This window comes from Pelodiscus sinensis, chromosome 1 (genome assembly GCF_049634645.1).
Source record: "Pelodiscus sinensis isolate JC-2024 chromosome 1, ASM4963464v1, whole genome shotgun sequence".
Classification (NCBI taxonomy): domain Eukaryota; kingdom Metazoa; phylum Chordata; order Testudines; family Trionychidae; genus Pelodiscus; species Pelodiscus sinensis.
The window spans coordinates 33,610,039-33,754,217 of record NC_134711.1 but is presented as its reverse complement, the minus strand read 5'-3'; the positions used below and the strand labels follow the sequence as shown (position 1 = coordinate 33,754,217).

At 41.5% G+C, this 144,179-nt stretch overlaps 1 long non-coding RNA gene across 1 annotated transcript; it reads left to right on the top strand.

Annotated features, from left to right (window-relative positions):
• Positions 1-27,413: 27,413 nt before the first annotated feature.
• Positions 27,414-123,162, top strand: LOC106731668 (uncharacterized). Its single transcript, XR_012900710.1, has 3 exons — positions 27,414-27,557; positions 113,695-113,792; positions 121,470-123,162. It is a non-coding gene; the product is annotated as an uncharacterized LOC106731668 (long non-coding RNA).
• Positions 123,163-144,179: the final 21,017 nt, after the last annotated feature.

Below are 144,179 nucleotides of genomic sequence, written 5' to 3'. Positions count from 1 at the left end.
ACTTCTCTTTCTCTTTTAAATTGATTTTATTGCTCTGGTTTAATCAAAAATAACTACCTGTTTTTTTACACATCTTATCAGATATATCAGAAAAACATATATTTTCTGTTAATATTAGTGCCTCTGCTTCCACAGACCTATAGTCATTTCAATCTTCTATGTCAAAACTTGTAACTAAAGCTAATAATTGTGCAGCATTCAATAAATTTGTATTAATTTTTTGCAGTGATTTGCTGACATCATTCATTCTTTGAAGTAAATGATTCCACAAAATAGTAAAAACAGCCATATCATACTTTTCATACTTTTCTGATAAGGATTTTGCTTCAGTTTTTGCACATGGTTTTTCAGAATTTGATGCGGCTATGACTGATAAAGTTCTCTTTATAACATCATAGCTCATTTTCAAAGCCAGAACATCATCTGCATGAGCAGACCAACTGGTGTCACAAATTCTTTTGAATGTCAAATGTTTACCATTTGCCTGCTTTAAGCTTGATTGTAGTGTTCTCCACCAAAGTGTGGAAAACAAAAACAAACAAAAAAAAAAAGTTTTGAACGAAGTAAAATAAATGTGTAGCTACCTCACAAGATATAGCTGTAGCATTGCAGATTAAATTTAAGGAATGGTTGGAATATGGCATAAATAAAGCAGAAAGATTTGTATTGTTAAGCCTTGCCTGTAGATATGAATATTTTCTTGCCATATTTGCAGTGTTATCAAAGCTCTTCCCATAACAATTTTTGATGTCCAAACCTAAATTTGTAGGTCTCCAAAACTGTTGTCTCTAGACTTTCAAAAGTGTGGGATTTTAGTGGGACAAAACAAAGAAATCGCTCTACAACTTCACCATTGCTGGTCACTATGACGGACTGGGCTGGATCTGGGCACAGCTGAGGGCATCTACTCAGGGTGAATTGCTCAAATTCAGGGCTCCTTACAGCCCCCAGACTGAAGACCTTACCAAATAGGCCACAAACTAGTCCCACAGAGCGCTTCAGCTGCCTGCCTGAAGCCTCACAAGCAAAACCCCTCCTACACCCCAGCAATATCCATGCACCAGATGGTCCCGGGCCTCATACTCAGGTGAGGGGTTTTAGAGCCCAATCTCAGCTTCCCCGAACAAGTTCTGTCCGGTTCCAAGAAACCAGCCACAGATCTCAGGTCAATTTACCCCCGGATCTTACCCCCAAATCATGCTGAGCCAATCCTTTAGAATCTAACATCTAAAGTTTTATTACTACAAGAAAGAAAAGCATGAGAGTAAGGTTGTCAAAGTATCATACATTACATGCATCGAATCTCCCAGTTCTTGATGCAGGCTCACAGCAGAGATGTTATAACTGCTAGCTTAAAAGTCCTTGGTGCACATCCTTTGTCAGGATGGGTCCATAGTTCTTCCCGGCTCGTGATTCCCTGCAAGGCCACATCTGGAGTCAGGAACAGATCTGGAGACCAAGATGGAGTCAGCCACATGGCCTATTTATACCTCCTTCCTGGCTTCTTCCAAGCTGGAGACAGTCACATGGTCTCTGACCAGGCACCTAGATTCCTTCATAGGTGGGTCTCAGGTACTTAAGAGACCTATTGTTCCTACAGCCTTGCTAATTAGCATGTCCATAGGCTGAACCCATTGCTCAACCACATACAGAGAAACTTCCAGTCTCCATACAGAGTACATCTTCATAACTCCACACACAGACATTATACAGATAGATGAAGAGCATATACAGAATTAGTAGCAAGTAAGCATTTGTTTGACACATCACATGGCCCCCTTTGTACCACTTTTGGGGCGAACACCACCCCATGAGTGCAGCAGTGACCTGGCTGCTCTCCTCAAAATTCAATAAAGTGACAGTCACATATACTAAAATTAATGTTAATTCATCAACATGTCTCTACATCTGGTGTTGAATCAACTATGGAATAGTACTTGGCATCCTTTACCTTATCAGTGAATTGGTTTCTGAGCTGCTCTACCATTATAGAAATTAATTCATTGTAGGTTTGGTGTGTTAAAAAGTTGGTCTTCCTTGAGCCACAATGCTATTAATTTTTCAAATGTTCATTGAGAAAATTGTCAAATTCAGTAAAATACTCAAGGCAGGTTAAAACATTAACTTTCTTATTTGATACTAATGACTCATCATGTCATGTTATAGGTAGTCCCAAAAAAGACAGCAGTTTCACCGTGGCAACAACACGTCTGAACACTTTACTCCAGTAAGAACACTTCTTCTCAAGTGGAGTCAATAATACAGAATCAATTCTTCCAGAGAATTTACATCATTGAACAATCTTACACATAGCACTAATTTGAGCTTTGGAAGTTTCATGATCAGCATTATCTCTTGCAACATTTCTCCACTTAATGTGCCTGTTGACAAATGTTTGTTTTCCTTTACTATGGTCGGAGAATAATTTGCAAACATGATAGTAGACTGCCTTGGTGGTTTCAGAGAAAATCAACCAATTTCTCACTTCTGTGATACCATTTTTCTTCATCCTCAGAAAATGGGACTCTTGGGGTATGTCTAGACTACATGCCTCTGCTGACAGCGGCATGTAAAATAGGCTACCCAACATAGTCAATGAAGCGGGGATTTAAATATCCCCGGCTTCATTAAAATAAAAATGGCCACCACGCTGTGCCAACTCAGCTGATCATTGGCACAGTGCATGAGTCAAGACGCGGATTGGTTGACAAGGGAAGCCTTTGTCGACTGCTCCTGTAAACCTCATTTCTGTCAGCAGAAGCATGTAGTCTAGACATACCCTTGAAGACCTCTACATTGCTTTTGTCCTCAAACCTCACACTGTTTTCTCAAATTCTCCATATTACCTGTATTTTTCAGTTTATTTACTGAGAAATATTCTATCCTATCCAATGAAATAGTTTTTGGTTATCTTGCAATCTCTTCGGGGTAGGTTTCTTCCCTTACTTTGACAAAATTACCAGATTTTTATAGTTCCCTTGCTACTGCAGAGTCCCCTAGTTCAGCTTTTGCCATCATCGTGGTATCCTCACAACTTGGCAAGTGATCAGATAATTGAGATGTTTCCTCACCCATACTTTCTGATGAAATCTTCTATTCAATTCTTCAAGATTTTAAAAATAAAATGACAGTAGCTTTGTAAAATGACAAAGTAGCTTTGTCTTTTTGCCTTGCCTTCATTTCTTGACTGTCAGACTCATAGCAGCTCTTCATTATTGCTAAAAAGCTGACCTTGATTTTTAGGCAGATTAAATATGTCTGAAAGAGCAGGGGAATAGCTACAAGTGGGCCTGAGCAGGCCATGGTCTGGCCCACCCATTCCCCAATTAGTTTTAACACCAGTGGCACTGGAATGTGTTTAATAGTGGGGTGCTGAAAGCCAGTCACTGACTCTCCTATCTATAGATCCAGACCTGGGTACAGGCCACAGGCACAAGAACTAAGAGTTAAGGAGGGGTGGTTGGCAGAATATCCAGGCCCCAGGGCAAGATGTGGGGAGTCAGTTCTGGGTCTCCCGAAGGGCAGGGACTTGAAAGAAGGGGAGGAGTTGGGGGCCTAGTGTAGGAGCAGAGCCACCGTGTTGGGGCTGGAGAAGAAGACTGAGAGAGGAGATACAAAGCTCTCCATGGCCATGGAGAATAGCTTCAGGAACTCAAGTGGCCTCCTGGAATGAGGTTTAACAGCTAATTCAATTTAGCACTTTAATTCGGAATTCCACTTCACTGCTGCGTGTAGATGCGGGCAGTTACTTCGGGCTAGTCAATTTCTAAAATGGTGACTGGCCGGGAACATGCTAATGAAGCGTGGGATATTTAAATCCCACGCTTCATTTGCAATTTCAGTCACCCTCATTAGCCTCCCTAGATCGAACTAGGGGGCTAGTGTAGACATACCCGTAGATGAGAAGCAGACTATCAATGATGTACACTTGCCCTGAGAGAATACTTTTGTAATATTTAAATCCCGGGCTTTATTTGCAACTTCGAATGCCTACATTAGCCTCACTAGTTCACTGACAACATACGTAGGCTGGAATGACTATGGATATTGCTGGATCAAAGGTTCAGGGGTTGGGCTGATGGTGGGTAGCACAGCACTGGTGGTAGCAGAGCTGGCACGGTGGCAGGAAGCACAGCCCCACCCTAAAGCACAGCCCTGGTGACAGCGAGGGCAGCACAGCAGGGAGCATAGTCCCACCTGATGAGAGGCAGCAGGGCCGATGCGGGCTAGCAGCTCAGTCCCAGATGGGCTGGCATATCGGGATGCATAGCTCTACCTGGGCCAGAGCACAACCTGGACTGGAGCCCAAGAGTGCAGCCCAAGCCAGCGAGGAGACTGCAGCCCCAGCCAGTGTCAGTGCACTGTAGAGCGTAGCCCCAGACAGGAAACGCAGCTCCAGTGGGGCTGAGGGCAGCGGGCCTGTGGTGGGGAGCAGGGCCAATAGCCAGGAGGAGAACATTGACCTCTCCTGGTCCAGAAAACTGTCAATTGGGACTGCTCATGGCCTGAGAATGCTGGACCAGGGAGGTCCCACCTGTAGTTTGAATATAAGTAAGGATTCTACTACTTATTCCCTTTCTTGTGCCAAGAGGTTTACCTGAATGAATATGTTCTGCTCAGTGTGAGCCATGGCAGTACTGGACCTATCAAAGTTAAAAATGGGAAAGACCTAGTATGTTACCATTCAGCTAGTGCATAGGGTTTTCTAGCCCTCACTGTTTAATTATACATGTGATGGATTTCGGTTCCAAATAATTACAATTGGTGTGGAATCAAAACTGTACTAATTTTGATGGAATGGTGAAAAAGAACAGGATGATTGTTTTCCAGTTATGCTATTTGATAGTAAAAAATCCAAACACCCTGTCAGAATCACATATTCTTTGTTATTGGTAAGTTTACTTTGAGTTGTAGTTCATATATTTTACAACACTATTATCAGACTATTTTAGAGAATATTGTGTGTATGAGCAATTCAAAAATCTTTCTTCAAAGCTCATCTATATTTATAACACACATACTGATAATTTATGGCACTGTTATTTTCATTTAGTTTTATAATACATATTTATTACCCAGTAATGAAATGTTCTGTTTATATTATGTTACAATACAACATTTGTAACTGAAGATCTGATCATTTACCATACTGAAAGAAGTCTTTCTGGTTACTCAACCTCCACCATCCAAATATATACAATTTGCTTGAAGATAGAGAACTTAATATTTTTAGTGTTGGGGAATTAAAATAAATTTATTCAAACCATTCCTGATTTCTGAGTCTTTACGTCAGGGAAGAGAGGCCCCTTGACATATGCCAGGGTTGAAGTCAGAATTCAGGTGGGATAGAAAAAAGCTTGTACTCTGGTGTTTGGGACATCCCACAGAGGAAAAACAGACAGTAATAATTAGAACACTTAAAAAAATGTTTACAGGAACTGACTGCATGCATCAAGGGAATAGTCAGTTCTTTTATTTTGAGTCCAGTGGCGGAGCTAAACCAAAATGCTTGCACTGTGCCCCTGCTGAAAATGAACAGATGGCCTCATTCTCTGGTGCCATGAATAATGTTTTGCACGTATGCATGTACAACCCTCTAAAGAAGGGAAAATACCCAAGGGGAAAAAAGACTGTAAAACATAAATGGGAGGAATGCTCTATAAAATTATAATGAATATGCTTTCTAGTTGCAGTTACCTAAATCTTGTTTGTTTTGCTATAAATTACTAATGCTTATTATAAGCGTGATATAGTAACCACAGATCAGATTTATTGCAAACAGTAAGTGTAAAATGAACACACACTTGAAAATATATCTAATTCTGGGATGTGTGTAGTGCCACCTTATTGTTTCCCATTATTACTAAACAGAAATAAGCTGTAACATGATATTAGTTTGAAACAAGTGTTAGATGGCATAAACATTTTATGGGACCTGTGAACATGTTCACTCCTCCCTTTTTCCTTCTATTCCATTTCTATTTCCATATTCTATTCCTTTTTTCTTCTCTTCTTCCACCCCTTCCTTTTTCCTCCTCTATCAGTTCCTCTCTCTTGCTCTTAATTTTCTTTCTTTCTTTCTTTCTTTCTTTCTTTCTTTCTTTCTTTCTTTCTTTCTTTCTTTCTTTCTTTCTTTCTTTCTTTTTCCTCCATTGATATTTTCTTCCTTGTCCTCTTCTTCTCTCCAATTCACTTGTTTTAAGGCTTATATATTGTCTATATCAGAACTTTGATGATGGACCTTATTCTCGTACACCAACAGAACAATGCAAGGCATTGTCACATACTCTATTGTGCTTCTACATTACAGGCATTACTGATATGGTTTTTAGTGATAGTAAGATTGATGAAATTGGGGTGAATATTGCTTTTCTGTGCATATTTGAGATGGAAATGCAGGTACTGGAATGTGTCACCAAATGTCCTGTTGGTAAAGGACTGTAGACTATGTAAAGATGATTAGGAATGCTGAAAACTTTTCCCCAATGATGTTGTTTCCATGTTTTTTTGAAGAATTTGAGTGAGCGTTGTGGGTCTGAATGAAATCTTGAGTGTCAATGAACAGTCTGTTGAAGTTATAGTATCTTATTATAGAGCATGTTATCCTTCCATTAAAGACTTTATTGCAATACATATGCAAAATAAGCAAAGTTAAGTTCATGTGTGCACCCTTAACTTTCATATTTCTTATCTTACGAATGCTTAGGAATAAAATTTTAATGTTCTCTTAATCTAGTTTTAAATTACTTTTCCTAGAGGTGATGCAAGTTATGCTCCACAACAGAAATCACCAAAGTGCCTTGACCCATTCAGGCTATGTCTGCACTACACTTCTTTTTCAGAAAAAGGTATGCAAATTGTACTCCCACTAAGCCTGTTTGGTTCTTTTATATTGTGTATGTTGCATAAAGAGCAAAAAGAATAATTCCCACAAGGTCTATTAATTCATTAGAATAATTGGGATTAAATGAAGCTGGGCCACTGGTTCCAACAGTGCCCATTGGCCAACCACAGCTAACAGGAGCTGCGGGTGGCCATCCTTGCAGACTTGTAGGTAAATAAAGCATCTGGCAGGTTAACTTGGGGCCACTTATTGCTTACCCCTGAACTAATCCCATGAGAGAACATGGATACAAAGAGTTGACAATCAAGCAGTAATTGCTCAAAAACAAAATATAATTTATTTAAAGGAAATCATCTACAACAAGCTTAATATTCAGGAAAGAATGCACTATGATACATGACCTATAGAATAACAAAATTTCATTACATTTAGAAACCATATACCAGGATGCTACATAAATCATATAGTAGATTCAATGTTGTATTTATATACACACACACATCACTACATCTATGATTTTAGGCCAGGCAGAAGCACATGCTACTAAGTGGTGGCTGTCACAACCACAATTGAAGCTGGCTACCAGGAAAAAAAGAAGACCGGTATAGCTCTTGTCAATCTGTCAGCTGCATATGACAAAGTGTGGTGCAAGGGATTACTATGCAAACTATCAAGGCTGGTTCAGTGCCAGCTGACACCTCAGCTATTGACAGCAGTGCGTGGTGACCTCCGGTTTCATGTGCACTTCAATAATAGCATTAGTAGATCCAGAACACTGAATAATGGTCTCCCTCAGAGCTCCATACTGGCACCATTGTTATTTAACATCTATTTTTGTGATATCCCAAAAACTGGCTCTGCAATGTTTATCAATGCAGATGATATCGCACTGGCTGCACAATTGCAATCTTTCAAAACTGTCACCCAGATGCTAACATCCGTCCTATTGACCATATCCAACTACCTACAGAAATGGTGACCGAATCCAGACAAAACTGTGGTCACAGCTTTTCATCTAGACAACTGTAATGCCACCGCAAAACTTGATATTGCTTTCTGTGGGAAAAAGATTGCTTATGAGCCTCATCCCAAATACCTAGGTGTAACACTTGACCATACACTCTCTTTCTGATGCCATCTGGAACAAACAAAGGAGAAACTAAAGCTAAGGATCAACCTTCTAAGAAAACTCGCTGCAACCAGTTGGGGAGATGGAGCATGCACCTTGAGGACCTCAGCAATATCCCTGGCGCATTCTGTTGCTGAATATTGCTCTCCTGTATGGTCAGAAAGCGCCCACACAAAGCTAGTCGATAATCAACTGAATAGCGCCATGCAAGTGATAACAGGAACTTTAAAGTCCACTGCCATAGAACAGTTACTGCCACTGGCAAACATCGCCCCACCAAGCATTCGTCGACGGCAGTAGGAATGCAGACTATACCAATGTATCAGCCGCAGCAGCCAACCTCTTTTTATCCAGAAATATTTTGATCAGCCACCAACATCGTGTCAAAAATCTCAAAGCCTTCCTGGCAGCGAGCGAAGGAAGTCACGGCCAATGTCAAGGAATTATGGCAAGCTGAATGGCAGCAAGTAGATGTCCCAAACATCTTGTGTCGGATCCTGCCACTGAGCAGAAAGGCTTCGATCTTCCCCAGAGACAGTGGTGTGTCATAAACTGGCTTAGGACTGGTCAGGGTGCAGTTATCTACTACATAAGTGGAATTTGTGTGCCATCTCCACTTTGTGATTGTGGAAATCTGCAAACTATGCATCACATTGTTTCAGAATGCCCAACACGAAAATTCACTGGCTCATTGGAGGATATCCACAATCTAACCAGAGACACCATTCATTGGCTGGTGAGCTTGGATGTCCAACTTTGATGAAGAAATATAATGTTGAACATGACATTCAAAAGAATATTATATATATTACTCACACTGGTGTGCAAAGCAACATTACAATATTACAATTTAAGAAACATGACTAACCAATAGCTGTCTATAAGAATTGATTGTGCAATCATGGAATGAGTGGGTAAAATCCTTTCAAAGCCTCGCATATAGCTTTATTTACAATCATAACCATGAATTTGTTATTATTAAAGAATCATTGGGTCCCAGGTGAACCAACTATCTCTTATTCACAAGCTCTCTAAGGCGGTATGTACAATGTATATATGGCCCATTTGTCTCGAGAGACAGTGGTAAGCAGTGGCAGTGACAATCTATGAGTTGTGCCTGGATCTGCAACTTCTTTCATGGCTTATGCATCCAATATTTGACCTGCACAGTCGATTATAATAGTTACATGTCAGTCTACTTCTATTTTCATGAGTCTGAGAATTTTTCCTTCTGAAGCAGAATTATTTTCCATGACTTGCACAGGTCCTATTGAAAAATGATGTATCCTGTACACTTACTTTGAAACAAGCTATTTCAGAATAAAAATACCAAAATAGCTTATTTCAAAATAGCACGTCCACACTACAAATGCCAATTGAAATAGCACTGAACTATTTTGAAATAGAGCCTGAAATGCATTTAAAGCCCCCTGGAAGCACTTCAATCAGGGTATAAGGACAGCACTCAGGGTATGTCTACACTACCCTCCTAGTTCGAACTAGGAGGGTAATGTAGGCATACCGCACTTGCAAATGAAGCCCGGGATTTGAATTTGCATAAGCGGGGAGCCGCCATTTTTAAAACCCCGCTGGTTCGAACCCCGTGCAGCGCGGCTACACGGGGCTCGAACTAGGTAGTTTGGACTAGGCTTCCTATTCCGAACTACCGGTACACCTCAAATCCCGGGCTTCATTTGCAAGTGCGGTATGCCTACATTACCCCGCTAGTTCGAACTAGCGGGGTAGTGTAGACATACCCCCCCTTCCTAGAGCTGCTGCCTGAGGCTGTCTGAGACTCCTCTTTAATGGGACACCCTGTACAGTCGTGCCTCAGGCTCTTCACTGTTGCCTTCTTACTGCCTGTTCTGGTTGCCCTTGCAGACACCACAGCACTCCAGCCACGGAGCCAGACCTGCCTCCAAGCAGTCAACAGCTCTTAGACCTCTTTCTGCACCTCCTACTGCAATTACTGAAGGCTGCCCCTGTGGCCCTGCAGGAACAGGATCTGCACCTCTTCTCTTTCCAGGCACTGCTCATGCAGCACAACCCCTCATGTCCTCCCCTGAATAGCAGGGAACACCACTTATGGTGACTGGACATCGTTTCCAACTTGTGGGACCACATCATCATGGAGCAGTTATTTTGAAATTACTCTGCTGTGTAGATGTGCCCTAAGGGTCCTTCTGCTCCATTAGATAGCTTTAGTGATTTCAGCTGTGCTACTGCTTCATTGTTCTTCACCACCTACTCACAACCAAGCCTGTCATCAGTCTGCATTATATATGATTTTTGTCATTTCCTGATTAGCTACGCAGGTATTCCTCCACTGGAGAACCCTTGCTAATGGCTGGAATTGAGAAAGCAACAAATCAGCTTTACCTGTAATTTAAGCGGAACCTATTTGACATCCTACTCCTAATCCCTCCCTTCAAGTATTTTGGACCAAGTTCAACATCAGCCTGTTGAACTTTACTTCACCACAATCTCCTGTCTGACACTGGTTAATTTGATCTAAGTCCTCCATTTTGATTTTTTAATGTTAAATTATTGTCATCGCCATTTTAATTTTATAGCTATACCTTCTCTAAACTGTTATTATTTATTACTTATGTAATCCTTCTGCAGGGTAGGCCCAGGAGCAACCAGGGCTGGGTTCAATTTCTAGGGGTCCTGCCGCCGCTCCTACCGGCCACCCACCGATCATTCCTGCCAGCCGCTCCGCTGGACTAGCGAAGAGACTCCCCGTGGAGTCTACTTCAGGTCTGACCTTAAAACAAAAAGGGGAAAGAGGCAGGTTGGGCCAGTCTTACAGCTCACACCTGGCAGGTGTGAAGCAAGTTGACTCAAGCCCTTTAGCCCTTCAGCCCTTCCCCCTCCCCCAACTCCATTGACTCAACTCTGGAAGCAGGGATGCTTGTTCCTTGGAGACCTCTTACAGTGATGGTGTCTCTCCTGAAAGCACTGGTGTCAAGTTTTACAGTTCCCACATTTAGGGGTAGCATGATTTGTGACCCCCACAAGAGCCCCAAATTATTTAAATACACCACATTCGATTCCAACACTGATCTTCCATCAGCCATGGCTGAGTTGGATTTATATAACCACACCCCGGATTCCTTCCCCCTCCTGGCATGAGCTGTATTTACATATCAACAGTTAACACTTAATTATCTTTCAGAGCTAAACAATTGGGCTGTGTCTACACTCGCGCAATCTCACACAAAAGCAGTTGCTCTTGCACAAAAACTTGTTGCCTGTCTACACTGGCCGTTTGTTCTTGCGCAAGTAAACTGACATTCTAATGTATGAAATCAGGGCTTCTTGCACCAGAACTCTGATGCTCCTGCTCAGGAATAAGCCCTTTTGCGCAACTGTTCTTGCGCAAGAGGCCAGTGTAGACAGGCAACTTGAATTTCTTGAGCAAGAAAGCCCTAAAGTTAAAATGGCCATCAGAGCTTTCTTGCACAAGAAAGCATCTACACTGGCATGGATGCTCTTATGCAAAAGCACATCTCTTGTGCAAAAGCACATGCCAGTGTAGATGCTCTCTTCTGGAAGAGTTTTTGCACAAGAACTCTTCCACAAAAGAGTTTTTGCGTGAGAATGTGCCAGGGTAGATGTAGCCTTGGAGTGAGCACACCCACTCCCAGAGCAGCTCCCTCCTTTTAGCTGGCTGATAACAAGCAGTAGTTCATCCCCTGCTTACACTTATTCAAAGCCTTAAATATTTTTCTAACTTCACTTTTATGCATGCCTCTAAGTATTATGATACTGTCACCATCATTTTTATGGTAATTTGAGTACATCAAACTCCATTATATTTTCTATCCTTTTCTATTTGTTTGCAGATGTATGTTGTGACATGCCTATGTCCTGGGTGCTGCATTTCTTACACAGGTTCAAAGTGGCAAAAAAGCCTTTCATATTAATCTGTGTTTAGAATTCAAGAAAACTATCCTACAGATAATACAGCATATTATCCTTAGCACTAGAAGCTAATATAGTGTTTGAAGTACTGCAACACTGTTCAGTGATAGAATTCCCCAAACTGACTTTATTTAATTTGAAGTGGTTTTCTGTGTTTAACTTCTAAGCCCTCAGGCAGACATCTGGAGCCTGAAGTAAGAACCTTTAGGCTTACCTGCAGTCACTGTAATAATGATTTTAAAATTTCTGCATGACAGTTTGAAGTTTTTTGCTGACTCACAGTCATCAGTAAAGAACACTAATTCACACTGTCACCTTGCTTGCTCAAAGTCATTCCTCGGCTGTAGTGTTTCAGCTTGTTCCACATTTCAAGACTTTTCATTTGGTGAGTACACTCATTGAATCCATTGTTGCAGACAACAAAGATGGAATCTGGCAAATACTAGGACATAAGTGCATGAAGCCATATGTACCAGGAGAGCAAGATTTTGATTGGTGATCTAAGGTTGCTTATGACCTGGTCTTTGAAGCTGTTTGTTGTTGCCCCTGAACCCTTGCTGTGACTGGTTTTTTTTTCATAACCCTGTAAAGTCTGTGTTGTAGTAGTGAGACTTCTGAGTTTATACTGACATGTAAGGGAAGATAGAAGGTAAAATGTGATTAAGTCTATGGAAAGCTTTGATGCATCCCGACAATGAGAAGCCAATTATCAAGATATGAGAAGATAGTGAAGTAAAAAACATCTAGTATGGAATACTACAACTGAAAAGACCTTCGAAAAGGCCCTGGGTACAAAAAAATTGAATGGAAGATATGTGTATTGAACATAGTTGGGGCCTCACTATGAATCTGAGAAAGTGCATGAGTGGGGTTAATAAAAATATACATACTTCCTATTGAGAATTGTAAACTTCTTTCTAGGGATGGCATTATAGATGCCAGTATGACAATGCAAAAATGAATTTTGTGAATAAAGCAGCTGAGATGGCAGAAATCAAGGTTGGGTCTCTAGATGCCCTTCTTCTTGGGCACTAGTATGTTTCCTTAGTACTGAAGAGGTACCCATTCTATTGCTCATCACTATAGGAGGAATTCTATTTCTTGTTGTAGAAATTCTTCATGTGAATGGACCCTGAAAGAAGATAGAGATGGGGATTTTTGAAGGGATAGGAAGTAAATTTCATTACAGGTCTACCAAATGATATTTAGTTGTCCATTGTTGTTGACCTCTGGTGTGGGGGGGAGCAGATGAGTTTTCCTGGTTGCACACAGAGTGGTCACCAGGACTCCCTGGGAAAGGCTGGAGGCCCCCTAATTCGAAATAACTGTCTACGCAGCACTTATTTTGAATTAGCTATTTCAAATTTAGTTTTATTCCTCGTAGAATGAGGTTTACCAAATTCGAAATAAGGGCTCCACTATTTCGAATTTATTTCAAAATAGCGGTTTGCCTGTGTAGACACTATTAAAGTTAATTTGAAATAACGGCTGTTATTTCGATTTAACTTTGGAGTGTAGACATACCCTTGTAGAAAAAGTAGATTCTGGATCCATTGGCAACACCAAAAGTTCCACAGGATTTCTGAAGATACATGAGTTCTTGTGGTGGATCCTGTTGGTTCTATGGAGTTTTGATTTCATGAAAGGCATTTCCCAGTCTGCTATCCTGCTGCTCCTCTCTCCTGAGTTTTCTGAATCCTTCTTTCAGCTTGCTCCATATTCACAACTATTAATTTAAAGCTTAAATTAAGCTTCATACTTTGAGATCTTTCTGGATTTCTCAGAAGGAATTTAGCACTTCGCAAGTTCACACCAATACGAAATGGAGCAATTACTCCCAAAACAATATGAGTGAAATCGTGTCCCTATTTTAAGTCAATTACAAAAGTTTAATTTTCTTCCATGCGACCAGGATTTCACCCCATTCACTTTAGAGGTTTGGTCAGTAGCAATAAAAGTAACAATATATATCTTGGCCCTGCATTAAATATTGTATCAAGTTTATGTTTATTTCCTTCTCTTTATCTCCCACCTGAACTTTTCAACTGTTAATGATCTTTTCATTTTATTGCATTTTTATTACAGGGAGTATTTCATCTGTTTTGAGCTTAAAAATAACTCCCAGGAGGCTCAAGGCTCATATTCAGTATTTTGCTATGAGTCTAATTCGATTTTGGGTACCAGTTTCAGTTGCATTATATTTTTCCAGCAAGTGAATGAATAGTTCAATTTATGCAATCTGAATCTAAGAGCAATACATTTAAAGTATACACAAATTTATGACTTAAAATAGGAGATCCGAATTTTTTTCAATAAGAGTGCTCTTTGTCATTATTTACAGTTATTAGTAAGCTATGAAATTGAAATGTTCTGCTTTGATGTTCATAGAAAACACTAAAATTGAGAACAAAGGATTTTCCAAAGAAAAGACCATTGCTTTCTTACATTTAATACAAAATCAGTTAATTTTGTTGTCTGACTTTCAACTTTCCCTTTCCCCACACATTAATATATTCTTATTTCTTAGGAATGGTCTGGCCTCCTAATGACATTGTATAAAAGTTTCAGATAAAGTCCCCAAAAATCCTGGATTTAGGATTTAGTGAATAGAGTCAAGATGGTTTCAGAAGCCCCGAGTTCAATGTGTAATTGAGGCAACCTTCCTATAGGTCCTCTTTGGGTAAACCAATTGATCTAAAATGTGCTTCAGTTCAGGGGATAATAATTCTCTACATCACAGATGTGATGTGGGAGATAAAAATCAATTAAGTTCTAGTCCAGGCTTGGGCAAAATACAGCCCGTGGGCTGGATCAGTCCCTCCAAGACACCATATCTGGCCCATGGAGGCAGTGGGGAACCCCAGGCAATCTCCCCTGCTTGCCCCACAGCCCTGCGTGCTGTGCAGAAATGCAGCTGCAGGGCTCCATTTTTGTTTTAAAACTGGAGGAGATGGGGGAAGTTTCAGGAGCTGCCCCACCCCCAGCAGAAGCCAGAAACCAGCCAATGGGAGCTGCTTGTTGAAATAACAGGCAGCCAAGAACAACCCTCTCCTCGGCTCAGTTATTCAGTGAAGCACATGGTCAGGCAAGCAAGAAGGCTAGTTTGGCAGCTGGCAGAGAAGTCTCTTGACCACAGCCTGTTTCTGGCACCCAACCCTTTCCTACCCCAATCCTTTGTCCTCCCTCCCCCCACCTCAACATACCCAAACCCTCTCTCCCTCTCTTACACCCATATCCCCTCCCAGATCTGGCACCCCAATCTCCTGCCCCAGATCACAATACTCTCCTATCCTAGGTCACATCCCAAACCCCTGCACTCCAGTGCCCTGCCCTAGGTCACAACCGACTGCTTCATCCCAAGTCCCTCCCAGACTCCAGTCTCCCTCCTGCACCCAAATCCCTTACCCCAAAGCTCCTTTCCATACCCAACCACATCCCAGACCCCACATCTCCTCCATTCATACCATGGAAGAGTGCAGCCCTCAACCACTTTCCAAAATCTTGGAGTACCCCTCTCTGTCAAAAATTATTGCCCACCCTTGTCCTAGTCAGATACTGTAGTTATAAGCACCATATATGTTCCCACATACAGAACTCCCAGAGTCCCCACTTTGACCTATAAAATCCTTGGACCAGCTGACGCAGTTTCTATTGTGTGGTGTTGGCTCAACTTGACTCCCAGCATTTCTATCTACTCCTCCTTTGTGGCTCCAGCTCTCCAAATGAGGCTTCCCTCACCTTGAACCTCTATAGGGTTTTCCCAGCCCCTCCCTGAGTCAGAATCTTAGAGCTAATCAGTTAAATGAGACAGGAGCTGCCACTGCAGGGTGAGCACTGGGCACGTTCACTCAGGAACTCCTCCTCTCACCTCAGGGGCTTCACACCTCCCTCATCTGGGGCAGGATCCACCTCACTGTAGTCACTAAAAATGTTGTGAGATATGCAAATAGGTGGAAACCCTATATAAAAATGCATAAACTTTCCTAAGACATTGTGCATGCATAAATATGGACTAGAAAAAGGGATCCAATCTAGACGTAGCCCTTGTGAAATGAGCGTTACGGGAGTTGAAGTGAGAAGTCCTCCAGCTCACCATTATTTCAAAATAATGGCTCACTGTGTAGACATGCTCTTTGTCTGCAGCAGGACTGGATCCTTTGTAGATCAAGACCTAAACTGGATTTTGTAATGAAAAGGAGGGTGTCACAGGCCTTTCATGCCTTATGAAAACTTGCTTATGAACATGAATATGCATAACTCAAAGATGCTTTATGCAGAGCAGGTCATGTAACATATCAATTTTATAGTTACAATCTGCTGGATCTGTATATCCTGTTTTTGTGCATGTATCATTCTTCTATGTGAAGTTAGAAATATGAAATGTGAATATTTACAGTTATAAATGAGTTAGAGTGCCATTATTGTTGGTGTCCTAGAAACTTAATGATTCTGTGATCAACTCAATGACCCATGAATGGTCTTGTCTTGTGAGCCCAGACTGTGGTTGGTCCTAGAAAGATATGTGATCATGCTACCTAGTAATAGAATCCATTTTGACCCTGGTAATTTTCCATAGGGACAGGAGATGCAAAATAAAGGATTTCTGCCCTGAGGGGAAGTCTATTTAAGCCAGGGGTGAGGAACCTAAGGGGTCAGTTGTAGCTCCCGGCTTGCCTGGATATGGCCCCTAAGGCTCAGGGCTCCCCCTAGCATTAGGGAGTCCATGCTGGTGAGGGGTGGTTTTTTTGTTTGTTACTCACTTGTGTGCAGCTCACAACTGATTTTTCTGTGGGTCGGTATCTCTGACCCAAAAAAGGTTCCCCACCCTTGATTTTAGCAATAGGAAGCAATCAGCCATTTTTTTTCTTTTGAAACTTTCGAGCTTTTTATGTGTAAAACTTTTACACAGAGAAAGATGGATTCATTTGGGACTTTGAGATCCATTTTGGGAGTTGGTTTCTTGGGTACTGAGCCCTAGAAGTGAGTCCTTCTGGTGCTGAAGTGGTTCAGTGTCTGTGTTGTTCTGCAAGGGAGCAGTAATCCCAACTCTATGCCTTGTCTGGGGAAGACAAGAGGATCTGGCCCAGCAGGACAGGGTTGTGGGGAATCCCACAGAAGAAGAAGGTAGGTGTCAGTGGCACAATCAGCACACTGGGGAACAATCCCAAGGGGACTCCTGTGATTGCACCCCATCAGAAGGATCACTGATAAAGAGCTCTAGATTGCTTGGTACACAGAGCATAAGCAAGACTGCCCCCACTTAGTACAGCAATATGTAAATGTACATATCTAGGAAAAAAGAATGTAGGTAACACTCACCCAGTGGGGGACTCTCTCCTGAGAAGCAGTGAGTCTGAAAAAAAAGATGTGCATGGCCGATAATCAGCTGATCATAAGACCCCAGTGTGATGCTGTGGCCAAAAATAGCTAATGCAATACTTAGATGCATAAACAAAGAAATCTTGGGTAGAAGTTCAAAGATTATTTTATTTCACTGGTTTGAATGCTGCCAGAACATGCTGTCCATTTCTGGTGAATATAGTTCAACAAGGATGCTGGTAAATTAGAGAGGGTTCAGAGAAGAGCCACGATAATTGAAAGATTAGCAAACATGCCTTATAGTGATAGACACAAGGTTTTTGCCTTCACAAAGAGAAGGTTAAGCAGTGACTTGATTACAGACCATAACAAACAATTAACAAGTGTTTAATAAATGAATGTTCACTCTAGCAGTGGAAGGAATAACAAAATCCAAAGCTAGACAAATTAAGACTGGAAACAAGACATGCACTTTTAACTGTATTAACCATTGGAAAAACTCAGTAAAGATTGTGGTGGATACTCTACCACGGACATTTTTCCCCCTAAAAAAGGATACAAAGAAGAATTATTTGGGTGAAAGTTCTATGACCTGTGTTATACAGGAGATCAAACCAAATGATCACAGTTGTCACTCTCCCAGGCCAGGACTATAAAGCCGTGAAACTGAGTCTCTCTTTTGCCATATATATACTGGGGGGCGGGGGGGGGGGAAACAGTGGGCTGGAGGCAGGAGGCCAAGGGAGAACAAAGCCTGACACTGGAGACCCTGTGTCCCACAGGCCAGCAGCAGAGCCCTGGAGCCTGATAATTGGGAGTGGAATTCTGGTACCCTGGGGACCCACAGAAGAGTCCAAGCCATTTGGCTGATCACATTGGAGCCCCAACATCCTGGGGGCTGGCCGCAGAGCCCCAGCACCCCTAGGGATGGGATAGGTAGGTGCTTTGGTGTTCCATTGACTAGAAGGAGAGGGGCCATCATTGACCACCCCTGGTCTGGTAAATTCCCAGGGTTGGTACCAGTGAGGTCCCAAGGATGCCGGATCAGGGAAGTTCAACCTGTAATATGTTCTCCACTGGACCCAGAACTAGCAGGGACAGAACAAAGTGTGGAATGGAAAAATCTTTATCTGACAAGGACAACCAATGGTGGAGGAAGCTTTTTAAAATGTATTGCACTATTGTGGCTTTCAAGTCTGACTGAACGCTCTATCCCCTCCACTCCTGCACCCAACCCAACTTCAGAGAGTTCTTTGCCTGGCCACTAGACTACACCACTCTGTCAACAGAGAGATGTAGATTAGGCATGTAGAAATTGCTAATGAGGCAGGGATTTAAATATCGTGTACTTCATCAGCATAAACATGGCTGCCGCTTTTTTCTCAAAATGGAGCTTTTTCGAAAAAAGCAGCAGTCTAGATGTGGATCTTTTGAAAATAAACCCTTTTTCGAAAGATCCTGTATTCCTCAAAAAATGAGGTTTACAGGATCTTTCGAAAAAGGGTTTATTTTTTGACAGATCTGCATCTAGACTGCTGCCTTTTTTTTTTAGAAAGTTCCATTTTGAAAAGAAGCAGTGGCCATGTTTAGGCTAATGAAGTACAGGATATTTAAATCCCTGCCTCATTAGCAATTTCAAGATGCCTAATGTACATCTCTCTGTCAACAGAGAGGTGTAGTCTAGTCACAGCCTAAAGGTGAGTGAGACTTAAACCCATGACCCTGTGATTATCAGGTGAATGAGCTACCACCTAAACCACTCCACCCCATATCCCTGCAATCAACAGGTCCCTTAACCTGCTTGCCAAATGCAGGCTTCAGCTCCATCCCTGGGTCAGTCTGTGTTGGACAACCAACCGAGGAGGAAGCATTTTTAAATGTATTGCACTATTGTGGCAAAAATGTGATGATGGCTTGCAAGTCTGAATGTTTTCCCTCTACACTGTTACTTTTTTATACTGCTGAAGTAAGCTGATTCTATTAAACCACTCAGTATTTTTTAACTTTCTATACCAGAAGTTACCACGTGTGTATGAATTTAGATTTTTAAAATCCATTTCCCTTTACCCATCTCCCCTTCTTTCCACTTGGTCCATTGACAGGAACATAAAACATTGAATACATTTTGCGCCACTTAAGTTAGTCCAGTATCTAGTCATTCATTCAATCTTTATTTTATGTACAGTAACACAGTTCACAAAAAATGAATCTTAAAGTGCTATACATAACAAACTGCTAGTTAACAAGAGAAAGCTAACCTATTTATTTTAACGTCTACCTAGAGAGTTTTTTAATAACCTCAGTGACTGAGGCTATGTCTAGACGACAGGGTTTTTCTGGACTTCACCACATCCCGGGAACACCACATCCCGGGAACACATCAGCTCTTCTGGATTTTTGGGTTTTTTTATTGTGGAAGAATAGAAACACTCTTTTGGAAGCCCCGTCTTCTTCCTTCTACAAGGAAGAAGGGTACTTCTGAAAGAGGATGTTTTTCTGAAATTTGGCCCACTATAGACAGGCCAAATCTCAGAAAAGCCTCTTCCGAAAAAACTATTGGAAAAAGGTATGCAAATTGTGCTCTGCAATTTGTGTACCTTTTTCTCATAGATCACTGTAGTCTAGACATAGCCACAGTTTTATGACTATAAGATACACCCTTGAAATCTTAGTCACCTTGGGTATGTCTACACTACAGCGCTAATTCGAACTAACTTAGTTCGAATTAGTTCATTCGAACTAAGCTAATTCGAACTAACAGATCCAGACTAAAAATCTAGTTCGAATTAGCGTTTTGCTAATTCGAACTAGCATGTCCACATTAAGTGGATCCTGAACCGGGGTTAAGGATGGCCGGAAGCAGTGCCGGCAGGGCATCAGAGGAGGACTTAGAGCGTGGAGATGCTGTCTTAGGCTAGCCGAGGGCTGCGCTTAAAGGGTCCTGACCTCCACCCCAGACAGACAGTTCTCAGGGGTGCCCCGCTTGCAAAGCAGTCCTGGCTTGGAGTGCCCGGAGTACCCACACTGGGCACATCACACCACTCGGCCATCAGCCCGGCTGCACTTGCCGCAGGCTGCTATCTGGGGAGAGGGGGCAATTGGGGGGCTGCAGGAGAGCTTCCACCCCCAGAAGCCCGCAGAGCCAGCCCAGTCCTCCCCATCGGGGGCTTGTGCCCCATTCCTCCCTCACCTCCTTCCACTTACCCTTCCCTAGCCCCTCTTCTTGATGTACAAAATAAAGATAACGTGTCTTCCAAAATGGAATCTGTCTTTATTGAACAAAACTGGGGGAGACTGGGAAAAGGAGGTGGGAGAGGGGAAAAGAGAGGCTAGGAGAGGGGAGGGCAACTAAAATGATCAGGGTTTGGGAACAGGTCCCATATGAAGAGAGGCTAAACAGACTGGGACTTTTCAGCTTAGAAAAGAGGAGACGGAGGGGGGACAGGATAGAGGTCTCTAAAAGCAGGAGTTGGGTGGAGAGGGTGCATCCAGAAAAGTTCGTCATTAGTTCCCATAAAGAAGGACTAGAGGACACCAAAGGAAAGGAATGGGTAACAGGCTTCAAACTAGTAACAGAAAGTTCTTCTTCACAAAGCAAAGAGTCAACCTGTGGAACTCCTTGCTGCAGGAGGCTGTGAAGGCTACAACTAGAACAGAGTTTAAAGGGAAGTGAGATCAAGTCATGGAGGTTGGGTCCATGGAGTGCTATTAGCCAGGGGGTAGGAGTGGTGTCCCTGCCCAAGGTTTGTGGAAGGCTGGAGAGGGATGGCACGAGACAAATGGCTTGATCACTGTCTTCAGTCCATCCCCTCCAGGGTCCCTAGGATTGGCTGCTGTCGGCAGACAGGCTACTGGGCTAGATGGACCTTTGGTCTGACCCAGTACGGCCATTGTAAGCTCAGGGCTCAGGGTCAGGGGTCTCAGTGGACCCCCTTGATTCTCTTGCACACCTGCTCCTGGGTGGCCAGGCTGGCAGCTCTCCTGCCCTAAACGGCCACTTTCCTGTGCCTAGTGCGGAGATTGTGGATGAGATCCATGATGTCCGCACTAGCCCAGGCGGGTGCCCGCCTCTTGCGGTCCCGGGCAAGCTCCCGGGAGCCACCAGCCTTTTCCCGGGAAGAGGGGGAGGGCTGGGGAGCATCGGGTGGGTGGCTCGATCCGTGCCAGGTGCAGGGTCTGCTGGCTGGGCACTAGCAGTCTTGCATCTGGCACGGGCACTGTAGCCAGCCCGTGCCCCTTTAAGGGCTCCGGGGCCGGGAGGGGGGCATAGAGTTTCCCTGGTGCTGGCCAGAGTGGCCACCAGGGAAACCTGGGGAGGGCTAGCCTCCCACTAGTTCGAATTCAGGGTCTACACTGCCCTTAATTCGAACTAGTAAGTTCGAACTAGGCTTAATCCTCGTGGAATGAGGATTACCTAGTTCGAACTAAGCGCTCCGTTAGTTCGAATTAAATTCGACCTAATGGAGCGGTAGTGTAGCGCCTATGAAAGTTAGTTCGAACTAACATCCGTTAGTTCGAACTAACTTTGTAGTGTAGACATACCCCTTGTGTTTTTTGCAGCTGCTTCCTTGATCATTAAGGAATAAAGCGAGATTGGTGTTAAAATAAAATAGAATTAACATATTAATTTATAGACTACACAGCAGAATACTAGCTAATTAATGTTTTGCTACCTGGACATTGCCATCGTCATTTCACAAGCCAGCCAAACTGCAACAAAGCACATTACCGCTCTACTAGCAAAACGGTGCCCATAAGACCAAAATAATTGGCGCTCTTTTCTTTTGCTGATAACAGAGATGAAAAGTATATACCAAGGACAGACCAGGCTGTTCCTATGCAAAGCTCCAATTCCCTTTATCTCCTAACAGAATCACTGTAGGGCAAATCCTGCCCCTAATCCACTGCCATAAAGGGTCATCCAACAGAAAATCTCCTGGGATCTGTCAGCTTTGTATTCCCTTTAATGTTAAAGTGCCTCATGGCCCTGAATGTGTTTGTAGGTCTATATCATCATCATTAGTAACAATTTCCATAACATTCTATCTTTTTACAGAATAATGAAACATTTCAAGGTCTCTCCCCCAAACATGGTTAGAAGCTTATATTTCACAAAGTTTAGGACCAGCAGGGTCCATTAGATCATCTAGTCTGACCTGTATATCAGAGGCCATTAAATTTCACCCAGCTACCCATTTATTTGCACTCAAGAACTTGAGTTAAATTAAACTTTCAGTACTCAGATGACCCTGTTGTATACCAAAGGCAGAGAATAGGGGATACTGAAGTGCTACCAGTGCCCGAGGCCCTGCAATTGCACATATAGGTGTCCACCACTCACTAGTAGCGCACCTCCTCTTTGCTGCTCAGGGGATTAGCTTGTTGTTAAGCTGTGGAATAGCTATTTTGGGATGCTCCGGTATCCCAAAATAGCATTACAGTGTAGGTGTAGCCTAAGAGGGAGAAGAAACTGGGACTTTTGAGAGTAATGGCTTAGTACAGAAATATGCTATATGGATAGTTGTTGGTGTTCAGTCTCAATGTATTACATGGTTTTTGTGGGCCATATGCCATCCTTGAAATCATTCCATGGGCGTAGCAAACCCTGACTCCATGACAGAGAAATCTTCACTCTGCAAAGATTTTACTCTGGAAGAGGCTGAGCTGCTTCCAATATTTATTATGTTCAAGAGGTATTGGTAATATTTATTGGGAGATTCTGGCAAAATGTTTAATACTGCATCAAACCACCTGAAGTGTGCATCTACACTACACTGTAACTTGAAATAAGATATGAAATTTGAGCTACATAAATTGCATATCTTACTTCAATATTATTTCAAAAGAGCTTATTTCATCATTTGGCTCTGTTTACACAGTGCCAAATTTAGAAATAAAGAGCTATTCTGAAATGTCCCCCCTTACTCATCGAATAAGGTTTATAAGGACATCAGAATAGCAAGCCCAAAATAACAGGCTTGCTGTTAAGACACAAAATAGCTATTTTGGGGTACTCTGGTATCCTGAAATAACATTGCAGTTTAGATGTTCCTGAAGAGAGCTATTTTAATACTGGATTAATGCTCTTCCAGAGAAAGTATTTATAGTTAGATATTGAATTTATCCATATATGGTTGAAGCAGATAATTATTTGCAGAACTATATTCATAGATTTGCCAATCCTGATTCCCCTCCTATTTTCTTAAGACTATAAAACTATGAGCACATGCCAATTTATAAACAGTTCATTTAGTCGAATTGGAACGTAACTCTCACATCGTTCATTATTAGTTAATGAAATCTAATGTAATTCTGCACTTTAAGCTATATAAAAAAGATGCTATATTCACCTTCCTTTCCTTATTTACTATGTATTACAACAGATTTGACAAATGTAAAAATAAATGATAATAATTCTCAGTTGCTTCATGTTTTAAAAATTCAGTGGCATATGGCCCATTTTTATTCCTTGATAAAATTCCTGAAGAGTTTATCTCTAATGTCAGCATATAACTCTCCATTTTTTTCTAGGTGACTGATTTCTTACCTTTTGAATCTCTGCACAGTGACAGTAAACATACCATTGGCATCACATTTGTTAAACCAATTAAGTCTAGCCACTACATAAGTCAGCTTTCAGGAGGGATCTCTGTTATTTCTGATACCAAAGTGCCACCAAACTTTTTAGTGCCACTGCTGCTATTAAGAACTTCTGGACTCTTTTCAGCCGTAAATAGACAATAGTCATAAATCTTGGAAGACTGGGATCATGGCTAACTGATCTTTGTCAATAATGACTATTTCTTGTGTGACAGCTCTAAAACTCCAGGACACAAACCTGCTCACATGAAGCAATGTGGTTAATTCCTAAGGGAGAGCACATAATAAGATGAGTGCCTAGTAAATAATCATAACAGCCAGCTGAGGCTTTGCGGTTGTCATTTTCTTCTGGGAATTAACTCTCATCAGTTTCACTGGAAAAAAAGAATTAATAAAACACTTGGTGCTTTCAGCTGTAGAGACATGCACCATATTTTGTGAAAGTACATTGAGCAATAGCAATGTTCCATTGCAATTAAAGCCTGAGTCAATCTCTTTGCCATTACTGGCATTGAGCTTTAAAAATACGTTGGTCCCCTAGTCTGATGACGGTGAAAGAAATGGTTTCTAAGGAATGTTTTCATTGTGATGGTACTGAAGTGGTAGTCTGAAAGAATTGTGGCTACTGATAGGCACTAAAGTCCAAATATGAAAAGAGTGATCTGAATGACTACACCCATTCTAGGCAGGAATGAAATTACCTTTGAGAAGATAACATCTAAGTATTATAAATCAAGACTAAATGCCAATTTGCTGAGTAAAGCAATATATTTCCTGTATAATGCCCATATAGTTAAAAAGAGGAGAAGGTAATTAAGGTAAATTCTTTTGAAATAACATGACATTTTAATAGACATTTAATATAATCTAAGATGGAAGGACCTTGTGTACAGTTCATATTTAGAATCCTCTTTTCTGAAGAAGAAAAAAAAAGGGGGTTAAAAAAAACCTCTATTTCTCACAAGGACCAGTAAGGTCATCCTGGCCTTCTATATCAATCACAGTTCTTGACATATTGTTGTTGCGTTGCATTGCATAGAGATGACATATAGGAGTGGGTTGAATGGTATATACACACTGTTCACCTTCGGGGGGGGGGGGTGATTGGGCAAACAAAACATTAAAGTGACAATGGAATGAACACATTTGGAAAATTTCAGATTTTTTCAACATTATGTTAATTGTGCAGAATGAGTGCTTTGCTACTGGTCAACCATTCCAATAGTACCCAGACATACTGCCATAGTAAGGATATGTCTTTCCTAAGATAACTGCAGATAAGTGAGTATTCATGAAATACCAAGCATCAAAAAACCTGATTCTGAGCTCAGTCCTAAAACATAATGAGCATATTTTATTCCCATTGAGGTCCATAGGAGATGAGAGTGCTCAACTTATTGCACGGTTCAACACTCTGTGATTCCATAAAAAGGGAACTACAGTACTTGGGGAAAAAAAAACATGGCACTTTGTTTATGGCTGGATGGGTTATATTAATTAAGAGCCCAATACCAACAGATAGATAATCACTTCTTGAAAGTGTCTCATTGTTTACACTAAAAGTTCGGCCCTAGCTACTCATAAGCCACAATTGGATGTAGACATCTGAGACATATATGAAAGTATAACCTTGTGTGACAAAACTGCAAGATACCATTGGACCTATGAGCAGATGGTAGTTCTCACTGAGGCTTGAGTACTCACTTTAATAATTATGATTAAATTTGATTGACTAAAATATCTGTCCATGGGATGATAGGCACCGAGAGTCCATGAATACAGGGATGCCCCTATGAAATATATTTTCTGTATAGATGAAAACATTGGACTTCTGAAAATTGAGTTGGAGGCTTAACTATAGGAAAAAAGGGCCTTCCGGTTGACTGACAGCACTACTTTTTGGTCCTTAACATCCAACAATATGGTCATCTGAAGAAGTGGGCTATGCCCACGAAAGCTCATGAAAAACATGTAGATGGTAGTTAGTCTTTAAAGTGCTACCAGACTATTTGTTGGTTTTTTAAGCACTTCTTAAGACAGTATTTTGAGCAGTCAGTGATTGAGGTACAAGATGAAGTGGCTGCCATAATTAGAACTTTTCAGAATGTTCTTGGAGCTGAGAGGAGTCTGAAGGAAGGCACACAATACTGGAAGCGATCCTGGCCTGTCAAGAAAGGCAAGTATCTTCTGTAAAATATATATATTTCAACTTGAAAATATGCATCTTGTAGATTGAGAGCTGGAGATCAATTCCCTGGGCCCAATGAAGAAGTACTTGCTGCCAGAGTCACCATCCTGAATCTTTGAGATATTACAAATTTGTTTAGGAACCTAAGGTCTAAAATTGATCTCCACCATCCATTTTTATTTGGTATGAGGAAATATCTCAAATAGAAATGCTTCCCATTGTGCTGAGCAGGGACAGGCACTATTATTTCTATCTGAAGAAAAGTCTCAGTAGAAGATCATGAGAGGGATCCTTAAAGAGGAAGGAATATGGTAAGGAAGGAGGGGTGTAAAGTAGATGTGGGGAGTCCAATGTAACAATCTCCAAAATCCATCTGTTTGTTGTAATTTGTTCCCCTGCTGATTGAAAATGTATCAGTTTCCAAGTAGGGACAAGGAGGTTGGCAAAGAGCTGCAGCCAGTAGGCTAAAGACAGGGGAGGATTTGAATCCCTGATCAGCCCAACAAAATTGGATGTCACAAGGGGCAGTCAGAGCCAAGGGTCAGATCAGAGACAATACTGAGACTTGGAGCAGCATAGGAGTTTGTATTCAGGTCCAGACCAGGATTGATACTAAGAGTCGGAATCCAAGTCAGTTGTCAGGGTCTACATTAAGAGGTCAAGTCCAAATCAAGCGAAGGTCAAACCAGGAATTCAAGAGCAAGGAGCAGGGATAGTTTTGGTAGCTACAGAAGATCCATGCTATTGCCTGAACATTTCCTGGAATGCCCCGAGGATTTATAGAGGGAGAGGAGCTAAGTTGGAGCTATGGGACTGCTCTCTGTCATGCACGAGGTGTACCTTTCCATAGTCAGTGTCCACAGGAGTCATGCAAGTTGGTTACAGCTGCTATTGGTTAACAACCTGGAGCTAACAGCAGCTTGGTAGTTTTATAGGCCTGAGTTCAAGACCCATGGAGCCTTAAAGGGGGCTTCCCTTCCTGGGAACTTTGGCAATCTTACCTTTCCTCAGGGAATGTTGATCTGAGCTCAACAGGATCTGCTTGATGAGGAACGTGTGTGTGTGTGTGTGTGTGTGTGGTGGGCGGATGTTCTCCTGACCTTCCTTTAAAGATTAGCAAGAGTGTTCCATTATAAGAAGCCTCAGTGTAATCTCCTGGTTTTAAGGGTGTGATGGGGCAGGCGCTTTGCCCGCACTCCCCCGCACTGAAACGGACACCAGGGCAGAGAGCAGGCACCCGGGAAGGGGGGCCGACCACGGGGAACCCAGAAGCAGTAGCAAAGGCAGAGGCGGCCGGCAATCGGGAGGACTACCCGGCGCTGCCGGATGACATCAGGAGAGGAGGCGACGAGCGGGATGCCAAGAAGGGCGGGGCCCCGAACGCCGGGAGGACGCCAGCGCAGGAGGTGGAGGGGCGGGGGATTCAAAAGGGCGAGGGCCACAAACAAGGGGGGAGCTCCTGGAGGTGGGAGAAGGCCAGCCCCCTGCCAGGAGAGTGCAGCATGGGAGATCCCCTGCGCACAGACCCCCGCCAGAGGAAGGGACTCAGGGTGAGTCTATCCCCTTGCTGGGGAACCTACTGGGATTGAGCCGGGAAGAAGAGACCCAGGGCGGGGCCGCGAACCCCGCGAGTGGAGGGTTTGGGGAACTCAACCCCCTCCACTGACAAGGGACAGGCGTCCCCGTCCTAGGGCCCTGGGTCAGGGCTCGGAGAGTGGGAGGGCCCGAGCCCCCTTCCTGGCCCCTTGGATCCAAGTGGGTCTGGAGCGTGCCGGAGTTACAGGCCTCAGACCGCAGCCAGGCGGTTAGTCACAAAGCAAATACTCCCCTTTTGGGACGATGGCTCACCCGAACTCGGGGTGACCTCAGGAGAGTTGGTAACAAAGGGCAAAACAGAATTTATATTTCTGTGGAGTGTGTGACTCTCCCAGGCAGCAAAAACACTTAGGCTGTGTCTACACTGCACCCCTTTTCCGGAAAAGGGATGCAGATTAGACACTTCGGAATTTCAAATCCGCAGGGGATTTAAATATCCCCCGCGGCATTTGCATTTACATGGCTGCCGCTTTTTTCCTGCTTGGGGATAAGCTGGAGAAAAGCGCCAGTCTAGACGCGATTCTCCGGAAAATGAAAAGGGCTTATTTTCCGGAGAATCGCGTCTAGACTGGCGCTTTTCTCCGGCTTATCCCCAAGCCAGAAAAAAGCGGCAGCCATGTAAATGCAAATGCCGTGGGGGATATTTAAATCCCCCGCGGATTTGCAATTCCAACTCGTCACATTAGCATCCCTTTTCCGGAAAGGGATGCTAATGTAGACGTAACCTTAGTGTGGTCATTGCTAATCAAGGTGGTGTCCAAGCAAGTGAGGCAGCATTTGAAGTCCAGAGAGCTGGGCTTGTCCTTCCAAGAAAGGAAAGCCACCCCATAGGGAGAAAAAAAGTTAAAATTAAACCAACTTGTAACTGTATTATAGTAGAGAATAAAATTCTATTAGACAAGGCATACTCAAGGCACACAAGCTAGAGCTCCATTTCAGGCCAAGATGGTTGAGAAGGAGCTGAAGACAGTTTGCCCACTTTGACCTATCACACCTTGGTATGGGGCACAAGGGTGCGTAGGACACATACATGGGTGAAACAGATTCTGCAAACAAAAACCTCTTGAAGGTGCAGATACATCTGTAATGGAGCATCCATAGGGATACTGATGAAAGAAAAATCAAATTTACTAACAGGTAGAGTTACCTTTACCTCGGAACAATGGGACCTGGGCAGGAGCTAAGACAACAGAGGAGAAACAGCCAGGCTATCAAAATGAGACAAACTGTTTGTGGACTTGACTTGAGAATAATAGGACACTATGCTACAATGAGTAATTGGCACATAATGAAGATGGATAGGCTTTCAAGGATACTGCATTTTAACAATTATGCCAAAGAGAGGGAACAAACTGAGATTAGAAAAGAAATAGGAAAAAAAAGTGTGTCCACAAACTTGACTAGCAGAAGAATTATACGGCTGACTTAAAGTAAAGCAATTTGTATTTTGGAGATAGGATGCACTGAGGTCAATGCTATTATTTGTATTGCCTTACTTCTGTGGCTCAGTAGGAGTGTGCCAAGGGGAAAGGACCAAGAAAGAAGCCTTTCTTTCCTCTGTACACCCTAGGAAGGGGCAAGCAACAATTGTATTCCCAGTTATCGCTTCCTGGGGCACAAAATATCCTGAAAGCATTGGGGTGGCCTAGGTCTCCACCCCCACATCACAAAGGGACAATTTAGGTATCCATCTGCAAAAAGGGCGCACGCACTGTACATTCTATAAGGAGGATGCAATGGTCTTTTTCCCCTTTTAGACCTGGTATCTCTTGGTTTTTTTCCCTCTGAAGATTGAATGCCTCCTGAAATCGTCATAGAATGGTGCCTCTTAATAATGCCCCCCAGACAGATTAGTGCCCTAATGGCACAAAAATGCAGGAGTACAGCACACAATCATCTGTAAAATGTGTATTTTTTAAAAAACTGTAACATAATAGTGTCTTCTAGGGGGAAGCATTTTTGTGTAGTACCTAGTGTTTTTTTTTATCATTATAATTCTCTGTTCCCCTGGAATAGCTTTCACGTTTTATTTGATAGCCATTCCTATATACTTTGGGATATTACAAAGTCTCTTAATTACAAACAAACTCAGTGTCCTGTTATATAAAATAAAAGTTGTACTTCCAAAATCCGGGACTCTGGATGCTCCCGGAGCAGAGAGTCCAGGAACCTAAGGACAGGAGGGCCAGCTGGGTGAGACATCAGAGTCAGCAGTCTGGCTGGGGGACAGCATGAGACCAGAGCTGGAGCCCTTCAGCAGCCCCCAGGAGTGCAGGGCTGGGGCTGGAGACTCCAGCTTCCCCTGACTGTGCGGACCTGGGCTGGGGCTGTGTGGGGATGGGGTTGGAGCCCCACAGTTTTCCTCAGCTGTGCAGGGCCAGGGCTGGGGTAGCGTGGGGCTGGTGTTCAAGTCCCAACCCCACAGTTGCTCCTGTTGCACAGGAATGGAGCCCCACAACAGGTGCCCAGAGCCTGTGCCACCCAGGGCGCCAGTAGTAGAATGGCAAGCAGCCCAACCAAGTTGTGGGTAGGAGGGAAAGGCAGGGTTGCCAACTGGGACATCCTGCCAGCAGCAGGTGATGGGCTGGGGAGCAGGTGGCAGGAGGCCCCCCCGATCTGGCAAATTCTCTTGTTTAGGACTGGTCAAGTCCCAATGATGCTAGACCAGGGAGGTCCAACTTGTATAATGCAAAACAGTAGCAAGAATATTCTGGTGCAATCAGCATGTGGAGAAGTAAAATAAAATGATAATATATATCTTTACAGTTTATCCATGAAATAAATTAAGAGCCTGAGTCTGATTCCTTTCTTCATGTTTATTAACAACTTACTTCATGAGTAGATCCAAGGACTTCAGTTGAACTACTATGTGGGTAGGATACAATTCTGCATGAGAGTATATGCCAGCATTTGGCTCAAAAATAGGAGATCTCTGAAATATTGAGTGGTAGAATGTATTATAATGCATAAAAGCTGGGGTGAAATTGTGACCTAATTAAAGCCATTGGAAAAACTCCCATTAACTTCAGTGGGGTTAGGATTTCAACACGAGTCATTAAAAAATTAGTATGTCTAATCAAAAGAACCACCAAATGTGCTTGCTAAATATTTAGGGCTAAATGTAGGCATCTAAATGTCCACTGTGATTTGCAATATGTGGTAAATGTAAAGACATATTTTTCATTATGTCTATGCTATTATTTTTTTGCACGCAAGAGTCCCTTATTAATAACTAAAATAAGAATATCAAAAGAGTAAAAGAATAATAAATTACTTGCTTATTTTAGTTTAAATATAAGAAATACCATTTGGAAATCAACATAGAGGTACAGTGAGTCAACATCATAAAACATAACATGATAATCATATTTTGCATAAGTGAAAACATGGAGTAAAATTTTCGAAAGCATTTCCTGGGCTTCATTTGCATAAAGCCGGCCGGCGCCATTTTTAAATGCCAGCTAGTTCGGACCCCATGCCGCGCGGCTACACGCAGCACGGACTAGCTAGTTCAGATTAGGCTTCCTAATCGAAACTAGCTGTTCACCTCGTTCCATATTTAATAAATATGGATTTATTAAATGAAGAATTAACAATTCACTACAGGGTTAAACTAAAGGGGTATGTCTACACTTGCATCCTAGTTTGAACAAGGGATGCAAATGCAGGCATTCAAAATAGTCAATGAAGCGTAGATTTAAATATCCCGCGCTTCATTAGCATGATCTCGCTGGTGTGATAGTTCGAATCTCAGCTGATTCAAACTAGGAAGTGTGCACCAGGACTCATTAGTTCGAACCAACACCTTTGGTTCAAACTACTGTTACTACTCATTTTTTCAAGAGTAACGTTAGTTTGATCCAAGGGTTTTGGTTTGAACTAACATGTCCCGGTGTGCACTTCCTGGTTCAAATCAGCTGTGATTCGAACTAGCGCGCCAACAAGATCATGGAACTAGGGTGCAAGTATAGACATACCCAAGGGGATTGAGTTATCAAATGCCACTCTAGGGTTAAACTCAAGTGGAAGGATCTCTCTCTCTCTCTCTCTCTCTCTCTCTCTCTCTCTCTCTCTCTCTCACTCAATCATGACCTCCTTGCCACCATGGATGTAGAAGCTCTATATACCAACATCCCACATGAAGACGGATTACAAGCAATTAGAAACACTATCCCAGAGGACACTACTGCCAACCTGATAGCAGACCTATGTAACTTTGTTCTCACCCACAATTATTTCCGGTTTGAGAACAACTTATACCTCCAGATCAGCGGCACAGCCATGGGTACACGCATGGCCCCACAGTATGCTAACATCTTTATGGCTGACCTAGAACAACGTTTCCTCAACTCCCGTCCCCTTTCACCCCTCCTCTACCTACGGTACATCGATGACATCTTTATGATCTGGACACATGGCCAAGAAACACTGGAGATATTCCACAGAGATTTCAACAACCTACACCCCACCATCAACCTCAGCCTGGACCATTCTACACGAGAGATCCACTTCCTGGACACCACCGTACAAATCAACAATGGAAAATTAGACACCACTCTCTACAGAAAACCCACTGACTCATACAGTTACCTACATGCATCCAGCTCCCATCCAGAACACACCACACGATCCATCGTCTATAGCCAAGCCCTTCGATACAACCACATCTGCTCTAACCCCACTGACAGAGACCAGAAGCTTCAGGATCTCTACCAAGCATTTATAAATCTCAACTACCCACCCAGAGAAACAAAAAAGCAAATTGAAAGAGCCAGACGAATACCTAGAAACCATCTACTTCAAGACAGACCCAAGAAAACCAACAATAGAACACCACTTGTCATCACCTACAACCCCCAACTTAAACCTGTCCAACACATTATCAATAAACTACAGCCTATATTGGAACAGGATACCATACTCAAAGAGGCTCTGGGAGACAGACCCATAGTCTCCTATAGACAACCACCTAACCTCAAGATGATTCTTACCAACCACCACAGGACATACCACACTAATACCAACCCTGGTACCTTCCCTTGCAACAAACCCCGTTGCCAGCTTTGTCCACATATTCATTCTGCTGATACCATTATTGGACCTAACCAAGTGAGTTATAAGATCAAGAACACATATTCCTGCGCATCCAGAAATATAATCTACGCTATCATGTGCCGAAAGTGTCCGTCTGCTATGTACATTGGACAAACATCTCAGACACTTCGCCAAAGGATTAATGCCCACAAAACAGATATCAGACAAGATCACAAAGAGAAAACAGTTTCTTGCCACTTTAACCAGAAAGGATACTCTCTAAATGACTTAGCCACCTGCATTCTGCTACAAAGACCTTTTACATCTGCACTTGAAAGGGAATCCTCTGAACTGTCATTCATGTTAAAATTCGACACTTACCAACAAGGACTTAACAAGTCTTTGAACTTTCTCACCCATTACCAAGACAGTTTCCCCAATTATCACCTGTAATACCATTAACTCACAAACATCCCACTCTCCCTACCTTTAATATCAGCAATTCACAGACACTTACCTTCCTTCCTCCCCCTTCCCACGCCCCCCCCCCCCCGCATCCCCCTTCTGTTCTGCAATGTGATTTGTCCTTTTCATATTTGTTCATTTTTTTAAATTGTATCCTTTGGTATATATGGTTGTGACTACTTTCTTCCACTATTTGATCTGAGGAAGTGGGTCTGGCCCACGAAAGCTCATCATCTAATAAACCATCTTGTTAGTCTTTAAAGTGCTACATTGTCCTGCATTTTGCTTCAACTACCCCAGACTAACAGGGCTACATTTCTATCATGACCTCAGGCACTTTCACACTTTCACAGACAAAAGGATTCAGGGTGAGCCAAAACATATTGATTCCAGAGTTTTGCCTCTAGCCATGGATACCCTCTTGGGAGCTGATGGGAAAGAGAGCTTCTGTCACGTGCTCTCTCCTTTTTATTGGAACTGGGTGGCTCCTGTCACACACACAGGGTTCTTTCTCCACTTTCCTCACGGAGGAGCATGCCCAAACCTCCCACTATCCTTTGTTTGCTTAGAGCAGTGGTGTCTCCATGATTGCTTTAATTAGTCATCACCTGGCTTCACATTTCAACCTTGCTGTTTTCCTGCCCAGACTCACTCACAGCCTCCATTCACACTTTCTCTCTTATCACAGGACAGAATGTAGCTTAGAGCAAGTCACAAGGAAAGTGTCTGAAAGTTACAAAGCTCAACAATCTTACAACAAGTTTCAGAATTTAAAAGGCAAAGTAGCTGAAAGTTACAAAGAAACAATTAAAAGCTTCAAAGCTCAATGGTTACAAAGTACCTTCCAAAGCACAGCAACTGACCGAGAACAATTTCCATCTGTGGAGGGAGGAAAAAGGGAATAAGGGAATTTGTGTGCAACCATCTTAGTCTTGTCAGTAGCAGAGCAAGAGTCAGGCTAAGTCTGTGGGCTGACAACGTGAGAGCTGTAATAAGATGCTGCCTTTGCCTCTCGCCTCCATACGGAGATAAGGATAGAATGCTGACTCTGGCAGGGACCTTGAGATAAGAAGCATCTGGGTGGAACTAAAATAACTGTTAGCCATTGGTGTTTGTAATGGGAAGTAGACTAATTGTTTAATGTTATTATATCTAATGGACAGTATATAAACTGCTTCATAATTACTTGTATTCGAAGATCTGACTCTGGAGGAGAGGGGGACTTCAGTTTTTCCCTTGCTGCAGCTTGTAATAAAAATGCCTCTGGCTACTTGTTGCTTACAAATGCAGAGTGAGGACAATGTTTTCTTCCACACATCTTAATCACCTATAAACCATCAGTAATAAAGTGACCTAGAACAAGACTACTGCCCCCCCTCAAACAGTATCCATAGCAATGCAGTCAGCAGCAGGTTTTGTCATTCTCTAATCTAAGTCATGTGTTGGCAGGACTTTAAGAAAAACGTATGTGTGAATCAAGTAGTAGTTTGGCTGGAAGCTTTATGCAACACACAGAGTGTAGAAGTCTGAGCTTTAGCTCATTAGCTCAAGTTGCAGAACCTTATACTTATAGCTCTGGCGAGTTCCAGTTCATTCCCCAGTGCATAGGCCAAGATGACAGTTCTGCAGCTTTGGAATGGAAAGTGTGGCTGCTCCATGAGTCAATGGGAACCTTTTGAAATGTATCAAGCAAGAATCAGATCTCCAAGGTAACCTGTATGAACCCAGGATCATTTGGCCATCATTGCTGTAGTCAGGTGATCTAATCTCACTGTGAGATAATGCTTTGCTCCTGTAGAACAAGCAGAGCTTTCATCAAGCCAACTCATTGCATTGTTTATCTGTTCAGTGTCATAATAGCCATACCCTGTTTCCTAACTAACCACTTTTGATGCTATAAATTATCTTCCCTCTCCTCAATTTTGGTCTATTTTTTAATTGACTTTATTCTATCCCTAGATCCTCTTAGCAACTCTTGGTTAGCATCTTAATAAACAAACAACAGTTACCTATCACTTGAGCCAGGCTGACAATGTCCTACATGAAGTAAAAATATATAGGACATTCTGTTAAATCAATGCACAGAATTAAACGTGAGTATTGTGAAGTCTCTCAACTAGTAGCCAAAGAAAGGGTCACTTTCTACCACAGGGATCAGCTATATGAATCTGAAGAGATCTGGGTACCAGTTTTAGAAATATTTTATTAGGGAATGCCCAAGGGCCAAAGGGCCAGTCCAGACCACTTTCTCCTTCCTCAACCTCTCACCATGATTTTTCCTTAACCTTCTTTTTCCCCTGCTTTCTTACATTTCTCCCCTTCCTTATCTATGTTGCCACCCTACAGTGTACAGGATTGATTCATCTGATTTTGTAGTTTAGGATTACTAAAATGGTTTTTGCACATGTATATTTACACTGTTATATGTCATAGGGTATGTCTACACTACCACCCTAGTTCAAATTAGGGTGGTTAATGTAGGCAACCGGAGTTGCAAATGAAGCCCGGGATTTGAATTTCCCGGGCTTCATTTGCATATTGCCGGGCACCGCCATTTTTAAATGTCCACTAGTTCGGACTCCGTGCCCGCGGCTACACGCGGCATGAACTAGGTAGTTCGGATTAGGCTTCCTATTCCGAACTACCATTACTCCTCATGGAACGAAGTGTACCAGTAGTTCGGAATAGGAAGCCTAATCCGAACTTCCTAGTTCATGCTGCGTGTAGCTGTGGACACGGAGTCCGAACTAGTGGACATTTAAAAATGGCGGCGCCCGACAATATGCAAATGAAGCCCGGGAAATTCAAATCCCGGGCTTCATTTGCAACTCCGGTTGCCTACATTAACCACCCTAGTTCGAATTAGGGTGGTAGTGTAGACATACCCATAGATAGTTTATAATGTTCAATTTTTTTGTTTTCTTTTGTATTGGGATGTTTGTGTGTGATGTTGAAAAGCAAAAATGAATGCAAACTTTTAAATATATAAAAAGGTGCTACATCTGGAGAAGAGGACTGTGGTAAAAAATAATACTTTTCTGGAGCTTTTTCCAAAAGCTTCTAATATTTCATATTATCCAAATATCATTTTTGGGCATCTTAATTTTCAGGAACTTCAAACATGGTACTCTTACCCATCTGTTAAACATCCTTTTTAGTAATTATTTCTCTGTTTGGATATACCTCTCTCTCTTTCTAGGTTGTAAATTATTTTGGGATCATCTCGAACACAGGTCAGTTTTCTGGTAAACAATTCATTTCTGCTTCAAGTGGGAAAGGGATTGGGCTCAGTTCAGAGTGGTAATTCTGATTAAGTATCCTATATTGCTCTGCTGCAAAGTAGGTTAAACGTCTCTTCTGGAAGCAACATAACAATTAAAAGGAATAAAATATAACTCTGTATGGGTATGTCTACAAAACAAAGTTATTTTGAAATAACAGCTGTTATTTCAAAATAATTTTACTAGCGTCTACACAGCCAAACCGCTATTTTGAAATTAAATCGAAATAGCAGAGCACTTATTTCACATTTGGTAAACCTCATTCCACAAGGAATAATGCCAAATTCAAAATAGCTATTTTGAAATAAGTGCAGTGTAGACACTTATTTTGAAATAGGGGGCCTCCAGCCTTCCCAGAGTGCCCTTGTGGCCACTCCAGCCTCAACCAAGAACACTCCTCTCCCTCCCCCATCCACAGAGTCCTTAAAGGGGCTGACTTTGGACACAGTGCCTGTGCCAGCTCCAAGCCTGCCAGCCCAGAGCCAGCAGTCCCTGCTCCTTACCCAGTGGCCACAAAACATGAGCCAACAAGCCACTGGAAGCCCGTCCTCCACCATGCCCCAGGAGCAGTCTGCCAGCTTCCAGGAGCTTGCCAGGGCCTGGAGAAGGTGGGTGCCTTCCTGGTCCAGGGTGGAGATCATGGATCTTATTCAGGTTTGGGGGGATGTCTCCACTGTCCATGATCTCCGCACTAAATGGAGGAACATGGCTGTCTATGGCAGGATAGCTGCCAACCTCACCACCACAGGCCACATGCAAACCCAGGAGCAGGTTTGCATGAAAATCAAGTTGGTCTGGCAAGACTCCCCCAACCCTAAGCCCTGAGCTTCCCCTCCCCCTTCTTCCCCTTGCTTCCCCCTTCCAGCTTCCTCCTCCTAGGTTTCTCCCTCCCCTCTCCCAGCCTTTCTCTTCCCCTCTCCCACCTCCTTTCTCCAGGATCACCAGAGTTTCATTCCCTCTACCCCACCCCCCACACACAGTTTTGTTAAACAAAGGAAGTTTGTGTTCATGAAAATATATGTATTTTATTTGACATCAGGAAGAGGGATTAGGGAGAGGTAAGTGGAAGGATGTGAGGGAGGAATGAGGCACAAGCCCCCAGTGGGGCAGACCCCGGAGACTCTTAGTGCTCCTCAGGGTGGAAGCTCTCCCCCAGGGCCTCCCGGATACTGACAGCCCCCCGATGGACCTCCCTGATGGCAGCCTGCAGAAAGTGCAGCCAGGCTCACAGTGATGCATCCACAAGAAGCACCAGAGTGCCCAGGTGCAGCTTTGGCTCCTGTTGCAGAGTGCTGTGGTGTCCCGAGTGAGGGCAACAAGAGTATGCTGAGACAAAATGCTTTGCTGTCCCTCATCAAGGTAGGCAAGCAAGCAGGGAAACCTGAGAACTGGCTGTCGGGGAGTGTGGGGGGGGGGGGGGAGAGTCCATTTAAGCACAGGCCTCAGATAGCCTCAGGCAGCAGACACACAAAGTAACTCCTGACCTAATGCCCTGCCACGCCTGGTTCTGGCCAGCCTTAAATGTGATTCAGCATCCACTCAGTGTGGACATGCTATGTCAAAATAGCAAAATGCTATTTTGAAATGCATTTTGTGTGTAGACACGTTATTTCGAAATAACTTATTTCGAATTAACTATTTTGAAATAAGATATTTTGAAATAATGCTGTAGTGTAGACATACCCTATGAGATTAAATAATGTAATGCTCTTTGGGCATGTCTACACTAGAAAATTATTTAAAAATAATTTATTTCAAAATAATGACTCCTGAAATAACTATTTCAAAATAGCATGTTCACACTACAGGAAAGCCTCAAAACTAGTCTTGAGGCAGACTTCTTTAATATGGATATGCTACCTTGAGTTAAAATCCCAGGAAGCACTTGGGAGTAATTACTTTGAATGACTCTGGGGAGTAGTTATTTAAAAATAGCAGCAGTATAGGTCCACACTTTTGCTATTGCAAAACAACTATTTCGAAATAAGCATTATTTCTCATGGAAAACAGGATTTAATATTTCAAAATAACCCACCTGTTATTTTGAAATTATGGACTTGGTAGCGTGGACACCCAGCTTGTTATTTCAAAATAAGGGGAGTTATTTTGAAATAACTCCCTAGTGTATACCAGGGCTTTGGGGCTGATCAGTAAAGTCAGTGGAAAGACTCCTATTAACTTCACTGGAACCGCGTCATGTCTTCTAAAAAGTTGGTATAAGGACTTCACAAAGAGAATGTAAGAAAAGATCAGAGTGATCGTATGTGCTTGTGTTGTGTCACGGGTCATATTAAATGTTCAAGATATAATTTGAACTAAGCAGTATTAATTATTCCTATCCCTCTTCCCATACAAAAGCATATACTAATGATAGGTATTATAATGAATACAAACTGAGAATATGAAGTAAAAGAAATAAATTATAATACCCATCTCCCTCAACATTAGTCAAAACGTTTGAGAACATTAACTTTAGTCCTTAAGGTCCTATTACTAAGGATTTTAGTGCAAAGTCTCTCAGTTCTTTTTCTCTTAGCAGTTCCCAATAGACTCTGTCATTCTTTTCTCTATTTTCAGTTGTACCCTCTAATTGCTATTTCATGTTTCTTTAACTTCCAGGGTCTTTCATCACCACATAAAAATATTCTTCGGAATGGCTTTTCTCCTGTTGCTTTGCCAAATGCGCCAGTTTACTCACAGTATTGTTCTTCAACTCCTCTCTCCTCCTCTTACGTAGAACAGTGTTTCCCCATTTTATTTAGCCATGGAACCCTTTTAAACTCAAAATAATTTTGCACAACCCCTAATAACAGTCTAATATATGGAGCTGAAAAAGTAGACCACAAATAAGTAAGGATAATAATAAACAAATGCTAAACATGGTCATGAGATCAACATTTTGTTTAATTGCACATATTTAAAAAGAAAAATCACATAATATTAATTATATTTTTTTAAATAATAAAATGTTATTGTAATGGAATTTTCTTGTGGGGAACCCTTATTTTCACTTCGCGGAACCCCGGAGTTCCATGGAATCCCATTTGGGAAACACTGACATAGGAGATCAGCTTTAGGTAACACCTTTGTCCTCTCTGCTTTTTTGGGGGTGGGGGAGGGAGGAAAAAACAAATCCAGAAATTTCCAAACTCTAATAAGGACACTCCAGATGATCTTAAAGCTAGATTTAAACAGCACAGGTGACAACAATCTGGTATAGAATACAACACCCAGTGTTAAAATAAATAAACACAAGGCTCAAAACCAAAACTGAATTAAAAATAAATTGCCTTGGAGTTTAAAGAAATTGAATAAACTAGACAAAACCTTGGCTACACCCAGAAATAATAATGATACAACTATAGGTCAGTCACAACAAAGGAAGACAAACTATCACAGAATTGGTCATAGCATCTAACCAAACACCAGGGCATGAAATGAAAATCAGTCCTCACTACCAATACTTATATATACACACACGCACACACACAGAAAATGGTGCAATAATTCTTTGATGATATTTGATGATTTTGTGCTAACATACATTTCCATTCTTTTCCAGACATGTGTAGTATAATTCTTGGTTTGCTTTGAAAAGCTGTGCAATACTTCATTCAGGGAAGAAACTATCTTCAAAAGAAAATATAATGATGAGAGTCTGCCTACATTTTTCTGAAGGTTTGCTTAGACCAACAAAACATGATACAGGTTGTACCTCCTTAACCGGGACCCCGGGGCACTGGTGACTCAGCTGGGAGTGCAGAGTGTATGTGTTCCGGGTGAGGGGAGAAGAGACAGCACCGCAAGGAATTCTGGCCCCAGCGGCCAGGAAGCTGAAGCCTGGCAGAGGCTGTGGACCTCCGGTCTTGGCCAGGAAGCCCTGACCCCATAGGCAGCCAGGGACCTCTGGTCCCATCCCCAGCCACGTAGCTCTGGCCATGTTGTGGCTACAGCAGCCAGGATACTCCAGCCCCAGCCCGAGCGGCAGCCAAGGAGCTCTGACCCAGACCATGGAGCTCAGGTCCCAGTCATGGAGCCAAGAGTCTGCTGAGCTCTGCCCCAGTTGCGCAGCTCTGGCTGTGGCACTCTGGCTCTGGCAGTAGTGGGGCCAGTGAGAGCCCCAGGGGGCTGAGGCAGCAGTGAGGGCAGGCTGGAACCTTAGCCCAGTGGCAGTATGGCCATAAGTGGAGGGACCTTCCCTGGTCTGGCAAAACCCCTCTTTCAGGACCAGTCAGGTCCTGAAGTGCTGGACTAGTGGGCTACGTCTACACTGGCATGATTTTCCGGAAATGCTTTTAACGGAAAAGTTTTCCATTAAAAGCATTTTCGGAAAAACGCGTCTAGATTGGCAGGACGCTTTTCCAGAAAAGCACTTTTTGTGAAAAAGCATCCGTGGCCAATCTAGACGCGCTTTTCCGCAAAAAAGCCCCAATCGCCATTTTCGCGATCGGGGTTTTTTTGTGGAAAACAGTACTGTGCTGTCTACACTGGCTTTTTTGCGCAAAAGTCTTTCGGAAAAAGACTTTTGCCTGAATGGGAACAGCATAGTATTTCCAGAAAAATCACTGATGATCTTACATGAGATCGTCAGTGCTTTTCTGGAAATTCAAGCGGCCAGTGTAGACAGCTGGCAAGTTTTTCCGGAAAAGCGGCTGATTTTCTGGAAAAACTTGCCAGTCCAGACACAGCCGTGAGGTATAACCTGTAGTGTTATTATATAGTAGACGTGCAATGACATTATTCAGAAATTTGGATAGTAAGTTGAAAGTACACTTGCCTTCTAAAGTACTTTTAATTATATGCATTACACGTAAATAATCTGATTTAAGTTAATGTGACTCTTACCTGGCTCTGTTCTATTTTTCATATTATCCCTCCTTCATCCCCCACATTCAGCTACCAAATTCACCTTATCAGACAACCTGGCAGTGTAATTGAACAGGAGTATCTGGATAGAGGGGAAGTGTATAGGGGAAAGCTGTATTTCATTTGAGTCTGTCTTTAGAACCACTCGGTTAAAAGGTCATACTTGTACAATCAGACTGAACAAGCATGTTCATCTGTTTCAACAACTGTGGCAGATGTTTTCCAGTTTCTTTTCTTGAAAACTGGATCTATTCCCTTGCCTAATATCACCTTGAGTGATTTGTTTCTCTTTTAAAACAATAAAGAAGTATCATATTTTAATTTAAAATGTCTACTTGTGACCAGATGACATATAAAGATTACCACTGACTATCAGTTCATCAGCAAAAATCTATGCAGCAAACTGTCATGAGTGTAAGTATTCCACAGATCATGTTTATTCTTGGTTCATTTCCAAATCACTTGGAACAATTAAGCTATGCATTACCCTGTAACATTAGAGAAATTGAGTTGGAGAGAGTTCTTTTCCTGTTTATTCTTTCATCTTCAGTTTTAGCCATGCCATAGGGCACAATATTACATTTTTGGTCTATGTACATTTTTATTTCCAAAATACAATATTTACATTTTAAGTCAACATTTGTTTTAATTGTAGTTCATTTAATTATAAAGTTTGTATATCATTTTTTAACTATGTCTCCCAGGGTATGTCTACACTACCACCATAGTTTGAACTAGAGTGGCTAATGTAGGCAACCGGAGTTGCAAATGAAGCCCGGGATTTGAATTTCCCGGGCTTCATTTGCATATTGCTGGGCGCCGCCATTTTTAAATGTCCACTAGTTCGGACTCCGTGCCCACGGCTACACGCGGCATGAACTAGGTAGTTCGGATTAGGCTTCCTATTCCGAACTACCATTACTCCTCGTGGAACGAGGTGTACCGGTAGTTCAGAATAGGAAGCCTAATCCGAACAACCTAGTTCATGCCGCGTGTAGCCACGGGCACGGAGTCCAAACTAGCGGACATTTAAAAATGGCAGCGCCCGGCAATATGCAAATGAAGCCCGGGAAATTCAAATCCCGGGCTTCATTTGCAACTCCGGTTGCCTACATTAACAACCCTAGTTCGAACTAGGGTGGTAGTGTAGACATACCCCCACAGACTTGTTTTTTGAGGGGTTTGTCCAGTAATTACACTCACTTCCTCCCTTTTTTGTATCTGAGTTCAAATATTCATCTTGCTTAAATTTTAGTGTTATTATCCCATTATAATTTTTTATTTTGAGATGAACAAATAGTATCTCAACCTAACACTTAAAAGTTATTTACACCTACTTGAGCCTATTTACTGTGCCACCTGGAGAGTGTCATAAGTAAAGGAAATACATTTAAGGACAGTAAAGTACTGTCATCAGATAGACCATACGAAATATTTATTGTCATGTCCAGTAAAATATGCCTAAAGTAATCCAGTGTATTTAGAAATCATAGAATCATAGAATACTAGGACTGGAAAGGACCACGAGAGGTCATTGAGTCCAGTCCCCTGCCCTCATGGCAGGACCAAATACTGTCTAGACCATCCCTGATAGACATTTATCTAACCTACTCTTAAATATCTCCACAGATGGGGATTCCACAACCTCCCTGAGCAATTTATTCCAGTGTTTGGCCACCCTGACAGTTAGGAATTTTTTCCTAATGTCCAACCTAAACCTCCCTTGCTGCAGTTTAAGCCCATTGCTTCTTGTTCTATCCTCAGAGGCCAAGATGAACAAGTTTTCTCCCTCCTCCTTATGGCACCCTTTTAGATATCTGAAAACTGCTATCATGTCCCCCCTCAATCTTCTCTTTTCTAAACTAAACAAACCCAATTCCTTCAGCCTTCCCTCATAGGTCACGTTCTTTAGACCTTTAATCATTCTCATTGCTCTTCTCTGGACCCTCTCCAATTTTTCCACATCTTTCTTGAAATGCGGTGCCCAGAACTGGACACAATACTCCAATTGAAGCCTAACCAGCGCAGAGTAGAGTGGAAGAATGACTTCTCGTGTCTTGCTCACAACACACCTGTTAATACATCCCAGAATCATGTTTGCTTTCTTTGCAACAGCATCACACTGCTGACTCATATTTAACTTGTGGTCCACTATAACCCCTAGATCCCTTTCTGCCGTACTCCTTCCCAAACCGTCGCTTCTCATTCTGTATGTGTGAAACTGATTGTTCCTTCCTAAGTGGAGCACTTTGCATTTGTCTTTATTAAACTTCATCCTATTTATCTCAGACCATTTCTCCAGTTTATCCAGGTCATTTTGAATTATGACCCTATCCTCCAGATTAGTCGCAATCCCTCCCAGGTTGGTATCATCTGCCAACTTAACAAGCGTACTTTTTATACCAATATCTAAATTGTTGATGAAAATATTGAACAGAGCTGGTCCCAAAACAGACCCCTGAGGAACCCCACTTGTTATGCCTTTCCAACAGAATTGTGAACCATTAATAACTACTCTGAGTACGGTTATCCAGCCAGTTATGCACCCACCTTATAGTAGCTCCATCTAAGTTGTATTTCCCTAGTTTATTGATAAGAATATCATGCGAGACCGTATCAAACGCCTTACTAAATTCTAGGTAAACCACATCCACAGCTTCTCCCTTATTCACAAGTCTTGTTATCCTATTAAAGAAAGCTATCAGATTGGTTTGACATGATTTGTTCTTTACAAATCCATGCTGGTTGTTCCCTATCACCTTGCCATATTCCAAGTGTTTACAGATGATTTCCTTAATTACTTGCTCCATTATCTTCCCTGGCACAAAAGTTAAACTAACTGGTCTGTAGTTTCCTGGGTTGTTCTTATTTCCCTTTTTATAGATGGGCACTATATTTGCCCTTTTCCAGTCCTCTGGAATCTCTCCTGTCTCCCATGATTTTCCAAAGATGATAGCTAGAGCCTCAGATGCATCCTAGGAACTGATAGAGGAGGTATTTCATCAGGCCCTGGTGACTTGCAGGCATCTAACTTTTCTAGGTGATTTTTAACTTGTTGTTTTTTTATTTTATCTTCTAAACCTACCCCTTTTCCACTAGCATTCACTATGTTAGACATTCCTACAGACTTCTCGGTAAAGACCAAAACAAAGAAGTCATTGAGCATCTCTGCCATTTCTAAGTTTCCTGTTACTGTTTCTCCCTCTTCACTGACCAGTGGGCCTACCCTCTCCTTGGTCTTCCTCTTGCTTCTAATGTATTTATAAAACACCTTTTTGTTTCCCTTTATTCCCGTAGCTAGTTTGAGCTCATTCTGTGTCTTTGCCTTTCTAACCTTGCCCCTGAATTCCTGTGCTGTTTGCCTATATTCATCCTTTGTAATTTGTCCTACTTTCCATTTTTTATATGACTCCTTTTTTATTTTTAGATCATTCAATATCTTGTGGTTAAGCCAAGGAGGTCTTTTGCCATATTTTCTATCTTTCTGACACACAGGAATAGTTTGCTTTTGGGCCCTTAATAATGTCCCTTTGAAAAACTGCCAACTCTTCTCAGTTGTTTTTCCTCAGTTTCAATTCCCATGGGACCTTACCTATCAGCTCTCTGAGTTTACCAAAATCCGCCTTCCCGAAATCCATTATCTCTATTTTGCTGTTCTCCCTTCCTTAGAATTGTGATCTCTATGATTTCATGATCACTTTCACCCAACCTGCCTTCCACTTTCAAATTCTCAACAAGTTCCTCCCTATTTGTTAGGATCAAATCTAGAACAGCTTTCTCCCTGGTAGCTTTTTCAACCTTCTGAAATAAAAAGTTGTCTCCAATGCAGTCCAAGAACTTATTGGATAGTCTGTGCCCCGCAGTGTTATTTTCCCAACATATATCTGGATAGTTGAAGTCCCCCATCACCACCAAATCTTGGGCTTTGGATGATTTTGTTAGTTATTTAAAAAAAGCCTCATCCACTTCTTCCACCTGGGTAGGTGGCCTGTAGTAGACTCCTAGTATGACATCACCTTTGTTTTTAATCCCTTTTAGCCTAACCCAGAGACTCTCAACATTTCCATCTCCTATGCCCACCTCCACCTCACTCCAAGTGTGTTCATTTGTAATGTATAAGGAAACACCTCTTCCCTTTTTTCCCTGTCTATCCTCCCTGAGCAAGCTGTACCCTTCTATACAAACATTCCAATCATGTGTATTATCCCACCAAGTTTCTGTGATGCCAACAATGTCATAATTGTACTTATTCATTAGCACTTCCAGTTCTTTCTGCTTATTTCCCATACTTCTCACATTTGTATATAGGCATCTAAGATCCTGATTTGACCTTGCCTCCCAGTTTTGCCCTGACCCTCCTTTCTCTCTGCCATTGTAGCCCATGCTCCCTCCCATTTCTGATCCATCTCCCAGTCTCCATGTTCTCCACTTACCTGTGGGCTTTGCTCACCTGTCCCTGTCGAACCTAGTTTAAAGCCCTCCTCACTTGGTTAGCCATTCTGTGTCCAAATAGGGTCTTCCCCCTCCTCGAAATGTGGACGCCATCCCTGCTTAGCAGTCCTTCCTGGAATAGCACCCCATGGTCGAGGAAGCCAAAGCCTTCCTGGAGACACCATCCTCGCAGCCAGGCATTCACCTCCAGGATGCACCTGTCTCTGCCTGGGTCCCTACCCACGACAGGAAGGATCGAAGAGAATACCACCTGCACTCCAAACTCCTTCACCCGTACTCCCAGAGCCCTGTAGTCACTCTTGATCCGCTCAGTGTCACACCTCACAGTATCATTTGTGCCCACATGGATGAATAGCATGGGGTAATAGTCAGAGGGCCGGATAATCCTCAACAATGCCTCCGTAACATCTTGGATACGGGCCCCAGGCAGACAGCATAACTCACAAGATGAAATGTCAGGGTGACAGATGGGCGCCTCCGTCCCCCTCAGAAGAGAGTCTCCAACCACCACTACCCTACATTTCCTATTCGCAGTGGTGGCAGCAGACCTCCCAGCCTTGGGGGTATGGGACTTCTCCTCCTCTGGTGTAGGGGGTGATTGACGATCTCCTGTATAAAGAAGAGCATAACAGTTTCCTAGTACCACGGCAGGAGGGTTCAGAGCAGGGGTGGAGCAGTGCCTGCTGCCAGAAGTAACCAGCTGCCACTGTCCACTCTGAGCCGTCTCCTACTCCACCAGCGGTGTGTCCACAGTCCTGTGTACTGGGACAGCTACCTCAGCTGTCTCCTCATGAACATGGTCCAGGAATTTCTCATGGATACAGGTGCTCCTCAACCTAGCCACTTCCTCCTGCAGCTCTGCCACCTGCTGCCTGATAGATTCCACCAGCAGGCACCTTTCACATTGGATGATCTCCCCAGCCTGGATATCAATAAGCAGGAATTGCAATCCACAGTCCCTGCAAAACCACACCAGGATCTGGGTAGAGGCATCCATGCTCAGGTGCTCTGTCTGCTACAGGTGCCGGTAGAGGAGACAGAAGCAGTGCTGGCACAGGTGTTGCGGGTCTTCCTGACCATCATAGGCCTCCCTCTGCCAAACTCCCTCTCAAACTCCCCTGTCTGCAGCTCCTGTCCACTTGGCTCCCTGGTCACTCTCTGCCTCTGGCTTCTAAAGCCTGCTTGCCCAGGCCAGGCCTGCCCCCGATGAGTCACACACAGGGGAAGGCTGACCAGATGCAATCAAGAGAGCAATCAAGGGAACAAAAGGTCAGGCACTCAGTCCCAACTGCCACAGGAGCTGAAACTGAAACTGCAGTCACCTGAAATCAGATTCAGAACTCAACAAACAAACAAAATTCAAACAGTCGAACACACTCACTCACACCAAAAGTGAGTACTCTCACCAAGTAGCCTGTTCAGTGGTGGGATCTCCAGTTCAGATATTTAATTTAAATAGAGGTAACAGTTTCTGCAGTGTTGAAAAATTCTCACCAGAAGTTTATTAAGATAAATATGACCAAAGCCATCAACTCCTGCATTTTTTAAAAAAAATTGTAAATAGAGTATAATGAGAACCTTCAGAAAATGAACTAAAAAGGAGTGATCTTTTCTAAGTACTGCATGATCAGCTGCTGCTCTTTGTTATATAGATAGACCTACGGAGGAAGTTCAACACACTCTGCTTCAGTTCAAACAGGCAGAGTCTTCACAGTTTCTCCCTTCTATACTTCAATGAACACATGCTTCCCAATTCAGGGAGAGAGACCCATATTGGCTTTGCTTATGCTAAAGCACTTGTAAAAGTGTTATCTGGCCAGAGCCCTGAATGTTTACCTACAAAATATGGGTGGGTTTGAATGGAAACACTGTACACCAAAGAAAGTATGGTCAATACTGTATCAAATAGGAACTAGTAAACTTGTAAGTTGTAGAAAGATTATAGAAATTAACAAATTAAAAAAATGTTTCTCACAAGGCATTGGGTGAGAATGAAAGAAAAATGGAATCTAGAAGTACTCCAGGGGAGTTCATGTAGAAACAGAGATCATGATGAGAGTGGGAATTCAGCAATCAGAGGGTGAACAATTATTGTAAAATATAATGCTGGCTCTACAATGAGTTACATTCAGACACACCCTTCTGCCCCTGAGGGACCATATCAAAGAATTTGGGGTTCCATGTAGCTTCAGGAATCCACCTGAACAGAGCTCATTGTAGGATGGAGTTGGATTGGAATCCCGATAAGACAGCAACAGATTTGGGAGAACTGGAGGAGAGGTTTTTATTTTGGATCTAGTGAGTAGCAGCAACAGAAGATAGGATTACATTATTATCAAATGTCCACATATAAAAGATATGGATAATAACATATGGCCAATGAATATCCTATGGTTCTAAGTAACTTGGCTAATAAACAAGTGCAACCCACAGACTTTAAACCACAACATTTGATTTTTTTTGTGTTCAAAGAAAGGGAGGGAAGATTTTATGTCTAATGTCTGTGTACACATGCAGATAGCAGGACAAGGCGGCTCAGCTAGAAAAACCCAGAAACATCCAGAATAGGCAATTATTAGGCATGGTCAGTAGCTTTTTCTGATGCTGCATAGGAAGTTTTCCTTGTGGACAATCACTTGATATTGATACCTAGTGACGCCAACTACAGTTTTCACAGGGAAGTGTTGGACGCTCCATTACTTGAAACTCTGAAATCTTGTTTAGACAAAACACTAGAAAATGTACAGCAGGAAACAATCCTATCCTAGTGAGAAGATGGAGTGCATGATCAATTAGTCACCATCTCTAATGGTGTCAGTAGTTCTCCATATTCTAATATAATTCTATCTGTGTTTACTTTATAGTCTGCCAAATACAACAAATTCAGATTAGGGGAAAATAGCTCAAATTCCAAATAACAATCTCCTGAGTATATTACATGGTTTTAGAATTCCCACTCTGGTTGTTTTGAATACTGTACACTTAAGAATTAAAAAGTAAAAGGAGACCTTTCTCACTTGGTGATTTTTTTTCAACTCTCATACTCCACTCTTTAATTTGTCTAGAGAATTCAAAATCTGAACTTTCTAATGAAGAAAAGAATGTATTACCAGCATGATCTACAATATGTCAAAAGGACAACACATAAATTTAACTTTATTATAAAAATATCAATTGATCCCTTTGAAAGAGGTCTTTATAACCTATTTCTAACCACCAAACTATTTTTTCTGGTTCTTACACTTGAAACTACACATCTTAATGAGATTCTAGATTCAAGTGACATTTATTGGAAAAATGTTTTTAATACTCATAGTGAAATTATTATGGAGAAAATAGATTGAAACAAATTTTCTACGAAAGGACTTACAGGTCATGATACATAACTGAATATGAGCTCCCAGTGCCAAGTAGTAGCCAACTGAGATAAAGAGACCCTTGGATGTATCAGCAAAGGATTAACACATAAGGCTAGGCAACTGTTATGATTATTATGTATGGATTAGTTTGGCCATTATCAAAACACTGTTTACACTTCTGATGTCAACAGAAAGGAAAGTGTTGATGGGGCATCTACCCCATGCTAGCCTGAAAGGGGTAAATGACACTATATGAAGGGTGTACAGACACAAGTCAATAAGAGCCAGATAATCAGAAGCATCCAGTCAGGACTTGGAATGTCCATATAAGAAGAGCTGTGGGGCAGATATGGATTAGTTGTTCCCTGAAGCAGAAGTGATGGCAGGTGAGACATCACAGGGAGTTGGGAAGTTGTTCTGCTAGATGACTAGCAGGCAGTTAGTTTCCATCATAACAAAGGAAAAGGGTGGTTTAATGGTTATCACACTAACCTAGACCTTGAGACACCTGAATACAATTTTCTGCTCTACCTCAGCCTACATATGTGACCTTCAACAAAGTTAGCCTGTCTGTGTTGCAGCTCCCCATCTGTGCAATAAGCACAATTATACTTCTCTACTTCAAAGGAAAGGTGTAAAGTTAAATACATTAAAAGATAATGAAGTGCTTTGAGATCTATTGAAGAAAAGAATGATTAAAGAGCTATTTGGAGTGTTGCAGCTATGTTGGAGCCAGGATAGTAGACAGACAAGGGTAGATGACATAATAACTTTCATTGGAAGAACTTCTATTGAGAGAGAGACCTCTGATTATTGTAATAAGTCAGAAATCCAATGTTTTGTGTTCAGGCCAGGGTTTTTAGTATCTAGCACAGCTGTGAATTCACACTTCGTGACTTATCTTATGAAGGTGGTACTCAGGTTTCCTTTAAGGATATGGACTGAGAGGTCACACGTAGAGTGATCACTTACTGGAAAGCATACAACCACAGATGGTTTGGTGCTTTTCACTTTTTGTTTATTATAATTTTTTCTTTGTGAGTTCATTTGGAATCATAGTGGTAGAGATGTAGCCGTGTTAGTCTGGGGTAGCTGAAGCAAAATGCAGGACAATGTAGCACTTTAAAGACTAACAAGATGGTTTATTAGATGATGAGCTTTCGTGGGCCAGACCCACTTCCTCAGATCAAATAATGGAAGAAAACAGTCACAACCATATATACCAAAGGATACAATTTAAAAAAATGAACACACATGAAAAGGACAAATCACATTACAGAACAGAAGGGGGATGTGGGGGGGGGGGGAGGGGAGGAAGGTGAATGCCAGTGAGTTAATGATATTAGAGGTGGGGAAGGGGAAATGTCTGTGAGTTAATAGTATTAGAGGTGATAATTGGGGAAGCTATCTTTGTAATGTGTAAGATAGTTGGGGTCTTTGTTAAGTCCGGTGCGGAGGGTGTCGAATTTTAGCATGAATGCCAGTTCAGAGGATTCCCTTTCAAGTGCAGATTTGAATGTCTTCTGAAGTAGGATGCAGGTTAGCAGGTCATTGAGACTGTGTCCTTTCTGGTTGAAATGACAAGAAACTGTTTTCTCTTTGTGATCTTGTCTGATATCTGTTTTGTGGGCATTAATCCTTTGGCGAGTGTCTGAGATGTTTGTCCAATGTACATAGCAGACGGACACTTTCGGCACATGATAGCATAGATTATATTTCTGGATGTGCAGGAATATGTGTTCTTGATCTTATAACTCACTTGGTTAGGTCCAATAATGGTATCAGCAGAATGAATATGTGGACAAAGCTGGCAACGGGGTTTGTTGCAAGGGAAGGTACCAGGGTTGGTATTAGTGTGGTATATCCTGTGGTGGTTGGTAAGAATCATCTTGAGGTTAGGTGGTTGTCTATAGGAGACTATGGGTCTGTCTCCCAGAGCCTCTTTGAGTATGGTATCCTGTTCCAATATAGGCTGTAGTTTATTGATAATGTGTTGGACAGGTTTAAGTTGGGGGTTGTAGGTGATGACAAGTGGTGTTCTATTGTTGGTTTTCTTGGGTCTGTCTTGAAGTAGATGGTTTCTAGGTATTCGTCTGGCTCTTTCAATTTGCTTTTTTATTTCTCTGGGTGGGTAGTTGAGGTTTATAAATGCTTGGTAGAGATCCTGAAGCTTCTGGTCTCTGTCAGTGGGATTAGAGCAGATGTGGTTGTATCGAAGGGCTTGGCTATAGACGATGGATCGTGTGGTGTGTTCTGGATGGGAGCTGGAAGCATGTAGGTAACTGTATTAGTCGGTGGGTTTTCTGTAGAGAGTGGTGTCTAATTTTCCAGACAACCACCTAACCTCAAGATGATTCTTACCAACCACCACAGGACATACCACACTAATACCAACCCTGGTACCTTCCTTTGCAACAAACCCCGTTGCCAGCTTTGTCCACATATTCATTCTGCTGATACCATTATTGGACCTAACCAAGTGAGTTATAAGATCAAGAACACATATTCCTGCGCATCCAGAAATATAATCTATGCTATCATGTGCCGAAAGTGTCCGTCTGCTATGTACATTGGACAAACATCTCAGACACTTCGCCAAAGGATTAATGCCCACAAACATTTAGTGTACTGGAGACGATGACACATGTTATGATAGGCATGAGTAGGACTTATGAATCTTGAAAGCTGTGTGGTACTAGGTATGCATAACGAAAGGAGTAGAATTTTGTCTGCCTGTTTTGATTCTGTTGTTCTGATGGCTCTAGTGCTGCTTTGACTTGGTGTTTCTTGGTCTGTGGAGAATTTGCTTCTGATGCTTAGCATAGAGATGTCAGGGGGCTATTTGAAGATTGAAAGAGAGGATTCAGGAAAAAATTTTCAGGATATGATCCCCATCAAATATAGGTTGCAATAGTTGATATGGGCTCCAGGTGAGGTGGCTAGTAAGAACTAGAGGTGTGTGATCAGAGGAGATTTGACTACAACCTACTTCTCTGGTACCTTGAAGTAAGTGTAAACTACTTATGCCAAACAATCTGTTCCACTTGTATTGAGTTGTGACACTCGTGATATTTTCTAGACCTGAAGAAGAGTTCTGTGTAAGCTCAGAAGCTTTTCTCTTTCAACAAAATTGGTTCAACAGAAGCTATTATTTCACCCTCCGTGTCTCTAATAAAAGAGCTAGATATTATTGTTATTATTATTAGTATTATTAGTATTAGTATTAGTATTAATAATAATAATAATAATAAGAAGAAGAAGAAGAAGAAGAAGAAGAATAACAAAGGGATATTAATAAATTATAATGGCTCCAGAAAAGTGCTATATGATTTTGGGTCTGGAAACCTGCCTTACAGTGAAAGATTAAAGAACCTCAATCAATTTTCTTTATCCAACAATGTTGAAATGATTTGGTCAGCCTATAAGTACCTTAGCAGGGAGAAGCAAAGTAATTTAAATGACAAAAGCACAATAATATCCAGTCTCTGGAACGGGAAGCTAGACACACTCAGACTTGAAATAAGGTGCAAATTTTTAACAGCAAGGATAATTGACCATTGAAACAATTTATCTAGTAACAAGTGGATTTTCCATCACTCAGTCTTTAAATCAGGAGAAAATTTCTTTCTGGAAGATTTGTTGTAGCAAAGGTTTTGTGTTTGGTGCAGGAATTACTAGGTAAAATTACTAGGTAAAATAGTCTATGATAAATTGAAGGTTAGAGTACATGATCTTCATAGTCCTTTTTTGCTTTACAATTTATTAATAGGAATCACTTTTTAATCATTGGATCAGGGAATTGAACTTTCTCCTAAGGTCATAAACCTGAAAGCTGCTAACTAGGCTTCTCTAGAAATATGGCAAGTGCTTCTGTTTCCATTAGGAACAATTTATCAGGTCTTAACAGGTAGTTCTGAAACAACAGAGACTATTCAGAAATGTTTACATTTTATATTGGTAATTTTAAGAGGCAGATGGTACATGATAAAATGTTATCAATGCTAACATAGAGAGGAAAGAAGGTGCTCTTTAAGTTTCAACAAATATGTATTTTAAATGTGATCATATTCATGATTTTAATGCGAAGAAATATAATGCAATTATCCAAACCTTAGATCAACAAATGGTATACGTTAATGTCAAGAAACTGAATTTAAACTTCATACTCTGTGTAGTATAAAAAAAATCAATATTACATTACCCAAAGGCACTGATGAATACATTACATCTACTAGAGTTAGGTAAAAACAGATTTTACAAGGCAACATCTGTGCTTATTAGTTTACCTGGCTGAATTGATAGGCCTTAGAATACGAGTCCATCTAGCACTGAGCTACCCAAAACCCTTGAGACAAACCATGGAATGGATAAGAAAACAAACCAAAATACATTTTCAAAATTATGACAAAATGCCCTCAAATCTCACATGGCATAAAGGAAACCAGAAAGGGACTAATACATTGTTCTGTTCAATCTAATATGTAATTATCTTGAATAGGCAGTAAGTATACAATTAACCACTGGGAACTCTTTAGCATTAACACACAACTGCCATTCCTAGGTAATAAGTTCTTGGAACTACGCTCTTGAACATTTTCATTAATATCCTGGAAAAACACAAAATCATTACTAATAAAGTCTGCAGATGACACAAAAATTAAATAATGAAGAAGACATGTAAATAATGATATATTTGGTAAATAAGAAATAAAACAGGTGATTAACACAGGACCATCTATATCACATGTTATTCTGGGCACAGGATACAGTCAGGTATGACCAAAGTCTATGGGCCTGATCCAAAGCCTACTGAAGTAAATGAACAGTAATATATTAACTTTAATAACTTATTAAGCAGGCCCTTTGTTCTAGTGATATATAGAAAAGTCACATGTAAGCAGCAGTAAAACCAGCTATGCTATAACAAGGATTTTCTCTGGCCAGTATGTCTGAATTATTTTGTATTTCATTTTCGCTTCCTCTTTCCGAACTGTAGGTTTGGCTTTTTAACATGCCTTCCCATTCTTACTGTGTCACATTTATATCTCGTTTCAAGAAATGAAAACAACACTCACTACTTATCATTAGTTACTAGTTAAATAACAATGACTTGACTTCATTTAATAAACCTTTGTCTTAGTCTTTAAATTCCATTGAAGCGGTAGATTGCTTACTCTAAATTCTATTGAAATAGCTAATCGAAATAGTTACTGCTCTATGGCCGTATTCAAATAATGTACTTTAGAAGGGTCTGGAGCCATCTCCTGTTCTCAGACAAATTTGAAAATCTAATTCAAATCATTATCTCCAGACTTGCTTCAGGCTCCTCTTTAATGATTCATTCTTTACAAAGATCAGAGACTTGATACAGGTTTTAAAGTTTTTAATTCAAATTCACAATTAAAAATCTTGTATAACAACCCTCAGAGCCTTTCCATAGCGTTATAGCAATCATTATAAGTCTGATTGTCCATTTGTATCCTGGCATAAAAACAGTATGACTCTATTATTATCATCAAGGTAAAACTGGTGTGAGTGGAGGATAAAATCATGCAGCAGAATATCCTAGTACTGTATATTAGGAGTGGGAAAGTGGATTTGTGTATTTTATGCCTATAACCTAAACATTTTGATGAATCCAGGCCACCAATTTGACCCACTGAGCTGATTCCTTGGGAAGCCCTAAACTGATTCTGCTTGAAACTAACTTTAGGAGAAAAATCCCAAATTGTCTACAGGCAATGGATGGCCCTGTCACTGTGCTCCAAATTCATTCTTGTGCACTTATCATCTGGACAATAGGCCAAACCACACCCTTTACTTTATTATTATTAATATTTCACATGAAAGAAGAAAACCCCTTTAAAAACCCAGCCCACAAATTAGACTCACTAGCTTTGCTGGGATAATCCCAACAGAGGTCTTAGCCCATTCCATTGCTTGAAGCTGGCCCTTTGCACCATCATGCATTCTATCACCCAGGCCCTGTTCATACAGGTAACATTTGTCCTATTCTCAATCTTCTACCTTCTCATTGTGGCAGGGATATGCTGTGTGGGACCTAACAACACTTTTTGCATGCCTGCCTGAATGTACAGATGTTGCAAAGCAATAGCTTTGATTACATGCATGCTCTTGGATGTATTGCATGTTCACACAATTATATTAATATATGTAACCAGTCCGGGCTTCTGTCTGGGTTTCTAGCTGTAAATTAACCTGTATAAATCATACAATGTGCCCCCCCACACACACACACACAAGCTGAGATAGCAATGTCCTTTTTGAACCCTGCATTCCCAGGTGATGAGATAGTGATCTATTGCTCCCTCTTTGCAGTAGCTTTCATCTTTCCTACCTACATCACTGCATGCAGCCCTATTACCTTCATTTGGCCAAGACAGACAGCCACCTTCCCCTTTTGCTCATAGGTGCAGGGTGGTCACTGATGTGTGCAAAATATTAAGACGCTATATTGAAACTAATATAAAGTTCTTTGGGGCAGGAGCAACTGGTACCTGATCCTGAAAGTGGGAATGTGGTTGCTATCACAATGCAAAGTATTAATAATAAACGGTCTCTCTCTTGCCATTAGTTCCAACTTACAATCATCCTTTTAGAGGGCACCCTTTTCATCTTTCATTGGAATATTAGAATTGTAAATACCATAATGTAACAGCAAAAGTAATACTTGCGGCTTTCTTTTTTACTAACATTTCCAGATGACAACTTTTCTCTTTTAGACAGAATATCAATCTATTGTACCAATGTAAGAAAATCAAATACAAAGACTGTTTCTTTATGTTGGGATGCAGACACAGAAAGAAGGAAAGTCATACTACAGTGTATGATGGAAGAAAAAGTGGTACAGTTAAGGACAGTTTCAGTCTAAATTTTGAATTTCATAGCTTTTGTTTGTATCACACAAAATGTAGGGATTGATTCTGATATTAGAATCATAGAATCATAGGGTTGGAAGAGACCTCAGGAGGTCATCCAATCCAACCACCTGCCCAAAGCAGGACCAATCCCATCTTAGCCAGGGCTTTGTCAAGCTGAGACTTAAATACCTCTAAGGATGGAGATTCTACCACCTAGATAACCCATTCCAGTGTTTCACCAGCCTCCCAGTAAAACAGTTTTTCCTAATATCCGATCTAGGCCTCCCCCACTGCAACTTGAGACCATTGCTCCTTGTTCTGCCATCCGTCACTACTGAGAACAGTCTCTCTCCATCCTTTTTGCAACCCCACTTCTGGTAGTTAAAGGCTACTATCAAATCCCCTCTTACTCTACTCTTCTGTAGTTTAAACAAGCTCAAATCCCTCCACCTTTTGACAATGGCATAGGTCAGCAATAAAACAGTTGCGGAGTCAGAATTGGGTTAGTAATTCTTTGTATGTAGATATGATAATTTAACTGTCTGTTTGGAACATTTTTAATTAAATCTTTAGATAGTAGATAAACATATCCATGATGCTAAAATAGTTCTTTTAGGCCAAAGACTATCCAAGGCCATGTGCAAGAGGTGGCAAACAAGGGAATACCCACCCGATGAATAGACACAACTTCTTCAGCTCTGGAGTGAGTGGATGAGTTCCACTCTGCCCACCACAGCTAGGGGCTGGAGAAGTTTGATGCCCCTCACTGGGGACCTGCAGCTGGAGGAGTTTGCCTTCTCCCTGCTGCCCACCATAGCCCAGGGTTGGAATGTCATTCTTGTACATGAAGTTAGAAATATGAAGTATAAACCTGCTTATTAAGCTAGGTCTTCTAGTGAACGCCATTAGTGGTACTTAAGGAACTTAATGGCACAGCATTGAAGACAATGAGTTGTAAATGGCTTTGTTTTTCCTGTAAGTCCAAACTATGCTTGATCCAACAAAGACAAATGAGCATGTCACATGGCACTGGAATCCATGCTGTATTTGTATTCTTCCAGATGGGAGGGAGGGATGGAGGGAGAATGGAACAAAGGTTTTCTGCACTGCAAAAATTCTATTTAAGGGAAGGAAAGTAAACAATGAGGATTTATAGCTGGCTGGAAATGGCCACTCCACCCTCAGGGTATGTCTACACTACAAAGTTAATTCGAACTAACAGACGTTAGTTCGAATGAACTTTGATAGGCGCTACACATGCAAACCGCTAGTTTGAACTTAATTCGAACTAGCGGAGCGCTTAATTCGAACTAGGTAAACCTCATTCTACGAGGACTAACGCCTAGTTCGAATTAACTAGTTCGAATTAAGGGCTGTGTAGGCCCTTAATTTGAACTAGTGGAAGGCTAGCCCACCCCAGCTTTCCCTGGTGGCCACTCTGGCCAACACCAGGGAAATTCTTCTGCCCCCCTCCCGGCCCCGGAGCCCTTAAAGTGGCACGGGCTGGCTACGGTGCCCGTGCCAGGTGCAAGCCTGCCAGCACCCAGACAGCAGACCCTGCACCTGGCACGGCTCGAGCCGGCCACCCGCTGCCATCCAGCCCTCTGCCTCTTCCCGGGACCAGGCTGGCGGCTCCCGGGAGCCTGTCCAAGTCCTCAAGAGACGGGCGCCCGCCTGGTCTAGTGTAGACATCGTGGACCTCATCCACGACCTCTGCACTAGGCACAGGAAAGTGGCCGTCTAGGACAGGATAGCTGCCAGCCTGGCCACCCAGGAGGAGGTTGGCATGAAAATCAAGGTGGTCCAGTGAGACCCCCGACCCTGAGCTCTGAGCTAAGAATGGCCGTACTGGGTCAGACCAAAGGTCCATCTAGCCCAGTAGCCTGTCTTCCGACAGCAGCCAACACTAGGTACCATGGAGGGGATGGACCGAAGACAATGACCAAGCCATTTGTCTCATGCCATCCATCTCCAACCTTCCACAAACAGAGGCCAGGGACACCATTCCTACCTCCTGGCTAATACCACTCCATGGACTCAACCTCCATGACTTTATCTAACTTCTCTTTAAACTCTGTTCTAGTTCTAGCCTTCACAGCCTCCTGCAGCAACGAGTTCCACAGGTTGACTATGTGCTTTGTGAAAAGAACTTTCTGTTGTTAGTTTGAAGCCTGCTACCCATTCATTTAATTTGGTGTCCTTTAGTCCTTCTATTATGGGAACTAATGAAGAACTTTTCTTTATGCACCCTCTCCATACCACTCATGCTTTTATAGACCTCTATCATATCTCCCCTCAGTCTCCTCTTTTCTAAGCTGAGAAGTCCCAGTCTCTTTAGCCTCTCTTCATATGGGACCTGTTCCAAACCCCTGATCATTTTAGTTGCCCTCCCCTCTCCCACCCTCTCTCTTCCCCTCTCCCACCTTCTTTTCCCAGTTTCCCCCAGTTTTGTTCAATAAAGAGAGTTTCTATTTTTGAACACACGTGTCCTTTATTTTGTACATCAGGAAGGGGGGTAGGGAGGGGTAAGTGGAAGGAGGTGAGAGAGGAATGGGGTATGAGCCCCCGATAGGGAAGACTGGGCTGGCTCTGTGGGCTTCTCGGGGTGGAAACTCTCCTGAAGGCCCTTGATTGACCCCCCCCTCGGGATGGCAGCCTGTGGCAAGTGCAGCTGGGCTGATGGCCGAGTGCTGTGATGTGCCGAGTGTGGGCACTCAGGGCACTCCAAGCCAGGACTGCTTTGCAAGCGGGGAACCCCTGAGAACTGTCTGTCCGGGGTGGGGGTCGGGTCCCTTTAAGCACAGCCCGCGGCTAGCCTGAGGCAGCAGCTCCACACTCTAAGTCCTAATCTGATGCCCTGCCAGCACTGCTTCCGGCCATCCTTAACCTCAGTTCAGGGTCCACTCAGTGTGGACATGCTAGTTCAAATGAGCAAAATGCTAATTCAAACTAGTTTTTAGGTCTAGATGCACTAGTTCGAATTAGCTTAGTTCAAATTAACTAATTCGAATTTAGTTAGTTCGAATTAGTGCTGTAGTGTAGACATACCCTCAGAGAATATGCAAGAGAAGCTGGGGGGAAAAAAGAACCGAAACTACGGGGTGGCTTATGAAAAATTGCATCTGATATAAGAACTAGGTTGAGAAATATGATTAGTAATTTTTCTTACTGTGTTAGGATTAGCTGACATGTTTTCTTTTATTTTTGCTTGCTAACTTGCTTTGATCTGTTTGTTTTCACTTGTAATCACTTACATCCTACTTTTTATATTTATAAAATCACTTTGTTTAATATCAAATCCTGTAGAAATAATTGTTACCTGAAGGGGGACAACAGCTGTGCATATCTCTTTTTCATTGGTAAAGAGAGCAAACTTCATGAGCTTTCTCTGTGTAAAACTTTTATACAGAGTAAAAGGGATTTATTTGGAATTTGTGTCGCTATTTGGGGCTGCGGTGCTAGATGCTGTCAAGTCTCTATAACTGAGACCTCCCAGAGCTGAATTATTATCAGTGTCTATGATACTCTTCTGGGGGACTCTTAGCACAATTCTGTGCCTTTGCTGGAGGAGACCGGAGCATCTGGCTTAGCAGGGCAAGGTGTGGGATGCCCCAGAGAGCAGATGGGCAGATTTAGTGTTATGATCAGCACAGCTGGTGACAGTCTCAAAGGGATCTCTGTGATCTAACCCATCAAATACCCCATTAGCATGGAGTAAGATGTAGGCACCTTAAGACTTTGCAAGCTATAGTGCCCTTCATGTGTTTATCCTCATTATCCCTCTTTGTGGGGAGACAAGAGGGTTAGAATGAAGAAACCAACCCAGAATATTGGTTTTGGCATGGAGACCATTTAATACCACCCTGGAGGCCTCCCCTCTCCTCCATCCCCTCCCTCATTAAAAGTAATTAAGCTGTAGCCTTCAGCTTCCAAATCCATTTCTGTGTCAATATCTCATTCTTTTGAATCTCCTGGTCAATGGACACAAATGAAAGTGGTAACAAATACTTTAAAAAAGACTTAAGTGTCCTATTCTCGTTTACCACAACTCCATCTTTTTACCAAATTAAGATCATGCAAAATTGGACACTCCTTATTTAGCAATAAGACTATCTATACAGATTTGCAGAAATAACAGAAAGGAGTGAAATAAAATCAATTGAGTTGTTTTGGTATCTAGTTGTGTGTATATAACATGGTTCTATAGACACTTTCTGGCCAGTACAGCTGGGCATATGAAAATAAATGTGATTGCTTGTTCAATGATCACTCTGAGATAAAGAGAATAACACTGGCGATGGAGAGAGCAGGATGGGGAAAAGTGCTAATTAACTAATTAGCTAATTGTGATTCTGATGAGCTTATGGTAGATTCAGAAGTATATAAGCAATTAAATGACTTTGTATCGTGTATTAAAATTTTTACCATTAGCATGTCAAAGGGACAGGCAAATTGTCCAGCTCTCCCTGTCATACTCCCTAGTGTGCCCTTAGTAAAGGAAATTGTGTATGACTTTTTATTTGATTTGCTTCAAGCAGTCCTTAATTATACTCCCGATCATTTTCATTTCAAAATCCATGATCCGGAGCTCAAAAATGAACTACTGAAAAGTTAAATTTAGTTGCAGTGGGTATAAAATGAAAACAGAGTAAGTTTTTCTAGCTGTAACTCATTTCCTGTACAATTTTGGTTTACATACTAATTTCATGATTATTGGTGTTTTAGAAGCTGAAAGGAGCATAGCTAGCCTGGCTCATGAATTGTTGATCAGATTCAAATGTGATCAATCTGAGGTACTAACCTTAAAGTGCCCTCCTTTATTTCTGCAAAATACAATATCAGTGTTTAATTTTCTGTTGTTATATTCAATATACAGTTGCAAAGGAAATGAGAGGTAGGTTTAGAGGAAATTACTTTTTTTCCAATGGAATTGTATCACTGGGTTTATCTTGAAACTTTAAAACCATTTCACATACGCTGCTGACCTTGAAAGGACATCTGGGTATTTCTGCCCTGTAAGTGGATAACTGGTAATGTGATTCTACAGCTTACTGGAAATAATGAGACACTGCAGTCAGAGACCCAACATGACACAAAGCTTGTATCTCATCTGCCAGCATTGGGCCGACTTCTCCTCTGTAAAGATGGTTTTGCATTACACTTTGGTCAAAGCTGCCACAGACACTACTAGAGAAGTCACAGAAGAATGGCATCTCTTTATACTGTTCCAATTTGTACTGGGAGACTGAACAGCTGCACAAGGATCTCAGTAGCACAAGAGCAGGGGAGCAGACAGACTCTGCAGGTCCTTGGGCAAGGCGGAGAGGGCCCAGCTCCTCAGTCCCAGAAGGGCAGAGCCTCAGGAGAAAGGGGAGGGGCTAAGATAGCCAGCCCTCCACAATGCCAGAGCACAGCAGATCCATCCCAGCCCTCAGAGCCACCTGGCGTGCACAGTACAGTGCTCTGGACAGCAATTTAAAGGCTCAGGGCTCTGACTGCCACCGCTGCAGCAGTAGCAGTGGCAGCAGCTGGGAGTCCAGGTCCTATTTGAATTGCTGGGCCCTGGTTCAACTGCCCTCTTGCCCTACTCTCCCTCCCATCGGTAGACTTATACAAGAGTTACTCCTTTGCACCTCTCTTCACTTAAATTACCTAACCACTCTTTCGCTATAACAGAGGATATGGGTCTTTCATGTTATAAATTTTCAATTAGAGCAGAATAATAAATTACAACTGATAGTTTACTTGAGAAATTTTTCCTTTCACTCCTAGAATTTAGGAATGTTAGGGCCACTATGATCATCCAGCCTGACTTCTGGTATAACACAGGCCTTGGAATTTCCTCTGGAAATTCTTGCATCATGTGCATCGTGAGCAAGTAGATCATGATAGCCTCAGATTTGCTAATCGAAATACTCAGCTCTCTTGCATTTTTAAATACATGATGTTTGGATCATAAAGGGCAGATTGTATATATTTACATTTTGATCTATATTAGTGTCTTGTGACAAATCACAAGCCACAATGTATTGTACCTTACTTTTAGATGATCACTATCAGATCAAGAGGTGGGTTTGAAAAGGCTTCTCAACCTTTGAATTACTTAGGGCAGTGCTTCCCCAAATGTGCAAACAAGGCAGGTCTTGAGAGATCTCACAGTTCTCCACACTTTCAGCTTTTCTTGTTTATGTCTTTATTTTTTAAATCTCTTGCCATGATGATTGTGAATAAAACAGTTGAAATATACAGCAAAAATAGACACCTGCCTGAATTTGTGGAGCATCTGGAACAATAGCTCTCAGGTGTGAACTGCCTCATTTACTTCAACAAGTGCCAGCTCTGATCCCAATGATGCTATAATATAGATGGTGTCATGAGCTTTTGTGGGCACAGCCCACTTCTTCAGATGAATGGAGTTACTAAAGGTCCAGTTTCTAAATAAATAGAGGATGGGAGGGGAGAGAAGGAAAAGGAAGGGAAAAAAGAAGAAAAGGGGAAAGAAATACAGGCACTCCCCGACTTACACGGATCTGACTTACGTCGGATCCGCACTTATGGACGGGGCTTTCTCGCCCCGGAGCTCACAGGCAGCGATCCGCCACCTCGACCTCCGGGGCGAGAAAAGCTGCTCCCGGTGCCCCTGGTCTGCTGGAGACCGTCTCCAGCAGACCAGGGGCACCGGAGTGAAGCCGCAGCAGCGGCGGGCAACATCAAAGGTATTTGTCAACCACCCAGGTATACCTCATCCCAGGAGGCATACCTGGGTGGTCGACAAATACCTTTGATGTCAACACCCACGCGTCCAGACTATTGCGCTGAGCCGACAAACAGCTGATCAGCTGTTTGTCAGCTCAGCGCGGCAGCCATGTAAATTTAAATGAAGCGGCGATTATTTAAATTGCCGCTTCATTTTCCTATGTCTGGTAGCCTAATCTACATGCCTCTGGCGACAGAGGCATGTAGTCTAGACGTACCCTAACAAAACATGTAGAATGTATCATGAGCTTTCATTGGCACTACCCATTTTTTCAGATGAATGGAATTATTAAAGGTCCAGTATCTAAATAATTAGGGGATGTGGTGGAGGGTGGGGAGAGAAGGAAAAACAAAGGGAAAAAAGAAAAAAAGGGGGAAGAAATAGTCAATTAGAGTTTCCATCAAGCTTCATGTAGCATAGACACTCTAATTCACTATTTCTTTCCTCTTTTCTTCTTTTTTTCCCTTCCTTTTCCTTCTCTCCCCTCCCATCCTCTATTTATTTAGAAACTGGACCTTTAATAACTCCATTCATCTGAAGAAGTGGGCTGTGCCCACAAAAGCTCATGACACCATCTACATGTTTTGTTAGTCTCTAAGGGGCTGCAAGACTATATATTGTTTTTTATGTTTTAAGATGAGTTTGACCTAGAGCTAGACATGGTGATAGCAGTGAGCATGATGGCCTGGTGCATGATGGTGGTGAATGAGGAACTGGTCAGCTAGGATGGTGGCCTGCTGGTCTCAGACTCCAACGTGGGGACTGATGGGAGCTACCAGCAGGCACTGAGTGAAGACAGTGACTCTATTGTTGAAACCAGTTTCTGAGTAGGCTTTGGAGAAGCAGCAGCAGCAGCAGCAGCAGTACATGCTGGGGACCTACTGGGAGCAGCTATTTAAAGAGGAACAGCCTGCCATGGAGCCTGCAGCAGACAAGGAAAGGGACAGAAACCTCACCTGAGTCTGGTGAGTTTTGGAGTCCATTTTAGTGTTCATTAATGTGGAAATGGGAGACATTTCTGTTTTATGAACTAATTCATAGTTTTACACTCTCATTACCAGTATGTCTCTGCCAATGGCAAAGGTCATGTTACCTGCTTCTTGGCTTCCCACCCCCATAATGGACTTCAAAATGAAGACTTGAAAACACAGTAAAAACTCCCTGAAAATGAATGTTTACTTGAGAAGGCACAGTTTTTAATAGGACATTCATTTTTATTAACATAACTTTACATTGCCAGTAAGTACTCTGCTCTGCAATCATTGAATGGTACAACAAGGCAAGTGGAAACAATGCGGGAAGGTGAAAATGTTTGCCCTTTACAAAACTAATCCATTTCAGTGCAAGGTACCCCCAGCCAATCATCAGGTTTGCATGATGATCTAGTGCCACATATTTGTTGTTGTGGCACTGATCCAGCAGCATTATGGATCAGTGGGCATCCTCAGTTGTGATACATGTTATGAGCAGCATCAGCCAGTTTGAGTCTGTCATACCTGTGTTCTTCACCTCCATTATAAGCTCTCTGTTGCCTTTGGTGAATCAGAAAATGCTGCCAAAATGACCAGCAGCATCTGACAGAAGCTCTGCGTGTTTTCTGACACAGGAGTGAAAGCATAGTTAAGAGAAATTCTTCAAAAGTTGCCTCCTTCATGTAGATGGCTCCGGTTGCTGGAAGTACACCAATCATAATGAATGATCACCAGGCTGTTTTCTTCAAATTTCCTGTTGTGTGCCAGGGTGGACAGTTAAATATTCCCACAGGGCTAGGAGGCCAAAGATCTGGGATATAGTTGTTTTTATTTGGTTCTTAATTCTTCAGTGTGGACAAATTTAAGCCTAAGTAAGAAAAATTTGCAACATAAAGTTGACAATCAAACCCTGGGCTATCTAACCTAGGGTAAATTGATCTGAGTCCGTGTAATCCTGGAAATACATTGTAGTGTAGACTATGTATTTTCTGTCTTTTTCCCAGCTTCCAAACACAAATTAAATGCTCTTTTTATATATAATCAGCCCCTTTCTGGGGTTGTGCACTCCTGGCTTTTCATTGACCTAATGGACTGCTTGTTAAGATTACAGAAGCTGCCCTATTTTCCCAGAAGGGATTTTTAGGTTCTTCTGTCCCCATCCCTGTCATCACCAAGAATTCTGGGATATGTGGTCTGTGAACCCTGGAAGCCATCATCATTTGGGTAAAGTGCCTTGGATCCAAAGGCACTGGCAAAATCCACATGGGTGTTACAAAGGAAATAAATTTTCAAGGGAAGAGAGATTAAGAAGCCCGTGTTACAAATAAAAGTTATGGACTCCCAACCCCATAGATTCCAGGAAATGTTGGGAACATCCAGTTTCAGAGATATGTTGTTTCTTCATGCTGTTTCCTCAGGCCTCTCCTATGGTAGTAGCCACCCTGTACCTGTACAGTATGCCATCCCTTAAAGGGTGCAGGCTCAGAACCATAAGTAAAAGTGATTTAAAGCAGAACTCTGTTGGAGCACTTAGGCTGCATCTAGACTGGCATGATTTTGTGCAAATACTTTTAACGGAAAAGTTTTTCCGTTAAAAGTATTTGCACAAGAGACCGTCTATACTGGCATGTGCCTTTGCGCAAAAGATTTGCTTTTGCGCAAAAGCATCCATACCACTGTAGACGCTCTCTTGCACAAGAAAGCTCCGATGGCCATTTTAGCCATCGGGCTTTCTTGCGCAAGAAATGAACGTGGCTGTGTACACTGGCCCTCCTCCGCAAGAATACTTGTGCAAGAGGGCTTATCCCTGAGCGGGAGCATCGGAGTATTTGCGCAAGAACCACTGATTTTGTACATTACAAAGTCAGTGTTCTTGCACAAATACTCATGGCCAGTGTAGACAGGTGGCAAGATTTTGCGCAAAAGCGGCCACTTTTGTGCAAAATCATGCCAATCTAGGCGCACCATTACTGTTTTGCTGAGGCAATCGTTCCTCCTAAACCGGGAAAGAGACTTGCATTTTGTTCCTTGGACAGGGGATGAGGTCATTAATGTGTCGCTCCTCTTTCTATGCACAACAGAAAAGATCCACTGGACTATCCTCCATTTCCGCTAGTGTTAGGGCATTTGGAATCCCATTAGATCTACAACTATTACCTCTGGGTAACAGAAGGGCTACGTCTAGACTGGCATGATTTTCCGGAAATGCTTTTAATGGAAAACTTTTCCGTTAAAAGCATTTTCGGAACAGAGCCTCTAGATTGGCACGAATGCTTTTCCGCAAAAGCACTTTTTGCGGAAAAGCGTCCATGGCCAATCTAGATGTGCTTTTCCGCAAAAAAGCCCCAATCGCCATTTTCGCGATTGGGGCTTTTTTGCGGAAAACAAGTCTCAGCTGTCTACACTTGCCCTTTTGAGCAAAAGTTTTGCGCAAAATGGACTTTTGCCCGAACGGGAGCAGCAAAGTATTTCCTCAAAAAGCACTGATTTCTTACAGTAGGAAGTCAGTGCTTTTGCGGAAATTCAAGCGGCCAGTGTAGACAGCTGGCAAGTTTTTCTGGAAAAGTGGCTGATTTTCTGGAAAAACTGGCCAGTCTAGACACAGCCAAGGAGATTCAGAAGAGAAAAAGTGTAAACTTGGGTAATATAACAGTTTGGTCTCTGCATCATTAATATGCTTTTATGTTCTTGGTTACAATGATTAAAAAAAGCTGTCTGAAGTTGCTTAATTAAAGACAATTGGAGGACAAATGAGAGGAGATATGTAAAGTGACAAAAAGGAAGGTGTTGATCGTTGTGTGAATGTGAGCACAAAAGCTTCTCTCTGCTTTTATTGATGGTCTGACATTAGATCTCATTTTCAACTGCATCAGGACTGAGTATGCAAGCAATGTTAGATGTGCAATCGAGCAGCGCATCTCATTTTCACTTCTAAAATGAATTCTACTTCTTTGGGGTTTACATATCACTGCCCCTAATTGTGTGCTGAAAAATGTAATGCAAAAAAATTCTAGCCACATCACTGTAGAGAGACTTCATTCATTTTGAACTGGATTGCATTGTTGTGCAATGTGTACTCCCAGCATGTGTTTGTGAATAAAACATACACTGTATAGACACAAAGTGTAATTTACGTAGCTCTTTGAAATGGAACAGCACATAGAATCCTACATGGGAAAAAATAGAACTTCTCTTGAAGTCAGTTGCAAGCCTCCCACAAACTTTAATGGTACAAATCAAGCCCTCAGAGGAGAAGGAAAGCAAGGGTCAAGTATATGTGCAGTAGAGTGTGAAATTGTTCCTCTGCTGTGACTATTTTATAATATACAGTGCCCATTATTCTGTCAAAAGTTATCTTTGTTTTGTCCTTAAACACAATGGGGTTAAATTATGAATTTGTTTAATCCCCCCCCCCCCCCAATATAGCAAGAATATATGAGAGCTCCTCCATCCATTTCCATGCATGGATTTCCTGGAGCTTGGGGTTGGGTGTGTAAAAGTGTTGTGCACTCCAGTCTGCCTTCCCCAAACTCTTTATTCCACTACTAGGCAAAGATGGACACGGGACAGGAAGAGTTCTGGCAGAGCCCCATTTCTCTTGCTTTCACAAGTAAGCTGCCAAGATGCTCCCATAACTTGCTGCTGCTATAGGACTGTAACAAATTACTACACTCCAAACCAAACCCACACAACAAGAGGGATGCAGGGAAGAATTGTGACTCAGATATACGTGTCAGAGTCACCAGGCCTCCAAGGTCTATATCCAGAATGATGACATTTGTACTTCACCCCTTTCTCAGAGCTATGCTAGACTAAAGTGTTCATTTGTTGGTTGATAGTCTGAGTTTTCATTTAAGATTGTTTGACAGGTATGGAGCTGGGGCATTGAGAAAAAAAAGAGCAATGGAGTCTAAGATTAATATAGAAGCTGAATATATCTTGGAAATCTGTATTATTGGTCTGATTTGTTTGAGGTTTATTGATATGGCTCTAGTAAAAGCCACATTATGAAAAAATGCCTTTTATAAGAGAAGACATAGTTGCAGATATGAAATAAATCAATCTCAGATTATAATAAAATCAATATACTAGTAGCAAGAGTATGTAATAAAAATGATGGAATTTCTTTTTTTTTTTTTTACTACCAAATTGGAATATTAAGAACTACTGTCAGCGTATTATTGGTTACAAAATATTGCAGTATCCACTCCCTGTATTGTGAAAGGAAGTTTGGATCCCCTTTAGAATTCTCATGTGGCAGGATCGGTAAGCTGATATCAATGCATACCTATCTCCAACTGAAGTCAATGAAATTATTAGTGTTAATATTTGCACCAGTAATTTATTTATTTTGTGCAAATGACTGCTCACTTTCATGCCGGAACAAATAATAAAATGGGAAGAAAATATATTTTTGAAGAGCAAGTTGGAAAAGGTTGCACACATCATTATTTTTCACTGAAGTTTCAAATTCTTCTTTTCTTTTTTTTAGTGGGCTGTTCAGGCCAAGTTTCCCTGTATTATTTGGAACATCCTGATATTGAGGGCTTTGTCTTCTACAGGCAACCTGAGCCCCACTCCCACCTAAGCCCCATTCCCATCCTCAAAAAAAGGCCCCTGATTTTTCCCACATGCTATCTGGTCAACCAGCTTTAACCCTGAGTGAAAATCATCACTATTTAGGAGGGTAGTGTAAGGCCTAGGCCTATTACTAAGTCCCACTGAAGCCTTATGTATGTTAGCTTGGGTGCCCCTAAGGGCACAGGCCAGAATTTCACCCTAATTTACGGTTGATAAGTGATAGAATTGTTTTGTATCTCTGGTCCTTTAGCAATAAGGTGCTAAAACATGTTTATACAGAAATATATTCCTCAAAAAATGATTTTCCAATTTCTGCTACACTTTGTCATTTGCAACCAAAATTATTGAAGCATAAATGTGTTTGCAAGAATTTAGTTTCAAGATACTGATTGACCAGCCATAACTAGAAGTGGGATGGCTCTCAACAGTTTGGTAAGCCGGTACTCTTTCTGGAGCTGCTACCATCTGTTCTTTAATTCCCATTAAAAAAAAAAGTTTCCACCCTTTATGATTGAAAACAACCTTAGAAATGTGCCCTGACTGCAGCAATCATATTTGCTTCAGGACTCAGATAGCCTAACACAGAAACTTGGAACGGTATAAACTGATTGTTCATCTAAATTGGGGTACGTCTACACTACAGCGCTAATTCAAACTAACTTAGTTCGAATTAGTTAATTCGAACTAAGCTAATTCGAACTAGCGCATCTAGAACTAAAAACTAGTTCGAATTAGCGTTTTGCTAATTCGAACTAGTGCGTCCACACTGATTGGACGCAGGGGGGCATTTAAGGGCAGCTGAAACAGGTTCTGGCAGGGCATCAGGTCAGTAGTTGCTTTGTGTGGCTGCTGTCTGAGGCTATCTGAGGCTTGAGCTTAAAGGGACCCTCCCTGGACAGCCGGTTCTCAGCTTTTCCTGCTTCCTTGCCAACCTCGCCGAGGGACATCAAAGTGTTGGTCTCTGTGCCCGTCTGTGTCGGTGCTTTCCTTCGGGGGGGGGGCGCCGCAGGTGGCAACATGGAGCCACAGCTCGCCCTGCACCTTCTGGTGCACTTTCTGGACTTGCTGCTGCAAGCCTGCCACCAATGGCTCGAGGCTGCCTGGCACCACCTGGTGCACGTCAGCCCCCTGCCTCTCGGCCTGGCCGCCCTGGGGGCCGTGGAGGAGCCGCGGCGGTGCCCCGGCACCGGCATGCCCCGCAGCGTCTGGCGTCTGGACACCAGCACCGACTGGTGGGACCGCATCGTCCTGGAGCACTGGGAGGACCGACAGTGGACCCAGAACTTCAGGATGAGGAGGGACACCTTCCTGGAGCTCTGCGAGTGGCTCGCCCCTGCCCTGTGCAGAAGGGACACTCGCATGAAGCCCGCCATCCCCCTCCAGAAGTGGGTGGCCATCGCCCTCTGGAAGCTCTCCACGCCGGACAGCTACCGATCCGTCGGGAACCAGTTCGGCATGGGGAGATCCACCGTTGGAGCAGTGCTTATGCAGGTACGGCACTCGTCGGCCCCCGAGCCGGGGGGGGAGGGGCCTACGAGGAGGGGATGGGCTGCCCCAGGGACAAAGGGGGGGCGGGAGAAGGCGAAAGCGCCCTGCACCGGAGGGGTCAGTTTTTCTTGGCCGTACTACACGCCGCCAGGGGGGTTGCTACCGGGAGTGGGGCGCGGGGCACTGCCAGGGCACGAACGCTCCCAGCCACCCGGGCTCCCCACTGATTGGCGCTTTGCTGTGTCTCTCTCCACAGGTGGTCAAGGCCATCAACCGGGTCCTGCTCCACAGGGTGGTCCGCCTCGCTGACCCGGACGCTGTCATCCAGGGATTCAGCGCCCTCGGCTTCCCCAACTGCGGGGGTCCATCGACGGGACGCACATCCCCATCCGTGTCCCGGAACACCAGGCGTCCCGGTACGTCAACCGCAAGGGGTACTTCTCCGTGATCCTGCAGGCCGTTTGTGACCACCGGGGACAGTTCACGGACATTAATGTGGGCTGGTCCGGCAAAGCACACGACGCTCGGGTGTACCACAACTCCTCCGTGTGCCAGCGGCTGCAGGACGGGACCTTCTTCCCCGACCGCCACATCAGGGTCGAGGACATGGACATGCCCGTGTGCCTGGTGGGGGATGCCGCCTACCCACTGCAGCCGTGGCTCATGAAGCCCTACACGGGGCACCTCAATCCCTCCCGCCAGGCCTTCAATGCCAGGCTGACCAGGGCCCGCATCGTGGTGGAGGGGGCCTTCGGGCGACTGAAAGCCCGCTTTCGATGTCTCCTCACCCGTCTGGATCTGGCCGAGCACAACATCCCTCCCGTGGTGGCAGCATGTTGTGTGCTCCACAATTTGTGTGAGTGGAAGGGGGAGGCTTTCCTGCCAGCCTGGATGGCTGAGGCTGACCGCATGGCTGGACACTACGGTCAGCCCCGCACCGCCGCCATCCGGGAAGCCCAGCGGGGGGCCGTCCGGATCCGGGAAGCCCTGAAGGAGAGCTTCCTGGTGGAGGAGGAGGACTGACCTCTCCCTGCATGACCCACTGTGGCCTTCTTCCACCCTACCCCCCTTCCCCTTTCCCCTCCCTACCTACTGTACAATAAAGACACCTGTTTTTGAAACAAAAACATCTGTTTATTTCACATAACTGGGGTGGGGGAAGGGAGGAATGAGGGTGGGAGAGGGGAGGGGGAAACCTGGGATGAGGGAGCTGGAAGGGGAGGGAAGGGAGGAAGGGAAAGGAAAGCTCAGGGGTGGGAGTCCGGCTGCCTCTCCCGTCTCGCCACACTGCGGGTCCGGGGGCATCGGTGGGAAATGGTTATGGGGGGGGCAGGATGGACAGGGGGTGTGGAGGAAGCAGGAGCGGAAGCAGGAGCGGGAGCAGGAGGGGGAGCGGAGGGAGTGCGAGCAGGAGTGGGAGCAGTGGGAGCAGGAGCAGGAGGGGGAGCAGGGGGAGCAGGAGGAGCAGGGGGAGCAGCAGGAGGAGGAAATGGGAAGCGGTCTAGCAGGCTGTGGAGGTGGCCTCGCAGGGCACGGCCCTGCTCCTCCAGGGCCTTCAGACTCCTCCGGCGCAGCCTCAGGTCCACCTGGATCCAGTGGTCCTGGGTGCGGAGCTGGTGATCCATGAACCGGAGGTGCCGCCTTTGGTAGTCCTCCTCATTCCTGGCTCTCCTGCTTGCCCGGGCACGGGCAGCTGCTGCAGGTGGTGTGGTGTGCCCTGCAGGCCCAGGTGCTGCAGCTGTGGTGCAACAAGACCAGCGGTCAATTAACCCAGGGGCCCAGGTGTGTGAAACCCAGCTCCCCTCTGCAAGGCCAGGGCCCCTGCAGGATCCCCAGCTGCTGCTCCTTGGTGTGCAAGGCCCAGGCGCACGGTCCCGGGGCTCCCTCTCGGCCCAGCCCCCCGTACACATAAGGGGAATACGATGGTACTCACATGTGGACACCTCCCCGGCCTCGGACGACACAGGCGAGCGGCTCTGTGGGGTGCCTCGGGGGTCCCGGGTCCCGGGCAGGCTGGCGGAAGGCTCCTGGCTCTCAGAGCCCTCCTCCTCCTCTTCCTCCTCCGTCTCCTGGAGCGGTCCTTCTGCCCCGGGGTCTATCACGTCCCGGGGGGCAGGGACGGCATGAGCCCCCAGGAGGCAGTCCAGGGCGTGGAAGTGGGGGCAGGCCTCTGGGTCGGCCCCTGGCTGGCAGGCCCGGGAGTAGGACTGCCGCAGGTCTTTCACCTTGCAGCGCACCTGCTCCCGGCTGCGCTGGTGGCCCCTGGCGGCCAGGCTGGCAGCCATGCGGCCGTAGATGGCCGCGTTCCTGTGGCTAGTGCAGAGATCGTGGACATTGGAGGCTTCCCCCCAAACCTCGATGAGGTCTACGATCTCCGCACTTGACCAAGCGGGCGCCCACCTTTTGCGCCCCCGGGCAGGCTCCTGGGAGCCGCCAGGCTGGTCCTGGGGAGCAGTGGAGGGCTGGGTGTCCTCGGGTGGCTGGCTCATAGTGTGGCAGGTGCAGGGTCTGCTGGCACGGGTGCTGGCAGCCTTGCAACTGTCACAAACTGTGTAGCCAGCCCGTGGCCCTTTAAGGACTCCGGGGCCGGGAGGGGGGCAATAGAGTTTCCCTGGTGTTGGCCAGAGTGGCCACCAGGGAAACCTGGGAAGCCTTAGCCTCCCACTAGTTCGAATTAAGGGGCTACACATCCCTTAATTCGAACTAGCTAGTTCGAACTAGGCTTAATCCTTGTAAAATGAGGTTTACCTAGTTCGAACTAAGCGCTCCGTTAGTTCGAATTAAGTTCGAACTAACGGAGTGCTAGTGTAGTGCCTATCAAAGTTAGTTCGAACTAACGTCCGTTAGTTTGAACTAACTTTGTAGTGTAGACATACCCTTGGATATTAAAGTTTATGCATTAAAATGGCAACGTTGTTAACTGGTTCGTTGCAAAAGAAGACAGGAGAATAGAGAGAGAAACTTATAAAATCCTTCACTATTTATTGTATGATTTCTGATTTCTGTATCAGAATGGCCACTGAGAGATGATCAGCTTTTCCCTCTTGCTTCTCTTTCCCCCTCCCCCCACACTTAAAGGAACTTATTAGAAATGCCACTTTGCAGGAAAATTTGAATTTTTGACATTTATTTCAATTCCAGATTAGTATAAATACATACCTTAAAAAGTTCTGTGCAATGGAAATTTTATTTTTAGATTTTTTTGTATTGAAATGTTGCTATTGTGTTTCATTTTTTATTTCCTTTTTTCTTTTTTATACTATTGTCATATAAAATTATTTTCATAATATGTAGTGTTATTTAGATGTCATAATATGGCACACTCTATTCATTAAAGTATTTACATTTTTCACTTTTAAAATAATTAAATGTTGCTGCTATTCTTGCTTCCTTTTTAAATCAGTCTCTGCTTTTTGTACTGTTAATTAAACTGTCTTTTTGCCTATTGCTGACACAAGGAAATAATGTGAATACAAATATTAAAAAAGATTGCAATATTTTAAATTATGAAACAAAATTTCAGAATTTGTAAAAACATTCCAAAAAAAAGGGAAAAATAAAACAAAATAAAAAAGTGGGAAAACACATTTCAGTTTCAGCACACACTGCTTATTCCATCAAAAAACCTTTAGAGAAAATGTTTGCACCCAGCTCTTGAATGGAGCCCAACAGGGTTCTGAGGTATCACTAACATGGCCAATGGCTCCATAGCAGTGGGCCCACAGTCAGAGAGGGCCCCAGTGCCATACCATGGCCCCACCTCCTCACTCATCTTGCACTCCAGGCCCCACCAGCTGCTTACTTTTTTCTTCCTCCACATCAGCTGCTCACTTCTTTCTGCCTCATATCTCTCTCCTCCTCCCCCACCATGGGCCCATGAAACCAGGAGCTTATTTCAAAATAGCACAAGTACACTGCAGGGAAGTCACAAAATTAGTCAGAGGCAGGCTTCCCTCATGTAGATGTGCAATCTCACTTTAGAGGCACAGGGGAGGAATAACTTAGAATTGCTCTCGTGAGGGGCTGTTTTGAAATAGCAGCAGTGGAGCATCTACACGCCTTATTTCGAAATAGCTATTTCAGAATAGGTGTTATTCCTCATAGAATGAGGTTTACAGATATCAGAATAAGCCTTCTGTTATTTCAAAATTATTTAAAAAAAAACGGAATGGCTGTGTAGACGCTCTCTTTGTTATTTCAAAATAACACTAGCTATCTCGAAATAACTGTGCAGTGTAGCTGCACCCCAGGACTTCATCCATATTCTTTGAGATGTTTCCTGTTACGCTGTGAACTTTCCACTGAATACACATTTTTTTATCATTATAATCACAAGAGTTATCTCTGTCAATAAAATCTAGTTTCAGAATTTGTTACATCTCTTGTCTAATGCTCTTTTTGACCCTGCTAAATTAAACTTGTTTCAATATATATATTTTCATGGAGAGATGCCAGAAACCAATTAATGGTATCAAACAGTCTGTTTCAAATGTGCAACTTTTTTAGGCTCTATACTGTGAAATTTCTCATTAATATAGTTATATAGCATATTCAAATCGGTGTAAAATGCAACTCATTTTAAATTAGATACTAGCAAAGATTTCATGTTTTTCCCCATAAACAAGTTTGAGTGGATATGCGCAATACTGTTAGAATTGAGCTGTCATTCATCAGTTATTTATGTAAAAATCTTCCAAGAAAAAAAGCATATTTCTTGTTCATTTGTTTTTAATTCGATGTTGTAATGTATTTTAGTATATAATTAAAAGCTTTCATACAGATTTGTTTGAAATGTTAACTTATTTATACATTTGTTTAATCATTATACTAAGCTTTTGTTTTTCCTCGAGTGGCGTTTGCATATGGCAAGTATTTTATCTGGGTTTAAAAATGCATTATATTTTGGGATATCATGGGGTTTTTGGGGGTATGTTATTGGCAAGTTTTTTAGTACCTCTTTAGATGTTTAAGGCAGGCCTACATCTCTTTTTCTATTACACATGTTATATTGTTGATTTTATAGCTTTATAATCGTAAAGACAGATTTTAGAACCCAATGGACAGTGCCTAGTCTGCCTGAGATTAATTTCTCCCCCTTTGTAAATATTGATGATTTAATATGTGGTATTTTGCATTTGTGCTTCTTCAAAATACTCTGACTCAGAAGTAGAAATGTAAGCTAAATGAGACCTCTAAGAATTATCTGATTAAGATAATATGAGTAAATATTGGAATTCAGGATAAATCTCATTTTGCATATAGTGTGGTAAGGTGCGGTGGGACTGAACTCTAATTTGCTTTCTAAGCACTTTACTGCTTATATATACCCCAGTAATAGCTGCAAAATACCAAAGTGAGACAATATGTCAATGAAAGATTAAAATGGTTGTTGGCTGCAAATAGTAACATATTATGAAAATGTTCATGCACCATAAGCTACCAGTGTTGTATCCACTTTCATAAGAGACACCCAACAGCTGCATCAAACTCTTAGTACTGATGGAAAGGAACTGTATTTGACCAGTTCACAATGATGCCATCGGGGATGAAGCCTTAGGAGAGGAATTTGTGGATTGCTTGCCATTCAGACATTGTTTGTCTTTATAGGAGAAAACAATATCCTGAACTTACTGCTACTTAAGCAGGCCTCCTTGTGATGCTGTAGTTAATTATAATAGTATGCAGATCTTTTCTTCAGATCTTACTTGAGCATTACAGCATTAGTACAAATCCACATGTTCTTCAAAACACTACAAAAAGACAAAATCAAAAAGAAAATAGAAGGATCTGTTCCCGATACTGGTCAAAATTATTCCTGTGGGTCCTACTTGGGTAGATATCTCTGAATTTCTTAATACATACAGCCTATAGTACTAAAGCATGTTTGCTGTAGCATGATCTTGTAGCTCCATGAATGTCCATGTGGTACTACCACAGTGAAAAGTTTTCCTTCTTTGTTGCTAACATGAAAAGCCACCTATGCTACTGAATGTGAATACACTCAGTAGTGGGTCAGATAATGATGAGTAAAAAGCAAGAGAGAATTCCATTTTTATTAAAGTGGCTTGTTATCAAAACACTGTAGTTCCCAGTTATTTGCATAGAGATTGACTCCCTGCTGCTGCATCCAAATTCTTCTCTCATGCAGTCCATGAATCTTCCTTTGCATTCTGTGTGGGAAGCTTCAACAGGTAGCTTGTTAGTTCATCCTCTTTATCCATTAGTTCTTCATTAAACAACCTGTTAGACATCTCAAAAGAGATTTAGTAACAATAAGGGAAATAATCTTCATCATGTGGAGCATGGGGCAAAATCATTGATGGGTCAAATTATAGCTAAAGAATTCAAACTATTTGCAACTTGAGTTACAGATGAGATCACTGGTAGGAATCTAAGCATTTCAGCCATTACATGTATTCCTTATATCAATTCACTCTCACACACTCATTCACAAAAACTTTGTTATGGATTCAGGTACATAGAAATTGACTTTCTGCTGCCTCCTCCAAATTCTTAGGGACAAAATCCCTGATAAGGCCATTGTAGTTGTTATTTTTAATAACAAACCCATAAGGAACTCAATGACCAACAATGTATTTAAAGTGAATTCCAGAAGAAAAGCTTGTTATTGCAAGACTTTGGAAGTGCTGGCACTTTTGATATAGATTTCTCAACTGGAGTTGTGCAAAATCCACAGGTAGACCAAAACAGCTAGGAGAGGGACTACATGGTTGAAGTGAAGAATTTTACACACACACGTTTCTTAATATAGGCTGGGAGCCAAAATCAAAACTTTTGAATCAAACAATTACAAACCCTAGGGGGATTCAGAATCCAAACTTGGATCTGAATTTTATAGCTGTACCCAATCTCCCTGATAGACTGAATCAAAAATCCTTGATTATTGTATATCATTTATCGTAGTATGGGCAAGTAGGGCACCAGAACAGAAAAACGTAACTTTTTCCAATCCCCATTTATATATGTGAGAAAAATAAGCACTGAGGAATAGTTTCAGAAGCTTTTCTTATGTTGAATAGCACCCTCTTTACAATTGGTCCCAATGATTATGGTAGTCTTGAAAAGCAAGACTCTGCTTATGTGAGAATCTATCTGTAGACAGGCATTAAAGAATTACACTTACTAGCAAAAGATTCAGAGGATAGCCAAGTTAGTCTGTAACTGGAAAAACTTAAAAAACAACGAATAGTTTAGCAGCACTTTAAAGACTAACAAAACATGTAGATGGTATCATGAGTTTTCATGGGGACAGCTGAAGAAGTGGGTTGTACCCATGAAAGCTCATGATACCATCGACTTACTAGCAAAATACTGCAAATAGTAAACAAACAAAAAATCCATTTCAAAACAAGAATAGTTGTAAATTTTAGCAAGTATATAAAACCCATGGCTGTGTCTACACTGGCCACATGACCTGTAATAGCTATGGAAATGAGAGAAGTCAGAATAGGGAAATGCACGGGGGATTTAAATATCCCCTGCGGGATTTAAATAAACATGGCCGCCACTTTTTTCCGGCTTGGGGAAAAGCCAGAAAAGAGCGTCCAGACTGGCGCGATCCTCCAGAATAAAGCCCTATTCCGGAGGATCTCTTATTCCTACTTGCAAGGAAGAGCCAGTCTGGACGCTCTTTTCCAGCTTTTCCCCAAGCTGGAAAAAAGCGGCGGCCATGTTTATTTAAATTCCGTGGGGGATATTTAAATCCCCCGTGCATTTCCCTGTTCTGACCTCTCATTTCCATAGCTATTACGGGTTATGTGGCCAGTGTAGACACAGCCCATGTGTTAAGTGGAGTTGGTAGCAAGGACCAGGTTTAAAAGCTAAGTGTTACTCTTAATATAAAACAGGACCTAGTTAACCCCCTCTCCCCAGTTTTGGAAAAAAAATTAGGAACCTCTAAGAGGCATTATGCCCCCTCATAAGAGCATTGAGTCTGTGCATAACAAAGCTTTAATTAGGGAAAGGGAATCCAGTATTGACTTGGAAAAACACCACAAGCCCACAAGGGTCAGTCCTGGGACCAATCCTTTTCAACTTATTCATAAATGATCTGGAGAAAAGGGTAAGCAGTGAGGTGGTAAAGTTTGCGGATGATACTAAACTGCTTAGGATAGTCAAGACAGAAGCAGACTGTGATGGACTCCAAAAAGATCTCACCAAACTGAGTGATTAGGCAACAAAATGGTAAATGAAATTTAATGTGGATAAGTGTAAAGTAATACACATTGGCTACGTCTACACTGGCCCCTTTTCCGGAAGGGGCATGTTAATTTCAGCTATCGTAATAGGGAAATCCGCGGGGGATTTAAATATCCCCCGCGGCATTTAAATAAAAATGTCCGCCGCTTTTTTCCGGCTTTTAGAAAAGCCGGAAAAGAGCGTCTACACTGGCCCCGATCCTCCGGAAAAAGTGCCCTTTTCCAGAGGATCTTACTCCTACTTTGAAGTAGGAATAAGATCCTCCGGAAAAGGGTGCTTTTTCCGGAGGATCGGGGCCAGTGTAAACGTTCTTTTCCGGCTTTTCTATTTAAATGCCGCGGGGGATATTTAAATCCCCCGCGGATTTCCCTACTACGATAGCTGAAATTAACATGCCCCTTCCGGAAAAGGGGCCAGTGTAGACGTAGCCCCCGGGAAAAATAAGTGTAATATAACACAGATCGGGGGAGGGATAGCTCACTGGTTTGAGCATTGACCTGCTAAACCCAGGGTTGTGAGTTCAATCCTTGCAGAGGCCATTTGGGGCAAAAATGTGTCAGGGATGGTACTTGGTCCTGCTGTGAAAGCAGGGGACTGGACTTGATGACCTTTCAAGGTCCCTTCCAGTCCTAGGAGATAGGCAATCTCTATTAATTTATACATATAGCATGATGGAGGCTAATTTGGCTATGACAAATCAGGAAAGAGATCTTGGAGTTATCATGGATAGTTCTCTGAAAACTTCCACACAGTGTGCAGCGGCGGTCAAATAGGATGCTAGGAATTTGTTCTGTTTAGTCTGCAGAAGCGAAGAGTGAGGGGGGACTTGATAGCAGCCTTCAACTTCCTGAAGAGAGGTTCCAAAGAGGATGGAGAGAGGCTGTTCTCGGTGGTGACGGATGGCAGAACAAGGAGCAATGGTCTCAAGTTGTGGTGGGAGAGGTCCAGATTGGATATTAGGAAAAACTATTTTACTAGGAGGGTAGTGAAGCATTGGAATGGGTTACCTAGGGAAGTAGTGGAGTCTCCATCCCTAGAGGTGTTTAAGTCTCGGCTTGACAAAGCCCTGGCCGGGTTGATTTAGATGGGATTGGTCCTGCCTAGAGCAGAGGGCTGGACTTGACGACCTTCTGAGGTCTCTTCCAGTTCTATGATTCTATGATAAGGGGATGGTTGGATGAAATAACATGATCTTGGTAACTAATTGACCATTCATTATAGGGAACTTTCTGGGTGTCTGGCTGGTGAGTCTTACCCACATGCTCAGGGCTTAGCTGATCGCCATATTTGGGGTCAGGAAGGAATTTTCCTCCAGGGTAGATTGGCAGAGGCCCTGGAAGTTTTTCGCCTTCCACTGTAGCATTGGGCACAGATCACCGCTGAAGGACTCTCTGCATGTTGGGGCCTTCAAAGTATTTGAAGGCTTCAATATCTGAGACATAGGTGAGAGGATTATTCTAAGAGGGGTGGGCGAGATTCTCTGGCCTGCACTGTGCAGGGGGTCAGACTAGATGATCATAATGGTCCCTTCTGACCTTAAAGTCTATGAGTCTATGAATTATTAAGAAAGAGATAGAAAGTAAGACAGAATATCTTACTGCTCCTGTATAAAACTGTGGTACGCTCACATCTTGAATACTGTGTACAGCTGTGGTCTCCTCACCTCAAAAAAGATATTTTGGCCTTGGAAAGGGTTCAGAAAAGGGCAATTAAAATGATTAGGGGTTTGGAAGAGAGGTTAAAACAACTGGAACTTCTCAGTTTAGAAAAAAGGAGACTGAGGGGGGATATGATAGAGGTATATAAAATCATGAGTGGTGTGGAGAGGGCAAATAAAGAAAAGTTATTTATTAGTTCCCATAATAGAAGAACTAGAGGACACTAAATAAAGTTAGTGGGTAGCAGGTTTAAAACTAATAAAAGAAAGTTCTTCTTCACACAGTCAGCCTGTAGTCAACCTGTGGAACTCCTTGCCAGAGGAGGCTGTTTAGGCTAGGACCATAACAGAGTTTAAAGAGAAGCTAGATAATTTCATGGAGGTTAGGTCCATAAAAGGCTATTAGCCAGGGGATAAAATGGTGTCCTTGGCCTCTGTCTGTCAGAGGCTGGAGAGGGAAGGCAGGAGACAAATCACTTGATTATTGTCTGTGGCCCACTCTCTCTGGGGCACCTGGTGTTGGCCACTGTTGGCAGACAGGCTACTGGGCTAGATGGACCTTTGGTCTGACCCAGTACGGCCATTGTTGCTTGCAGCATTCTGAGATTCCAGCACCCAACCCAGCTCTTAGGGTACATCTAGACTACATGCCTCTGCCGCCAGAGGAATGTAGATTAGGCTACCAGACATAGTAAAATGAAGCGGCGATTTAAATAATCGCCGCTTCATTTAAATTTACATGGCTGCAGCGCTGAGCCGACAAACAGCTGATCAGCTGTTTGTCGGCTCAGCACGGTAGTCTAGACGCGCAGGTGGTGACATCAAAGGTATTTGTCGACCACCCAGGTAAACCTCATCCCAGGAGGCTTACCTGGGTGGTCGACAAATACCTTTGATGTCGACACCCGCGTGTCCAGACTATCACGCTGAGCTGACAAACAGCTGATCAGCTGTTTGTCGGCTCAGCGCGGCAGCCATGTAAATTTAAATGAAGCGGCGATTATTTAAATCGCCGCTTCATTTTACTATGTCTGGTAGCCTAATCTACATGCCTCTGGCGACAGAGGCATGTAGTCTAGACGTACCCTTAGTGTTTACACAGGGTGACAGGGAATCTCATGGCTAGTATTGTTTCTATATTGTCTTTCTCAGCCACACTCCCCTTCATTTATTCAACAAGGATAATATTTCATTACCCATGAATTCAAAAAGAATTGTGACCTCTAAAGCAGCCAAAATTGATTACATTTGCAAACCAACTCTGTCTGTTTCACATACCCAGAGTAGGTGTGTCCATGCAAATATGGTCTACTTCCAAAGTCCTGCCCCCAGTTTGTCACTAAGTCTATGTCTACACTGTGGGGGGTTTCTGGGATACCTCCAGTATCCTGGAAAAACCTCACTGTGTCCAGGGTACGTGTTTGCTCTTCTGCTTTTTTTGCGGAAGTGCAAATGCACTCTTTCGGAAGCCCTATCTTCCTCATTCTATGAGGAAGAAGGGCTCTTCTGAAAGAGAGGGATTTTCTGAAATTTGGGCCAGTGTATATGGGCCAAATTTTGGAAAAACCTCTTCAAAAAAAATCAGAAAATGCTGTAGTGTAGACCTAGCCTTGATATCAGAGGAAAGCTTATTCAAATCTTTCTCACGTTTCATATTTAGAGCTCCTAGCCTTCTTGTTTTATATACCACATGACAATTTGTGCTACGGCACCTTCCAATTGTATTGGAATGCACCAACTTCATAAAAAAATAGGAGGGGGCTTAACTGATCTAGCTGTTTTAGAACTATTCCATTACAGTGTTTATTGGGTGACCTGTGTCAGCACACTCTCCAGTGGCAAAGTTCAGTTCTGAAATTTGCTAGTCTGCAAAACAGAGATGTCAGTCACCCATTATTCACTGTCTGCATTGAGCTATCCAACACAAACAGCAGAGTGATAGCAATCCAGCTCATCTGTTAGCTCTTGCAGAGGCCACTTATGCATTATGTGAAGGACTAGAGATTGAAAAGAAGCAGGCTCCTCAAAGGACAGTATTGATGACTTAGCCAAAAAATCCACTTTTTTTTTGTTTCCGCCCACTTAGTAATAAAGAAGAATTTGTAACTCAGTGCAGAATTTAACTTCCCTTGCAGCTGGAGAAGCTTTTTGTATGTATGCCAAATAGTTTCCTGCATGTTCTTAAAGCAGTAGTCTGTGCCATTAGTGGCTTTCTCTTGGGTAACAATTGTATTCTCTAGATGATTTAAGGTTGATATTTTTGGTTTATCCTTATCAAAGTGACTAGCATTTAGGATTTGTCCCTTCCTTTTTAATGTCACTAGAGATCTTATTTAATGGAATATCTTTAATGTGCAATATTCTGAAGTCTGAAAATCAGAAGTGATAGGTTCAGAGAATGGGGGCTAGTGAAAGCTTCCCATTTAAGCTTTGGGGAAAAGAAGAGAAGGAGAAATCATCTAAGAGGATGTAGCAAAAAAAGGGATTTTAATGAAAAAGTCCCATAGTACCCCTGGCAGACCTGTACCAACTATAATCTGTATCATTTCCTGCCCTTTCCACACTTGCTGCCTGTCAGAACCTTGTGATTACTAGAACACTTCCAGTCTCTTGGGCCCCAAGAGTTCTACATATGCCACAAGATTACAGTGACACAAGGGTTGATCTCAATTGTGACAGGCTAGCATAGTGTCAGAGTAGCAAATGTAGTAGATATCCAGAGGATAGAATGAACCTATTCTGAATTACGTCGCATGTGCCCATCTCCATTTAACAAATGAGTGAGAACTAAGCATTTCAGGAATGATATTTAACAGCAGAATACTGTAGATGTTTAAAAATACAGTAAAACTTTATCATCTCACATGCTGGAAAAATGGGGGTGATGATTCAGAAGGCACTTCTGGATCTTGCAGTGCCTCACAGTCATCATCATCAACATAAATTATTACTGAAGATGTAGAAGGTATAGGAGATTGGGGCTGAATCCATAATGACCCTATGATACACACTGTAAGCTTATTTTTTTTAAAAAAAAATAAACTCCTCATTTCAGCCTACTTACTTACCTTCTGACTTTTTTGCATAAAAGCAAAGTGCAGAATATTCAATTACATAATGTCTGGGCAATGTATTAGTCTTGATTACTAGACTGATGATTTTCCTGGGGACATACCAGAAATGCTGGTTAATTGAGCTATCTGGTAAAATGAATGCTGGATAACAGAGCTTTTACTTTAAATAAACAAAAAGATTAAAGTTCTGGTACATTAGAAAGCTACCTTACTAGTGTTTCTCTTATTCTTTTGGGAGCTCAGATTAGCTCAGCTCAGATATAATAGTAATTAGTAATATGCAAGTAGATCAGATAATTAGATAGAGTTGTAGTTAAAAGAGAATAGAAAACAGAACAGGACACCTACTATGGTGAGTTGCATAGACATTTGATGACCTAAAATACTGTATGTATTTATCTATATATTTTAGAAATTTGCATCTGTCTGTCTGTTAGTTGGTCCATGAGTCTGCTTGTTGAAGAATTTTTAAATGGTAAGAGATAAGACCACCAAATGTATTATGCAACTTCCTCTTATCCTCACTTATAAGCAAGGTCATGCTTTGGTTGTGTCAGGAAAATGAGATGTGGCTGTAATGGAATTGTTTTCCATCAGATGGAAAGGGAGGGGACTGATTGGAGGCACAGCTATACTGCAGAGAACCACTGGGACAGGGGACATGGAGGACAGCTGTACTTCAGCGTGATCATAGGGGGAGTTGCCAAATCAGCAAGATGGTGGCCAGCTGGAGTTGGGATTCATCATCTTACTGCCCATCAGACTGGGTAAGTGGCCGCCCTTGCCCCAAACATCTTCCATCACCCACCGGGCACCTCCAGGACCTCCCCCAGGGCTGAGCAACACAGCTCTGTCCCACTGCCAGGAGACACCAGCAGCACCAGAAATCATTCACCAGACTCACTCCCATCCTGTGCATAGAGGCCAGGGGGCCCAGACAGCCAAGTCCTGGTCCTGCCCACCCAAGGACCCACTGAGGGGCAGGCAGCCCAGCCTGACCCCAGTCCCTCCTATGAGTAAAGGCTGCGGAGGCCATGAAGCCCAGCCCTGGCCCCTTCCCTGCAAGTAGACTACAACCTTTGAATCTACTTTAAAGCCCTCATCACTAGATAGCAAGTCAGTGCATGAAGATGATTTTCCTCTTCTTGGTCAGGTGATGCCTATCTCTTCCTTCTTCCTGGAACAATATCCTATGGTTGAGAGAGCCAACGCCTTCCCCATCATAACCACCTGCACAGCCATGCCTGGGTCCTTACCCACAACCAGAAGGATAAACAAGAACACTACTCATGCCCCCGATTCCTTTAGTCTTACTCCTGAGCTGTGTATCACTATTGCTTTGTTCAGTGTCATAACTGGCAGTGTTATTAGTGCCAGCAAAGATGAGTAGTGTGGAGTATTAGTTAGAATGATGGACGATCCTTGGACAAGCTTCTGTAATGTCTCAAACATAGGTCCCAGGCAGCACACAACCTTCAGTGTTCCTTTAACAAAATATTCCCTACAGTTGAAATGTATACGTTTAAATAGCAGTGACACACTTTTCAGCTTGTAGAATATTGAATTCAATTTAGATATTGGTTGTTTCAGTGAATGAGCGGAAGTGTAGTATTTAAAATGTGATTTAATAATCTGCATGTTTTGAAATCAAAGTGGGGTAGATATTTTTGTGTGTGATATTGTTTCCTCAGGTGCTGAACTAAACTATCTAGACAACAAATACATTTATATGAATATAAACTTGTTAACCTACCTAGAAGTCAAAGTACAAGCTAGACAACCAGCCCAATGTGACTCTACATGTACTTGCCCACAATGTAGCTGGCCCAGCAATTATCCTTGGATGATGATTATTGATGAGTCCAATAGAACCATCAATAGATGTTGGATGTTGTCATTAGAGTGATTAGTCCTTCCTGCTGTATTTGGGTTTGAAGACTGACTAGGCAGAACTGTGGCAGTTGTAGTCTCAGTTGTTCCACTTTAGTGCATTAAACAGAGAGGCTACGTCTACATTGGCCCCTTTTCCGGAAGGGGCATGGTAATTTTTGAAATCGCAATAGGGAAATGCGCGGGGGATTTAAATATCCCCCGCGGCATTTAAATAAAAATGTCTGCCACTTTTTTCCGGCTTTTAGAAAGTAGGAATAAGATCCTCCGGAAAAGGGTGCTTTTTCCGGAGGATCGGGGCCAGTGTAGACGCTCTTTTCCGGCTTTTCTAAAAGCCAGAAAAAAGCGGCAGACATTTTTATTTAAATGCCGCGGCGGATATTTAAATCCCCCGCGCATTTCCTTATTGCGATTTCAAAAATTACCATGCCCCTTCTGGAAAAGGGGCCAATGTAGATGAGCCCAGATAGTATGGTGCATGAAAAGATTGTGTACCTATTTTGGAGTGAGAGTAAGGGAGGAGGAAGAGGAGAGAGAACTGTTTATATGACCTATGCTTCAATCAGATCACTATCCATTTGCCTAGGCTTAAATAAATTATACAGGTTGAACCTCTAAAATCTGGTATTCTCTGGTATGGCAACATCTGTGTTCTGGCATTACCACAGATGTTCCAGGATCAGAGAGTCTCGACATGCTGCAGGTGGGTGGAAGCCTGAGAATCATCATGCAGCTCAGTTGGGCTGCGAGGGGTGAGCTAGGAGATGGAGCCAGCATGTGTCTCAGTTGGGCTGCAGGAGTGGGGGGCAGGAGCCAGTGCGCAGCTCAGCTGGGCTGTGGGAGGGAGGGTGCCGGGAGCCAGTGTATGACTCAGCTGGGGAGGGGCCAGGAGCTGATGCATGGCTTAGCTGGGTTGTGGGAGGAGCCCAGAAATTGGCTCCGTGTGGAAGGGGGTGGCAACAGGTGCCTGAAATGACCTCCCCTGGTCTGGAAAAATCCCTCATCTGGGACCAGTCAGGTCCCAAGGGTGCTGGACCAGACAGGTCCAACCTGCATATATGCTATCTTGCTATGCACTGGCTTGATAATATCTATGTCTATATCTATGTATAATATCAAGCCAATGCATGGCAAGATGATAAGGCTACTCAAGTTAAGCTATATTGATAGAAGAATATTTCTGTGATGAGAAGCATAATGTGGGTGTGAGGAAGGTAAATTAGGAATTGCATAGTCAGAGGAATCTAACGCTGGAATCACCTGTAATTTTCCATCCTACTTTGCTATCCATCAGGCATGTATTTAAAGCATATTGCCAATGCTGCTGCTCATTGTTTTGTATAAAGAGGCTCTACGCATATTGCAACAAATTTTGAAATGTGTATTTCTCACTACCTAAAACTGAAATCTGTATTTCCTGAAATATGCATACTCTCCTCTAGCCAGGGAATACCACTATTCCCAAAGGGTGTAATACTCTTTCTTTTTCTCTCTCTCTCTCACTGAAACACGTTTAGGCAATCCCTCTGAAAACTTGGCTGATGATTGGTTTGAAAGCAAATAAAATCTGCCACATTATAGTAGTAGTTATGCACAGCTGTGTATGGAGGCTTCTGCAGAATTCCATATGCTAATTGCTTGAATCAGAGTAGGCTGGATGGGAAGATGTATTAGACAAAGAAAGACAATAGAAGGATATTTAAGGAGCTTTTTTTCTCTATTCTCCCCTTCTTGTCTTCTCTTGAATTTCTCTGAATCTGATGCCTCGTGTCTGTGAGATAAAATATATGAAACTGAAGGCAGTAACCCCTTTGCAACCACCCAACTTCAGGGTGTGTCCGAGAGCACTCTGGTATACCAGCCTCCTCTAGACATCTAATACCATATCATATAGTTTCTTTGTGTAGCTGATTGATTTCCACTCCATATGACTGAATGCAGTGCCATGCATGTTCAAAAGCTTCAGAAGGGTAGTTGTGTTAGTCTCTGAAGCATATTCTATTGGTGCTTCAAGTACTAGCATCTCCTGTATGTAACCCTCAGTATGTATGTCTACAATGGAACACAAGACAAGTAGCATGATCACAGCAGGCCCATTTAAAAAAAATAGGCCCATTTGGGCTTGGGCAGGAGCCAATGTCCTGGGATCTTCTCCCCATGACAGGTCCCAGAGCTCTCACTGCAGCCTGAGACTGAATATCCAAACAACAATTTTACAGCCCTGAAGCCTGAGCCCTCAGACCCCCAAGTCAGTGAATCCTGGCCAGCCATTGTATTTAACTTCTGTGTAGATGCATCCAGTGGGTCCCCATTCATACTCATAAACTGAAGAAGTAGCAGAGGAGTTGCTAAGAGGTTCTTAAGGCTACCACAATATATAAGTATAGTTATTCTGGGCTAAACTTCTTTAGCAGTTATAATAAATCTCACATCAACAGTTTATAATGCAGCTTTGCTGAGGAAAGAACAATATAAGGATAATCATGTCTGCTTGGAACACCTCCACATTGGAGCTGGGGAAATAATGGATTTTTCAGTTGGCAGTAGTGAAACATGAGGGGGGAAATTGCTTTGATTCAAACCCAAAATGATGGTTTTTTTCTCACTGAAACGAAAAACTGGAAAAAAATTGTTTTGGGTGAGCAAAATATTTTGTCTGAAATGTAGTTTTTGTTTGGTTGGTTGGATAGTTGGTTGGTTGTGAGTTTTTTAAAATTTCATATTCTGGTGTTTTTTAAAACGTTTTGGGGTGGTAAAGTGGGAAGGGGGATGTTAAAATAAATATGCTAAATTTTGAAATGAAATGCCATTTTAAAATGAAAAGTCAATACACTTCATTTAGAATGGTTGAAAAAAACCATTTTGACTTTTTCAGAAAAAAAGTTTTGATTTTTTTTTATGTGAAAGTATTTGCTGAGTTCAGCATAGTTTTGGTGCATCCCAAAATATATTTTTGAGATAATTACTATTCAACAATACAAAACAAATGAACGAACAAAAACCATTATAATCTCTACACATTGGTTCCCAAACTTTTTGGCATCACGTCCCCTTTTTGATTTTTGAGAAATCCTCACCCCCCCCCAAAAATAGCAGCAAAACTTGGGGTGGGATTGACAGGGGTGTATGTGGCTGAGTCGCCTCATGCCCCCTCTGGAAGTTCTTCATGCTCCCCCAGGAGGCACGCCCCCCCCAGTTTGGGAACACATGCTCTATAGCTACTCTTCCTGTTCACAGTTTTCAGTCCCACATCTTTGTTACCCCAGCTTTCCCCTTCAGCTAATTCCCAGCCTGCTGCATCTGCTAGTCCATACAATGGTTAATTTTCCTGGGAAACAAACATCAAATCCAAACTTTTAAATTAATCAGTAGCATTGCATTACCAGAACTACCGATCTTTCTTGAATATGTTTGATGAATTTATGGAAAGTTCCAGAAAAAGGTGGGTTTGGGTAGAAGTAGGAAGGTTGAATGAGATGACATGACTGAACTGACAGAAATAGAAGTAAAACAATAACTGAGAAGAACACCGATGACAGGCCTGGAGAGCTTTCTGTGGCAAAATCAATTAATGAAACATAGAAGTCAGGCACCTTTGAAAAAGAGTTTCAGTCCAAAGAAAATAGTCTGAAAAGACCAAGCAGCTAAAAGAATCTTTACTGGTCCAGATTCACCTTAAAAGCTAATATTAAACTGTCTGATTCATATGCTATTTACTGAATTGAAGTCAGCAGGACCTGTACAAAGTGACACATATAAAACCAATAATGAGCTTATTACCAGGACAGGTGGCAATCTTTTCCAACAGTCTCTTTACACAATGGGGCCTTGTGGAAATATTAATAATTTTTAAAATGTGAATAAAAACACAGTAAATTTCATTTACTACTTCAGTAGATACATTAACTTTTAATGTAAACAGGTAATGATGAATTTTATACAGTTCTTTGTTCTTGTTCAGTAATGCAGAAATTCAAAAAACATGCTCATTATAGAATCATTGTAATTCAATAGAAATAGTTAATAAATAATAAGAAGAGCCCTACCAAATTCACTGTCCATTTTGGTCAATTTTGTGGTCAAGAGAACTTTAAAAATGGTTAATTTCATGATTTCGGAAATTTCAATCTGCAATTTCATGGTGTTCTATTGTAGGGGTCTTGACCCAAAATGAAGCTGTGTGAGGGTTGCAGGGTTATTGTAGGTGGTGGAGTGCAACACTGCTACCCTTATTTTGCACTGCTGCTCATGGTGGCACTGCCTTCAGAGCAGGGTGGTGGTTGCTGGCTGGGAGTCCAGCTCTGAAGGCAGAGCTACCACCAGCAACAGCACAGAAATAAGGATGCTATGCTACTGCCATTCTTATTTCTGCACTGCTGCCTGCAAAGCTGGGACTTAGTCAACAGCTGCCACTCTCTGGCTGCCCAGCTCTGAAAGCCCCGATACAGAAGTAAGGGTAACATGTGTATGCCATTGTCACCCTTACTTTTGCACTGCTGCTGGCAGGAGACTGCCTTCATAGCTGGGCCACCCAGCCAACATTACAGCCACCGGTCTCTAGGGGTGTGTCTACACTTCATCTATAGCTCGAAATAAGCTATGCAATTTGAGCTATGCAACTTGCATAACTTATTTGAAGTCAGTTTCGAAATAGCTTTTTTTGAAATCTGGTGCTGTCTACACAGCACTTATTTTTAAATAAATTGCTATTCCAAAATGTCCCTTACTCCTTTTGGAATGAGGTTTATGGTGATGTAGGAATAGTGAGCCCGTTGTATTTCGAAATAACTTGCACCCTCAAAAGACACGGAACAGCATAGCACTGCAGTGTCGACATAGCTCAGTTGCCCAGCTCTGAAGGTAGAACAGAAGTAAGGGTGGCAATATCATGTCTCTCCTAAAATAACCTTGTGATCCCCCTTGCAAGTCCCTTTTGGATCAGGACTGCCATTTAAGAAACACTGGTCTCCCTCATGAAATCTGTACAGAATTGGGTTAAAACCCACAAAAGGCCAGATTTTATGGGAGGAAACCAGATTTCACAGTCCATGATATGTTTTGCATGGCTATGGATTTGGTAGGGGCTTATTATAAGTGCATCAATATTATAAAATTAAAGGACAGGCAGGCATCTACTTTCATTATCTTAAGGCAGGGATGGGCAATAACATGACAGTGATTCAGCAGGGTTAGTGAAGACACTATGCCAACAAAGGAAGACAGTATGGGTATGCAACAATGATTTTCTTTCAGTGCTTTTTGATCACTGACAAAACTTGAAGATAAATACAATGGTAGCAGCCTGCCAGGAGCTATCTTGTCAGACTAGATCTGGCCTGAGAGTCAGTATTTTCCCACTCCTATCTTAAGGGATATATTTAAGTCAGTAATGTTTGGGTGAAGTAATCTTTAAGGGACTGATTTTTAAATTAGCCCTTAGCCTTTTGTACTTGTTTTTTTGCCTTCTCACCCATTTTACAAATTTTGCTTTTCATAGAATGATAGATCTGGAAGGGACCTCTAGAGGTCATTGAGTCCAGTTTTCTGCCCTCACAGCAGGACCAAGCACTGTCAGATCATCCCTGAGAGGTGTCTGTCTAACCTGCTCTTAAATATCTCTAGTGATGGAGATACTTCCATACATCCAAACAATGTTTTGTCTTCAAATACAAGGAGATATATTTGTAAATAATGTAATTGTATGCGTGCTGGCTCTAAACATGTGCATCCCATTTAATTGTGGGTGATTACGGCTCTCTTTGTGCTGATCTGTATTGAGTTGTTACACTCTCTTAGGTCATATCTATACTGGCAGAGATTTTTCTCTGAAAGTTTTGTCAGTGATTAAAAAACACTGAAAGAAAATAATTGTTGCATACCCATACTGTCTTCCTTTGTTGGCATAGTGTCTTCACATTTGGGGCAGTAGAATTGACAGTGAGACCAACGCACTATAGGTAGTTGTCCCATAGTTCAGCTCTCCACCTTCTCCCTCAAGGTGTTGTGGGAGGGTGGAGTGGATTGCAGCACATCATAAGTCTGAGCTTAATGTCCCATAATGCATTGCTTTACAACTCAGAAGTCCACGTGCTTCCATTTTTAGTTCATGACATTGTTCAATCTCCCTTGTTTTATGCTCAGTCTGCCATCTGTGTTTAAAAGAATGGATCCCACACTGCTCTCCAATGCTCTGCCAGGTTACAGTAGCACATCATGAATGGCAGTGAAGTTAATTGTGAATTTCCAAACTCAATGGGATTAACAGTTGCCTGATATACTGTCTGACATCAATAAGAGTAACATAGGGTCATTTTTGGAATTCACAGAACAGTTGAATATGGTGGACTATCACTTTTGGGCTAAGGAAACTAGCACTGAATGGTAGGATCACATTATTATAAAATAGTGTTATGATGAGCAGTGGCTGCAGAACTTTCAAGTGAACAAAGCTACCTTCCAGGAACTGTGTTCTGAGCTCTCAACAGCCCCGTGGTAAAGGGACACCCAAAGGTACCTCTTGGAGGAGAAATGCATGGCAACGGCAGCATGGAACTGGCAATTCCAGACTGCTAATCAGAAGCAGACCATTCAGACTGCATTAATGCAATCATGCAGGACCATTAATTGCATCCTCCTGTGAAGAACTGTGACTCTTGGCAATGTGCATTAAATAGTGGATGACTTTGTAAAAATGGGTTTCCCTAACTGCAGAGGGATGACAGATGGCACATGTATTTCAGTTTTGGTACTGGACCACCATGCATCAGAGTACATCAGCAGGAAGGGGTAGTTCTCCATGTTGCTTCTCGATCACTGTTGGCATTTCACGGACCTCAGTGTGGGGTGGTACAGAAAGGTGCATTATGCATTTATCTTTAATAACACTGGCTTGTACAGAAAGCTGCAAGTAGATGCTTTCTTTCCAGACCTGAAGATTACAATAGGGAATGTTGAAATGTCCATAGTATCCTAGGAGGCCTGGCATACCCCTTAATGCCATGACTCATGAAACATTACATAGGAAACTTAGTGAGCCTTAAAGAGCAGTTCAATTATAGTCTGAGAAGGTGCAAGATGACGTTGGGCTTCACCAAAGTTTCCAGGCTTTTACTGGAGGTGTGGTTACCACTGAGGATAGCATCCAACTCTTTATAAAACAGCAGGTCTGGAGCACAGCACAGGAGCAATGGTTTGCCTCCATTGCCTTCTGGCATATGTGTCCCAGCTCTTTGATCTTTCCTCTGCACTGCAGTGTGTCCCGATCACGGGTCTTTTCACACAATCTTCAAGCAATCTGCCCATAACTATTGACATTCCTATGGCTGGAGTGCAGGTGAGACTATACAGCCTCCCCTCCTTAAATATTCAAGCAGATCCAGCAGCCCTGCACTGGTCCAAGCAGGACAGTGTTTGCTACATGAAGTCACCATGATCAGCTGGGAAGATGCTATGTGATCTCTCCATGCTGCACAAACAGAAAGTGGAATTGCAAAAAATCCCAGGGTTTTAAAGGAACAGAGACCAGCTGTGGCTTACCTGGTTGTGGGGCAGCAGAATTGGACGTGCAGACTAGAGTGATCACAATAGGCATTATGGGACACCTTTTGGAGGCCAAATACAGTCATAAAATGAGCTGCTGTGTTTACGCTGGCAGTTTGGTGACAAAAATGCTTGCCTGAAAATCCTAGGAGTCACAAGTTTTACTTTGTCACCAAAATGGAGGAGTTTTGTTGCTCAAAGTATCTTTGCAGTGAGTATGCCTCCATTGTTTGTAGCCAAAAGCTGCCATTGGGCAGGAAAACTGCAGTATAGAAAAGACCTTACTGTAGCAGTATGTCTCTTTAGCTCAAGCTGTAGTAGTGTATGTCTTGCGTTCTGCATGTGCCTGGTGTCTTGGCTGAGAGAGGAGCCATTAGTCATACCCTTTGAAATGTATAAACAAGATGGTGTTGTGACTTCAAATCTCTGAAACACTACTATTCCCTTCCCAAAAAATGTATTCCCACAAATTACATGAGTTCTAGTAGCAGAAGCTGTGTCTACACAGCACTGTGTTTTCAGAATAACTGTCACTATTCCGAAATAATATTGTCCACATTTACCCAGTAAGCAGTTATTTCAACATGTCAAAATAATGTCAAGATGGAGGACTTCTTACTCTGATTCCTGTAACCCTCATTTTACGAGGAGTAAAGGAAGTTGTAGGAAGAGTGATCTAACTCGGACTTCCTGCTGCGTAGACGGTGCCAAAAACTGAAATAAGCTATTTCAATTTAAGCTACGGAATTGATGTGCCCTTAGAGATTCAGATAGGATGTATTTGTTCTAAGGAATTAGGGGTTGAGTCTTCATTCATTGAAGTGAATTGACTTTAATAAGGAAAGGCAAGGTTTAGGACAGTCTGAAAAGGAAAATAAAGACTGATCATAGAGAAGTATAAGAACATAAGGAAAAATTTGTTTTGTAGCTGAGGTAAACACTTGAAATTCAAAAGGTTAGATAGTCAATATTTGTAAGATAAGTACAGTGTTGCTGTATAAATAATTATCTTCTTCTGATAAGATAACTAAGGAAAAATAATACTCTCTGAAATTTCTCAGTATAATATGTTTTGTATGTGTATATTTTGCCTTAAGGTAGATATCTAACAAACATACATCAAACAAAATGTAATATATTAAAATAAAAATAATAAAAAGCCAATCAGTTAAAATACACAGCTAATCTAAATCAAAGGGTCTAAGGCTCAATATATCTTAGCTAGCAAACCCAGGGTTCACACAAGGGGTACATCTGCACTGCACAGTTATTTTGGAATAAGATATTCTGGAATAGTTATTCTGAAATAGCTTATTTTGAAATAGCACATCTACACTGTAGGGAAGCCTCAACGTTAGTCCGTGGCAGGCTTCCCTAATGTATAGAATCATAGAATCATAGAATCATAGGACTGGAAGGGACCTCGTGAGGTCATCAAGTCCAGCCCCCCGCCCTCAAGGCAGGACCAAGCTCCGTCTACACCATCCCTGACAGATGTCTATCTAACCTGTTCTTAAATATCTCCAGAGAGGGAGATTCCACCACCTCCCTTAGCAATTTATTCCAATATTTGACCACCCTGACAGTTAGGAATTTTTTCCTAATGTCCAATCTAAACCTCCCCTGCTGCACTTGAAGCCCATTACTCCTTGTCCTGTCCTCAGTAACCAAGAGGAACAAATTTTCTCCTTCCTCCTTGTGACACCCTTTTAGATATTTGAAAACCGCTATCATGTCCCCCCTTAATCTTCTTTTTTCCAAACTAAACAAGCCCAGTTCATGAAGCCTGGCTTCATAGGTCATGTTCTCTAAACCTTTAATCATTCTTGTTGCTCTTCTCTGTACCCTTTCCAATTTCTCCACATCTTTCTTGAACTGTGGTGCCCAGAACTGGACACAGTACTCCAGCTGAGGCCTAACTAGTGCAGAGTAGAGCGGCAGAATGACTTCACGAGTTTTGCTTACAACACACCTGTTGATACAACCTAGAATCTTATTTGCTTTTTTTGCAACAGCATCACATTGTTGACTCATATTAACTTGTGGTCCACTATGACCCCTAGATCCCTTTCCGCCATGCTCCTTCCTAGACAGTCGCTTCCCATCTTGTATGTATGGAACTGATTGTTCCTTCCTAAGTGGAGCACTTTGCATTTCTCTTTATTAAACCTCATCCTGTTTACCTCTGACCATTTCTCTAACTTGCTAAGGTCATTTTGAATTATGTCCCTATCCTCCAAAGAAGTTGCAACCCCACCCAGTTTGGTATCATCTGCAAACTTAATAAGCGTTCTCTCTATCACAATATCTACATCATTGATGAAGATATTGAACAGTACAGGTCCCAAAACAGACCCTTGCAGAACTCCACTTGTTATCCCTTTCCAGCAGGATTTAGCACCGTTAACAACAACTCTTTGACTACGGTTATCCAGCCAATTATGCACCCACCTTATCGTGGCCCTATCTAAGTTATATTTGCCTAGTTTATCAATAAGAATATCATGCGAGACTGTATCAAATGCCTTACTAAAGTCTAGGTATATGACATCCACCGCTTCTCCCTTATCCACAAGGCTCGTTATCCTATCAAAGAAAGCTATCAGATTAGTTTGGAATGACTTGTTCTTCACAAACCCATGCTGGCTATTCCCTATCACTTTATTACCTTCCAAGTGTTTGCATATGATTTCCTTAATTACCTGCTCCATTATCTTCCCTGGGACAGACGTTAAACTGACCGGTCTGTAGTTTCCTGGGTTGTTCTTATTCCCCTTTTTATAGATGGGCACAATATTTGCCCTTTTCCAGTCTTCTATCTGGAAGACTGTGCTATCTCGATTTAGAGCCCCAGGGGGAATAATTTAGAATTGAAATACCAGCAGTGGAGCATCTACACACGCCTTATATCGAAATAGCAATTTCGGAATTGGTATTATTCCTCACAGAATGAGGTTTACAGAAGTCGGAATAAGCTGTCTGTTATTTCAAAATTATTTCAAAATAATGGAATTGCTGTGTAGATGCTTGCATAGTTATTTTGGAATAATGGATGTGTTCCAGCATAACTTTGCTGTGTAGACACACTCCCAACAGGATAGCTCCCACTTAGTACAAAAAAAAAAGAGAGATGAAAAGCAAAAGGAGGAATCTAATAGCTTCGTGTTCCAAAACTCACTGAAGACAATGGACAATCTGCCACTGATGTAATAGCATTTGAGTCAGGTTCTTTATAAAGAAAGCACTACAATTAGCTAAGCATGGAAAAAAAGATTGAATTACATTAAATGTAAATGACTGCATGTCTGGGTTCTTTTAAATACTACTACAGGAATTGCAAATATAATTCCGTGAATATGGAATTCACCCCTCTTGGTGTCCCTGATCTTTGTATATAGTACTTATGGCATGAAAAAAGCCTCAAAGTTGGTACTTGGGAGTTGGTTAGGCATCCAAAAGTTAGAGGTGTCTTCTCTAAATCTTACCAGTTGCTCTGGGATCTGCAGGAAAGGTAGGATATCTTTCAAGAATGTACAATTTGTAGCTCATTTACTTCCCATAAAGGAAGATACAACAATCTGTTGTATACAACAGATACAACAATAGCAGCTTCTCTAATGTTTCTCCAGTTCTGGTAACAGTAGCAAAATGAAATGAAATAAAAAAAGCAGAGTTTAATATGTGCCATGGCTCGTTGGAGCTCTGGCTTGGCATCTCTTTTGTGCCCCAACACTCTACTGTCAAGGTGTCCTCCATGCACTGTACCTAGACATTTCTTTCTTTACAAATTGAGCACTGGATAAAATGAAATCTATTTCCAGAGCCAACATATTAAGCCTTATAAAACACCGCAAACAACAGAAGAGCCAATTCAGTTTTAGTACTAACAGTGTCACTGTATTGGCTGTGATGAAAACTTGGGTTTTAATTCTGGAACATATGTTTCTCTTCTTTCACTATGGCTAATGCAGTATAAATATTCTACAGTCTTACCAAAACATAGCTATTGGTTCTTTGCAACTTCAGTACTTAAAATGGGGACAATATCTGTGTAGGGGCTGGAGTGGGAAAGCATGCCTTTTTAATTCCAAGCCAATTGGTCAATCCCTACCTCTTGTTTGCCTGGTTGTTCTCTGTATAATGTTACTCGTCCACATAGCTGAAAAGTTATATTTAAACTAAACATGGTCTCTGAAAAAAAAAGTTTGGAAGCAATATTTTTCAGTGTTTGGCACATCTCTTTTTTTATGGATTTCTTATGTAAATGAGTGTCAGGGAAACTAGACCTTGGATGTCCAAATCTCAAGAGGACTCATTAAACTGAGACTGTTTTTAATTGTATCCTTGATGCTGATGCACAAGTATCATTTTGTCATTGTTCTATCACAGTATTCCTCTGTCACTCTATACACAGGTGGCCAGACTGTAGAGAATTCATACCACATTAGCCACAGTAAAGGAAGAGAAACATATGTTCTGGAATTAATACACAAGTTTCCATAACAGTCAATACAGTGACACTGTTAGTACTAAAACTGAATTGGTCTTTCAGTTGCTTGCAGTGTTTTATAAGGTTTAATATTTTGGCAATATAAAAATGGCTTTGAGATGAAGCTTGGAGCTAAGGCATAGATGGATAAATTTATACATTGAAACGTGGCCTCAACATATTTAGCTATTTCTTTTCATCCTTCAAGCAATAGATCCTTCCCCCCCCAAATCCCGAATTCTGACCCAGCTGTTCACATTTTGTTGTCAGGCTATAGACCAACATCGATTTGATTTAATTGTTGTCATAAAATTCTCAAAAACCTGTCATCTCAAATTGGAGGGTGATGTTAAGATGTCAAGATATCCAAGTGGCCATGCAAATCTTGGATGGCACCAATCTGATACCATGTGAAAATTGAAACAATGTCACCATGTGTCAGGAGAGAAGATGTCATCACAAAGACATTTGCTTGGAATTCAGACTGTGGTAAAAGTACCTGCAAGAATTGTTTGTAATCCATATTTTATTCTAATGCCAATTGTTTCAGAAAATTGTGGTACATAGTTTGTAGGTGTCCTCTTGAGTGTCTTGCTCTAGTTTTACTATGATCAGGCCCCTTCTTATCTTTTCCCCATCAACCAGCCATCTAGTCTCCGTGTCTCTTTTTTCTTTCTTTTAATCCTTTCTTTGATTCTGTTGTTTTATCTCCTCTAGTGTCTAGCCACATTTCAGCTAACCTAATAAATTAAACAAACAAAGAAACTTAGAAACAATTATTTTTGACAGCCACCAGTTAATGAGTTCATTTGTACATTATATCCTTTTCCCTTCTCACATTTTATTTTATTTTATTTAGACTAAGGCTGCAGTGCCCCAGAGTTTCGACTATGGGGTTGTGAAAGCAGTGAGCACCAAAGTGCTGTGCTGTATCTCCCCCATGTGGACTCTGTGGGTGCAAACTAAAAGGTTCCTAGTTCACATTACTATAGTCCTGTTTGAAGAGGTCTATGTGAACGTGAACTAGAAATGTGCAGTTCACACCGAGAGGATCCATACAAAGGAGTTGCAGAGCAGCACTTTGATGTGCATTGCAGTTCATACCCCTGTACTCTGAACCATGGGCAGCATAGCTATAGACAAACCCTGAGCACTTTGTGTGCGGGACCATTGCTTTACTAAGCAAATGTACAACCTTTGTACAATAGGGATTGCTGGAGCCTAGAAACTGCTATTCTGGAGCAGATCCAACACCAGTTTAGCCCACAGTCTTGTTTCTGATGGTGACCAATACTTTAGAGGAAGGTGTAAGAACTCCACATTAGGTAGATGTTGGATAATCTGACCCTACAGTAGGCCTCATCCTGACCTCTAATAGTTAGAGTTTGGTTTAAGCTCTGAAGCACTAGGTTTGATAAAACTTCCTAAAATGTTGTTATTAATTACAATAGCTCCGGATATTTAATATCCCTATAAATATCAATTCACTTTTGAATCTTACTAAATTCTTGGCCTCAGTGACCACAGCTGCATATCCAGTTGACATCTTCATTGAACTGCCTACAAGGATAGTCAGGTTCATTTCTTTAAATTATACAGTTAATTCGGAATCCTGTAAGGAGTACATTCACTTATATTTTCCCTTTCTTTGCATTTATGGACACTGAATTTCATCTCTCATTGTGTTGCCAATTCACCAAGTTTGTTTAGGTCTCTCTGGAGTTAGAGTCCTCCCTGCTCCTGATTAGTCTAAACTTTGTGTCATCTGAAAAATTTGTACCCTCTTTAGCCAACCCCCTTCCCAGATTATTAATAAATATTTTAAATAACAGTTTACCTAATAAAGAATCTTAGTGAAGAATGGGTGACTCATATTACTTTCTTTTCAGTCTTCAAGCCAGTTTTTGGTCCATGACAATATTTTGTCCCTCACCCAGTGACGGCTTAAATACCTTAGTAGCCTCTTATGTGGAATCTTGTTGAAGGCCTTTTAAGGTGTGTCTCCAGTGCAATTAAAATCCCACAGCTGACCCAGGCTTCGAATGTTGGGGGCTCAGAATCTTGGGACTGTTCAATTTCATTGTAGATATTCAGGTTCAGTCTGGAGCCAAGGCTCTAGGACCTTCCAAGGTAGAAGGGTTCCAGAGTTCCAACCACAATTAAACAGCCCTGTAACCCCAAGCCCTAAAAGCTTGAGTCAGTTGATATGGGCCAGCTGTGGGATTGTAATTACTATAGAAAAATACCCAAGACAGCCAACAGATTTTTGCCAGGCTCTGGGCAAATTCAGGGGGGTGGCCTCAGTCCCAGAAGGGGCTGGGTTCAGGGCTAGTTTCCCCCCTACCCCCACAAGCCAGCCCTTCAGCACTGCCTGGGTCTCTGGCTTTTGCTGTTGTCATGGTAGTGACTGAAGGAGCCTCTGGGAGATTGAACCCGGTTCCTGGAGGGTTGACAGCCCTAGAGGCATTGGAATAACCACAGGAAATGACAGACTAACGAACCGCAGGAAGGGTGTCAGACCAGGTGCCAGCACCGATTCCCCAGATGAGCTACAAAGAAGTGCTGCTTGTGGTGAATAGAGCAGCCCCCATCACTTTCATCATTACCTAACACGCTGTTTTACCTTGTTGCTTTGGAAATTTGGCATATACATAGGAACCCAGTATGGCGGTTGATAAAACATACTTCAAAACAAATACCTTTTAAAGTAGCTGCTTTTAAAACAGAGTTACTATGCTATGGGAATTTCTGAAATTAGCTTTGTTTCATCAGAATTGCTTCCTAACACACCACCAGCTGAGATGTGTTTTTCCGTTTCGGTCAGGGGCATGGAAACTACTGTACAACGGTAGCTTTGGATTTGAATCTTCAGATCAAACCCTTATTTCAACAGAAAAACAAACACCAGAAAAACTGAAGACTTATGGCAATGTAATTTCTCCAAAAAGTCTTCTGCTAAGGACTAATTTTATGTGAACCTGTCGGAATCTGGGACTAGCACATACTGCTAATATTTTGTTAATTTTTTACTATGTTTTGGTTAATAGATTTTTTTGTTTATAACAACCTGTTTTGTTAGTCTTCTTGTGACAGGCACATGTGTTGGGAATAATTTTAAAATTTCCAAACATGCTTTTATGCAACTATTAAGCATAATTTATTAAAAGAAATTCAGTAAAGAATTACCTGTTTATGTTAGGTTCAGAAGAGTGACCACCTTTCATTGTTATCTATGAATATTGGCAGTAACTTATTATCTGTCATAAATGTGTTAAATGGATGTAAATATATGTTGATTTTTTTTAAAAAGGGGTACCATGGGTCAGGCTTTTAGGACGTTAATGCATTATAGCAATTATAGTATTATAGCAGGGCAGTAGTTTTGCTACAGTTACAGTTAAGACCAGCTTTCTGTTTAAAGATCAGCCCGTCTAAGTGCTCTAAAATCTGTATAGTTATTTAGATTGACTTAAATATTTTGGCCTCATGGCAATTTATTGTTGGACTGGTGACCCAAATTCAGGGGTATTTGGTCAAGGGATTCCCCAAGTACATTCCCCTGGAAAAATAGCTTTTATTAAAGTTGACCTACTCTGTTAATGCTTGTTTGCACACAGACAGAGATCAAACCAAGGTTCAGATTATCACACTAGGATCTCCAATGTTCAAGAGGTATCCCAAGAGAGTGCAAGGCATCCATGAGCCCTTTGGGGAAAATCAGATTAAAGTCTTATTTGAAAAACAATTTTGCTTTTCCTGTTAAGAATGTACCAAGCAATTCTAAGGCTCATGTGCTGAATGAACAGGCATAGAAAGAGGCATTAACAGGACATTTAGCTTTTGAAGTTTCCCTCCAGCTGAATAGCTTTGGGAGTAAACTATAGTTCTTTAAACCTGATCTACTGTTAGCTTGAGTCCCATGTTGGGTGCGTAGCTCCTTTTGTTCACAGTGAAAAGGCAAACCACAAGCATGGGTAGTATGGGTGTTTTGTGTTTTCTCTCTGAGAAAGAACAGTTATGGCCATGTCGCTTAACTCTGATTTTCCTTCTTTTCCTGTGTTTGCATTTTGAAAGGACATCTGATATCACTGGACAATTTTAATTCTTCATTTAGGACATTTTTGCCAGTGAGTAGTCATTTATACTTGTGAAAAAATGAGTGAGAAAGTGGTTACAAATTGCTACTATTCTGCAATGCTGGAATGTTAACCCCACTGTATATACTGGTATAAATGAATAGACAAAATGCAAGGTGTTCTCAAAACCAGTTGATCAGCTAAGGATCAGGGGCATAAATACGTGAGTGTAAGCCAACTTTTCCTCATAACAATGCCCAATTCCTTCTACATCCAAGGATCTAATCCCTCATTTCAACACATTAATTCTGCCATGCAAGGACACTTGAAAAAGCTGAGATAATATTAGAAAGCTTTGAACTCTTAGACCAGTGAATTAATATTAACAATGCACTTGTATAGTTTGCATTAGGAAGCTATAATATAAATAATCATTTTATATTTCATAATGTACCTGGTTATATAAAAAATATATTTCTATACAATGATGGGTGGGGTCACCATCGTAAATGGGGTTATAAATGCTTGACACCACCCTCTCCATTTCCTTTTTTCTTCCACATGCCTGCAAGCTCTAAACACACCCATTTCCCCCCATTTTAAGAACAATGTATTTCTATTTTGAACACTTACTTGAAAAAGTGAATTTAGTCCACTATGATGCAAACAATGCATTTACTTGGAATGTGACAACCTTCTTCTGATATTAATTTGAAAAAAAAATTCTAATAGCAAAAATCAATGAAATAACATTAATTACTAATAGTCTCACATAGTGTTCTTATGTACTTGATGCAAGGCATATTAATGAATATATAATACTGCATTCTTCAGTCAAATTGTACAAAAGTACAGCAATCTATCATTTTTAATATTTTAAAAAGCAGAGTTCAAAACAGTTATCTGGAGCATACTTCGAACAATATAGAAATAGTACAAGTTACATAAATATACATAATAATTACTCTCACTGTACAAGTAAACATCCACATTACAATTAATCTTATAATACATGTAAACACAATGATCTTGTAAACAAAATAATCTATGTCTAGTAACAATTAAGATTATAATTTTACTCCATATTTATAATATTTTATTGGGATGTGTCTAATGTACTGTAAAATACTCCATATATAACTGATTTTTTCCCAATCACAAAGAACAAGATACCAGTAGATAAAGGCAGAAGAAATTAACAAAGCCTAAATATACCAACTGCATTACATATATTCAAAAGGATTGTGCACCTGCAGATGGTGCTGTTCTACAACATTTTTCTTATAAAATCAGATTAAAATTCACCAGTTGTTCTAATCTTTGAACTTCTATTATAGAGAGTCATAGTGTACATGCAAGCCTTTACAAAATATAATGTGAATTTGGGTTAAGCCCGAACTATGTAAGGAAATACACAAAAATATGCTTTTATACTAGAAGACTTACCCGTCATTGTCAAGGTCCTGCAGGGCAAGGCACTGGTGGTATGAGGTTGTGCTAGATTCAGGGTCTTATACTGTGAGAAGCTCAGGATAGGAGGCCAAAACCAAGGGGTGTGCAGGAGTCAAGGTGGGAGGTTGAGTAAAGGGTAAGGACAGGGGGCTGGGAATGTGGGGGGTACAAGAGTCAGGTTTGGGGAGGGTGAGGAGGAGTTCAAGGCAGGGGTGGAAATACAGGAATCAGGGCAGGTGGATGAAGGTGCACATTGGTTTCTCCCTAGGGGTGGCCCAGAGCAGCATGGACTGTGCACTCTACCTGTTGGTTTCTCTCTGCCCCCTGGCTTGTTCCCAGGGCAGGGGGCTGTGCTCCCTGCCCACTGGCTTCTCACTGGGTGCCAGCATGGGATAAAGGAGTGGGGGAACCATGCAGGATGGCTGCACCGGAGCTCCCTGGTACTGGGCCGGGGGGGGGGGAGGGTGGCACTCCCTGGGCCCAGGTTGGTAGCCAGAGGAGGACAGGGGTGTGTGTATGCAGTCTTCCTGGGGGATGGGAGAGAGTGGGAGCTGCACAGGTGCACTGGGCAGCCCAACAGTGCTGGGGGTGATGGGATGTGGCTCCTGCAGAAGGGGGGCACACTCCGTTGCCCATCCCCAGTGGTGCTCCTGGGGATTGTGGCTATGGCAGAGGAGTCAGTGAGGTTTCCCCTCCCCCCAGTCTGTGCTGTAGCTAAGGGCCGGGGGGAGGGTTTTGGATCATGACCGCCACTTACCCAGTCTGATGGCCATCAAGAGAGTGAGCACCAGCCCCAGCTGGCCATTTTCTTCCATGTACCATCACCACCCTGTTGTCACTCTGCAATATAGCCTGCCCCTGCACTCGCTGCCCCCAGTGGTCACTCTGCAATATAACTGTCCCTCTGATTAGCCCACTCTATTTCCATGTTATGGAATTCCGGGAAAATGGTATTTTCCTGGCACAACCAAAGCCTGACCTTGCTTTAATTTGCGATTAGAGGAAGCTGAATATCAAATTTGGTGGTCGTGGCCCTTACCATTTAGGACAAGGTCTTGAACAAACAGATTCTCAGACAGATGCACATATCTCTAATTTCTATGTATCTCTCTCTGTATATAGATATAGAGATATTGATTACAAATAGGAGATATCCCTTCCTTCTCCCCCACTTCAGCACTATGTCACTGACTAGCCAGACATTTGCTATCTTTTTTTTTTAATAAAATAACATGACACACCATTTTCCATGAAGTAAAAATTTGTGATCATAGAACCAGTTCACATTTTTATTTCTTTTACATTCATAACTTGGTGTTTCATGTAACTGTTAAGAAATTTCGGGTACTGGAATTATTATGTATGAACTCCTGATAAAGAATTATATCATACTGACTCTGAGGGCAATAGGAATAAAATATTGCTCCATAAAGAGAGGAACTTCCAAAGACTCAAGACTAAGAGTAATATGCACTATCTAGGGAATTATTTCATACCTTTAGGTTATAAATTTAGTACTATTAACCTTGGAACCAGTTAGTATTTGTTTTATTATCCCTGTAAGGGTTTTGTTTTATCATAAATGAAGAAATCTTTCTTAAAATAATGAATCATTGACCTTTATGCAATATTTATTTATGAGGGCCAAATTCTACTCTCAAGGGTGAAAATCCCTTGATGTTAGTGAAACTACATCTGTGGAAATGAGATAAGAAACTAGTACCAATAGTGAATGATGATAATAGAATTTCTCTGGGGTTTTTAATTTATTTTTGTATAAGTATATATATTTTGGGGGGTGAATACAATTTGAAACATTTTTTGTTTCAATGATGGCAAATATAACATTTCAGAAAAGTGTATAAAACATATTAATTTAGATTAAAGCATGTTCTTGTAATTATTTCTTTAATGTGGTTTCTGTAATTTTAGCAACCACCACGGAAAATAAAAGCTTTACAGCATTTTTAAGAAAAAAAATAGTGAGCAGTTTTGTATAAATCTATACATATCCATTAAAGATTTCTACAACATAAAGATTAACAAATATAAAACTTTTTATAACATTTTGTATAACTAATGACAAATTTACAGTAAAGATATCTACATCAAATAGTTATTTTTATCAAAGGTATAAGATAAGGGAATAAGGGAGGTTTAAAAGGTTGAAATACTGTATGTTAATACCTCAGTGCTCAATGCTATGGTGAACATCATCCAATGCAGTTAATGAGAGTTTTGCCATTACTCCAATGGGGCCAGAACTTAATGTGTAGTCAAACAAGATGCGTTCTTTCCTCATGTTAGCTAACATGAGGTAAAATACTAGTGAAGACAAGGCAGGTAAATATTGGTGGTGGGTGGGGGGAACTAGTTTTTCCTAGAAATGTTAAATCTACATCTTACTTGTCTTCACTAAGGCCAATAGAAAATTATATTGAACTAAGTAAATTCACTTTATAACCTCCAATTTGACAAAATTGAAATAGCATGACCCTGCTATGGGAAAGCCTCAAAATTAGTCCGAGGCAACCTTCATCGATGTGGACACACTATCTTGATTTAGAGCCCCCAGAAAGCACTGGGGAGTAATTAGTATGAATTATTCTGGGAAGTAATTATTTTGAAATTAGTGTTATTTCCTGAGAAAAGCAGGAATACAGATTTTGAAATAAGTGGCCACTAATTTTGAAATAATGAGCTTGGTAGTGTGAATGCTCCCCTTATAAATTTGACCTAAGGGGCGTTATTTCAAAATAAAGCTCTAGTGTAGACCAGGCCTAAGTCATGACCTACTTTGAATTACCACCTATTAGCCAGCATGAGGTAAGAACTTGTTTTTATTTGTTTCCCCAGGTGAAGAGAATGTCATAGTGGCTTTTATGAGGGGGGAGACCTCAAGAGTACAATATAGTTTTTTGTCACTGGTGCACGGTAAATTTCCTCAGGTATCTGTAACAGAGCTATTAGTACATTTTATTTTTGATGATGTGATCTGTTTTTAACCAGTCTCATGACTTTCAAAAAGTCAGATGGGGGAGGAGGGAGATAGAGATAGAAAGAGAGAGACAGGTTCTTTTTCAGGGGAATAGAATATGGGTGGAACAAAAGAAGTTTTCGTTTTATGTTTAAAACAGGGCACCAGGAAAGAAAATGAGATGACATTTGTAGAAAACGATGCCATACATCAAACAACAATACATTTCAGTTCAGTTAGGTGAAATGCCAGAGCAGGTTTCTGTTTATGTTGTGCAAATGACAGCTTGCTCTGTACTGACAAAATGCCACTCTGTCAGTGGGCTTATATATTAAATGTGCTGTACAGGTGACTTTTGATCACTTAAGACCATGTAAGTAGTATATTTTTCTTGTTTTTAAATTCAGCTTTATTTTTAAAAGCTCCATCTGTTTTGCCTGTTAACATTGTATGAGCATATTTAGAAATTATGTATTTTGTTTATGTAAATATAAAAACACCTAATTATAATTACAAGTAGAAAACTTAAATAAACTAACTGAATCTCCACATATCGCTAAATATATGTGTCATGTTTAGTTATAATGTTTTGAACCATTTCCAATATTGGTCACTGACAGATATTTTAATAGGTATTAAACTACACAGAACAGGGAACGGTTGTCTTCTGGATGCATGTGTGACTTGTGCTTCTGTTCATGGTATTAGCGTGTAGACATAAACAAGAATAAACTCCACGTTTTGAACTGCACACTACACAGTTTTAAAAACACCAGTCTGACAAACAACAAATTATACAAAGCATTTTTGCCTAATGGAGGAAAAAAATCACATAATGAAAGTGTTGTTGATGAAGAAAAACTCAACATTCCTTCATATTCCAATGCTTTCAACACATTGGATATTGCTTTGCATATGTTTGAATGACAGGAAGAAAGTGACGTAGTGTATTGCAGTGTTTCTTAAACTTTTTGAGACCACGGAACAACAAACAATAATATTTTTTTATGTGGAACAACTATGAACATTTTCTTAAAAAAAAAATTGTTGTCAGACAAAAAAAGACAAAAACAAAGAAGTAACAAAAACAAAAAAGAGGTTGCAGCACACCTACGAGTTTTTCACAGAACACCAGAGTTCCACGGAATATAGTTTAAGAAACACTGGTGTTACTTGTACGCCCTACCTGCTGTATTTTTGAGATGCTCAAGTATTAATTTTTATTTTTAGAACTCCTCAGTCTCCATTCATTTATCAAATAGGTGTTCTACTATACATAAAAAGAGAAACACCTATTTCATATAGAATATTACTTAAGTTACATGCATACAAACATTTTCTGAAAATATATGTATTGTTGGTAGAACCACAAAATATACTGAACTGATTATTTTAAGGGTGAATTTTATTCTATCTGTCAAAAGTAATGAATTCCATTGGATTGGGACATTAAGAATTGCCTTAGTGATGAGACACAGTGATCTATATAGTCCAGAATTCTCTCTGATATTTCTATATTTTGACAGGCTAGTGTGCTTGCTTGTCATCTTTATTGTTCTTTGTATAGTTAATGATTTCTGGTTATTGCCACATCAATGTAAAATTGGCATGAAGTGCAGATTAGGAGGTGAAATACATCATTACTGTGACATCACTAACAACCACATAGAATGTTAAACTGTAAATGATGAATTTTAATAATTTCTGAGATTCAGAAAACACAGCCAAAATATCACTTTTTTCTAGTGCAATTTCAAAAGTTTTCACCTTAGATTTAAAGAACAAACAAGTTTGTCTCAAACAAAAGAAGCTGTCATAGAAAGATAAGTTAGTTACCCCAGAGACAGCATTTAATTTACATGCCAGAATTCACAGACTGATCACTTTCCTAACATAAGTTTGACTGATAACCACTTCCCTAACACGCACAATAAACAAATACTATATGTAGCATAAAAGAGAAGGCTGAATTTATATAAAGATAAAATCAACCTTTCATATGAGGAAGTGTAACACTGCACATGCATTTGAAAGTCTGAACCTGATTCTTATTTCCACCCATTGCAGGGCCATTTCATTTTGCAGCATTAAAGAGCCTGAGTGTAAACAGGAATGGGCATATGAGTATCAAAAGTGTGTTGTGTGTGTTTTAAGTACTAATACTCAACCTGAGAAAGATATTTTAGTTCAAACCCTGTTTATTTTATTTGTTTACTTAAAGATGCCTCTGATTACACTTCAACTTGTAGCAGCCTAAAAGTTGCTGTATGTAGCAGTATAACAGAGAAAACTCTAAACTATATGCCGCTTAGTGAGAATTCTGTTTCTTTTAAGTAACATTCCCCTGTGTTTGTTTGATTGTTGAGAGAATTTTTAATAACCGATCAGGCAAAATTGGACTAAGGGAAATAACAAAAAGTCCAATCACCATGTGTCCTAGATAATGTACAGTTAATCAGTATGATCTGACACATTTGAAGTCATATAATAAATACAAACACTGATGCAAAAAAAGGTTGATGAAGACAGTTACTGTAATTACAATTATACTTTCAAAAGGGTATATTAATGCTCTGATATTTTATTTACCTCCTTGTTCTCACAGCCACTATATTCTAAGGAGAAATAGATTTACTTGTGTGCCCATGTTTACCAATATCTTATCAATATTATCAGGTCAAAGCAATCTGATACTGTTTTGTGTTCTGCTCAAGTTCCAGCATATATAGGGTGGTGAATGTGGGAGAGTTGAGTGAACAAAGGGCTTTTACGTATATTATTTTTAGTTCTGTGAGGAAATGTTCCCCTCCAATATTAAATGCCATCTGCTTCCAGAGATTTGTCTGCCTTGCAGGAAGTATGCCAGATATGAAATGTTTTCCTTGACGTCTGTTCTAAATATGTCTTTAATTTTACATGTTTGTCCTCTTACTTTCTCTTTGGCTGTGTCCAGACTCAGGGGTTTTTTCGGGAAAAGTAGCCTTTTCCCGAAAAAACTTCCCCTGCATCCAGACTCAAGCCGCGTTCTTTCGAAATTATTTCGAAAGAACGCGGCTTTTCTTTTGATGGCGGTAAACCTCGTTTCACGAGGAAGAACGCCTTCTTTCGAAAGAGGAACTTTCGAAAGAAGGCGTTCTTCGTCGTGAAACGAGGTTTACCGCCATCAAAAGAAAAGCCGCGTTCTTTCGAAATAATTTCGAAAGAAGGCGTTCTTCAATGTAAATAGGGCTTCTTCAAAAGAGAGCATCTAGACTCGCTGGGTGCTCTCTTTCGAAAAAGCGGATTGCTCTTTCGAAAGATCTGCCTACAGTCTAGACGCGATCTTTCGAAAGAGTGGAGCCAGAAGTGGCTTCTTGTGCTGCTGCTCCCCCTCACCCAGATGGGGGAACAGCAGCGCATGGCACCTGGAGGCTTTCCAGCACATGACACCTGGAATCCAGTCAATTGGAGCAGCAACTCGTAGCTTGGGAGCTGTGTAGGGTACAAAAGCAAGTAAGCACCTTCCTTCCCCCTCATGCTCAGACCCCACACTCCCAGCCCTTCATGCGCTCTACCCCACTGAGACCCTGCAATCTGAGCCTGCTCCTGAGCCCTCCTCCCTGGCCAAACTCCAACCCCCAGCCCTATCCACACAATGAACTCCTCCCAAAACATAGGCGGGTCCACAAAATCTACTAACCCAAGAACCCCAGAAGAGTAAACCTGGCCTATGGGGAGCCCTGAACCTATGTCCTCCCTGTTCCTCTCCCTCATCCCATGGGACTGAATTGCCAGAGAAGTGAGGTGTCCCAATTGGGAGCCACATTAGTGGGGGTTGAGGGAGTGGGTTTTTTTGCTTCTCACTTGTGTGGTCCCCAACTGATTTTTCTGTGGGTCACTGGCCTCCGACACAAAAATGGTTCCCTATCCCTGCCATAAATAAAGAAAACATTTAAACCTTTTGTGTTGGACATAAATTAATATTTTACTGTATTTAAAATGAAGTTTGATAAACTAACATGAGAAAGTTAAAATGCTTAATCTGTTTAATAATTTAAATACATCATTCTCCTTAGCTGCAACACTAGCAAAATGGCTCAGGCATAATTATGTAATGAATGGCGAGTTTCCATTAACAACTGGTGGTCTGCAGAAAGGTTTGCATTGAACCAGGTGTACCAGGGGCCAAAAAGTTTGAGAACCACTGTTTTTAGACCCTGATCCTGCAAAGATTTATGCCAGCAAGTAACTTTATTCACTCAAGTAGTCTCTTTGAAGAAAGATTACAGATGTAAATTAAATTACTCACATGCATCAGTCTTTGTAGGATCTGACACAAACTAGTATCCACTGAAGTTAGTGAAATGATTCCTATTGGTTTCTAAGGACAGTAGATTCTGAGTCTTTGGTGTATAAAAACACTTCTTGTAGTGAATGTCTCTCCCTACATCTTTGAACACTACTTGGTAAGATGGATCCCGATTAAGCCCTACACTGCAAAGAAAACCCTGCAGCTCTGAGTCTCTTGGACTAAACATAGCAGTGCAAACATTCCTACTCGGTCTGGAATCTGAGATATGTGACAATACCATCTTGTGCTGTCCAAGGACCTAGGCTTCACCGGAATCTCAGAAGACCATATTGTGATTAAACAGTCCCACAGACTGAGACCTCATGAACCTAAGTCAGGTGAAATAGGCCAGCAGTGAGTGTCAAATCACCAGCGTGTAACATACATGGCATTTCTGAGTTAGATGATTACAATCACATTAGGAGAAGGAATAATAGATAGTTATAAGCCATATTTATATGTAATCTATTGGCTTGTTTGATTCTCTGCATATATATATATATATATATATATATATATATATAAAAATAAACAATAAAAGCAAACAATTGCAAAAGTATCTTTCCGAAAAAGTTCAGTAAGAAATTCAGTTAATAGGTATTTAGTATCCACATGTCTGTAAAAGCACAGAAGTCATTTTTCATTGCCAGCATGCCTAATGTTTTATGTATCTAGTCTTGTTTTTTTCTTCTTTTGGAATTCATTCTAATTCTCGGGAGTAAAGCAAATTTCTGAGTAAGTACTGCTTGACATTTACCTTTACATACATGATAGATATTTGAAAACGAACATCTGTCAATGCTATAGCATTAAATTTAAGTGTATCTTATTAGCCATGCAAATAGCTTGGCCCTGGGATCTTAGCAGCATCTCTCTGACATTCAAAAGTTCGCAAATAAAGAAATTTCACTTATCAATTTACTTAACTATTACCATTGTTCAAAAGACATATAAAAAAGGATATTGAAGGTTCTGATTATATTAATTCATCTTTTACTCTAGTGAATTTCAACTGATAGTGCAAGAACTTTGGTTTACCACACTGGACAGTGTAAACAGTTAGCTTTTGAAGTTTTAGCTTAATGAATATCCCACAATGGTGTTTAAACAATAGATTGAAATAATCTTTAACAAACAGTTTTCAATGCAACATATTTTGTTTTATATTATAAAGAGGTACCTCAAAGAAAATATTCAGTCTGAAGAATATTTTCCCATGCGTAATTCTCCTACCCTCAATTTTGACTTTGGGGATAAATAAAACATGTTTTGTAATACTTTATTTTCTTCTTTATTTGTTATGTTTGATGCTTCTAAACTTTTTGATCACTCATTTTGAAAATCTTTTTTCTAGGAAAGACAAGTGGTGCTTTTTCTCACAATCATGTTTATTAATGACCAATAATTGATCAGCTTCGTGAAACATCAAAAGCCTAATTCTCTATTTCATTTTTGGGGTTGGTGCCCCTATCCCAAGCACTTTATGTCATCCTTGTTCTCTCTCCATTTTCTCAGGATGTTTGCGAACCTACCTGGCTTCCAGAATATGTCAGATCAGTTCTGAAACTGCCTTTAATTTGCCTTCTAACTGCAGTGGTTTGAAGTAGACAGAATAGAGTGAGCTTTAATGGTATCACTTCCCTATTTTCACACTTTGCTTCCCTGCTCCCAGTGTTGCCCCATGTTCTGGAGTGGGAGTGATGTAGGGCTACCCAGGATGGAGGATTTTTCTTTATCCTATAACCTTTCCCCATAGGCTTTCCCTACATTTTTTCCTGGGTCCTTACAATACTAGAAGTGTCACACTGAGGCCAGAACGTCATTGAAAATCAGCAGTCCAAGAGTTTTCAGAACACTTTTACTTTATACAAAAAGCTCTATTTTGATTTTTTTGTTTGTTTTGTTTTTGTTGGTTTTTCCTTGCAGGTTTGGGTAAGTCCTAAAGTTTTTTTTATTCTGTGGGTGGAGGAGGGGTGAGAAGAGAACAAAATAATGAGTAACTGTGTGACCCCTGCCTCTAGCCATGGGTATCCTTTACAATATTTTGCTGTTCTAGCTTCTAGTCTGGACTACTCACAAACAGCTGTCAGTAAGCAAGCCCCTCCCATCTATTTCTGCATATGTTCTGCAGTCAGCCAGCTATGCCTTGGCTCTAACTACCATATTTACATTGAAGAATGATCCCCATTAAACTCCAAATCCTAGATTTCCCTCCAGAAATGCATGTACTGTGCTGCCTAGCACTCAGTTGGACTATACAAACTTATCTAAACTACATCATTTTATTAATAGAAATGGTAGGCACACATCTTGCTATCCCAGAGGGTGCTTCCCAAACATTTTAGTCCAAACACACTGGCTTAGATAAAACAACAAAAGATGTTAATTAACAACAAAGAGAAAAATCGATTTTAAGTGAAGACATTTAATGAGTCATAGAAGTCAGAAATAGTTTCAAGAAAAATAAAAGGAAAATACAACTTGTGCTTAATTTAACAAACTATGCTAAATTCAAAGGGAGAGTTTCTCATCACATGCTTTCAGCCGCCGTTTGAGCTATGCAAATTGTGTAGCTTATTTTGAGTCAATTTTGAAATAGCTTATTTTGAAGTTTGGTGCTGTTTACAGAGCACTTATTTTGAAATAAATTACTATTCTGAAATATTCCTTATTTCTCATGGAATGAGGTTTACAGTGACATTGGAATAGTGAGCCCATTATATTTTGAAATAATGGGCATGCTCAAAAGACGTAAAATAGCTGTTTTGGGATATCGAAATAGTGCTGCAGCATAGACATAGCCTTACTGACCAAAGTCGGGATACTTCTCTGTTTCAGTGATGGCTTCCTTTATCTCTTCAGGTTCTGTGAAACTATTGGCAGAGAGGGAGATGGGGGAGGGATGTTTGTTTGTAATTTTTAGTGTGTCCCTTTCTTGGTAAACATTTCTAGCTAAGACTCAGAAACCCGCAAATCTATAGGTAAGGATGTTCATTGCTGTTATTCCTTATCTACTGGAGTTTCATTTTTGTTTCCCTTCCTTCCTAATGATTCTGTTTACTATTTAACTGTGAAGTAAGCAGCACATACATTCCTTTCAGACAGACATGTTTGCCAACTTCAGTTCAAAAACTATGGGATCTTGTAATGTCACATACAATTTTATCAGGAGAATATTGACCAGCAAATGATGCATTTTTGGATGATAATTTACAAGGAATACTTTGAACAAGGATTATTGCAACAGTTAAAGTTTACAACTCTCCCAGTTTCACCAGAAGTCTCTTGGAATTGTGCCAGAGGCTGCTGCACCCAGTCTGGAAGATTTTAACCTGCTAAAAGTCCACAGGGCTAAGGCAGACTCCCTGTCTGCTCCACGCCACTCCCAGAAGTGACCGGCACATGTCCTCCCCTGTAGCGATACAGTCCCTAGGGGAGAAAGCGCAGGGGGATCTCTGTGCACTGCCTTCACCCCAAGCACCAACTTTACAGCTCCCACGGGCTAGAGACTATGGCTAATGGGAGCTGTGGATGGGGCAGAGCACAGAAATCCCCTGGCTCCCACCTACAAGCTACTGCCAGAGGGATGTGCTGGTTGATTTTGAAGGCTGTCTGAGATAGGCAACACATGGCTGGAACCTGCATCCCTCACATGCTCCTGCACCCTAGTTCTCACTCAGAGCCCAAAGTATACACCCCACATCCAAATATCCTCCCAGAGCCTGCATCCCTCAGTCCCTTCTATACATTCCCACTCATCTCTTCAGTCCTTCCCATAGCCTAAGCCTCTGCCCCAGCCTGCTGATAGTGAGTGAGGGTGGCAGAGAGTGAGCAATGAAGGAATGAGGATGGAGTGAAGGGGAATGTCATCAGAGGGGGCAGGGCAATGGTGTTTGGGTTTGTGCAGATGGACAGTTGGCAACTCTAACAACAGTTTGAAGGATGTGGACACAGGTGTACGTTCTGTGACAGGGAGAGAATGTTGCAACATGGGAGATATAATCTGGTGAAGGAGCCTAGTCATAGGAGAGAATGGAAACTGGAACTGTCATTAAAAGTATGTCAGAATCAGGCAAATAAGTTTAATGTTGGACTGACCCAAAACATGAAACATTACATTGTGTGTTTCCCTGTAAAAAATTTAAAATACTGATCAAATGAAATTTTCCTGTCCAAACAGAATTTGAAGTTGAAAAAATAATGTTCATAGAAATTTCCCAACAAGTTCCTATTATTCTGATTCTTATTATAGGATGAGAGACAACCACTGAGTGCAAACAGAGGGGAGGAGCACAGAGTTACAATTTGGTGATTAGAGACTTGGAGCACAACACGTTACATTAACTTGAGGTATGTGTGTAGGATACAAAGACAGAAAGGTGGAAAGGGATGTTCACACATATGGATACCAGTCAAGAAAGGAAAATTTCTGTTGTGTCATCTTTTCACTTACGCTGTCTCCTGTTTGTTCCTTCCCTTAGTGTGCTACCTCTTCTTCCTTTGTTACATTGTTTTCTGTCCCTCTCATTTCCTGCTTTATGTGCCTCTCTTTTAGTGCTCTGGGATTGGCTTGCAGTGAAATGAAAGTTACTAAAATCCTGCTTTTGCTATTATAAGAAAACACAACAGAAAGTAGCAGGGGAGTAGAAAATGGGTGGGTGTGAAAAGGAGAAAAAAGGAGGAAAAAATCTTTTAACGAACTTTTTACTTAGAGCTCTCCTGTGCTTATGATGCCCTTACTCTTTTTGATTATACAGCCACCATATCAGAAGGAAAAACTAAATTTTGTTATGGTTCTATTTCAGCCGGTGGTAAGCATGTAGAAGCATTCATGCTCTGAGTCTAATCATGCTCTGGGGAGAAGGGCAGGGTGTTACTCCTCCACACTCCTTTCGCTCATCTATATAGGGGGCTTCTTCTATTTCCTGAATGCAAATGGGAGAACCAGCTAGTAGCTTTGATAGTATAATCCAGTGGCACTGGGACCACTGACAAAGGAGAGTGAAGTTTGGTATATGGTCTTAGCTAAGCACAATTTGGATTTTAGTCCATTCTGTACAAAGGTACATGGCTTTAGCCCCCATGGGCATGTCTACACTGGGGAATTATTTCAAAATAATAACTCCCAAAATAACTATTTCAAAATAGCATGTCCACACTACAGGGAAGCCTTGAACAAGGGTGGATTTTGGGAGGGTGGGGGGCGCAGCAGCCGTGTGCTCTGGGTTCTGGCTTGCTTTTCATCCTGTTCCCCAGATACTAAGAGTACGTCTACACTGCAATACTAGTTTGAAATAACTAGCGTTATTCCAAAATAACTTAGTCCATGTCTACACAGCAGGAGTTATTTCAAAATAGTGTCAAAATACTGTCAAGCTGCAGGACTTCTTACTCCGACTCCTGTAACCCTCACTGTATGAGGATTAATGGAAGTTGGTGGAAGACTGCTCTATTTCAAAATAAGCGCTGTAAAGACGCTCCCTATTTTGAAATAAGATACACAATTGATGTAGCTCAATTTGCTTAGCTTATTTTGAGTTAAGCCCTGCAGTGTAGACACACCCTAAGGGTATGTCTACACAGCAAAGTTATTTCGAAATAACTTTACCAGCATCTACACAGCCAAACCGCTATTTCGAATTGAAATCAAAATAGCAGAAGGCTTATTTTGAAATTGGTAAACCTCATTCCACGAGGAATATTGCCAATTTTGAAATTGCTATTTTGAAATAAGTGCTGTGTAGCTGCTTATTTTGAAATAGGGGGCCTCACCAAGAAAACTCCTCTCCCTCCCCCCTCCCCAGAGCCCTTGAAGGGGTTGACTCTGGCCACAGTGCCTGTGCCAGCTCCAAGCCTGCCAGCCCAGAGCCAGCAGTCACTGCACCTGACCCAGTGGCCCCAGCATGAGCCAGGCAGCCAGTGCCAGCCAGCCCTCCACTGCTCCCAGGACCAGTCTGACAGCTCCCAGGAGGCTGCCAGGGACCAGAAAAGGTGGGCACGTGCCTGCTCCAGTGCGGAGATCATGGACCTCAATGAGGTTTGGTGGTATGCCTCCAACATCCATGATCTGCGCACTAAATGGAGGAACGCAACTGTCTAAAGATGGATGACTGCCAGCTTGGCCACCAAAGGCTGCGTGCGAACCCAGGAACAGTTCGCATGAAAATAAAGGAGCTGTGGCAGGCCTATGCCAGGGCCACAAGGGGCAGCTCCCAACCAGGGGCAGACCCAGACTCCTGCCCCTATTTTGATACCATGGACCACAATCTGGGAGGCAGGACCACTGCCTCCCCAGGTACTGCTCCTCCTCCCACTCCTTTGCCCCCTCCTGCTTCTTCCTACCCACCCTTAGCACACCCCCAGGGACACCGAGACCCCCACACCCATGGTGCTGGGACATAGTTCGGCCAGCGAGACCCCCCAACCCTTAGCCCTGAGCTTCTCCTCCCCCTTCTTCCCCTTGCCTCCTTCTGCTAGCTCCCTCTTCCCAGGTTCCCCCCCACACTCTCCATCTTCCCCTCTCCCACCTTCTTTCCCCCATCTCACCTCAGTTTCATTCCCCCCCACCCCAGTTTTGTTCAATAAAGAGGCTTTGTTGTAATGAACACATGAGTCTTTTATTGTACAGCAGGAAGGAGGGTTGGGAAGGGGTAAGTGGAAGGACATGAGGAAGGAATGAGGCACAAGCCCCCAGTGGGGCACACCAGGAAGACTGTTATTGACTGCAGAACATGCTGCCAGGTCACAGCAAGGCATCCAGGAGAAGCACCAGAGTGCCCCGAGTGGCTCAGGCTCCATGCTGCAGAGTGCTGTAGTGTCCTGAGTGAGGGCAACCAGAACGTGCAGAGAAAACAATGCTTTGCTGTTCCTCAGCGAGGTAGGAAAGCAAGCAGGGAAACCTTAGAACCAGCTGTCTGGGGGGGGGGGGGGAGTCCCTTTAAGCCTCAGGCAGCAGCTACACAAGGTAGCTTCTGACCTTATGCCCTGCTAGAACTGGTTCCACCTGGCCTTAAATGCGATTCAACATCCTATCAGTGTGGACGCTCTTTTTCAAAATAGCAAAACGCTATTTTGAAATGAATTTTGGCTGTGTCTACACTGGACCACTTATTCCAGAAAAGCAGCAGCTTTTCCTGAATAAGCTGCGAGCTGCCTACACTGGCCCCTTGAATTTCCAGAAAAGCACTGATGAGCTACTGTAAAAAATCAGCTGCTTTTTTTTCGGAAAAACTGCTGCTCCCACTTGAGCAAAAGTCCTTTTTCCGGAAAACTATTCCAGAAAAGGGCCAGTGTAGACAGCACAGTAGTCTTTTCCGCAAAAAAGCCCTGATCGCGAAAATGACGATCGGGGCTTTTTTCCGGAAAAGCGCGTCTACATTGGCCACAGACACTTTTCCAGAAAAAGGGCTTTTCCGGAAAAGCATCCTGCCAATGTAGACGCTCTTTTTTCAGAAATACTTATAACGGAAAACTGTTCCGTTTTAAGCATTTCCGGAAATTCATGCCAGTGTAGACGTAGCCTTTGTGTCTATAAGCTATGTAGTAAATTGAGGGTCAGTAACATGGAGTCAGCAGGCCTAAATAGAGGTTTGTAACATGAAAACAGCAACAGGCCTGCAATCTAGTGAGCAAGACTTTGGTTCAGTAACAGGAGCCAAGAAAGAGGCCCTATTGATAATTGTGTGATTGTGTAAGTTAGGTCGAGCATGGAAGGACACAGGGAGGTACTGGGTACAGACTGTGAGCCAAAGGGGAGTAATGGAACATCTTAATAAGAAATGTCTTGGTACAAAAACTACCTAAAAACTAATGCACATACCGACCTAGGTTCAGGACTGGGTCAAAATTGACAGCATGAAGGATAGTAAGTAAGCCCCCTTTCCGTAAGGTGAGGGGTGGTAACTAGGCAACAGAGGGTGGTAACCTGGTACGTAAAGAAATGATGTAAGTTGTTTGTACATGTCTATAAAAGGATACCGCAGAGGGTGCTCTCCGGCCGACCTTGGGGGGGGCGCACGAGGCACCTGAACGGCAGGTGTCATTGCCTAAACTTGCAGAGTGCACAGTAGCTTAACTTTGACTAACTGCTGTTAATATCTGTTATATGGTAATAGGCCTGCCCGGTGTTGATACCTTGTCAACGCGGGCCATAGTGCCCAGTGGTGTAACATTGTACTGATCTCTGTTACCAACTGGTAGAGCTTCACATTTGACAATAAACCTGCTCGACTGATTTCAAACCTTGCCTGCATCTGTCGTTTCCGGGGCCTCTCAGAGATCTCTTGTGTTGACCCAAGTGCACGGGGTCTAACACTCTAGATAAAGGGAGTACCAATTGTTACGCACGCAGCCGAAAGTTTAACAACGGAGTAGAGGTCCTGTCAGGAGCACGCCAGGACAACCCTGACCAGATGATGCTGACACTGACAGTCCAGACCAGCGAAGGTACCGAGGTACGAAAACACCGAGGTACGACAAGCTATTTCGAAATAATGCTGTAATGAAGACATACCCTAAGGGTATGTCTACACTACCCCGCTAGTTCGAACTAGCAGGGGTAATGTAGTCATCCGCAGTTGCAAATGAAGCCCGGGATTTGAATTTCCCGGGCTTCATTTGCATGAAGCTGGCCAGCGCCATTTTTAAATGCCAGCTAGTTCGGACCCCATGCCGCGTGTAGCCGTGTGGCACGGGGTCCGAACTAGCCGGCATTTAAAAATGGCGCCAGCCGGCTTCATGCAAATGAAGCCCGGGAAATTCAAATCCCGGGCTTCATTTGCAACTGCGGATGACTACATTACCCCCGCTAGTTCGAACTAGCGGGGTAGTGTATACATACCCTAAGAGAGTGAGAGGAAAGTACTTGTATTCTGTGCATGCCTCTCACACCTGGCTGGTGAAGGAAGTTGCTGTCCTCCTGCCCCGCTCCCCCTGCACCTGAAATTTCACCCTTGGCCTCAAAATTAGTCCGAGGCAGGATCCCTGAATGTGGGCACACTACCTCAACTTAGAGCCCCAGGAAGCACTGGAGAGTAATTACTTTCAATGACTGTAATGGGAGTAATTATTTCAAAATAGCAGCAGTGGAGCGTCCATACTACCATTTTTTCAAAATAACTCTTTTGAAGTAAGAGCTATTCCTTGTGAAAAGCAGGAGTTATATTTAAATAACCAGCTCATTATTTTGAAATAACAAGCTTGGTAGTGTGGACATGCATAGTGTAGACCAGAGCCAAGGTCATATTTTCAATCTCTCCTTCTGGCTTTACAGCAGCATTACAAATGCTAGAAAGAGATGCTAGGGTCTTACTTTCTCTATGCATATGCTTGCATGTGAAGCTGAAAACCACTATCACATTTCCCAGAGTTCTTTAGTACACATTATACCTTACCCAGGCACAGTGCCTTTCTCTTCTTCCAGCTCAGCAGTGGAGTTGCTAACCAACACCCTCAGTACTGCACACTGGTGCTCAGTGCTATGATTTATGTCTTTGTGTACCCATAAATTGCTGATCTGGGAATTCCACTTTTTTGTGCCCATAACTGGTGTTTATTCAATTGAGTAAGCAGCATTTGTATGCAGCTCTAATCATGAATGTTTTGGAGACCGTCATCAGGCGCTAAATGCAATCCTGTCAGATAGCTGGCAGTGGATTAACTCTGACACCTAATGACATGCCAAAGTGTGACAGAATAAGAACTCGCTGTATACCCAATGTCAATCATTCACCAAGTGCCACTTCAAATGCTTATCCTATTAGGGATGACATCCATCTGCACTGGCATTCAAAATGCTGCTGAGCTTTGAATGTAGAAATGAAAGTAAATGTAAGATGCTCCAGAAAAAAAAATGTTTTTTTTACAAATGTAATCCAGAATGTGCTTCTGTCCTTAAGAATTACAGGCCTTCATGATATGGGGAGGCTGACTTCACCCAATGATGGGCTGATTTATTTTGTACCAACAGTAATTACACATAATTTTTCATGATGAAGGAAAAAGAACAAATAACTTTATCATATGGTCAGCCATATGCTACATAGAAAGCCTCCTGTGCATTCTGTATGCAACTCAAACAGAACTCCTTTTTTCCAAAACCGCATTCAGGAGTAATAGGTATTTGAGGCCAATTCTGCTATCATGTCATTATAAGGGATGGAGTCAGAAATTTTTACTCTGATGAATAGCAGTTGCTAACTTAGGGCACATCTACACATTAGGGCTAAAGTCGAAATAAGCAACACAACTATAGCTACACTAATTGTGTAGCTTAACTCGAAATAGCTTATTTCGACTTTTGGCACTGTCTACACAGCAGTTATTTTGAAATAGAGAACTCTTCCCCCGACTTCCCTTACCCCTTATACAATGTGAGGGTTACAGGAGTCAGAGTAAGCAGTCTTCTAGCTCGACATTCTTTTGACATTATGTTGAAATAACTGCTTGTGTGTAAACACGGATGACATCAGTTATTCCAAAATAATGCTGCTGTGTAGACATAGCCTTATATACTATATGCTATGCACAGAGAAAGGGGTTGCTGAATCTGGCCCCATATTTTGAAAAACTCCAGCAAAGTCAGGGGAATTATACAAGTGTCAGTGAGATTATTAACTGGAGTCTGAATGTACAATTACCAACTTTAGAGCCTTCTTTGTTCATTTGGGATGAATGCAATACAGGCAACCCAGACTGAATAAAGGAAAGTTAAAATGTCGCAACAGTAAAATAAAAGTATTAAATATAGCTGTTATTTTACTTGTGCACTTTTTTTTTAAAAAGTGCTTCAGTTACTTTTATCAGATCTTCTCAAAATATAACAGCATCAAAACACTGAGTACATTGTAGCTTTCAGGGATCACAGATTAGTGTCTGTAGATTTGGTGGTGAGAGAGGTTTGAGTGAGCATATATAGCTGCGCCACGACTAAGCAGGTTCCCCATCAAGTGATTTCTGTCATGATGAATTAGACATTCTTGTTAAAATCATGCTTTGACTCCCGCAGAACTTCCCAACACAAACTAATTCCTTGCCTGCCAGCACTCTGGGCTGGAAGCTTAGCCACACCAACAACTGAAAATTAGTCACAGCTTCAAAAATTGCTGTATTAGGAGGAGAAGTGTTATCTGCTGTTTTGAATGATGCTGTTATTTCCACATTCCTATAGGTGATTGCTCAGCTCTTAGACCTGCCTTGGGGGTATTGCTGATATTGAGAATAGGGAGGAGAGCATTTCCCTTTTCTTCCATTTTTTTTTCATTAGTACTCATCGAGTTAGACTACACTACCCTAAAACAACGAGAAGTCCTGTGGCAATGAGAAGTCCAGATGCATCTGATGAAGTGGGTCTTTGCCTACAAAAGCTTATGCTCCAATAAATCTGTTAGACTATAAGGTGCCACAGGACTTCTCATTCTTTTTGCAGATTCAGACTAACACAGCTCTCCCTCTGATACTTATACTACCCCAGAAAAACAAGAAGTCCTTGTTCCCCAGAAAGCCTTGAATATGGATGAGGTCACAAGGAAATTTTCAGTCATCTGGCTGTGATGTAGTATAGGAAGGGGAATGAGAATTCATAGTGTAATGTAACAAATAGTTACTGACAACTTTCCATGAATGTAGCTGTTTGCAATAAGGAGAGGTGTATTTTGTGTAAAATTGCTTGGGTAGGCAGTGTATGTTAAATCCGCATATTTCCAAAGTGACTCACTTCTCTTCACCATGCATGTTTGCTCAGCAGGCCCAGTTCTTTTAAGGAAATTCTAGCAATCCTCAATGAATGGGAAGAAATTGCTATATGTAGAATCTAATGATCATTTATATGTATGCAAAGTGGATGTAGATTGTAGAATTCAGACAAATATGAATAGTATTGTTTTACAACCCCTTTGTGTTGATGCAAATGACTACAAAAGAGGCAGGCATGGACAATATGGCCCTTCCCCTTCATTTCTTAGCATCCTGTGTATAATTCTCTTCTGAATTGCCTGCACTGATTTTTTTTAAATCTATGACTCTACACAGATCATTGATCAGTACCTGCGACCTGAGAAGCAAGGAGAAGAAGACTGAAGAAGAAAATGCATATATTTTCTTTTGATCATGATATTTATGCCAAATGGAATTTAACCAATCTGGTTTCCCTGATTTATTTACTCAGCAATGATTTTATTATTTACAAATTGAACAGTTAGTCCTTGATATGCCGTTCAAATTCAATGGTCCAAAAAATCATATTGCTACCAGTGCCACTTGGAGGTCAATGTTATCTGCACTAGTAAATAACTTTGATAAAACCTGTAGTATTACTGGCTTGCTCAAAATTCAAGCAATGTGGGGCAAATGCCATAATTAGCCATCTTCTTCTTAAACCCTTGTACTCCAAGTAGAAGATAGGTCATTTACAAGTCTCCTCCACTTCACTCTGTCTTGAGACAAAACTTCTAGCTGATTTCAGGAGTACCCAGTTGTTGGCCTTCAATCTTAGTAGATCTTCTCCACATTGTCCAAGGTCTTCCTCTTTTGCATTTTCCTTGCGGGTTCCATGTGAGAGCTTGACAGACTATGCTGGATGATGATTTTCTGAGAGTGTGGCCTAGCCGTCCCCACTTTCTTCTCTTGATTTGAATGTCAAGTGGTTCTTGTCCTGCTCTGTTCCAAAACTCCTCATTTCTGACAAAATCTTGACATTTGATGTAAAGAATGTACCTCAGGCATATGTTTATGAATGCCTGTAGCTTGTTATTTGAAGACTTTTTAGTATGCCAGTTCTTGTATCCATACAAAAACACATTTGCAGTTTACCGGTGACCGCAAAGTGAGGAAAGGCAGGCACTGTGGAGGGCTGTCTGGGTCATGCAGGATGTCCTGGGAGGATGGTGGTTGGCCGCTGTAGGCCACAAGAGAAAGAAGGGACCTGTGGAGGGCCCTCTCCTCCTCTCACACCAAAACCCATCACCCCCGTCTGTTTCCCCCTTGGAGGACAGCATGCTGGCACCCGACCTATGCGGATAAGGTTCCCTCCCCCCCCGCTACCACCACTTTGGGTGCTGTGTGTAGAGAAGGCGGGGACAAAATTAGCAGAATTGGGCCTTAAATAACTGGGAAGGTTAAATATCATTTGTTTAAAAAAAAGAAATCTAACCCTATCCTCCCAATTTAAGCTGCAAACCTGCTAGCATCCAGTCTATTATCATTTGTACAAGGGCATGAGACACTTGACTTAAAATGTTTGACACTCCTAAAGTAGAGGCAACAGGTTTATTCAATGTTAATTATTTTGAAATGTTTTCTTAAAGAGAGTTTCTAACACCATAAGCCCTAATTTGGATACTAGGGCTGGGCATTAAAACTTCACTTTGAGTTTGATGAGCTTTGTATCAGGCCCCTGATGATCACCCTAAAAGAGGAGGAAAGGAGAACATTTTTATACAGCAAGGAACATTCTTTTTGTCTAGGGTCCTTTTTGTGTTTGCTGTGCCTTTATGGAAAAAAATTCTTTTAAAATGTGACCTTTCATTTTCATAGACCAAATTGTCCTTTTGATAGATTCTGCAAAGAACAAATCATGACAATTATTTCTTCCTGTGGTAAAGATTGTGCTATCACAAATGGAACACAATGGGCCAATTTTTTTCACTACCTCTTTTAAGGCTGTTGAAACAGTTTTTGCTGCTTGTGAATTTTGCTCTGTCACTCTGACACACTGCCTGTAGTAACTCAGGATATGTCTACACTACCACCCTAGTTCGAACTAGGGTGGCTAATGTAGGCAACCGAAGTTGAAAATGAAGCCCGGGATTTAAATATCCCAGGCTTCATTTGCATCTTGCCAGGCGCTGCCATTTTTAAAGCCCCGGTCATTCGGACTCCGTGCCCGCGGCTACACGCGGCATGGAGTAGACAGTTTGGATTAGGCTCTCTAATCCGAACTACTGTTACTCCTCGTGGAACGGTAATACGAAGCAGGGAGGGGTTGCAACTGCTTTGGAGGATAGGGTCATAATTTAAAATAATCTGGACAAACTGGAGAATTGGTCTGAGATAAATAGGATGAAGTTTAATAAGGACAAATGCAAAGTATGCCACTTAGGATGGAGCAATCAGTCTCATACATACAGAATGAGAAGCTACTGTCTAGGAAGTAGTACTGCAGAAAGGGATCTAGTGGATCTCAGTGGACCACAAGCTAAATATGAGTCAACAGTGTGATGCTGTTGCACAAAAAGTAAACCTGGTTCTAGGATGCATTAACAGGAGTGTTGTGAGAAAGACACGAGAAGACATTCTTCCACTCTACTCTGCACTAATTAGGCCTCAGTTCAAATATTGTGTCCAGTTCTGGGCATAACATTTCAAGAAAGATGTGGAGAAATTGGGAAAGGTCCAGAGAAGAGCAACATGAATAATTAAAGGTCTAGAGAACATGACCTATGAAGTAAGACTGAAAGAACTGGGCTTGTTTAGTTTGGAAAGGAGAAGATCAAGAAGGGACATGATAGTGGTTTTCAGGTATCTAAAAGGGTGTCACAAGGAGGAAGGAGAAAAATTGTTCTCCTTGGCCTCTGATGATAGGACAAGAAGCAACGGGCTTAAACTGCAGCAAGGGAGGCTTAGGTTGGACATTAGGAAAAACTTCCTAACTGTCAGGGTGGTTAAACACTGGAATAAATTGCCTAAGGAGGTTGTAGAATCTCCATCTCTGGAGATATTTAAGAGCAGGTTAGATAGACATCTATCAGGGATGGTCAGATGGTACTGGGTCCTGCCAATAGGGCAAGGGACTGGACTCAATGACCTCTTGAGGTCCCTTCCAGTTCTAGTGTTTTATGATTCTATGATTCTTTCTCTACACAGGTCATAATTTGATAGAGCTTAATGATATTCCCTCTTAACCATCTCTTTTCCAAGCTGAAAAGTCCAGGAGTTATGAATCCTCTTATGACAGCTGTTCCACAGCACTAATCATTGTGTTACCTTTTCTGAACCCTTTCCAATTCCAATATATCTTTTTTGAGCATGGGTGACCACATCTGCTAATGAGAGCTATTAAAAGATTAAAGTAAATAAAATATATAACAGATGAATTAAACTTTGTAAGTACAAAATATTAACAGAGGTGTAGTAATCTGCCAGTGTTTTAGAGTTTTTTCATAAGTTACTCAGGGCTTCCCAAAATGGCTTTTAGTGACCTCTGTCTGGTATTTGGAATGCCCCCTCACAACATTCAGCTAAATCAAAGATTCATAATTGCTCTCAGTGTAGCTTTTTTATAGTTGAAAACAGTCTAGCAAATGCTTTCATCACCACTGGGTTTTGCTTTGTTGACTAAATGCAGAGGAAGTTTATAGATCTTCCATTGACCTTCACATAGTGACCTATGCTCTAAAGCTATCAACCCTCTCATTCAAAGTTTTAGGGCTTCAGTTCTGGTTGAAGGGCCACTTAAAGTTAATGGGAACACAATGTAATAGACAGGAAAGATTCTTCATGAGATTTTACACATCAAGCAACTTTACATCCAAACATTTAAATACAGGTCTTTTGACCTAAGATAGCTAGTAGAATTACCATATATAATGTAAAAGTAATTGCAGAATTGCAGAACAACAAAAAATATATAGCAACAACAAATTAAACAACGGACATCCATTAAATAGAATGTATGTAGATAAAGACAAAGACAAATGAACATCTAGTCTAAGAAATGAATTATCTAGATATAAAAATAGAATCTTTTAATATTCCTTTGAAGTTCACCTATCAATGAACTGGTATATTTAACCCTTCTTTGAGGTTTTGACCTGACCTGTACAGTTGCAAGTGCCAGTGTGGGGGAGGGGAGGCTGTCAGCTGAAGTTAGAAGTAATACATTTTTGCTTTAAAAGGGAATACATACAGTAAACACAAGATAAAGAAAGATGACATATATATGCAGATCAAATGGATCTGCATGATATATTTGAAAGCTTTTCCCAGTGCAAAAGTCCCTTAGGGCATGTCTACACTAAGAGATGATTTCAAAATAACTTATTTCAAAATAATAACACTTGAAATAACTATTTCGAAATAACAGGTCTACACCACAGGGAAGCCTCAAAATTGGTCAGGCTCCCTTAATGTGTACATGCCACCTTGACTTAGAGCCCCAGGAAGCATTGGGGAGTAATTGCTTGGAATGACTCTGGGCAGTTGTTATTTCGAAATAGCAAATGTAGAGCGTCCACATTCCCACTATTTAAAAAAAATATTTTGAAATAAGCATTAATCCTCATGGAAAGCAGGAGTTATTGTTTTGAAATAACCCGCCCCTTATTTTGAAATAGAGAGGTGTGGTAGTGTGGACACTCCACTTGTTATTTCGAAGTAATGGGAGTTATGTTGAAATAACTCCCTTGTGTAGACCAGGGCTTAAAGACTAACATTTCAGTGCAATGTTATACTAGATCTTCCATAAAGTAGAGCATCACCTAAATAATAAGAACCTTCAATATCTCTCACCTCTCCCCGTCCCCCTCCCCACAAACACAGAAAGAGACACACTTCTTTTTCTTCAGTGAAAATGGAAAACTATTTGGCTACTCTAGGGGTATGTCTAGACTGCATCCCTCTATCAGCAGAGGGATGCAGATTATGCAGGTTGACATTGCAAATGAGGCAGGGATTTAAATATCCCACGCCTAATTTGCATAAACATGGCTGCTGTGGTTTGCTGACTCAGCACTTTGTCGGCAAAAAGCGGCAGTCTAGAGGGGATCTGTCGAGAAAGAAAGCCTTTTTTGACATATCCCTTATGCCTCCTGTAAGGAAGTTTACAGGATCTGACAAGGTGCTGAGTCGGAAAAACATGACAGCCATTTTTATGCAAATTAGGCACAGGATATTTAAATCCCTGCCTCATTTGCAATGTCGACCTACCTAATCTGCATCCCTCTGCCGACAGAGGGATGCAGTATAGACATACCCTATGTTTTTATAGTTATTTCTATTTACTGTGTTATATGAACAAACAACTCTACATGTAACTGTAGCAATTTTCAATAATTATTGTGTCACTGTAGAGATACTATTGTTAAGGATCTATCAGTACTTCCATAATACCATAAACTTCTGTTTGTTCATGATAAAGAAAAATTTCCTCAGGGCTGACACTCTGCAGTACAAAGTCCTAGTCTGAGAGAGGGTATTTTTGTAAATCTTTCAAAATCGAGACCCAGTTCTTGCAAAGCCTCACACTTTCAAGTAGTCTCACTGAAATCAATGGAAATCAGTCAGACTAGTAATGATTAATGACATGAATAAGAGTTTTCAGAATCCACTTTGGATGTGGTGGTCATTTCACAGGTTAGGACTGAATATACAAACCCCCCACACATTGTTGAGTACTTATATGAATATGGTACTTACCATGAAAAAGGGCTCAGTCATGTGTAGAAGGCAGAATTGGAAGGTCCATTATTATATGACTTATCAAAAAATCCCTACCACTTCACCTGCCCTTTCCACTTTGATATTTCGCTTTCAAAACCCACTTTCTTCAGCTTTCCAAAACTAATCTCTCCTGGCTGTCAGCTTCAGTTTTCACATCTTTAACAGTCAGTTCTGTTTTAAAGTATTTAGCACACACAGTTGGGGCCAAATTTTCAAAAGATCTGTGAATGGATTCGGTGTTGAGGTCTTCTGACAATCGGCCCATAAAAGCCACTGGATACTATTTTTTAAATTCCTGCCCTATATCTCTGAACTGCATCTCTTCAAATTAAAATGCAAGCCCCTCAAAACATGGATCATTTTTGGCCTGCATGTTTAAAGACCCTTGTATACTAGTGGCATTGTGTAAATGGCAATATATAACATGGCCTTACTGATGCCTCCCATGAAACTAATATGGGCAAGGAAAGACAAATAAGCCCAGCCTCTGTAAGGCTGGGGAGCGTCAACCATTTAAATATTTTTAGAGAAATATGAGCCCAATTTTGCTGCCCCAACTGATACAGAGTTATGGGAAGAAACTCACAAAGAGGAAAAATGAAAAATAAAATCAGCATTGTGTTCTCTTCTTGTCCACCTTCACAGAGTGCAGCAGAATTGAGATAGAAACTGACATCCAAGAATATGGGTTTGTTATCATTAGGTGGAATACAGCATATGCTGGAGCAGGAGATGTTTTTTGCTCCGCATGTATTGAATACAATCTGTAGTTGACAAAAGTAGATTTGCATTATTCTGGTTGTGAAATTCATCTCAATTGGAAGACACTTCAGAATGTGGGGCATAATGGTGACTAGAATATGTGGTTTTGCCTCAACTTGCAAACAGGCTAAAGTACTCAAAGACATCTGTGGACCTTATTGCTCAAAAAAGAAACTTTCACGTAAACATGGTTTAATTTTCCATGGGCATAGGAGTGACATTGCCTGTCCTAAACTGCAAGCCTTGAGTAGACATGGAATCTATGTCACCATCAAATATAGACGTCAACTACACCTCTAATTGTTCTATTAGTTTTTTCATTGGATCAGGGCTCCATTTTGGAACCAGACACAATTAGAACCTGTGTAGTCATGCTGGGGGATGTGGGTACAAAAAGGCTTTTCCATAAAAAAGGATTGTTGTCTTCATGTTCCACTAAATGCAATTACTGTTCCTGTCTGGCACCAGTAGCTAAGCTAAGCACTAAGGAGAAAGATAAGGAAGAAGTTTGACAGTTCTGGAGAGGTCTGCTCATTACACTCTCTGTAAGGAAAGTACCAGTTGTCAGAGTTCCCAGCATGTCAGAGAGCTCTAGCAGGTGTTTCTCTCTCTGTGGTAGAATATCTCCTGGAGCTCCCACAAAGGGCTTTGCCTCTCTATACTACGCCCACACAGGCAAGTGCTTCTAAAATGCTCGAGTCTTTCATTAGCATTGAGCAGCAAGGGACAAAACAGATTAAGGACTTAACATTGCATCTTTCTAATTGTGTTTGTGGGAGAGCCTCAGAGGGGCAATATGTACTGTATGTAATAACTCTGAACTCCTTTAATTAGGGGTGCTGATAATTGTTTCTGTTAATCCTTATCTTCCTTTTGCTTGTTTAGATAGAGAAATAACTTGAAAGGAGGGCCATTTGGTGTTACCTACCCTGATCTTTCTTACTCATGCTGGGTTATGCATCTGGAGAACTTCTTGTTGAAATAGAATTTGTTGGCACAGCTAGAAATTATTGTATTTTCTCCTGAAACTTAGAGATTCATGAGAAGTCTTTGTATTATTTTCACATATTCCATTGTATGATGTTAAAGTATTGTATTAATATTCTTCCTTCAATGAACAGCATGCAGGTTTTTTTTATTAAGGAAACAATCTCTTTCACCTTTCACAATCAGTAGCTAGAGTACTTCAGCACCAGTATGATGTGAATGAAAACTACTTGTAAGGCTTTCATGTAGCACGATTACAAGAACTCCTTTCCTACTCGTTCCAATTTAGTTTCAATTTTAAAGGTGTTAGAGGAATGGATACATTTCCCTTCTTTGTATTTTCATCATGCCTTTATGTATGTTCCAGGCACACTAACTTTACAGTTTGCTCTGTGATAACACTGAAATCACAAGTGCAGTGATTTATTTATGCATTTATTTATGTTCAACAGGAATAGTTTATGGATATACTTTGGTGGTTTTAATTAATATATTAAATAGTCCAGTTTCCAGTTAGAATATTAACAATGATAGCAACTAATTCAAAAGGGAAGAAGCATATTGTGACTAAAGCCTAGGACTGATGTGAGTTCTGCTCCCTGCCAAAGATTTCCAATGTGACCTTGGACCATATAATGAATTCTTCTTTGCTTCAGCTTCTCCATTAGTAAAATGTGTCTAATGCTGATTCCTTACCTATACGATTGCTATGAACCATTAATTCACCAATGTTTTCAAGCAATTTTGAGATCCTTAATGCAACAGAAATGCAAAATTTAACAATGAACAGCTTTGTTCTTGAGGGGAGGTTTCCCTTTCTAGTAACTAGCAATAACAATCATCACATGAATACTAGCCAGGGTTGTTTTTTGTCAACTTCTATAAGATGTGGCACAGTTGTATAGTTTGTCATGAACATTGCATATATTCGATGCAATGCACAGTGGAGCGAGAAGTCTCTATGAAATTTTGAGCTCTTTGAATATCAGTTATTTCTAGAGCTATGGGGCATTCTAATTTTTAAGGGATTAGTGCTTTAAAACATATTTAGAATACTTTTATTTGCCTTAAATCCAATTTTGGTGATGTAAGAATACAATAAAATCCTTTTTTGGGTTCACAGTATACAATAACATAAGAACATAGGCCTGGAAGGGATTTACTAATCGAGTCTAGATGCCTGACATCATAGGTAACCAGATCATGTAATTTCTTTCATAAACTTATCAAGATCGAGCTAAAAATTACTTAAAATTATTACCCTACTATTCCAATTGGGGAGCTGTTTCAGAATCTCACCCCTCTGATGGTGAGAAATATCTAATTTCCAAACTGAATTTACTCGTGGCCATTTTACACCAATTTTTTATTGTACCAACATTCTCCTTGAGTTTAAATAGGTCTTCTCTCTCCCTGATGTTTACTCTACTGATGCAATCATACATCCTCTCAACCTTTGATTTGCTAGACTAAATAAGCCAAGTTCTTTTTGTGCCTTTCATAAAATAGGCTCTTCATTCCCCATATAATGGGTTGCATTACTTAAAATCCCTTGGGTTGTCCCCGGGTATGATCATGCCATTGATGCCTGCCTTACTGCCCTCTGGGGCTCCCCACCACTCTGTCCTGCTGGACCAGATCCTCTGCTGTTCCCTCCCAGACAAGGTACAGAGTTGGGGTTACTGCCTCCTGCAGAGCAACAAAGACACCAAATCAGTTCAGCTCTGGGAGAGCTCAGCTCTAAGGGTTTATCACCTAGAAAACCAATCCCCATGAGAGACCAAAACCCAAACAAATACATCTTACCCTATGTAAAAGTTTTACATAAAGAAAGCTCATAAAGTCTACCCTCTTTATCAATGAAAGAGAGATATGTCCCCGCACCCTGCAACAATTTACACTGGAATTGATAATAAACGAAAGTGTTTTTATTAGGTATAAAAAGTAGGACGTAAGTGGTTGCAAGTGAAAACAGTCAGATAAAGTAAGTCACTAAATTTAAACAAAAAAACCCACAGCTAATTGTAACCCAGTAAGAAACTTATGTGTACTTTTTTACCCTAAACAGCATTTCTTATCTCAAGCCAGAATTCATCTTTAATATGGCACGAGTCTACAGCTTTTCAGACTTCTTTGTTCTCAGGTATCCTTTTAGGGTGGACCAGACAGTTTCAAAGGCCAGCTGAAGGCAAAGGACTGTTGGTTTCCCAATACTTAATTAGACTTTCCCTCAGGGAGGGAAGCTTTTGTTCACACCTCCCATCCCTATGGAAAAATATCAGATTCAAGATGGATTCCAGTACCAGGTGGCATGGTCACATGTCTTTCTAGGACCAACCTGTTTGGGCATATAGGGCAAGCATGACCATTCACAGATCATTGGTTTGAGTACTGAGTAATTAAGTATCTGAAATAACACTAACGGCCCTTATTGGCACATATAAAAATATAAATAGATTCACACTTTACATTTCTAATTTTGCATACAAGAATGATACATGAACAAAAATAGGATATACAGATTCAGCAGATTGTAACATTAAAATTGATACGTTACATGAATGGTTTTACATAAAGCATCCTTGAGTTATGCACATTTATATCCACAAGCCAATTTTCATCAAGTATGGAGACCATATAACTTTCTGATCAACCTACTAGCCCTTCTCTGCATCTGTTCCAATTTGAATTAATCTTTCTTGAATGTGGTGACTTGGATTATACACAGTATTCCAGATTAGGTGTTTCTAGTACCTTGTACAATAGCATCACCATTTCCCCATCTGTACCAGAAACAGATGGTCTCATGTACCCTAGGATATCATTTGCCTGTTTCATGGCTGTGTCATATTGCTGGCTCATGTAATCTTGTGGAAGATTAATATACCCTAGTGTGTGTTCTTCTCTGTCTTTTTCCAGTTGATGAGCTCCTACTTTGTTAGAAATTTTTATTAGTTCCTTACAATTTGTACTATTACATTTCATAGATATTAATCTATAAATTTATGTGCTATTGAAAATTAGTGTTTAATAAATATGGTGTATACAAGACATATACATAGGAAAATCATCTTCATTAGGATGGCCACACAAAAACATGAAGGCTGGGAAGGCCAACATGCCATTATCTATGGCAACAATGAGCTTTTGGTGGAAAGAAGAAAATTGTATTGCTGATAATATTATAAAAATCATGTTACTGCCAATTTACCAAGATGGAAAAAATAATCCTGTTTGCTTCGGTTTTTGGTGGCTTTTGACAAATAATGAAAGTTTATCTGCAAAACTCACCTCTTTTCCATTACAACTGCCCTACTTCTGTATGTGCCAGAAGAAAATTATATTTTCATTAGCAACAATGTGTGTGAATAGAAACTAAGATAGGTATTTGTTTGAAGCTAGATTCTCACACTCATATTCATGTTGAATACCATATTCCAAAAGTGGCCCTATTGACTTAATTGGGGCTATTTGTAAAGTACCATTCAACAAGATTGAGATTAGCAGAATTGGACCTTTGATGATACATGCTTTGTCCAATTCAGTGAGCCTAGTGATGCTGGGTGAAATCTTGATCCCATTGTAATAAATGTTATCACTGTATTCAGTGGGGTCAGCATTCCACCCATTAGATTCTTGTTTCATTTCTCTAAGCTTTAGTGCACATTAAATATTGGTTTTGTTTATGCAAAATGCCTCCATTGAAATTTTTTCATGAGAAAAAAAATCCGTATTGACATTACAATTCAGCAAAGAATTTTAACATGTACTTAACTTTAAGCACATAGACTTACTTTAAGTACATAGGAAAGCATTCAAGCACATCCTTAATGCCCACTAAAGTTAAACGTGCTTAAGCTCTGTTCTGAATAAACACTTTTTCTGAAACCTGGCCCATGGAATAGTCCTACTGAAATAAATGGGACTGTGTACTTAAAAATTCACACACGCTTAGCTACTTTGCTAAGGTGAGGCTATAGAAAAGATTATCTTCTTTATTTTCTCTTTATGTGTGGAAGAAGACAGAGAATTCAAATTCTCATATACCGTCTTCCTTTTCCCTTGGTATTGGCTATGACTGTTTCAGTTTCAGTTTCAGATGTTATAGCAGCTTATTAGCCTTCATGATTCTTTCATTTTTTGGTCAGGATTTCAAACGTTTTACTTCAATAAAGAGTGGGAAGAAACAATAAAGTGTAAAAATGTCTACCCTGGAAAAAGCCACACTAAATGCAGTATTAGTGCTGCCACGGGTTTAAGGCATACTCCCATAGTGACAAGAAACAACGCTATTTTATGTTAATAATATCTTGCAAGATAAATATGGCAATTAAATGGCAGTAATTTTTGTAGTTTTTCTTTACAATTTTTACCTGAGCTGTTGCTATAAAAGTCCCACGAGGCAGCTTCTATCTTCAGCTTTTCTCTCAAACTTTCCAATGTGATGAATAAAACTTAGAATTTGTAATTACTAATGTATGAATGCAATTAGAGGAGTTATATTAATAAAGTATGAGAATCATCTTTTATGAAAATAGTCCAGAGTGATAATTAGATGGAGTATCAAAAATACTGTAATAATTTTTCACATTGCAATTATTTAGCCATTCTAAAGTATACACACTGTTTAAAACTGGTTCATCTTTTGATTAAACCTTTTAGTGTGTGAAAACAAGAGTCAACTGAAATGAATGATTTTAAACATAGGATTGGATTTTTAAGTGGCTATTAATTTAACACAGTGTGCTGTGGTTTTTGAGTTGCAGCAATATTCTGAGAATGAACTTTCGCCCATTCATTGGTACACAGTGGTGGTTGCTGGAGAATGGAATCATCGCCTGGAAAAGCAGAAAAGCCAGAAAGAGGTGTTATCAGTCAGTTGAGCCAGCTCTTTTTCTTCAAGGTTCTGATGATGCTCCCATTCACTTCAGTGGAAGATGGATCACTCCCGAGTGCCCATATTGATTTGATGGGTGATTCTGTAAGATATGTCACTTTCTAGTTCGGGTGGTTTTCAGGTTTACCTGCAGATCATTAATTACTTTGTTACATGTGCAGAGATGTGAATGACATTATTTTATTTGCTTGAAGATTACAACTTTTAGGGTTTAATAGAACAGCTGGTAACATCTTTGCTGAGATTTAGAGTGCACTTTCATCTTGGAAGTTGTCGAGAGGTTCAGAACATATTCCCTTGCAAGAAATAGGTTAACACTGAGGGGCACGAAATCACCTGACAGGAAACTGCAAAAAAGATTCATTACTACACAGCTCTAGCCCAACAGCACATTAACATGCACTGTGTTTTTCTCAAGTTTAGTTGAAGGTGAGACACAGCATTAGACTGGATTGTTGAAATGGCCATTTATGGAACCTGTGCAAAACCACACACGAGTTTATTTCCTCTAGATGAGGTGCAAATTTCAGAAATTGTTCAATTGATATAGCCATTGTCCTTTCTGCATTAAAACACATGGAGGCACTTGAATACTATGGTGATGAGAGGAATGAACTAGATAGTAAAACAGGTACTCACATATAATAATGAAAATTCAGACCCCTTAATTAAATAGAGCACATTATTTATTCATAGATTTTGATTTAAGGTTATTTCTTTTCCCTTTGAACACTGTAATCGAATGAACATTGGAGTAATGTCTCCTGCCTGTACTTTGCACTATATTTAACATAACATATATTTTTTTTCTTTCTGATTAAGGTTATTTTGCACTACAGTGTTTTACATGGAGCTCTGGAAACCCCAGCTGAAATCTTTATGCCTCCACAAGAGGAGAAAAACTAAGAACTATTCCACAAAGAAGACTTAGTCACAGTATTGTAATGCCCAATGTCTCCCCTCTTCCTCGCTGTAGCATAGTGTACGGGATTTATTAATTATCTAATTCACTTGGAGCATTTAGGCAACCAAAATCTCTCCAGGCAATGCAATTGAAATCTGCGGCTAAATAATGCTGTTTTTGTTTGGATACAGTTACACTCCCTTGAATCCCACAGAATCACTTACCCATTACATTGTTTGCAGTTTGGCCTGAACTGACTGTTCAGTATACCTCTGGGTCATTACTATACAGTTCCAGCCCAACGGCACTCTAACATGGTATTTGTTGATACACAGTGATGGGTTGGTTTAGTTTCTAAGTTGTTTGGGGTTTATTATAAATTCTAAATGTTTTATTTACTGACAGGGCATTCTTGACTTAGATCTTGATCCAGCAAAACAATTAAATATGCACATGCAAAAAATTTAAGCTGATGACTAAATGCATCGCCTTTAAAAATTAAGTGTGAGCCTTAGTGCTTCTTCTGGGTAGGATCTTTACTGAGTCAGATTTCTATTTTTACTGTACTGTTCATCCAGGACACTGAACAAAATTAAAAGAATAATTCAAATCACACTGGCACAGAAAAAAATCTATCCTGACTAATCACAAATTTTGGGGAAAATATTTGTTCTGATCAGGTACAGATGATGCTGTGAACAAAAACATTTTAAAACTTCCTATTCCCAAGCATACCTATGGTATCTGTAAAAGCACTTCTGAATTTGCTGTAATGTGTTTCACAGTACTTATTTGCCAGATGGATGGGAATGCATATGTGACAGATGTGCCAAACTAACTGAAGATGATTTTGAGAGTTGAGTAATGGCAGTGAGAAACTTCATTAATGTGTGTAAAGTGCTTAGGGAGCCTCAGATGGAGGCACTAAAGAAGTACAAAGTATTATTGCAATATACTCACTGGTCAACAAACATTATTGAAATGCTTATGAATATATGCAACATAATCTCTGTAACCTGGGTCACTCAGTGTTTGGTCTATTGCACTAGAATGCAGATTCAAAAATTCTAATGCTCCATCAACTTTTTCTAAAATATGTGCACCTGAGACATCATTTCAATGGGTGTAGATTAGGGACATGATTAACAAGGTGATTAATTTACACTGGGGGTTTTCTATTGCGTTTCTTATTGAAATATTTCATTCCCTTATCAATACCACACAGTGCATCTTATTTCTGTCTTATTTGCCCTTCTTAACCTTAAGATAGATTACGCACTTCTAATGAGAAACTCTGGAATTAAAAAAAAAAAAAACAGGAATGGGGACAGGAAACTCCACAAGATAATTTGTACAGATTTACCAAATTATTAGCCCTTTGAATGGAAGGGAATTGACGAAGTGGGAATGACTAGCAATCGTGGCATTCAAACCCTTTAGATCTAAGTGCTACTGAAGAATCAGAGACAATCATATCATATTCTTGCACTCTGCTCTGTTACTCCCAATATTTCTGCACAGGAACTATGTGTATATTTCTGTGAATAGTCACTCAGTAGCTGTGGAGGACCTGAGTAGAAATGAGCACAGATTCAAGGAGACATTTAAATATTTCCTTAATGTTCCTTTGAAGGTGGCTAGGAAAAAAACGATGCAGAGAGTATGATGATCCTTTCCAAACCATGCTCCCAAAGCAAAGCGCTAAAAGTTCTGGAAAAGCAATTATGTAAATTCTAAGAGAGGTGGAATTATGCTACTTAGTTTGTATACCTCTTTTCAAGACAAATCTGCTAGATCACAGCTTCTTTCTTCCACTTGCAACAGGTGAGAGGACATTTTAGCTCTTAATTATATTTGTTTTCTGTCAAGCCCTTATGTTGCCAGTAATAAAACATCTTTGGATTTTCTAAATATTATAGCTGACAATTTTATAGCTCAAAAAGTGTTACAACCAACATGGGAGAATTTTATATTAGACTATGTCCTGGTAGATAAAGAGGAATGGATCACAGAGCCAAAAATAAATTGTAGATTAGGTAAAAATGACAATGACCAGATCAGACATATAATGTCCAAACTGAAGAAAGTCAAAACTAGGCACCTATATATGTATGGTGCTTTAATGGTGGGCAATTTAAAAAAATGAAAACAATTGTAAGCTAAATTATCTGTGAAGCAGAATTGAATGAGAAAAATATTAATGATAATGGGAAATTGTTTAAAACACTTTACTAGATACCCCAAAAGCACAAATGAGGAGGAAGACCAAATTATTAAAAAAAATACTGATTTGATTTACAGAGGAAGTGAACAAAGATTATTAATATTAATATTATTATTAATAGTAATAATATTAATTAATAATATGCCAAATAGAAGAAAGGGGAAATTGATAGTAATTAATATAAATGAAAAGCTCGGTGTTATAGGAAATTGATATGGGAAAAGAAAGGACAAAAAGTAAAACCTTTGGCTAACAGAGTTAAGGATAATAAGAAAGGTATTTTTGTTTAAAGTATGTTAGGAACTACAAAAATCCTAACAATGGTATTGGTCCATTATTGGATGTATATGGCAGAATTATCCATAATAATGCAGAAGTACAGATAATGCAAATATTGAGTATATATTTCTGTTTTGTATTTGGGGAAAAAATGTTAAGATATAGTCATAGACAGATATAGTCCTGTTATATGAAAAATTCTATCTATTCCCCAAGTAACTCAGGAGGATGTTAAACAGCATCTAGTAAAGTTAGACATGTTTAAATGAACAGGTCCAGATAATTTGCATCTGAATTTTAAAAGAGTTGGATGAGGAGCTCACTGGACCATTAATATTGATTTTCAATGCATTTTGAAAAACTGGGGATGTTCCAGAAGTCTGGAAGAAAGCTAATATAGTAACACTATTTAAAAAGGGTAGCCAGGATGACCCAACTATTTATGGGCTCATCAGTCTGACATCAACCTGGGACAAGTTAATGGAGCAGTTTATATGGGACTTGATTAAAAATTAAAGGAAGGTAATATAATTATTGTCAATCAACATTGCTTTGTGGAAGATGGCGCCTATCAAACTAACTTGGTATCTTTTTTATGATATTACAAGTTTGGTTGCTAAATAGAATAGTATTGGTATGATATGCTTTAAATTCTGTAAAGTATATGAGTTGATACTACAAGACATTTTGATTAAAAACTAAAATAACATGAAATTAACATGGCACCATTAAATAGATTAAAAGATTGCTTACTAAAGGGTTAAATATAATTTTAACTAAAGAATCATTATTGAGTGGGTGTATTGCTAATGAGGTCCCTCAGGAATCTGATCTTGGCCGTACTCTATTATTTTAATCAATGGCATGGAAGAAAATATATAATCGTCACTTACAAAGTTTGCAGATGGCACTGAAATTGGTGTAAGGGTAAATAATGAGGACAATAGGTCACTGATTCATAGTTATCTGGATCACTTTATAAACTGGGTGCAAGCAAATAATATGCAGGGTTAAATAAATACTTTTAGGAAGAAACTATGTTGGCCATGTTTCCAGGATAGGATAATTTTATCCTGGAAAACAGTGACTCTAAAAAGGATTTTCTGGGGGTGGAGCTGGCCTGTGACACTTACCAATATTCACAAAAGGCCCCCCTGAAAAAATTATTGCCCACCTCTATCTTAGGTCATTTACATAATATTGCATGCTAACACAGTCTTAATTTTATGTTATCTGAATCTTATCAGTGATCAGTACAGTGTAGTTTCCATTTGTGGTTGAATAACACTTCATAGCACTTCAAAAAACCTTTTAATACAAAAATAATTTTAATTTTATGGATAAAACACATGCATTGATTGCAATCTGTACTGGAAAATATAGTTACTGTGCAGTACAAGTATTAATAAACTTGGCAAAAATTCAAATACTTATAGGTTGAATTCCTGGTCTGGCAACATCCATAGTAAGCTGGACTGCCACTTATTGTGGGTGGGGCCACCTCTTTTCCCTGTCCATGCGCCAGGCTGGGACCATAGCTCAGGATGGCTGCAGGGGGTCCAGATGGCAGCAGAGGGGCCAGCACCCAATAACCAAGGGGGCAGAAGAGGGTTTAGGAGCCAGGACTCTAGGGCTATGTCTAGACTGCAGGCTTCTTTCGAAAGAGGCTCTTTCGAAAGCATCTTTCGAAAGAGCCTCTTTCGAAAGAGAGCGTCTAGACTGCACGGAGAAATTTCGAAAAAGCGGCTTGCTTTTTCGAAAGAAAGCATCCAGTGAGTCTGTATGCTCTCTTTCGAAGAAGCCCTATTTACATTGAAGAACGCCTTCTTTCGAAAGAGGAACTTTCAAAAGAAGGCGTTCTTCCTCGTAAATTGAGGTTTACCGCCATCGAAAGAAAAGCCGCGTTCTTTCGAATTAATTTCGAAAGAACGCGGCTTGAGTCTGGATGCAGGGGAAGTTTTTTCAAAAAAAAGCTACTTTTTTCGAAAAAAACCCTGAGTCTGGACACAGCCTAGGTGGCAGCTGAGGGGCCAGCAGCCAGGACCCGTGTCTAGCAGTTGAAACCCTGGGAGATGGGGGTGGCAGCTAGGTTGCTGGGGACAGCATTGGAGATTCTGGGTTGTAGTTGACATCCTGTGGTCCAGAAAATTCTCTAGTTTGGCACGGGTTAGATCCCAAGTGTGATGGACTAGAGATTCAAACTGTAATAATTATTTTACAGCACTGCAACATTGCATGGTGCTTGAAATAAATAAATAAGCAAATAAAATCCCTTTTCCAAAGAGTTTACAATCCCTCCCTCTGTATAATGGGCATGTCTAATTACATCCCTCTCTTCTTAAGGAGAAAAAATGGCATTATGGTATTTTTTGCATCCTTGGCCTGACAACCCCACAATCTTCTGAAGCCCAAAATGCAAGTGATTATAATAATGTCTTAGCCATCTAGGAGATTATTTCAAATTTACTAAGTTCAACTTTTTGGCATCTGATTTTACAAATTCAACGTTCTGTATCCTCACTATGGGGAAGAATCAAATGTAATCCGAAGTAGCATGTCCACATTAACGGAGCCTGCCTCAGACTCAGAGCCCCAGGAAGCACTCTGGGGAGTGCACCAGGATGGCAGATATTTTCAGTGTCTGCTTTGTCTGGAAAAATGTGACAGGTGATTACCAGGGCTCCTCTCCTTGCCCGCATACCACAAGGCACTCCCCTACTCTCTCCCACTTCATGGGACAGAAAAGGGACACAGTGGGCACGCACCTTGTCATGGTCTGGTAGCCTGTGCAGTTGCCACAGCACTGCAACCATGGAGACAGAGCTGCTGAAAAGCTGTGCCATGTTTATGGCTCTCATGCTGCACCTCATGGTGCAGTATGTCGACAATGCTCGCATGTTGCTCCACTAGGAACAGGACCAAAATGAGGAGGATGATGAGCATGAACCCTGGTGTGGTTTGCAGGCCCTGATCAGCCAAGTTCTGATGCTCCTGCTACTGTGCACTCCCCTCAATCTGCTGGGCAAAGTGGAACACCACTTTTGGCAGAGGGAGACAAGCTTAGACTCATGGGACCACATCATCATGGAGAGATGGGATGATCATCAGTGGCTGCACAACTTCCACATGCACAAGGCCACTCTCCTTAAGCTCTGCGAATGGCTCACACTGCCGTCAGGTAACAGGATACCTGACTGAGACCCGCCATCCCCATGCAGAAGTGTGTGGCCATTGCCCTCTGGGCCTTGGAGTACATCAACCAGAAAGGGTACTTCTCCATAGTGTTGCACACACTCGTGGATCACAAGGGACACTTCACATCAATGATGGATGATCAAGAAAGGTGCATAATGAATACATCTTTCAGAATTCATACCTTCAGAAAAATGTATACCAGCACTTTTCCCCCCACTGGATAATCAGAGTCACAGAAGAGGACGTGCTCATTGTGATCCTGGATGGTGCAGTCTATCTTTTGCTGCCCTGGCTCACAAAGCCCTACACGGACAGCTGGACCCCACCAAGGAACAGTTCTATAACAGGCTGAGCAGGTGCAGAATGGTAGTGGAATGTCTATTCAGGCATTTAAAGGGGTGGTTCAGGAATCTGCTCACTCACCTGGACCTCCCTTTTGTGGTGTGGCATATTATGTGCTCCACAAACTGTGTAAGAATAAGGGGGAGACTTTTCTGCCAAGGTGGCGGGCTGAGGCAGAACACCTGGCCAGGGAGTTTGAGCAACCAGATACCAGTACCATAAGGAGAGCACTGTACCATAGCAAGGGGCAGTGCTCATCAGAGAGTCCTTGAAGGACTGTTTTATGGTAAGCTCACACACACCTGTCCTCAATACCCTCCCCTCTCTCCTCCAGCCGTCAGAGGTAGAAGTTCTCTCTCTGCAGGACACTGCCAGTGTCAGACCCAGAGTATGCATGGAATAAAGGGAAGCCCGCAGACTCCTGGCCTGGCCTGTACCTTCCCATGCCTGATTTTCCCCAGGATGTGGGGGAGTGATATTCCCCTGGGACATCTTTGCCTCTGCAGAAAAGTGCCCATTGTCTAGGTAACAGATGGCCTTGCTCAAAATATATCACCATCGTCTGCACCAAGACCTTCAATATTGGCTCTCAGATGATGGACTTGCTGGATAGCAGTGGTGCATGGCTGCTCAAAAGCCCTTGTGAGCGGCTCAGCCTCTCCCCCACACACAGAGAAGAAAGTCCCCCCTGCCTTATTTTCATAGAGGTTGTGGAGTACACAAGAGGCTGCCACCACCTGGGGGATATTACAGTCACTGAGGTCTATGTGGTTGAGGACACATCAGAACCTCCCCTTGAGGCATCTGAAGGCACCCTCCACAAAGATGCATTGCTTGCTGAGCCTGGTGTTGAAGCATTCTTTCATGGGCTCCAGGCTTCCCATGTAGGGCTTCATTATCCAGGGGAGTTAAGGGTAGTTTGTGTCACCCATGATGCAGATAGGCATGTTCACCTCCCCAATTCTGATGGTGCAGTTTGGGAAAAAGTGTTGGTGTGCATCCCCAGTAACAGGCTAGAGTTCCTCAACACATGGGTGTCGTGCTCTTTCCCTGACCACCCAACGTAAATAACTATGAAACGGCCCCCGTGGTCCACGAGGGCTTGCAGGATCATCATGTCTCTTTCTATTGTTGAAGTCTGAGGCTTGGTGGTCAGGGGCCAGGATGAGGATGTGGATGCCAGCAACATGCCTCCCCAAACAACTGGGGCAAGACCATGGCACCAAAGCCAGGGATGATGGGCTCCATGTTACCCAGGATGATGACTCTGTGCAGCAGAATGGCATGGATGTCCTTCAACACCTGTAGAATCATAGAAACATAGAATCACAATGTTGCCAGAGCACTTGAAAGGTCCCTGAGACCAAGCCCCTTCCCATGTCAGGAGCAACCCCAACAAAACCATCACAGGTAGGATTTTGTGAAGTCAGGCCTGAAAAATCTCCAGGGAAAGAGGTTCCCCCTTCCCTGCTCCCTAGGCAGCCCATTCCAGTAGTTCACCACCCTCCTGGGACAATAGTAGGAGAGTCATCCTGTATGAGCATGGTCCCAATGGTTAATCTTCCCACTCTGAACTGGTTCTTCAGAGTGGTAGCTGTCCAGTGTGGCAAGCTTCCAAAGTGCAATGGAAACATGCTTCTGCAGGGGAATAGTGTGTCGCATGCAGGTGTCCTGATGCCGGAGAGCAGGGGCAAGCTACTCACTGAGCTCCAGGAAGGTGTCTTTCTGCATGTGGAAGTTCTGTACCCACAGTCAGTCATCCCACCATTCCATGACAATTTGGTCCCACCAGTTAGAACTGGTCTTCCGGTGCCAGCCGTGGCAGTGCATGGTGTGCAGGGGAGGACGGGACTGTGGGGTATGAGGAGCACCGGGGCTGAGGTAAGGAGGTGCACCATAATGAGCTGGTCATCACAGGCCTGCAGTGCCATGAGGTTAACCTGCATAAACTATGCCAAAAGTTGAAGAAGGAGGGCTAAGAACTGATGACTGCTTTGCAGCATGTCTGGCTCCATGGCAGAAGTGCTGTGATTTCTGTTAGGGCAACCAGAGTGTACGGTGTGGTGTTTGCTGTCCATCAATGAGGTAGGCAATGGAGAAGAGTCTGAGTCATGGCTATAGAGGGGAGCCCTTTTAAGCATGAGCCTCACATAACCTCAGGAAACATCTACAAGAGGTGACTGCTGTCCTGATGCCCTGCCCAGAGTGCTTCCATAGGACTTTAAATGTGATTCAGGCTCCAATCAGTGTGGATGCTCTATTTAGATATAAATCTGCACTGTTTCGATGGGAATTTGTAGTATAGATGCATAGTATTGAAAAAGTTATTTCAGAAGTTATTATTTCAAAATAGCGTATTTTGAAATAAGCATGTAGTGTAGACATATCCTTCATGTGAAGAGAGATCTTCAGGTGTTCTCGGACTAGAGTTTGGTAACAAAGACAATCAGAGACTTGTTTTCCAATCTAATTAACTTGTACAGAGATTGCGAACTCAGTTTTATGGACCCAGTTCTCTCGAGTCTGGAAGTACAAACAACAGCATTACATGAATAGATGCAAACACTCAAATATTAGCACCCTCAATCCTGCCTACTATCTAAATCTTTTTTCTTAACAAAAACAGTGGGTCTGTTTTCACTGTTTGCAATCCTCTTGGACCATGATTCCAGAGAGCACATCCACAAAAGCCCTAGAATCTCCCCATTCTTCAAGGGAACCTCTACATTGCATCTTGGAGAGAACCTCCCATATCAGATTCACAGATTTGTGATAGCAGGGCTCACAGTAGCATGCTAAAAATAGCTATTTAGATTTCGCAATACCCCCATTCCACTGGATTCAAAGCCTGAGTTTTGTTAGTGTACTAGCATGAATTCTAATAACAAAACTCTTTGGATCCAGGCTGGAAAGCTTGCTCCCAGATGTGCTGTAGACGTAGCTCTAGCTGTCAGCAGTGAGCTGCCTTAGTCTAGATCCTTTGACTGTCCACAGAGCCCATCCCTCCATTTGGGTCTAAAACCATGGTGGTATGTCCAGCAGCTCAGCTGATATCCTTAATTGACAGAATCTTTGCTTTTCCACAGCTCTGTTACTGGAAAAAAAATATTCTTTCGGATTGTTGATTGGGTTTCAGGAAGCAATGAAATTCAAGTGGGACTTGTGTGCTGAAGACAAGTATAACTCTGTATCAGAGTATGTGTGAAATAACCTTGAATATTAATAGAACTGTCACAGAGTTGTAACATATTTCCTAGTGTTTTATTTGACTAAACCATAGAATAGCGTCTTGAGGTCTCCTCATCCCCACTCCCAAAACTGCTGTGCAATATTTGTATGGGATACAGTGGTTCACAGCCTTTATAAAGCTTTATTTTTATATCTTCTCTACTACCTGATTTACCATGGCTTGCATGCATTATGCCTTTGCCCTATTTAAGTTCACAAGGGTTACTATGTTAAGCGCTGTAAGTCTTAATTTAAAAATGTTAAAACTGGAGACAATTTTGGGGTCAGTTAATCAATAAGCTATCTGGGGATCATATAGTTACCTGTAATGCTGTGTTTTCCCCAACAGACTTTTTTCCCAAGCCTACAATTTAAGATGAAGAGTGAATGAGTTTTCGAAACACTTACTTAATAACATCTGGTTAGGTGATACTAAATTATTCTGAGGAGTAAGATTTAAATTAAATTGTGGTTTACAAGGCTAAC